A 144179-nucleotide genomic window follows, 5' to 3' on the forward strand; every position below is an offset into this window, starting at 1 on the left:
CATATGAAGGATGTTTTCTTCAAGACTGCCAAGGAGAAATGTGTGCGCTGGGTACACCGGGGCGGTCGGCCTACACAACAGTTCAACCCGGAAAAAGTTACCAAATTCAAGTACATATGTAGCAAGCATTTTGTCGGAGGAAAGGGCACAACCGAAGAACATCCTGACCCAATTCCAGCGACATCAAGTCAAGGTAAGAGTATTTTGGTGGCCGACATGTTAATAAAGAAGCGCCTGCTACCATGACAGCATATAGGCTATCATGGTAGCAGGCGCTAACATGATAGCCTGCTACCAGGATAGCTTACTCAAAAACATTTCAAATGAGACAAACATTAAACATATACCCATTCCTGGACGGTGATTGCAAACAACAACAACAAAAAAAAAAACGGCCGACACTGCCATGATCGCCGCGCAGGAAAAAAAAACAAAGCTTACCGTTCATCAACTCGGCCCGTTTTCCAGTCTTTTTAAGCCATCGAACCTCAAGCCATCGTTTGAGCTGAAGGTTGGTGTGTTCTTCCACAGTTCGGCCAGTAATCCGTGCGCCTGGGACATCGTCTTGGGAAAGTTTAACGGCTGTAAAGTCGGTCATATCGCTGGTTCTGTTGCGCGTGTAATAGCTGGTTGCTACGGGCGTTCTCTACCTGTATGCCCTACCTAAGCGGCAAAAGGGGCGTTGCTCTTGAGACGGTGACGTCACGTGTGCGGTACCCCATTAGAAGGAATTATGCAGAGTCATGTCTAAATCCAGCCCTACTGACGATCACACCAAGAGTCTGAAAGGTGACGCTGTTTGTATTGATTTTTATCTGACAGGCTGAGTGACAGGCTTTATATGAGCGACAAGCTGCCCAGCTTCTCTCTCTCAGTATCAGTAGCTGGATAAGGCTCAACTCTTGCAGGTGGCAGCGTTGTTTTTGGCATAGAGCTGCAACCTGTGTTCAGACATGCTACAGAAATCTGGTTCTCACTTTGGTTCCCCAGTCTGGCAGCAGGTTTATTTGCCCAACTCCAGTTTTAGGCTCTGCTCAGATTGCTTCCTAGGTGACACTCACATGTGGCTGCTGATCTTTCCCCTTCTTTTTATGGGTTTTGCAGCCCACCCACCCCCAACCCACAGAACAATCTATGTGTTTCCTGTTGTTTACCTTTCCGATGATTATGACTCCGTTTTGTGCAGAAAACCAGCAACACCCCAGATAACAGGATGCCAACGACAACCAGACCACCAAGCAGCAGAAGCTCTGCAGACATTTCTAACAAAATGTTTGACACAAACACAGTGGTTAGTTTCTTTGTGCATAGAACCAACGTCTCCTCAGATGCAAACGAAAGAATGTTTGAAGACTTTGTTCTTTCAAAATCTAAAAGTGCACAGAGCAAGAGAATAAGATCTTAAACAAATATTAACCTTTGTCATCTTTCTGTTGAACACTCAACGAACATATCAGGAAGAAACAGATTGACATTCCGTACCAAAGGTTAATGAACTAAAAACTGAGTGGCTGGATGTACCTTTAGATGTTGGCATCTCCTCCACACTCAGAACTGACAGATTTGTGGTTTCAGAGGAAGGCGAAGGTGTGAGACTTCCTGAACTGTTGCTAAAACTCAGTGTGGCTGTTGGTGTGAAGGTTGAATGAACTGAAGCTGAACTGGAGGTTGATGAGCCAGACGCTGAAAAAATGCAGAGACCAGATGGAAGATTGAGAGGTGATAAGTGACACATTTTGACCGACTGGGACAAACACACACAAATAACGAAAACTAAGATGGATTCCTCAGAAACAGTTGAACAAACATTAAAGTTGCAGTATATGACCATTGTTACATGCTCACATTTGTTACCGTCTCCTGATTGGTTGTTTTTATTTTTTGCCACCTTTGACGGTTCACTGAAGTGTTTTTAGCTGGGCTGGTGGCACACCTGTTTTTATGCCTTTTTTGATGAGTGATGCATGGTATGTAGGAAGCTGCTGCAGCAGCAGAGTTTTGGTGAAGAAAAAAAATTGAAAGTACGGCGCGGGAAGGCTCTGGAAGGATTTTGATGCTTTGATTTGTGTTTGGATAAACCGGCTAGACGCTAAAGAATTTTAGCACGAGGGAGTTACACACCTGCTAAGACCAACCACGGACGACATCACGAGTGGTGTGTTTTTAGGAAAAGAGAAAAAACACATATATTTAAAGACAAAAGAAATAAACTATTAAATGGAGCTTCTGATGAACGAGGGATTGCCAGGGCTCGCCCTTCTCAATGGATGTCAGCTCGTTGAGGAACTCTGATCGGACATCTACGGAAAGCCTCCACCACACTGTGTGTTCCGTCTGGTTCCCGTTTTGTTTTCTTTTCTCTGTTCCTTTGTTCTACATCAATACGCATTTATTGTTGCGGCCCTAACCTCGTGTAACTAGTTAAAAAAGGAAATTAGAAGAACGAGCAAGTGCGAGAGGTAGCGGTACGTAACACCTTGTAATATGCATATAAAAAAGTCAAACAATAAAAGAAGGTGATATACACCAAGCTTTCACCTTGATAGTGTCTTGATGGTCCTTTTTTAGCCAAAAGATGATTTCCTCTGGGGCGCGATGAACAAATATAAACAGACGTGGTGACATCTAGCGACAGTATAGGCCCGTTTACACTACACTTTTTTAACCGAGCCGAGACCAGTCCGAGCTCGGTAACCGAGATAACTCTTGTGTGTAAATGGTCAGCAGACTGAACCAGACCGCGCTAACGATAACCGGACCGCGCTAACTGCAGACCAGTTCATCAGTAGGTCTCGGACTGGTTTTTTTTATCCCGGTTCCCTGAGAACGAGGAGCGCATGAGCAGACCGCGTCATGCCCTTACAGTCAGCTGACTGTCCGCGGGTTTCCCAGCGTGTCTGGCTGCACGTCCCGATTCACACTCCATTCAGACAAATTTCAGACATTCATTATAATACTAGCTTCCTTACCGTGCCACACGATTTCCATAGATGATTCTGCTTATGAACCTCAGCGTCTGTTGTTGTTTCCCGCGTCTGTAAATCCTTATTAGACGTTAATTTGTCTTATCCACGTCCCAAAAGCCGAATCTGTCTAACAATAACATCCTGAATGTGACGGGTGCCGCCATTTTGATTTGCTCGGTCCCGCCTTCAATCCCAGAGAGCGGTAGTAACGCAGATCGCCACTAGGAGGCGAGGAGCAACCAAGGAACCATAACCGAGATAACTCCTGTGTGTGTAAACGGCTGCATTTATCTCAGTTAACTGGACCAAGCTAGGACCGGTCTCGGCATGGCTCGGTTTTTAGGTGTAGTGTAAACGGGCCTTATGGCAGAACTATCATAATGACGGTTTGCTTAATTTATAAATTTTACCGAACCTGATCCTCTGCAATGCCTCGCAGTAAAGCGGCAGTTCGGTGTGATGAAGACCAACTGTTATTAATTAAATAAACTGATCAACTAAGACCCCCATATCAGAACATTTAGTTCTGATATGGGGGTAATAATAATATTTTCCTTCTGCTTCTTCTCCCCTGGGGCTCCCGAGGAAAGGGGGGCTAGCGAGCCACCCCTGCAAGCTACATGGAATCCAGTGTTTACATCTCCTTCCTGGGACTCTAAAGGAGAGGCCCCCCTGCAGGAGCCATACATGGGGACTGAAAGTAAAGTAAAAAATTAGCCTCTCTGAAACTCAGTTCCTCCCTGGCATCCGGAGAAACTGCCAGCCGATTCAAAGATAAGACTCTGCTGAAAAACAGATGCCGAAGTGAACGAATACGTCTAAGTCAGCTTTGTTTTGCTTCCTCAGCAGACTCCAGACGGAGCTGGTTCCAGACAACGCAGAGCTGAAAAGCTGGGACAGAAGCCACTTCCCCAAGCTAAGGGCAAAATCTGCTGAAATCGCCTGCTGCATGCCGGGGACTCGACTGCAACCGGGTCAAAGACCACTCCAGAGGCTCGGACAAGGCCTCCCCTCCGATCACGTTTCGGTTAGCTAATAGCCGCACAGCTGCATGTCTGCTGCTGAAATGACGTTTTCCCTTTTGAGTGCTCTTTTCCATGAATGGCCAAAATGGATCAAGCTCACACGAGGCACCGACAGGTTGGACAGAGAAACCAAAGCGAAAGGTTTACTTGGTTATTGGGAAATGCTTGTGTAAAGCATCCACATGGCGTTCTTAAACACAGAGAGCTAACGGTTGTAGCTCATGATAGCATTGTGATACCATGTCATTGCCAATGTCATTTGTGTGTGTTTTTATGGTTATAACAAACGTTATCTCCAAAAGGGTTTCATACATTGATGGGATATTAATGTTTATGTTATCCAGCTCTCTCATTATGACTAAAAATAAAGCAGCAGTCTTAAAAGTTACTGCCGAAAGTCCGCTAACCAAAATCCTATTTAGCTTCTGATAACTTCTGATTTCCAGTTATTCTACAAAAGTCCGTTTCAAGCATTAGGCTTGTTCATTTCGCTCCGCCATCGTTCAATAGGGCTAGCCTAATTATCACATTAATATGGAATATTAATGTCGATTTAAAGGCGTTTTGGTTAACTTTAGGGAGTAACCAATTTTTGCGACCGATCGCTGCAGCGACCCCTAGCTCCCGCAGGTAGAATTGCATTAATAATGAGTGTTCATAAAGTTTCCAGATTTTACTAAGCAAATCCTTCTTTTAAAATGTTATTTCCTCAAATAATGTTTTGTTTAACTCAGGAATTGCATTGTGAATGGGTTGAACACATGCCAAATGTTGTTCTAAATTAATCAAGCTAATTTAACTCATTTCCATGTTCTTAAGTCAGATCTGCGGTGAACCAGGATTCACGGAATTATTCTGATGATGACCAACCACTTTTGTTTTCTCTTTTGTGTTCTTTTGCATGTAAATAGTTCCTTAGCTTAGCTTCTTTTTATCTTCATTTTGCTCAGTAGTTTAGTTAAGTTCCACTAGCCTAGTAGAGAGAGTTTGTTGACTGAAATATTGTGTTAATTCAGATAAACAGCATTACATAGTGATGCTCTCTGGATGTTCATTTTATTTCTGTTATTAAATTCTTGAACTTGAAGAGAAGTTGTCACTCATTTATTCTATGTGTGTGTTATATGTGAGTTTGCTGTTAAAAGATCGCTAATGCTCGTATCATCCCTTTCAACCATTGTCCTGATATCACCTTAAAAGCAGATATTCAGCAGACAATCCTTAACAGACAGAGAGTTGTTAATTAAAAATTAAATAACTTTAAACAGTGTATAATTGCACACCACGTGGCTATGCACCTTTAATACACGCTTTTTACTGAAAAGTAGGGAGAAGAAAGCATCGCTGAAAGAAAGCAGCAGAAGGTCTGGTCTACAATAGGTTCTCTTGTCAGATGGGACCTGTGGTTTATTGATACTGTTATCATTTGCATTCTGGTTGACACTAAAGGGCTGCCGTACTTAACTAGTGAGTCTACAGTGCATGTCAATAGCAATATTAGCTACGTTTATGCCCACATATTAATTCTGGTCACCTCGCTCTCAGAGTTCTTATATTAAAGTTGTTAAATGTGTGACCTTCCTTGTTATGTAAGGACACCATGTAATAAATCAGCCTGACAAGCCAAACAACAAAACCTTTGATCGGACTGTGGCAATTGTAAAGTACCACTTTAAGCCAAAACCATTGGTCCTTGCCTGCATTTCAGGTACCATAAATGTGTCCAGAAAAGCAGACAGACTGCTACAGAATATGCTGCACCAACTGACATTGAAGTGTGATTTTGGATACGGGCAAGATGAAGCTCTACTGTACGGGATGGATTTGTCAGTGGAGTCAGTTCCAAGGTGTGCCAATGCAAAGACTATGGACTATGCCTGAGACTATGGACATGGGAACAGAGATGGGAAAAGACCTGTAAGCAGTATAACTGGTACCAGCTGGACTAGCGTATGCCATGCCAAGCACCGCTGATTTAAGGTGGAATTTGGTGAATTAATACTGATATTGTTTGCATTCTGGTTGACCCTGAAGGGCGTACTTGAAGGTTATAGCAACAACTTTGTCATCAAGACAATAGTTTTTTAAATATATAAATATTTAAATATTTGGTTATAATACCAACGTCAGCACAAAAGAATTGTCCAACATTAGGAATAGTAGGTTGAAGTCACTTGAGATGGAGCTCCCGCGTTGCCAGATCGTAAATCAGATAATAAATAAGAAATGGCTTCTTCTCTGTGTTTACATTTCTCAGGTTCAAGTAGATAAAATAAGAACCAAAACAAGGGTCAACATTGGTCAATCTTTTGAGTGTTGGTGCTGACTTAAGGAAGTAAAGGGGCTTAGAAGTCACGCAGAGGTTGCCGCTTTTCTTCAAGATGGGAAAATGTTTGCTAATGCTAACCGGGCATGCTAACGGACCTGGCAACCGGCTGGCAAATAATAGCGGCCGAGTGCCAGTGCTCCACCCACTGGATGGAAGGAGTTAAACTTGTAGCTATCTATCTCCTTTTGATTGGTGGATTTGCTGTACATGTTAATATCAGTTTTAGCTGTGTGGATCCCCTCATGTTAATTCTGGTCAGAATCAGTCATTGTTGTTGGCCATAACGCTGAATCATTGAAATTAACGCTGTGATCCGTCTCTGAGCGACTATGCTCAGACTATCCGATCAGGCAGTAAGCCCCTCCACCTGCACTGTCTCTGGTATCGATAGGGATGGCTCTCTCTGCCTCCTCCTCAAACACACCCTGTCCCCTCCCCCCCCCAAAGCCATATGTTGCTACATTGTCCTCCTTTCTCTCTTTCTACCAAGCTCCCCGCCTCAGCTGGCTCACCCTGGACCTGTTCCTGACTCGTCCTCAGGTTTTAAAAAATATTTACTCATAAAATCCCTCAAGCCTTTGGTGTCACCTTCTCTTTTTCTTTTTTTTTTCTGTGCACCTCTGATTTTTAGTTTGCAGCAGAACAAACTTTCAAAGTTGCAGCCAATGGTCAAACCATTTTATGTTGGGGCGGGGGGATTTTTAATGGCCCCTTATTTAAAGAAAACATATTTCATATACCTTATGCAGAGATATATATTTATATTTAATTACTCTAATATTAAATATGTTTCACACAAATATTTTCAGAAAAAATACTTCTGCCTGTATTTTAATGGTCAGAGTGTCAGTTCAGATGGAAGCTGAACAATAATCAGCTTCCATCTGCTGCTACTGAAAAACGTTCATTCAATCATTTACAGATAAAAAGCAGATTATATTGAAACTCACCTCCAACGATAAGTCTGAAATCCTGGTAGGTCACTGAAGACAAGAAGTCGCCCAAACCACATCTGTACAGTCCTGAGTCAGACTCATGTAGGTTTGAGATGTTCACAGAAAAAATGTAAGCACCTGGTAAAATATCTTTAACATATTTGATGCTGTATCGTTCTATTTGAGCTGTATGCCGCCGGGTTTGAATCAGAATGTTTCCTCCTGCACAGTCTTCCCTGCAGAAGACCTTCCATGTTCCAGAGAAAGTAATGCCACATGTCACTGAGATGTCTTCTCCAGCTGCTCCATGCAGCTGTTTCACTGCTTGGACAGAAGGGCTGTTTGTGACCTGCAGAGCTGCAGAGGAGACAACGAGGTGGGTTAGAGTCTGCTGAGGAAACCACAAGCTGACCACAAGATCAGTTTCACCATTACACACATGAACTCTGTCCAACTTAAAACAAAGTTTCAATTAAAACATTGAAACTCTTTAACCGCTCATTCAGTAGATGCAGGTGGAACCAGAACTGATGCTCCCAGTTTGTTCTTCCTGAGCAGAAATAGAAGCTGCCTGAATTTAAATCTGTGTCGTTTCTGAGTTATTTACAAGCAGCCATTAAAAGAAAACTAAGAAACTCTTTAATTACATGAAATTCATGAATATATGTTAGAATATGATGACTCAGCACTGAGACAGTTTTGTTTTCATGGCCAGAGCACAAAGTGTTCATACCCCTGACAGATTTAATGGGATCTTTTCATTTCAATGACATGTTTCTTCTGACAGGAGCCAGTATTACCGGTTAGAAGCGGCCCAGTCAGAGTCAAAATAATAATCTGATGGAGGCTCTGTGGAGTGAGCTAAAGGTTAGGATTATGGCAAGGAGACCTTTCAACCTGAAAGACCTGGAGCTCATCAGCGAGGGTGGATCATGAAATCGCCGGAGGAAACATGCAGAAATCTGCTCACCAATTAGAAGAAAGGTTAGACGGCTTTTCTTGATATGTTATATTGATTTTTGCCATAGATTATAAGCCTGGATTGAAATTTACACCATTTCCTCCAGACTACCAGAAATAAAACCGTACGCCATATTTGAAAGGTAATTAAGATGCCAACAGAAATGTTTAATAACAGTAAAAACCTTTTCTCTGAAAATCTTTCAGAAACAATTAATGGACAAAACAGGCAAATAACTGCAATAAAATCCCCTAACCTGTTTGAAGTTCATACCTTAATAATAGAGAAACTGCAACTTCTGATCACAGAGCAAAAACAGTTTTGAACATAACATTGTCAAAGGTTCCTGTTTGTTGAAATCTCTTAGTTGTACATTGATGCATTGTCAGTCATTTTCCAACTCGTCTTAAAATCTGAAGAAAAGTCTTTAAACTGATGAAAAGCGTTTGCGTGTCAGAGACCAACTCCCCCATCTTTCTGTGGCGCAACCAGAAACAAGGATCTGTTTAAAGACAGATCATTAAAAGTTTTTAATTGAAGCTTCTCTTTGATCATTATTTCTTATCAAGTAAGAAAGGAAAATAAAACATACTCACAGAGGAAGAAGAAGTAGAACAGAGCAACAGTCATGGTAAGACTGATTTCCTGCTGATTCTTTTCTCATGCCTTGCTTTTTAAATCAAAGGTTAGACGTGACGTAAAACATCCCTCCTCCCCTTTCATTCATGGCATCTGTTAACCATTCACTGTCTGGATCTATATAAAATTAGCTTTAGTAAGAAAATTAATTTGTGTTTTTTACTGTCAATCTGAATCTAAATTAAGCAGAGATTGTTTAAACAAAGAGAGCAGATTTGTACCATGAGGAGCTGATTTAGCCTGAATCAGCTGTGATGGAGGCAGGACCCATCTACAACCTGCTGGCCCATGGACCCTTAGAAGAAAAAATACAAAGAAATCTTGATTGGTTATTGCAGCTGTGCATTCTAACAAATATTGTCTTTTGTATTTAACCCATCCCTTAGGGAGCAGTGTGCAGATTTTATAGCTGCCCACGGAGCAAACTGGCATTAAGGGTCTTGCACAGGGACCCAAAGTGGAAGTCTGCAGGGATCAAACCGGGTACCTGGCGTCTTCTCTGAACGCAAAAGCATGCTGCAGAATTGGAGTCCTGGAGTTTTGAGACCCCTGATCATAATATATATAGCTGTATGTTCAGGGTGGTTGTCCTGCAAGAAGGTGAACCTCCACCCCAGGCTCAGGTGTTCTGAAGCCTCTAACATGGTTTCCTCCAGGACTGTCCTGGATTAATTTCCATCGATCTCTGAGGAGCTTCCCTGCCTCTGCTGAAGAAATTAAATGTAGCACGTAAACAGATATAAATGTAGGTATTTAGCATGGATTGACCTGACCACTAGATGGCGACAGACAGCTACCAATACAGTCTGATATGTTTGCAACACGCATCGATAATAGTAATCACACCCCATCTCCTCTTTTCTCTGTTAGATATTACATGAAGCTACAGGTCGTTAGAGCTGTTGAAAGCAGCTATTGGGAAAATGCCAGATGATTCACACAAAGGGACTGATAAAGGGAACTGGTAGTTATCTCGGGGCAGCATACACTTAGTGTTGGACACCATGTTATTGCACAATCTATCAGATAAAAACTAAGTGGACCGAGGGGTGACACATTTTCTATTGATAACATGTGAGGGCCAGATCCCTCTGATCTATAGGAAGCTAATCATTTCCTTATTCCTTTTTGAGTGTTGATACTGATCTATAACCATTTCACTGGCTTATTAAGATTTAAAGTATTAAAGAATAGTTTTCTATTTGAGAGTCATTGCTGCCAAAATAACTCATTAAGGGTGATCACCTCAGGGGAAAAGAGCTGGGGGTGCACAAAGGCATCTAGAAACATGTGTGTGTGTATATATATATATATATATATATATATATATATATATATATATATATATATATATATATATAATATATATATATATATATATATATATATATATATAATATATATATATATATATATTAGTGCTGTCAGTTAAACGCGTTATTAACGGCGTTAACGCAAACCCATTTTAACGCCGACAATTTTTTGTCGGCGTTAATCGCCCTAATGTTTTTCCCCCCGCCGTGCTCTCCGCACTGTGTTTCTTTTACCCTCGGCGCTTTCCATAGTTTCAAGAGTGCTAGAAAACTGTAGCAAAAGAGACCCGCGCTGCGCTCACTGTTGCCAACAGTGAGCACGAAGTTTCTTTTACCCTCGGACACATGCGACTTTGGGCTTCTTTTTTCTAAAAGCGCTTCTAAATTTCATGAGTCACGGGTTGCGGGTTTTTTTGGGCACGTTTCTGAAAGTGAATTTGCTTATTTGGGCTCTAAAATAAGTGACAAAATAGGGGTTATTATGAGACCTGCCTGCACTACATTTGAGGGTATCCAACTGAAATATCCCTCCGCCATAGGAGCCGACGGTAGTAAAGGCAGACAGAGCAACTCTGCACGTATTTTCTGCAGTTTACGGTGCAATAACCGGTGATAACTGCTGAAAGTAGATTACATGGTGCAGATCACCATTTTAAGCAGAGATTGGTTCTGAAGATGAGCTTTTACACGTTGATAACATTGCAGAAACCCAACCCATAAACCGTACTTTAATGCCTATTAATTTGTTGTCTCTGTATTTGACAAACCAAGGATAAATCACGTTGCCAAACGAAGTACCTAGAGTTACTAAACAGTTGCTAAACAGTCTCATTCAGGGTATTAAGCTCCTGCCCAGTTGCAAGCAAAGTGTAAGACTGGAATGACCTGGAAATTTAAAACCTTTTTCCAGGCTTAAACTCTATGAATATGGATATAAACAGCAAGCAAAAATATTCAAAGAAATTATTGTTGTTGGTGTGAAAGCTCAGAATTAGATGTGTGAGAGAGAGAGTGAAGAAATTAACAAAACTTATGACTTTATTGAAATGTAAAATTTTTATTAATTTATATGTTTATGCATAATACCATGTCTAGCTTTGTTTAAGAGGCAAAAAAATATATATATCGGCATGAAAACAGGTATTTATTTACACATTTGTTTACACATGGTGTAAACATCAGGGCGTCATGATTAGTCATTTAGCCATTATAGTCCAGAGTTTAACATTTGGCACCAGGATGTTTTCATTCCAATTCTGAAAAGTGCTTGAAAAATAACATAAAAATATGTTTTTTACAAGCATGTACTTTATTAGTGTCATTTATTGCAAAATTGCATATTAAAATGCCCAAACAGGCTATTACACTTTCAGAAATAAAAGGATAAAATATGCGATTAATTTGTGATTAATCTCAAGTTAACTATCGACATTATAGGATTAATCGCGATTAAAATTTTTAATCGTTTGACAGCACTAATATATATATTTTTTTGTATTTATATTGTATATATATAATGTTTTATAACAGAATTTTATTGGTAAGGGAATTGGTCTTTTTACAATATTACTCTATAAAGATCATGTCCCACTCATTACTGTGACCATAGAGCTCCACAGCGACATCTGGTGGGGCCAAATGCACGGCACAGCAAAACACATCAGCATCAGTATAATCTGGTAAAATTAACCCACTAGGTTGACAGGAAATGGCCTCCATTTTCACAAAAAGTAAATAAGCACCCACTTTTAAACCACGGAAGTTGACTTAACAAAACAGTCAGCAATTTAAAGGAAAGTGAAGAAATTATCTAATTATTTTTGGTAGATACTTTACATTTTCAGTTTCTGAAGTCCTTCTCCTTTTTAATTTTTATTTGACACTCCCACCTAGCTTCTCCATGTCAATGAGGAGAGTATCTCTCAACTCACGCTCATAATCACAGGCAGCGTCTCTCTACGTCCCTCTCAGCGCTGTCTCTGCAGCGTAAGTTCTCCGGCAGACAGTGTAACATGAACTGGGAGATAACCAGATATTTTTATTGTAGCCTCACTGCCCTCAGCCTTTGGCCAATTGCCCAGTGTCCAACATAGTTAATCCGGGCTATCCTCCTTATAGTAATTAGCATCAACAATCCTCTTGACTGCTACATTAGAGAAGAGTGAAGATTGATAATGTTCTGCACATTATCAATCTGATTCTGATCCATTTGAATCCGTTTGTGCAAAGTTGGGAATTTCAGCAGAACTCTCTGAGCTGATTGTCCTCCGGCACTGCGTTTGTCTTGGTTCAGCTGTGGACTCAAATACTCTTGTTTTATTCACACCGGTATGTTCCACCATCTATCTATCTATCTATCTATCTATCTATCTATCTATCTATCTATCTATCTATCTATCTATCTATCTATCTATCTATCTATCTATCTATCTATCTATCTATCTATCTATCTATCTATCTATCTATCTATCTATCTATCTATCTATCTATCTATCTATCTATCTATCTATCCATCCATCCATCCATCCATCCATCCATCCATCCATCCATCCATCTATCCGTCTATCTGTCTGTCTGTCTGTTGTATTTTGGTATTGTAATTTGTTTACTATAATATTCTGGTTTAGATGCCCTTAAAATTTGGTTAATCTAGTTTTTGATTTTTACATCTATTTTCTGCTGTTCTAAATTCTATTGATTCTCTATATAACGTGATCTTTTTTTTTTTTGCAGGTTTCTGCAATTCTTTTGTAATCTTAGGTGAACCAGCATATTTACCTTTCTTGGTGTAATTTTTATTGTACAATATTTATCACATGCAGATTTGAAAACGTTTAGGAACGTTTTGTCAGCTATATCAGTGTTTTTCTTCTAGAGCAGGGATTCCCAAACTGAGCTGCCACTAGGGGGTGCGCGAGCTGAAATCTGTAATGGCGGTTTGACAGTGTGTTTCCCCCACACCATAAAGACATGTAAATAAACATTTCCTTTGTGGAAACTAAAATCAAAATAGCAAATTTAATAAATAAATAAAATGTATTGACATGAAAATCTGTTTATTTAAAAAAGTTTTGTTCTACACTTCATTTTAAGATGAATTTATCTTCTTCTACGCATTGTGCTTCAATGCGTAGAAGAGGCAGCTTGTGCCCTCTACTTCATTAATTCTCACAAATATGCTCAGTTGACTGAAACCAGGGAATCAAAGGCAACAGAGGAGTGAATTGCAAACCAATGACAAATGTCAATGTCATTGATAAGTGTCTCTCCAACTCCTTCCTCACTTCACGGCGTGTCCGTCAGTAGAGTGACAATTGAATTCGGGCCGAAAGTTTTTACAAGCTTAAACTCTTTCGATCGCGCAGCCCCTCCAAACAGCGCTGCTCATGTTGCGGTGACTCTGAACCTCTACCAGCACTGACACGCATGACTCGCCCCCCCCCCCCCCCCCCCCCCCCCCCCCCCCCATTAACCCCCCCCCCCCCCCCCCGCTGCAGCCTACATGATTTATTGACTATGGTCATACACAGAGCTGCAATACGTTTCATTGAGATTCAGACAGTTCATTTTGCAGATGCGGTTTTAGCGCATATTCAGACAGGGACAAAGGGGCAGTGGGGCTGAGGGGAGCTGAGGTGTGCTGTCGTTCTCTCTCTCTCTCTCTCTCTCTCTCTCTCTCTCTCTCTTTTCCTCTCTCGCTCTCTCTCTCACTCTTCCTCTCTCGTCATCAGACACAAATCAAAGTTCTTCGTGTTTGTATTTTGCAACGTAAATTGTGAGTCAGACTCAGATTAAGAAGTTGGTGCACAAAAAAAGGGAGAACATACACAGGTAGATCATCAGTTTAATCATTTGCTTCAGAGACGTTTCAGGTTGTGGAGGTGTGGCCGATCTGAGCGTCTCTTTCTTTCTCTCGCTCCAGGCTGAGCCACTGATGCACCTGCAAAATCCTCAGGATTATGTTGTGGATGTTGCAACTTTATTACAGCTTTATTCAAATTATGTTCTAATTTTATTGAATTGACATAATTGCAACAGAATTTGTTCTTTTTTTGGGTGGGGTGGGGGGGGGGGGCAAGCTGGTCGGGACACCGAAGGGGGTGCGTGGCTAAAAAAGTTTGGGAACTCCTGTCCTAGAGCATTAAGTCCCAATCTTGACTGAGCAGTTCCTCTCTAAATGCAATGATTGACTCCTCTTTTCTCATTCTTTTCTATGTTTGTGTGTTGTCCTCAGCAGCTTTCCTGCAACAAAACAACAGTCAAACAACAAACACCAGTAGATGGTCATGTGTAAATAATCCACTTATCGGGTTGTTGTATATCAGGTTAGTTAATATATCATGTATTAACATGTCACTGTAAATTGTGATCCTACTGGATCTACTGATTTTTAGATAAAGGCTCAAATCGTAAACTGTTTTTATGAACTCTTCTGTAGCACCCACTTCTCCCAGTTAAAGGAGTCAAGTTAGATATTTACTACAAAATCAACCTAAATCATTCTCATTTATCACCTGGGATGGACGTAACATTCCCTATAAACAATCGGTCCTCTCCATCAACAATGTCTTAGTCACATCTTTTCCCTGTCAAACCTAGAGGTACAGTGTGGAACAATTTCAGTTCAGAGTGTAGTTTGTGTTTACTTCCTGGTTCCTTAGCCAATCATATGAGAGTCCCCAGGGTTCCCAAAACAGAGCGCAACGTTTGGTATTTTATCTTGACAAAAGAGCAGCAGCCTGCAGACAAGGAAGCCTGGAAGAGAGGCGGAACAAAAATAGAACAAAATACATCATGATAGACCCGTCCTGTGGAAGTAAAAATTCACAACAGCAACACACCGTTTAAAAACAGCATATTTGATTGCTGTAATTGGCAGATTGTTGTACTGATTGGAGCCACAAGGTGTCAGTATTTTTTATAACTCCTTTAAGTAGATTGATATTACATTATTTTGTGATTATTTATTTAAACTACTCCCTAAAAATATCCATACCAGAACCTGATGTTCTGTAGATACAGCTAACCAGAGTTTTTCCTTCTTCTCCATACAAACCTGAATTGTTGTACATTCAGCTATGCCCTCTATCACCTTTGAAATTTTATCTATTACTTTGTATTTCATGTTTTTGTCCAGAGCCACATCTCCTCCATTCTTGTCCAATCTATTCATATAATTAAATGAATCTCCCTCCAGCACAAAGTCCATCCTTTCTCATTAGTGATCCATGTCTCAGATGTTGTAATGGTAATGGTAAATTGCCTTGATAGTGTCTCTTGGTAAAGTTAGCATACAAGCTATTACTGTTGAATTGTGTAAAAGATGATTTGTTCTCTGTTTCTGACAGTTTTTTTTACAGTTTTCACAGTATTGCTCTTTAGTGTAGTAACTACAATTATCAATGATGTCAGTGTAAAATGATTCTTTGGATAAATGTCCTCCTACGTGTCCTTTCCTCTGGTCTCCATGTAGTTAATGGCCCTCAGCTCCAGATTTTTCCAGTCCATAGTCTTAGCTGTTGATGTGATGAGTGCAACTGTCAGTGAGTCAGTACGTACTGATGGTGCCTTCCTGCTTGTGAGTTAATGTAATTATTTTGTTTACCTTCTGTCCCGGTATAGTGCTGAAATTAATTTTTCCCGCTCCTTGGTAACCCTGAACCCTCGCCTCATCTGATGATCCATTCAGTTTAATAGAAATCTTGCAGCTTGATATAAATATGTATTTTATTTTATTGAATCCTATTAAATCTATATTCCACTTTTCATACCATGATCCGCCAGTAGGTGTCAGTGTAAACCAACTTGTTAAACCTCTGCAGCTGTTCCTTTGATTGTTGGCGTGACTGCTGCTGTCACTGCCGTCCTGTTTTTAGCAGCTCTGCTGGTTTTCTGCAGGAGAAGATCTCTGAGCGGAAGCAGAAACTTTGGGTCAAAACCAACGTTTATTTTCCTCCTTCTACAGGAATTAAGAGTATGAGTAGCAGTCAGGTGCTGCTGATCAAATGCACTTAATCCCTAATCCATCCATCCATCCATCCATCCATTTTCTAACACATCTATCCCTTGTGGGGTTGCGAGGGGTGCTGGTGTCGATCTCCAGCTGTCAATGGGCGAGAGGCGGGGTTCACCCTGGACAGGTCACCAGTCTATCGCAGATCCCTAATCCAAGTTTCATATCATAGAAAATAATAGAAAACCTTATTGTTATTATGGGTGACTGAATGAAAAATAGTTTTATAGCCCATAGCAACCAACAAACCAAGTGCAATCTGATGTAAGCATCATGACATTAGTTAATGCAGAGATATCCAGATTTTCTCACATATAATTTGGTCCTATAAAACTGTGAAGTTTATTAGTGTCATTGTCTGGACCAAACACAGATCAAACTGGAAAGGGTTATTATTATTTTATTCCAAATTAACTGAATCCAATCCTCCCAGAAACTGGTTTAATTCATATAAAATTATGACAGACTGCCACATGTCATCAGTGACTGTTTGTGATAAACCCTGGCTGACTATGGTGCGGGTTATGGTCCTGATCCAGTGCCAGCTTTTTTTTTTTTTTTGGTTTGTTTTTTATGTGTCTTGTCTGGCAGTGTAACATTAAGAATTGCTGCTTCATGTCAAAGAGCCCAACAAGTGGAGCATTTCTGCTTTCGCTATAATGCTCCACTTGATATATAATGTATATAGTTTATATAATGTATATAGTATAATGTATAATGTATAATGTATAATGCATATAGATATATAGTGTAATATGCAATTACCTTCCACTGCACTTTAATTTAAATAGCTTGTGTCCAAACTTTATTTATTCATTTTATAGAAATAGCTACCTGTATGTCATGCTCACAATTCTGCCTATAGTAATAGCCACCTGTACATATATTCATAGTACATGTAAATTCTGTTATAATAACAATCATCTGTATATTATGCTATTGTACATATCTGTAAAACTCTATTCATAGTAATATCCACCTGTATATTACATTCGGTACATATAGTTACAGAAGGGGGGTGTTAGAATAACTGAGGGAGGCGTTGTAGAGATTGATGACCACAGGCAGGAATGATTTCCTGTGGCGCTCAGGGGTGCATCTGGGTAAGAGGAGCCTTCTATGAATTCAGGGACATGCAGAGTTTATCTTTCACGAAGAGAGTTCAGTCAAGTTCTGTGTCTGTTACCATTGTAAGATTCCCCTTAGGACTAACCGCCAATCAGAAGGCCAAACTTTAAAAGGACATCTCATTCAGGATCTCATCACTGATCGCAACATGGATATTTTTATGTCTCACGGAAACTTGGCAAACTCCAAATGACTTCAATATGCTTACTGAAGTTACTCCACATGGTTATGTTTATATCTCGCAGCTGCGGGATTCCAGTCGTGCGGGTCTTGCAATTATTCACCTCAAGAAATGGAGATTTATTCCCGTCTCTCTTCCTTCCATCAGCTCCATGGAATGCACTACCTGCTTGCTGCCCGGTTCATCACCTATTATCATTGGAACAGTCTACCAGCCCCCTAAGACACACAAGGACTTTCTTTCTGACTGTTCCTCACTCTGTTATCTTGCTGGACGACTTCAATATTATTCTGCCCCCCCCCCCCCCAGCTCTGGAATCTGCTGCCTCCTGACATCTTTAATGTTGAGTCCCTTGCCCATTTTGAAAGTCGCCTCAAAACCTACATTTTAAGGCTACATACTCTTTATAAATGCTTTATTTCATATTTGTTTGAGATTAATGATGCTTCGTCTCCCTTTTACCAGCAACGTAAACAACAACTTACATCTTCTTAAAATAGAAATTGTTAGGTACAACCTCCATGGTTTTTGTCTTTTACTCACAACAGCTTTTTATTTCCCACAAAGTAGGACAAACATCCATCAACTTTTACTCAGATGCAGACTTGGGTTCATGCGTTCCCTGACCTTGGTCAAATAGAACATTTGCTTTAGAAGAAAATGACTCGTTCGGTTCTTGTTGATGAACTTGGAGGAAAAGATTTTTCTCTAGAGCAAAACAGGAAAATGTTGAGCAGACAAAGTTGGATAACCATATGCCTTTCTTTTATGAGGACAGTTGTACAAGACTCAATCTGTTTTAGATTTTTATTGATTCACATATCCATTTTCTACAAAAAAAGACTATTCAGTGTCTTTTATTAAAATATTGCATGTTGAGATAAAAATACTACTTTTCTCAATAAAATGAATTTTATGATTTTACTAAAGATAATACATGTGACCCATGAGCACTTTCAACTTGTTGCTTTTTGTCAGTCATGGCATAAAATTTTGACACCCATGTGGTGACGTAGTAAATGCGGATGCAGCTGACAGAGACAGGAAGGATGATGTGTCAGGTCTAAAGGAGGAAGTTGTTTGATTAGTTGCAGCAGAAAGCCGTCAGAGCTCCATCATGACCGTCCATCATGCTTTGTTCTTTTTCATCGTCCTCTGTAAGTAGATTTTCTTTTTGCTTCTGTTTCTCCTCGTCCTTGAAACATGATGATCAGAATAGATTTAATGTAAAACTTCATATGTTTAAAATAAGTCTTTAAACAGGAAGATCCGTAAGGCTTCATTACTGAAGTTACACAATCTGGAAAAAATTATAATGATTTGTGTTTTAATTTCACCTTTAATTTATTAGATAACTGTAGTAACCAGAAGATAACTTTTCTAGTTTTCTGGGGTAAAACTGCTGGTAAAACAGGCATTAATTGTTCTAACACCAGATGACATGAATGAAGCATCCAGGTATTAGAGTAAAAAGGCTCGGGTCACATTGTTACCCTGTAATTAGAAAGCTGCTATTACTGTTGAATGTTATCTCCAAAAGTATTTTTAATTTAAAAATATCAAAATGATCCATTGATGTTTAGTCCCAAATCAGGTCATATTTGGACTCACAATCAAAATAGAGCAGATATCTGTAGGAAATCTACCTTTAATACATTTTCTATACATCAGCTAGGCTGCTGTTTGTATCCAACCTAATAGACACCAAACAAAAAGACCATTTTAACTCCTGTGGTAGAATATTAGCCCTGATCAAATTTTAAAAAGCCCAGAGGGACCTCCTGCTGCGGTAGCTTTGATGTGTAGGAGTCACAAAGGCACATTTCCTTACAATATGAGTAGATACATCTGCCCTTAGTAGATTGCAGAAAAGTACTGAAAATCATGTTTGTTTCAGGAGATGGGAAATACAGTTATAAACAGATTTTTTTTTTTATAGCAACAGCCGAACCACATGGATTAAATTAAGAAAACATTACAACTGTGATTCAAACATTACTAATGTGATTCAAATAAAGCCTTTTGGAGTCAACTGAAACCAAGCTGAAGTTACAGCAAACAGGAGGCAACTGGACTTTCAATAAGTTTTTTTCTGAAAATGTTGTGACACCTAACCAGGAGTCTTTGTCAATTGTGGTGACTCACACTTGAGCAACTGGTTGTTGGTGCACTGCTGGAGGCCCATCCCCCTTGGCACCAGATGCAAAACTGCAGTGAACCAACTACAGACCAACTATCCCTGGGGAAGGATCAGTGAAGTAGATAATTACAGTCGACAAATAATCATCTGCATAAAGATGAATAAACAACTCTAGTATAGAGTTTGCTACATTATTAATATAATTAGAAAATATGGTGGGATCCAGAAGGGATCCCTGTGGGACACCTGAATAACATAGAGGTGATCTTGTTTTTAGAGATATTTAGAGAACCAGGAAAGAGACGTACCAAAAATGCTAAAACTGCCAAGACTGTTAATGAGGAAAAAATTACGTACATTTCATGAAAGACTTTACAGCGGATGTTATATTATGAAAGTTTTTCTCTCACTTTGACTCTCCAACTGTGTGATGGAAACAGAAATGTTATCATTGTGTGGTTTCTCACAGGAAGGACTGGTAAAAACCTGTTGCTTTTCTCTGCAGCTCTGCAGGTCAGAAACTACGGTTCTGCCAAAGTTCTGAGAAATATATACGGAGCAGCTGGAGAAGACTTAAGAGCTCATTGTGGCCTTTATTCCTCTGGAGCCTGGAAGATCTTCTGCAGAGAAAACTGTGAAGCAGGAAACATTCTGATTAGAACGAGACAAACCAAAGCTCAGGGTGGACGATACAGCACTGAATGTCTTGCAGGAGTAACTTCTGGATGGTTTCAGTTCTATGTGAGAATCTCAGGACTGACCCAGTCTGACTCAGGACGGTACAGATGTGGTCTGGGTGACTCTTTATCCTCAGTTTCTTACCAGGACTTCAGACTCGTTGTTGTAGACGGTGAGTTTCTGTTTTAATAACAAAATGTTTTAATCTCTCTGAAGGTCTGAGGATCAGTTTAAATTTAAACACTGAGGTTCTGTGATGGCTGTTCTAACAGATACAGACTGGTTAAACTGGGCAGATCCCAGGAGAACTGTAGAGAAACTGGGATTAATGTGATCAGACTGCATCCTGCTGAGGACACAAAGTAACTGATGATTATTTTAACAGCTCTGCTGGATGGAAACAAAGATCATCACGTCTATAAAGAAGCTGGCAGCTCGCTCACAGTCGCCTGTTCCTTTGGTTCCTCTGGAAAAACCAAATCCTTCTGCAGAGGAGGACCTGGAGAAAAAGAGGTTCTTGTTCAGACAGGTGGAGTCAAAGATGAAAAAGGCAGATATAGTTTAGAATATGATGAACAGCCTTCAGGAGGAGTTCTGTTGGTGACCATCACCCAGCTGACCCAGTCTGACTCAGGACGGTACCGATGTAAACTGGACAGAACTGGTTCAACAAGTTTAGACCTTCATGTCACCTTCAGAGATGGTGAGATTTCACTGATATTACATCTTCTGAATGTCATTTTTTTATATATATTTAAGTATTTCAACAGTAATATTTAAAGAATTTATCAAACATTTCCTCCTCAGCAGCTTTAATCAAATCTAAATCCAAACTTCTCTCTTCTGTGTCCCAGCAGTCGACCCATCAGTCTCCACTCCACCAACCACCGTCAGCATCAGGTCCACTTCAGGAAGCTTCACACCTTCAGCTTCTTCTGAAACCACCAATGTGACTCAGGACAACACTGTAACATCTAAAGGTGCATCCAACCACAGTGAGTGATGCATAAAACCTTTGTAGGATCTAACTGGCCTCCATCAGCAGTCAGAGCGGTGATCAGTTTGCTGCTGATGAATCCAGGATGATTTATTTTTGGGGTTGTGTCCTCGATGATGTCATTAGAAATGCACCTTTAAACACGTTTTATATCTAAAATATATATCATGGGCAGAATGACTATTTGATCAAGTGATAGGTTAGCAGAGTTAGTGAAGCAAAAGCAGATTTCATAAAAGAAAATAAATTTTAAATGGTCTTCAGGCTGCATTTTATCAATGTAGTTTGAAAATCAGCCAGAAATGTCTTGCCTGAATCTCAAGTGTTAAATTTCAATCTTTATACACATATGCATACATTTATTGATTAATAGAAACCTCATTACATTATGTATATGTGAAAGGTTTTACAAACAGGAATACTTCATAATAATCATTATTTTTTTTCCTGTTTTCAATCCATGTTGATGCAATTTGTATAAACATACGTTAAAACGTTCAAATCCCAGTTTAGCACCATGTCCCATTGGTTCTTCTTCCAACATTGTCTGCAGGTGTCCTGATGTTTGTGGGTCTGACTCTTCTCATCATCACCATCCTGCTATCAGTGGTTATGTTGGTTTTCTGCACAAAACGACGTGATAAACGTCATAAAGGTAAGGTGGCAGAAAATACAAGCTTAAATATTTGTGTTTGATACATAATTCTGTCCCTCGAGGGATCCTGTGGGGGGTACTCCGGGATTATGGAGTACCGGGCCCTTTAATAAGGGCTGTCAGGTCTCTGTATGACCGGTGTCAGAGTCTGGTCCACATTGCCGGCAGTAAGTCAGACTCGTTTCCGGTGAGAGTTGGACTCTGCCAAGGTTGCCCTTTGTCACCGATTCTGTTCATAACTTTTATGGACAGAATTTCTAGGCACAGCCAAGGTGTTGAGGGGATCCGTTTTGGTGGCCGGGATGAAAATCAGTGCCTCCAAATCCGAGACCATGGTCTTGAACCGGAAAAGGGTAGAGTGCCCTCTCCGGGTTGGGGAGAATATGCTGCCCCTAGTGGAGGAGTTCAAGTATCTTGGGGTTCACGAATGAGGGGAAGATGGAGCGTTAGATCGACAGGCGGATTGGTGCGGCGTCTGCTGTGAAGCGGGCGCTGTACCGATCCGTTGTGGTGAAGAGAGAGGTGAGCCAAAAGGCGAAGCTCTCGATTTACCGGTCGATCTACGTTCCTACCCTCATCTATGGTCACGAGCTTTGGGTCGTGACCGAAAGAACGAGATCCCGGATCCAAGCGGCTGAAATGAGTTTTCTCCATAGTGTGTCTGGGCTCTCCCTTAGAGATAGGGGGAGGAGCTCAGTCATCCGGGGAGAACTCAGAGTAGAGCCGCTGCTCCTCCACGTCCAGAGGAGCCAGTTGAGGTGGCTCGGGCTTCTGGTCAGGATGCCTCCTGGACGCCTCCCTGGTGAGGTGTTCCGGGCACGTCCCACCGGGAGGAGGCCCAGGGGAAGACCCAGGACACGCTGGAGGGACTATGTCTCTCTGCTGGCCTGGGAACGCCTTGGGATTCCTCCTGAGGAGCTGGCCCAAGTGGCCGGAGAGAGGGACGTCTGGGCCTCCCTACTGAAGCTGCTACCCCCGCGACCCGACCGAAGACAACGGACGGATGGAGGGACGGACATAATTCTATAAACTTTTGAGTTTGATATCTTTACAATGTGGGACGTAATAAAAATAAGGAAAACCAATTGAACTAAAATGGTAAGTCCAAACCTTTGACTGGTATTGTAGCTGCTACAAAGGTGATGTAAAAAGTGTCACAGGACTGTGAAACAGTGAAGGGAAGACAAGTTTCCCCAGAACAGTTTTATTTATTTAATTTTTCCACATCCAGTTTATCAGCCCTTTTCCACTAGACCTCTAAAGGTCTTTCAATAGCATATCATTTCCACTTGTGGGAATTAATTTTCCCCAAGCGTTACTTTCACAAGAAAAGGACCATACTCCATAGGTAGGAATTTTTAAAAAGCACAGGGCTTTGCTCTATGGGCTCGGTTGTGTGCTGCAAGGCTAAACAGTTTGCCATAAGAGGGGAATAAAGAGCAATAAAATGAGGGGTTTACAAACCGATCGATTTTATTTGATCACAGAAAGTAATTTTGCAATGTTTTTAGGCGAGAAAGTCCACTTCCTGTCGAATGGTCGACAGGAAGCACTCACTGCATTGCATTGTAAAAACCTTTTGCTTCATATAAACATGAACATATCAGTAATCTTAAACATTATTACATCAGTTTAACACAAAATCACTCAGTCTCCTTTTGATCCTTTGGGTCCTGATTAACTCTGCCATTTCCAGTCTGTGAACGCCCTCTTGTGGTGTTTGAATGTCAGTCTGCCTGCTTCCTAAACTCACTTTCTTCCCCTTGAAATGTTTCTTCTTGATCAAGCGGTTCCTGTTTGGTCTTCTGTGTTTCATATTTCTTCATGTGTGTATTTCTGCTGTTGGAGATTTCACAATAACTTGGTTTCCAGCTTTGTCTCTCTGATGAAGACTGAACCCAGATCAGTACCGTGTTGATTTGCACCAATCCAACCATTTCATACTCTTTTATAAAAACTATATTAATATGCACCTTTACTAAATAAATATTTCCCTTTTCATATATTCATATTTAAAATGTTTCATGGAGAGCAAAGATAAACCAACAAATGTATTAGATTTATTTAAAACAGCAAAGAATATATTATACATATTGTATATGTTATAGATATATGTGAAAACATCATTGTAACCTGGATATAAAACTACTCAGTAACATCCATCTGTCCATTTTCTATACCCGCTTATCCCTGCAAGGGGGGGGGGTCTAGTGCCTCTATCCAGCGCTCATTGGGTCAGAGGGGATGTCTGGACAGGTCACCAGTCCATCACAGGCGACTCAGCAACAAGTGATCCTGAAACTTATGACTTAGGATAACTGAAACCTGTTAAAATTTAAAAAATGACTTCAATATAAAAGTGCCAAAAGGGTCACAGTTTCCAAACACTCTGTCAACCAAAGCTATAATTAAATAGCTTTATAATTTTTTTTATTTATTTTTTGTTTGAAACTTTCTTTGATCATCCACATTTTTAAATATGCATTCCCTGATGATAAAAACTAAAACTTTGTTTTTTTTTCGGTCAGTTTCATAACTTCCAAGCAGGTTTCTGAACGTTAATTAAACCTTTATTTAAATTGTTGCCTGAATTTAAACCTGCTGGTTTTGTGTTTCAGATCCTGCTGTACAAGCAGAGCATTCTTCTGTCACTGAGGTGAGGATGAGGACATTTTAGATGTACATGTATGTGTCAGATGTTAGCAAAAAGTACTATACATGTTTTATCTTTCCCTAAAGGGCACCAGAATTTATGAGGACATCCAGGACAATGATGACCAGTGGAGATCTGTTGAGGTGGTGATCTACTCATCTTACAGCGAAGCTACAAACACCAAACCAGCAGCAGCTTCTCAGCACACAGTAAGTGTGGCTGGTGTCCATCATAGGTTATTCATTTGATTTGCTTCATTTTATTTTATTTTTAACTCTGTGTTTTCTATTCAATACTAGTTTATTCAAACCGTTTCAACAAAAATACCTCAGCTTTAAAAATGTCAGGAAATGATTCCATCTTTTTTACATCTCATACTCCTAACACCTCCATCACATAATAAATTTGTTAAAAAGATTTCTATTGCCTTGCTGCAAATGTCTTTCTGCATGTGCATGCGTTGATTACTCCCACAGTCCAGGGACTGTGGGAGTAAGGTTCTCTGATTAATCTAACTTTCCCTTAGTTACTTATGTGTAGGTGCATGGTTGTCTTGCCCTGCATGGATAATTTCTCCATTGTGAGATCAATAAAGTTCAATTATTATAAGCGAGTACAGAAACGTCGAACCAATACACATTTTTTTAATATAGGGAACCCAGTCACCTTTGAATTCTGAATGAATGGTATAAAGGATTTTAAGGCAGTTTTTTTGGATGTTGTATTTTGTTTTCTATGACTTGTGTAAATTTTATTTTTGTTTTATGGTCCTGTCATGTTGGTCCAAGCTCTTCCTGAAGCCAAGGGCCACTTAATGAAAAGTTGCGGATTTCACTATCTATACCAGCGGTGCCAGGATCCAGTCCTGCAAAGTTTACATGCATCCCTTCTCCAGCCCGTCTGAAGCAAATGAACGTCTAGCTACAGACCTCCAGAGAGCTGAAGGCCTGAATGCTGGGCAGATAATTTAATTCAGGTGTGTTGGAGCAGGGATGCATCTAAAGGCTGCAGGACTGTGCATCTGGATCACTGAAAATGGCCACATCTGGTCTGGAGTTATGTTAGTCCCTTATGATCACTACTTGGAGCCATTTAATAGAAGATCAGGAACAGAAACATTAATGCCAAAGGACTGAATATTAACGTCTGAATAGTATAACAGAGAGGTAATAAAAAATAAAAACACCTTCACTGAAAACTGATTAAAATTATGATGCTGAAGCAAAGATAGTCTCCTTGTCCCATTTAAAAAAACTCCAACCCTAAAACCACAACAATACCAATAACAGCATTTTTATTTCTATTCTAACATTTTAAGAACTATTCAGTAATAAATCCCCACCACAAAAATCCAACAAACAAATAAACAAACAAAATAATACAAGAACAATTACCTTCTGTTTTTGTTTTCTCAAAACTGCCATTAAAATTATAACTCCTGTTTAATAATGTTATTTTTCAACACAACAAAAATACATTTGCAGTCGGGAACACAGAGGTTACTCTTAGACATCCTAAAACATGGAGGTTAAACTCACCATAAAGTGTCTCTTCAGCCTTGGTTTTCTCTCACTTAGACCATAATGTGCTGGAGCTGCCCTCCACTCACCGTTGCTCGCCACATTAAAGGGTAACTCACCCACACATAGACTTTTTTATTTTGCTAATAAACTGTATACATGGATGTCTTATAGTGCTGTCTACATATCCTGGTGATTATTTTGACAATTTACTGCACATTTGTTGAAATCCTGCTTTTGTGTCTAAAGCCTTCTGTGTGGCGCCCCCTTCATGCCTAATGAGTGTACTGCCCTTGAAGTGTGAATCAGAATTACTATTGGCTCAAAAGATGTTGTGACATCACCCAGAAAAACTAACATAAGTAGCTCTGCCGCTGTGGGGTATGTCTTGTACATGCCTCCGTAGCAAGTTGGAATTGGAATAGTGACCTTTGCAACATTTGTATTAATTGTTTAGGTTAACAATGTTTTATCTTAGCATTCTGGTAGTGTCTTTACATTTTAGCTTATTCTAGTAGCCCAGACAACGCTCAGTTTTCTTAGATTTTTTTAAACTGGCTGTGAAAACACTGGCCTTTGTTTCCTACAGTTTTACAGAAAACTTTTTGTTTTCTTTCTCAGGCTAAAAATGACTCGACTAAAGCCACATGTGCAGCAGTGAAGTATTCCAGCAGAAAAGCAGCATCTGATCCTAAAGCTTCCTGTGGTACCATGGCTGTTCTCTACGCTGAGCCTTCTGAGGGTCAAACCAGTCACGATGAGCCGCTGTACTCCAACACAACTTAGCTTCAGCTCTGCTGCAGCCATGTTTATCCCCAAAGGTCAGCAGGAAGCTAGAAGCTGAGGTGATGATCTAAAACCCATCAGAGGTTTTATGGAAACAGACGCCGCAGCTCTGCTCCTACAATCATCACCGCCAGCATGCTTCAGATGGAGCTGATTAACCTCGGGTTCATTTGGTCTAGCTTTCTTTTCTTCTCTTAAGATTCAGACCAAGATCAGCTAAGTGTTTAGCATTTTAATGTTTCTCCGTCTTCTCGTGCAATGTGAAGCTAAGAAGCAAAGAAGACATCGAGAAGGCCAAGCAAAGATACAAGCAGCGCATCGAGGATCACTTCTGCAGCAACAATCCATGCAACACGTGGAGAGGCATCAGAAACGTCACTAACTAAAAGTGCAGCGACCAGCGGTTCAGCAATGACCGGCTCTCCCTGACACCTTAAACAGCTTCTTTGCTTTGACCCTCCAAGCAGCAGAAGGTCTGAACATCTCCCCCAGCCAGAGGAGAACCATCAGCCTCTCATCCTGCAGCTCCACCAAATGACCTCTTCCCTGAAAAAGGTCAACACCAACAAGGCCACAGGTCCAGACATGGTGTCATTCCAGACGCTTAAATGATGAGCTGACCAGCTAGCAGGAGTCTTTCTGGACGTCTTCAACCTCTCTCTGCAGCTCTCCATGGTTCCTGCCTGTCTGAAATCCTCCGTTATCGTTCCTGTCCCCAAAAAACAATCATCACTCACCTCATCGACTATCCTCACCCTGACCCCCGTCATCATGAAGTGCTTTGAGAGGATCCTCCTAAAGTCCATCATGGACGCCGTCCCTGCTGGCCTGGACAGCCTGCAGTTCACCTACAGGGAGAATGTCTCCACAGAGGACGCTGTCTGGTTAGCACTCAGCTCTGACTCACCTGCAGCAGCCCAACACCTATGTTCACCTGTATCACCTGTAACATTACAACACATTACAGAGATGATAGTGTGCAGTAGGTCATCTCTGAATATCTAAATGCACATTTCTCTAAACAAAGCCTCAAATCATCATCGCTCATTAAGCACCTTATTACCTCGTTTTCTAATATCTGTGACTCTCCTGAACACAAAATAAACAACATCACTGTAACCCTTGTTCATTGCCTGTTTGTCTGTCAGTTTTTGCCTTCATTATGTTTAATGTGAACCCAAGTGGCCAAAGAGAAATTTTGTCGCGGTGGCAAATAAAATACTCTTATTCTCTGATTCTTGTTCATGTTAATGCAGCAGCAGCAGGTAAGAATTGTGTTGCTCGTGGAAATGCATGTTTATGTCTTCTGCCTAGAGACCAGCATCTTAACGCTGAGCCTGATAACAGAGAAACGTTAACAGAGATGTTTCTGAGTTGGATCATCTTTTTGTGGCGCTGCTGTTTGGTTCCTGCAGTGTAGAGGTCTAAACATTCATTCCTGCACTAAGCTGCAGATACCATCCTGCTGAGCTCATGTTTGGGTGGTTGATACAGGGGCAGACCAGTTTCTGTTTGATATGTTTTTAGGTTTAAAATATACTGGAAAGTTGTTCTTCTGTTTTAAATTTGCAGTCAGAAAGAGGAAGTGATGTGTTCAGAGGAGCTGTCCCTCTAAATGTGGAAGATTCAGCTCAGACGTTGACGTCAATAATCATCTTTTTTCTGCCATTGTAACTTTGGACATTCCAGTGACAGTTAACCCGTCCTTTAGAGAGCAGTAGGTCACCACTATGTGACCCCCAGGGAGCATTCTGGGGTCTGCGGGTCCTGCTCAAGGGCACAGAGTGGCAGTCTGTGGGATTCAAACCAGGGAACATGCGACCTCTCCTGGATGGATGTGCCCTGCTCTAACCAGTAGGCCACCAGTCCCACAATTAAAGGATCAATTCAGTTTAATATCAACATAATACTGACTTATTACACTTTTAGACTGCTGAAAGAGACAAATAAATACGACTATTTCACAACTAATTGTTTAGGATAAAGTTTCATGTCAGTCTTGATATTGACAGATTAATGTTTATTGATTGTAATCCAGCAGCAAATGAGCCTCACGGTGACACTGAAGAAGGTTTGAAATCAAGTTTGCAGTAAAATGCAAAGATGTTCACCAACATGCTAAGAATAAATCTGATATTTGACTCTGATGGATCAAATCCACATTTCTGTTGTGATAATGGATAATGTACAGAATTGCAGTGTCATCGCCATAATGGTTTCTCCCAGCTGCAGACCACTGGTGTTATTTATAATGTTTTGTGAAGTTGGAATCCAATAAATATATTAAGGCAAGGTAAAGTAATTTATTTATATAGCACTTTTCAGTTACATTCAAAGTGCTGTACATGAACAGAAAAACCTTAAAGACATACATAGAAAAAACAAAGGAATAAGCTAAGAAAACCCTTGACTAGAATTCTTTCATACATCAACAAACGAGAAAGAACAAGAATGATCACTAAAAACTCTAAGAAAGCTACAGTTTGAGGTTTCCGATCTGACCTTTCTGACTCTACAGCTAAAACAGAAAGCAGCAGAGTTAGGGAAGAAAGCACAGTAGAGTCAGTAGGTGTGCCTGTGTGTTTCAGTGTAATCATGTATGTGTATGGCTGTGAACTGTGGCAGATAGCACTAGCAGCCATTAGTATTTGATAGTGATGGAATGTTATCAGGCAGTTCAGTCCAGTAAAACATGATTTGTAAACCATGAAAAACATTTTGTGTGTATCTTCAGAAACTTGCAAATGTGTGCTCAAATCCACATACGATTACTAAAAAAGTATTATCTTCTCTTGTATTAATCTGGTATATTAATCCACATAATTCATCACAGTTGACTACAAAAATGGCCGAACAGGGTAGACTGGAATGCTCTGCGACCTAGAGGGGGCGGGGGATGAAGTGTCTCCTTTAGATTTAAAGAGAGCACCAAATGAGTTGTTCTAAGATGCACCACAGAACAGGAGTTAAAAGGGGAGCTGTGGGGCGACATAAGAAATTCAGACCAAAGCTTTGCAGTTCACTTTATATAGACCAGAACTGAACGATTTCAATGTGAAAACGACCATATTGAAAAGGTTGCGTCCCCTTTAAAGCCAAATAAGTTTTTACTGTGCAGATTCAAATAACCGTTTTAGTCATTTTCCAGCAGTCAACCCATCAGCCTCCACAACAACAACTCCACAGAGTTTAATCTCCTCTTCAACAGGTTTCTGGGATTATTTTCAGTCCTCGACTGAGTCTGTGACACTTCATGGTGACTCAACAGCATCTCAAGTCCCGTCCAATCACTGTGGTAATAAATAATCTTCATATCCTCAGTGTTTACATTCAGCACTGATTTAGCATTTTGATTTATTTTTCTTGTTTTTTCAGTTGTAAATTATTTTCTACATGTGTTGTTATGGTTCGGAACAAAATGCCAACTTTAAAATGATTTACTGCCTTTATAAACATTAGATAAAGCTGCGATGTCATGTTTCTGTAACATGGTTTCAATGAAATGAAATGAAATTAGATTTCTACAGGGATAGTGTAATAAATCTTGGACTGCATTCAAAAACGTATTTTAGATAAGCACTCTTTAGCCAAAGTGGAAGTGCTTCAGTGTTTGCCATGATTAGTGCTGTCCAAATAGTGCAAGGAGTAGAGAAGGAGGTAGGAAAAGGGGCCTGTATGCTTTCTTTCATAGCTCCTATAGCATAGGAACCTCGCAATGTCCCTTACCGGCGCTAAGGAGCTATGATTAATCTCACGATCATTTGTGTGAAATGACATAAAAGCACCGCCCACCTCACGGAAATTAATGAAAATGTGTGAAGAGAAGAGAGCGTACAATTGTAAGTACCTCCATTTACTCTTTCACATATTACAAGACTTGTTGGTCATCCATGTGGATCAGAGGCTTTTGGACATCTCCATCTTTGTTGTCTACAGTAAATAAGATCCGATAGATCATGGAACAGTGGAACGGCAAAGTTATATATATATATATATATATATATATATATATATATATATATATATATATATATATATATATATATATATATATACATACATATGGTTGAAGGACCCTAAAGAATGGCACAAGCTGAAACATGTTGGTCTGTTCATAGAAGCTGCTCCTTAACCTTCAAGTTTTCATCTACCAGTTCGTTGACCCTCTTCATGCACCTTGGAAGTTGGTGAAGTTGTGCCAGAAACCTTTGGATATATACATATGTTGCCCTTGAAAAAAATATTTTGATTATTTGTTTATATTGTACTGATAGTTTATTTAGCATATGTTTATACACTATATGTTGTTAAAAACAAAACCTTTTCATATAATTAAATCTAATAAGTAAAACAAATTCCTCACCATTATGTCAACTTCCTTTAGGAAGACAATAAGAAGCAACTGGACCGGCTACTGTTAGAACTAGTTAGTCTGTAGAAGTTTACCTTCATATGCTTTGGTTTGTGTGATGGAGAGCTTCAGCTACATTTGTCTAACTTACTTTTTTTGTATTTTTCCACCCAGAAAACTGAAGGCCCGGTTTGACTCACATCATCAATGAGAATTTCAGTTGCATAACGATAGCGTTCTGACTGTTGACCCCATGAAAGGTCATATAGCAGGATCAAGGTGCTTTAATTACATGTTTTTTTATGATGCAGCATAATTCATCATGTTTACATGGGGCACCTAATTGCAGTATCTACATTCTGAACATATCCCTGTTTTTATACCATGGTCCACCAGTAGGGGTCAGTGTAAACCAACTTGCTAAACCTTTGCAGCTGTTTTTCTGATTGTTGGTGTGACGCGGCTGTCACTGCTATCATGTTATCAGCAGCTCTGCTGGTTTGCTGCAGGAGAAGATCTCTGAGAGGTGAGACACCAACATTCACACATAAAGGAACCACTGCTGTGGTTCCTTTATGTGTGAATGTTGGAAGAACTCTTTATTATTTCTGCTTCAACAAGAATTAAGAGCATAAGTAGCAGTCGGGTACTGCTGATTAAATGCATGATTAAATGGATGATACAATAAAAAATTGTTCTGTTTTTGATCACAACAAACAGTCCAGGTGGAACCTGATGTAATGGTCATGACATTAGTTAATTCAGATTTTTTTTTACAGATAATCAGGTCCTGTAAAACTATAAGATTTGTTATTGTGCAAATCTCTGCCAATATTAATGATAAAAATGAAACATCAAACAGCAGAGAGATGGAGCTACTTAGAACCAGGGTTTATTTTGAATTCAATAGTCGCGTCTCGGGTTTGATGGTTTGTCTAAACTTGTTCAGGAGTCTCTTCTGCTTCCAGAGTTTTTTTTCCTCCTGAGCAAAATTGATCGTCTGTTTGGACCTCCCAGTGTTCTGTGTTAAAATAAATTGGTTATAAATTCTCCATCGGTTTCACTTCCTCGGCTTCAGATTATCTTCTTTAGAGCTTCAGACTTTAACTTGCTTTGGATAAACCTGTTTGATTTTAGTTTCATGAACTTCCTGAACAAACTGGGCTGCTTTGTGTCATTTATCTGTTCTCTGATTTATTGACAACATAATCTCTGCCAACTTTTATTACACATTAAAGTCTGATTGTTGTATTCTATCCTGGTCTGTGCAGGTTCTTGTTTTGGCATGTTTTTTAGTTGAAACTGGTGATGATCAAAATACATATGAAGATCTGATTTTTATTTTTAAAATAATAAATATAAAGTTTTATGCAAGTATTTTTCTTTTCTCTGATCTAAAAAATAAAAATGACAATGTGGTTAATTTGGTTTGTTTATAAAAGAAAATTCAGATGTAAAGAGAAGCCAAAAAATTGGCAACCTTTCACAATTTTAATGAGTTCAGGGATCATTGCATACAGTGACTGTAGGAGGTGCTGTTTCTGCTGTATCTCATCTACTTCAGAGGTGAAGTCCCAAATATTTTCAATGCAAAACAAATACAAAATATCTAAAAATGTTTGGACATTGCTAAGTGTTTATAATTTTTTTTATCTCATACTATATGTAGGCAAAGACATTATAGGTTGAAACAAACTTGTTGCTAAAAAGTGAAATCTTCCTATTAAAATGAAAGAAGGAATATTTGTACCAAGCTCCAGGATTCTCACCACATCTTCATTTGTTATGATGAGACTAGCATTTTATATGATCTTCATGACACAGTAGATATAGTTAAAATAAATGAAGAACGATGCATATAAAATATTTTAATTCTTAGATTTATTCTTCATATTATGCAGCAGCAGCATATGAGTGAAATGAAATATTGTTTTTATGATGGAACCTAAAGGGAACAAGTACATGGAAAATAACAAATGTCAAACAATGGATCCTTAAGGAACTCCACATGTAAGTGGAAGCTGAGGGGAAAGCAGATTCTGGAGGGACAGACTATTGTTGTATAACAAGACCCTCCGCAGAGTTAGAGCAGCATATTTTTCATCATTAATTGAAGAGAATAAAAATAATCCTAGATTTCTCTTTAGTACAGTTGCCAAACTTACCCAGAGCCACAGCTCTGTTGATCCATCCATTCCCTTAGCTCTCAGTAGTAATGATTTTATGGGATTCTTCATAAATAAAATTGATGCCATTAAAAATAAAATAATTGGCATCCTCCCAAACATGATTACCTCGTCCTCAGTAAGTGAGGCAGCATTGGAGGAATCTTTAGAATCTGCGCAGTGTTTGAACTGTTTAGAAGCAGTAGAGCTTTCTGAGCTATCTAAAATTTTAGCTTCATCTAAACCTTCTACCTGTATGTTAGACCCAATCCCAACCAAGTTGTTTAAGGACATATTCCCTTTGATCAGTGGCACTATTTTAGACATGATTAATCTATCCTTAGTAAATGGATATGTACCACAGGTTTTGAAAGTAGCTGTTATTAAACCTTTACTTAAGAAACCTTCTCTTGATCAAGATGAGTTAGTAAATTACAGACCTATATCTAATCTTCTTTTCTTATCTAAAATTCTTGAGAAAGTAGTTGCTAATCAACTTTGTGAACATTTACAAAGTAATGACCTACTTGAGGAGTTTCAGTCAGGCTTCAGAGCTCATCATAGCACTGATACAGCTCTGGTGAAGGTCACTAATGATATTCTCATGGCCTCAGATAATGGACTTGTGTCTATACTTGTCCTGTTAGATCTCAGTGCTGCGTTTGATACAGTTGATCACAATATTCTCCTACAAAGACTTGAACATACTGTAGGGATTAAGGGGAAAGCATTAGGCTGGTTTAAATCTTATCTGTCAGACAGATTCCAATTTGTTCATGTTAATAATAAATCTTCCTCAAACTCTAGGGTCACCTGTGGAGTACCACAGGGTTCAGTCCTTGGACCAATTCTCTTTACTATATATATGCTTCCGATAGGCAAAATTATCAGACAGCATGGGATTAATTTCCACTGTTATGCTGATGATACTCAGCTATATTTATCCATAAATCCTGATGAATCCAATCAATTACTTCGACTGCAGTCATGTCTTGATGACATCAAAAGCTGGATGACTTTAAATTTCCTGCATCTAAATTCTGACAAGACCGAAGTTTTATTCTTTGGGCCAGAGTCCTCAAAAAATAAACTTCTTAACCAATCACTTAATCTGGGTGGCATTAACCTGGCCTCTGGTAATAAAGTAAAAAATCTTGGTGTTATTTTTGACCAAGACATGTCATTTAAATCCCATATTAAACAGGTTTCCAGAGTTTCCTTTTTTCACCTCCGGAATATCGCCAGAATTAGAAACATTCTGTCCAGGAGTGATGCTGAAAAACTGGTCCATGCATTTGTTACTTCAAGGCTGGACTATTGTAATTCTTTACTAACAGGAATTCCACAAAATGCAGTTCAAAGCCTTCAGCTGATCCAAAATGCTGCAGCAAGAGTTCTGATGAAAATCAACAAGAGGGATCATATTTCTCCAATTTTAGCTTCCCTTCATTGGCTTCCTGTTAAATCAAGAATAGAATTTAAAATTCTTCTTCTAACATATAAAGCCCTTCATAATCAAACTCCATCATATATCAGAGCTCTGATTACCCCGTATGTTCCTAACAGAGCACTTCGCTCTCAGACCGCAGGTCTGCTGGTGGTTCCTAGAGTCTCTAAAAGTAGAATGGGAGGCAGATCCTTTAGCTATCAGGCTCCTCTCCTGTGGAACCAACTCCCAGTTTTGGTCCGTGAGGCAGACACCCTGTCTACTTTTAAGACTAGGCTTAAAACTTTTCTTTTTGACAAAAATTATAACTAGTGACTCATGTTACTCTCAGCTACCTTTATAGTTTTACTGCTATAGGCTTAGGTTACTGGAGTATATCAGGATCTAATTTTCTCACTACATTGAGTTCTACTGTTCTTCAATTATGCATTATGTGTTGTCATTTCTGCTTTAACTTTCTGTTCTCTCTCTTTTCTCTTCATAGTAGGTACACCTGGTCTGGCGTTCTGTTAACTGTGACATCATCCAGAGAAGACGGCTCACCCGCTACTACCATCTAATGTAGAACAGATTACTAGATCAATGTGTGCTTCTGTGCTTTTTTGTTTCTCTTGTTGTGTCTCTGTTCTGTCTTCTGTAACCCCAGTCGGTCGAGGCAGATGACCGTTCATACTGAGCCCGGTTCTGCCGGAGGTTTTTTTTCCCGTTAATGGGTGGTTTTTCTTCCCACTGTCGCTTCATGCTTGCTCAGTATGAGGGATTGCAGCAAAGCCATGTACAATGCAGATGACTCTCCCTGTGGCTCTACGGTTCCCCAGGAGTGAATGCTGCTTGTCGGGACTTTGATGCAATCTACTGGTTTCCTTATATAGGACATTTTTGACCAATCTGTATAATCTGACCCAATCTGTATAATATGATTGAACTTGACTTTGTAAAGTGCCTTGAGATGACATGTTTCATGATTTGGCGCTATATAAATAAAATTGAATTGAATTGAATTGAATTGATACTTACAGGAAAACTCTGACAAATAAGACCTGAACAGTCCAGTGCAGAGCCTTTGATACCACATAGATCTGGAAAACAAGATGCTTTGGCCAATGGTATCTAATGGTTTTAGATTTTAATTATTTACAGATTCATTTTCAACAAACCAATAGACTATTTTGTGCCTTTCACTAAAATGTTGCATGTTGAGAGTTTCGTTAAGCAGATGAAAATAGAAATGTTCCCAAAATTAATTTTGAGATTATGTAAAAAATAATACTTGTTACAAATAATTTCAACTTGATGTTTTTGTCTGTCGTGGCATAAAGTTTGGACACCCCTGCTGTGTAGTAGTAAATGTGGCTGCAGGTGACAGACAGACAGGAAGGATGGTGGTCTGTTTCAGGTCTGAAGGAGGAAGTTGGTTCGATTAGTTGCAACAGGAAGTCATCAGAGCTCCACCATGACCGTCCATCACGCTTTATTCTTGTTCTTCCTCCTCTGTAAGTAGATTATCTTTTCACATATTTTTCTCCTTGTCCTTAAAACATGATGATGAGAACAACTTTAATGTAAATCATCACATGTTTGAATATGAGTGTTTAAACAGGAAGAGCTGTCAGTCTTCATTACTGAATTTATACAATCTGGAAAAAAAATCATGTTAGCAGTTTTAATCCATCCATCTATCCATTGTCTAACACGTCTATCCCTTATGGGGTCACGGGGGATGCTGGTGCCTATCTCCAGCTGCCAATGGGAGAGAGGCAGTTTTAATTTCACCTTTAATTCAACTATAGTGACCAGAAGTTAACTCATTTAGTGTTCTGGAGTAATACTCCAGGTATTGCAGTATGAAGGCACAGGTCACAATCATTTTCATTGTTACTGTGTAATTAGAACGCAGCTTTACAGCTGAATATCATCTTGAAAAGCATTTTTCATTTAAAAAAATCTAAATTATCAATTGACTTTTAGTCCCAAATCAGGTCATATTTGGCCTGACAGAGAAAATTAAGCAAATGTCTGAAGGAAAGCTACTTTTAATATTTTTTTCACACACTAACAAGGCATCTGTTTGTAATATGAGCCAATAACTACCAATGTGTTTTGTTTCTTCAAACTTTAACCATGCAACTTAATAGACACCAAAACCAAAAGACGAGTTTAACCCCATTGAAAGAATATGAGGCCCGTTTTAAATAAAAAAGCTCCTGCTGGTAGCTGTGATGTGTTGGAGTCACAAAACTAAATTTCCCTACGATATGAGTAGATATATCTGCTATAATAGATTACAGAAAAATACTAAAACAATCTTGTTTGTATCAGGAGATGTAAAGTTTAGTTATCAATAAGGAAACTTTATTATAGCTACAGCCAAAATATACAAAAATAAATAAATAATAAACAACTCCAGTATAGAGTTTGCTACATTATTAATGTAGATGGACAATATGGTGGGATCAAGAAGGGCTCCCTGGGGAACACCTGAATAACATAGAGGTGATCTTGTTTTGTGAAATAGTTAGAGAACCAGGAAAGAGACGTACCAGAAATGCTAATACTGCCAAGACTGTTAATGAGACAAATATCATGTAAATTTCATTAAAACATTTAAAGGATGTTATGCCCAATGCTAAAAAATCTACAGAAATACCTCATATGTCTCAAACACTAACAGAAACCGTAACGCAACACAAAGTGCTGCTGAAACACTAATGCTCTTAAACTTGATTCACATGATTATTAAGTATCAACGACAAAGATTGTTGAATAAAACAACATTTAACATTAGAACACACTATAATATTGAAATGTCTCAAAAACCGTTTAATATAAAATTGATTATAGAAAAGGAATGGAATAAACGTATCTTTGAACATATTTAGTCCACCATTTGTTATTCTGCACCATCAGGCTGGAGGAAACATTTCAGTCTCAGGATGTGATCTCACTAATCCAGAAGTTAGAAAAGATATTCAGCCATTTTAGCCAAAGGTTGGAGTTCAGGAGCATCACTAAGCTTCAAAAAGTTCTCATTAAATAAAAAAGAATCTATTAAATATTCAGAGTTGTGAAGTAAAGCTTAGAGCCATGTTGATGAGTTTATTATTAACATGAAAGTTTTTCTGTCAGTGTGAGTCTACAACTTGTCAGGATTCTCTGTGTGCTGCTCTACTCTAACTCTATTCCTCAGGTGTGTCTGGTTGGCTGAGGAGGCGTGGCCCACACCTGTAGCTCGTTGCAGGCGGCTTCCTCTGGCTTCTTAAGCAGAGCGCTGACAGATGGAAGACGCCAGAGCCTTAACCAGTCGTGGTACGACGTGGCCTCTGTCCCTACTCTCGGAAACCAGCTTGTGAGTTTTTTGCTCTTCGTTTTTTGACTAATTTTTGGATCTCTGTTTTGCCTCAGACTTTTGTGCTTGGATGCACTCACCCGTCTTGACGTCTCGTTCCGAAGAAACAGACCAGCAGAACCGCCTGCTCAGATTTTGCTCTGGCGCTCCCCTCATACTTCCTGGATGTTACCCAGCGAGGCCTGAGTTCCCCTCTCCCGGTTTCTGCTGGTTCTGCATTCACTCTGGTCAATCCATCTGTCAACCGTTGCCGACGAGGTTCGCTCAGGATCCCTCGCCAGTTACATCAGCCGTCCTCAGCCACCAGCCGCCTAACTCCAGCTGAGTAGAATCATAGAGTACTCCCGACGCTACTTCTTCCCGGTTAGGTCCGCCCAGCTAAATGGTAAGCAGCGCACTTCTAGCAATTCCCCTGGTTCAACTTTCAGAGTTTCTTACTTCCTCTTTCTTACAGACTCGCCAGCCTTGACGTTCTGACCCAGCCGACTCACCCGTAGTCCGTCCATAGATCTGCCTGTTTCCTAAAATAAACATCTTAAAACTGTGCATTGCCTCCCGATCGTATCTGCATGTGGGCTCGTCACCTGAAAACCATGACAGAAGAAGGCTCTGGCCACCAAAGTCCAGCGGATACGTTCGGGCGGCAGTTAGCCGCACAGCAAGAGCAGATGCAGTCGCTAGGTTTAGCCGTCAATTCAACACAGGAACAGCTTCATAGATTAGCCGCTCAGTTTAGCCAGCTCATGGACACAGTTACTTCCGCGATGACGTCGCCTGTCACTCAAAACATTAGCACCCCGCCTCCCGTCGCTCCGAGCACTGATAATCAGCTTTGGGCTCCGCCACTTGAGGGCGCGTCACCTAGTCCGGAGAAATTCTCTGGTGACCATGGGAGTTGCGGAGGTTTCCTTTTTCAGTGTAAACTGGTGTTTAACCGATCCCCCCAGACATTCGCCTCAGATGAGGTTAAGATATCTTATGTATTACGACTACTAACAGGTAAGGCACTTAGATGGGCTGAGGCTCGATTCCCTGATTGTCAGTCATTCGGGGTTACTTTTCAGGAATTCGTTACCGAGTTTAAAACTATTTTTTCACCCGAGTTAGATTCGGCTCACCAGTCTCGTCATCTCCTCTCGTTAAGACAGCACGGTCGACGCGTATCAGACTTCTCAGTGGAGTTTCGTACGGTTGCCGCAGCGGCGGATTGGCAACCAAGACCGTTAAAGGCAGTATTTTTTCAGGCTCTTGATGAATCCCTTAAGGATGAATTAGCCCGGGTGGAGGAACCCGGGGATTTTGAGGATTTTGTGGCGCTAGCTATCCGGTTGGATACCCGGCTACGTAGTCGGAGCCGAGTTAGACCGAACCAAGTCTTGCGATCATCCACCTCTTCCACGCTCACCCATAGGGAACCGCGGTCCGCTCCACCACCTCCCGAACCCATGCAGTTGGGCCAGGTTGGTTTAACTAATAAGGAGCGTCAACAGCGCTTCGCGGGCAACTTATGTCTATACTGTGGAGGGGAAGGTCATTTCCTTAGAGATTGTCCGGTTCGGCCAAAAGACCCAGTCCACCGTTCGTAACGGGGAGAACGGTGGACGTTAGTAGTTCTAGCCCCCGAGTAGTCACTAAGGCGCCATCTCTTTCTCGCTTACATTTACCAGTGACGTTAATGTTTGATCAAGAGACTTTCGATGTCTCGGCTCTAGTTGATTCCGGTTCGGACTTCAACCTAATTGACCAAACCATAGTGGATCAGCTTCGTGTGCCGGTCGAACCTTTACCCGAGCCTCTCCGGGTGTCGTCCTTGGATGGGCAGAGTTTAACTTTAATCACCCATCGCACTCGACCACTAGTAGTGATAGTTTCGGGTAACCACCGGGAACAACTTTCGTTTTTCGTGTTCCCTGTAAAGCGTTCACCCGTTGTTTTGGGTTTAGCCTGGTTAAGTGTCCACAGCCCGCAGTTTAACTGGGCCGAGTCCCGATTAGAATCTTGGTCTCCAGCTTGTCATTCTCGTTGCTTACAGTCCGCTCGCCCTGTATCTGTTACCCCTTCCCCTGAGACAGAATCTGGGGACGTTATTGACCTCTCGCTAGTTCCGGAAGAATACCACGATCTTCAGAGGGTATTCAGTAAGACTCAGGCTTGTTCACTTCCCCCACATCGCCCTTACGATTGCGCTATTGACCTATTGCCTGGGGCTCCACTACCGGTGAGTCGGCTCTACAACATCTCCAGGTCAGAACGTCAAGCGCTCGAGAAGTATATAGGGGAATCTCTAGCTACGGGGTTAATCCGTCCTTTATCCTCCCCATTGGGCGCCGGCTTTTTTTTCGTTGGTAAGAAGGATGGAACCCTTCGACCCTGTATCGATTATCGAGGGCTTAACCAAATAACCGTTAAGAATAAGTACCCGCTCCCTCTATTATCCTCAGCCCTCGAACCAGTCCAGAATGCTAAGATCTTTACTAAACTTGATCTGCGCAACGCTTATCATTTGGTTCGGGTGAGACAGGGGGATGAGTGGAAAACGGCCTTTAAGACCCCGCTAGGTCACTTTGAATACTTAGTCATGCCTTTTGGTTTGTGCAATGCTCCGGCAGTTTTTCAAGCATTAGTGAACGATGTCCTTCGGGATTTTCTGAATGTTTTTGTTTTCGTCTATCTAGACGATATCCTGATTTACTCTCGTGACCTAGAACAACATAAACAACACGTCCGTCTTGTTCTCCAGCGATTATTAGAAAATCGCTTATTTGTTAAGGCCGAGAAGTGTGATTTTCACCAGTCTTCTGTTTCCTTTCTTGGTCTGGTTTTAGAGGGCGGACAGGTGAAGTCTGATCCGGAAAAGATAAGGGCAGTGGTAGAATGGCCTGTTCCTGAGTCGCGCAAACAGCTCCAACGCTTTCTTGGTTTCGCTAACTTCTATCGGCGCTTTATCAGGAACTATAGTCAGGTAGCATCTCCTTTACATGCTCTCACTTCCCCCAAGGTTCCTTATGTCTGGAGTCCAGAGGCCGAGGAGGCTTTTAGTAAACTTAAGTCCCGTTTTTCCCAGGCTCCCATACTAGTTCACCCCGACCCAGCCAAACAGTTTATCTTAGAGATCGATGCCTCTAATACCGGGGTGGGAGCGGTTTTGTCCCAACAGTCGGAGGTTGACTGTAAGTTGCACCCTTGTGCGTTCTTCTCCCGTCGTTTATCCCCGGCAGAGCAGAACTATGATGTAGGTGATCGTGAGCTACTAGCTATTAAACTAGCGTTGGAGGAGTGGCGGCACTGGTTAGAGGGATCCGAGCAGCCCATCATAATATGGACAGATCACAAGAACCTCTCCTATCTGCAGTCAGCCCGTCGACTCAACTCAAGACAGGCCCGTTGGTCATTGTTTTTCTCTCGATTCAACCTCACCATCACCTACAGACCCGGCTCCAGAAATGTCAAGCCTGATGCACTGTCCCGTCTGTTTACCTCTTTTGAACAAGAGAGGGAGCCGGAACCGATTCTTCCTCCCACTTGTACTGTTGGAGCACTGCATTGAGATCTGGAGGACAGAATCAGACAGGCCCAACTTTTAGACCCGGACCCAGGTACAGGGCCACCTGGGCTTAAGTACGTTCCCCAGTCTGTTCGTCCTGAGGTTCTACGTTGGAGTCATGACACGAAGTTTTCCGCCCATCCGGGCATTTATAGAACCCAGTCCCAGGTCTCCCGGCGTTTCTGGTGGCCTTCATGGACTAAGGATGTTAGAGAATATGTTCTCGCCTGTCCCGTTTGCGCCCAGAATAAGTCTTCTACGCAGCCACCTTCCGGTTTGTTAAATCCTCTTCCCATCCCCAGACGTCCATGGTCCCACATTGCGATTGATTTCGTTACCGGTCTCCCCTTGTCCCAAGGTATGTCAACTATCTTGACGGTAGTTGATCGGTTTTCTAAGTCCTGTCATCTTATTCCCATCCGCAAATTACCCAACGCCCTCCAGACAGCCCAGCTTCTTATCAAACATGTGTTCAAACTTCACGGCATCCCTGTTGACATCCTCTCTGACCGGGGTCCTCAGTTTATCTCCCAGGTCTGGCGGCACTTTTGCTCTGCTCTGGGTGCCCGTTATACACTCACCTCTGGATATCATCCTCAGACTAATGGCCAAACGGAACGCATGAACCAGCAATTAGAAACTACTCTCCGCTGCCTTACGTCATCTTCACCCTCTGACTGGAACAAGTTTTTGCCCTGGGTGGAGTATGCCCTCAACTCACACATCACCTCAGCTACTGGACGTTCACCTTTTGAGGTTGCTTTAGGATATCAGCCTCCACTTCTACCCACAGATGAACTCAGGATTCCCTTCACCTCCGTAAACGACTACATTGCTCGCTGCCAGGACATCTGGAGAACAACTATCACTGCCCTCACTCGCACCGCAGAGCGGAGCAAGAGGTTTGCCGACCAGCACCGCCGACCAGCTCCTCAGTATCGCCCCGGTCAGAAGGTTTGGTTATCCTCCAGAGACGTTTTGTCCAACCCATCCGCTAAGAAGCTTGCTCCCCGGTTCACTGGCCCCTATGAGATAGAGACGGTGATTAACCCGAGCACCGTCCGTTTACGTCTGCCCCCTCACTCCCGAGTACACCCTACTTTTCATGTGTCCCAGATCAAGCCCGTTTTGGACAGCAACTTGTGCCCTCCTTCCGGACCCCCTCCACCCTCCCAGGACAGTCAGAACCCTCGGGTTCTCAGGGTTGTGGATGCCCGTCGGCGAGGTAGGGGTCACCAATACCTCGTCGACTGGGAGGGTTGTAGCTCTGAGGAGCGTTCGTGGGTTTCCGCAGCTACTATATTGAATAAGGACTTGATTTCAGATTTTTGGGCTACTCAGCCCAGCACCTCTTCGTCTGGGCCGCCAGGAGGCGGCCGTTGAGGGGGGGGGGTAGTGTCAGGATTCTCTGTGTGCTGCTCTACTCTAACTCTATTCCTCAGGTGTGTCTGGTTGGCTGAGGAGGCGTGGCCCACACCTGTAGCTCGTTGCAGGCGGCTTCCTCTGGCTTCTTAAGCAGAGCGCTGACAGATGGAAGACGCCAGAGCCTTAACCAGTCGTGGTACGACGTGGCCTCTGTCCCTACTCTCGGAAACCAGCTTGTGAGTTTTTTGCTCTTCGTTTTTTGACTAATTTTTGGATCTCTGTTTTGCCTCAGACTTTTGTGCTTGGATGCACTCACCCGTCTTGACGTCTCGTTCCGAAGAAACAGACCAGCAGAACCGCCTGCTCAGATTTTGCTCTGGCGCTCCCCTCATACTTCCTGGATGTTACCCAGCGAGGCCTGAGTTCCCCTCTCCCGGTTTCTGCTGGTTCTGCATTCACTCTGGTCAATCCATCTGTCAACCGTTGCCGACGAGGTTCGCTCAGGATCCCTCGCCAGTTACATCAGCCGTCCTCAGCCACCAGCCGCCTAACTCCAGCTGAGTAGAATCATAGAGTACTCCCGACGCTACTTCTTCCCGGTTAGGTCCGCCCAGCTAAATGGTAAGCAGCGCACTTCTAGCAATTCCCCTGGTTCAACTTTCAGAGTTTCTTACTTCCTCTTTCTTACAGACTCGCCAGCCTTGACGTTCTGACCCAGCCGACTCACCCGTAGTCCGTCCATAGATCTGCCTGTTTCCTAAAATAAACATCTTAAAACTGTGCATTGCCTCCCGATCGTATCTGCATGTGGGCTCGTCACCTGAAAACCATGACACAACTGTGTGATGGAAACAGACATGTGGTCATTGTGTGGTTTCTCACAGGAAGGACTCGTTAAAACCTGTTGCTTTTCTCTGCAGCTCTGCAGGTCAGAAACTACGGTTCTGCTAAAGTACTGAGAAACATATACGGAGCAGCTGGAGAAGACTTTAGAGCTTATTGTGGCGTTTCTTTATCTGGATCCTGGAAGATCTTCTGCAGAGAAAACTGTGAAGGAGGAAACATTCTGATTGAAACGAGACAATCCAAAGCTCAGAGTGGACGATACAGCACTGAATGTGTTACAGGAGCACCTTCTGGATGGTTTTATTTCTATGTGAGCATCTCAGGACTGACCCAGTCTGATTCAGGACGGTACAGATGTGGTCTGGGTGACTCTTTGTCCTCAGTTTCTTACCAGGACTTCAGACTCGTTGTTGTAGACGGTGAGTTTCTGCTTAACAAGGAAATGTTTTAATCTCTCTGAAGGTCTGAGGATCAGTTTAAATTTAAACACTGAGGTTCTGTGATGGCTGTTCTAACAGATCCAGACTGGTTAAACTGGGCAGATCCCAGGAGAACTGTAGAGAAACTGGGATTAATGTGATCAGACTGCATCCTGCTGAGGACAGAAAGTAACTGATGATTATTTTAACAGCTCTGCTGGATGGAAACAAAGATCACGTCTATAAAGAAGCTGGCAGCTCGCTCACAGTCGCCTGTTTCTTTGGTTCCTCTGGAAGAACCAAATCCTTCTGCAGAGGAGGACATGGAGAAGAAGAGGTTCTTGTTCAGACAGATGGAGTCAGAGGTGAAAAAGGCAGATACAGTTTAGAATATGATGAACAGCCTTCAGGAGGAGTTCTGTTGGTGACCATCAGCCAGCTGACCCAGTCTGACTCAGGACGGTACCGATGTAAACTGGACAGAACTGGTTCACCTAGTTTATACAGAGACTTTCATGTCACCTTCAGAGCTGGTGAGATTTCACTGATATTACATCTTCTGAATGTCCTTTATTCTGAATAAGTATTTCAACAGTGATATTTAATGAATTTATCAAACATTTCCTCCTCAGCAGCTTTAATCAAATCTAAATCCAAACTTCTCTCTTCTGTGTCCCAGCAGTCGACCCATCAGTCTCCACTTCACCAACCACTGTCAGCATCAGGTCCACTTCAGGAAGCTTCACACCTTCAGCTTCTTCTAAAACCAACAATGTGACTCAGGACAACACTCCAACATCTAAAGGTGCATCCAGCTGTTATATTCAATTAAATTTTATTTGTGTAGCACCAATAATAATAATTTAACTTTATTGATCTCACAATGGATAAATTCACTTCTGCATCTTAACCCATCACCCTTGGGGAGCAGTGGGCTGCCACTGTGCGGTGCCTGTGGAGCAATTGGGGGTTAAGGGTCTTGCTCAGGGACCCAGAGTGCAGGCTGTTGGGATTGAACCGGGTACTTGCAACCTTCTCAGAGCGCAAGCGCACTGCTCTAACCACTAGGCTACCACTCCCCCACCACAATTCATTAAACGTGTCATCTCGAGGCACTTTACAAAGTCATATTCAATCATATTATACAGATTGGTCAAAAATGTCCTATATAAGGGAACCAGTTGATTGCTTCAAAGTCCCGACAAGCAGCATTCACTCCTGGGGAACCGTAGAGCTACAGGGAGAGTCGTCTGCATTGTCCATGGCTTTGCAGCAATCCCTCATACTGAGCAAGCATGAAGCGACAGTGGGAAGAAAAACTCCCCATTAACGGTAAGGAAAACCTCCAGCAGAACCAGAACCGGGCTCAGTATGAACGGTCATCTGCCTCGACCCACTGGGGGTTAGAGAAGACAGAGCAGACAGACAGACAGACAAAAAAGCACAGAAGCTCACATTGATCCGGTAATCTGTTCTACATTAGATGGTAATAGCGGGTGATCGGTCTTCCCTGGATGATGTCACAGTTAACAGAACGTCAGACCAGGTGTACCTACTATGAAGATAAAAGAGAGAGCAAAAAGTTAAATGACAACAGTCATTTCAATGCAATGCAAAACTGGAGAATAGTAGAACTCAGTAGAGTGAGAAAAATAGGCCCTGATGTCCTCCAGCAGCCTAAGCCTATAGCAGCATAACTATAGAGATAGCTCAGGGTAACATGAGCCACTCTGACTATCCTAATATTCGTGTTTAATAATAACCAGGCATCTTGTATTGCTCAGACACTTTTATTAAAGTCTCTTTTCATGGCTCTGATCAAACAGGTTTCCCACAGGTGTGTCACAAAGAAGCTCTTTATGTTGTCCTAGTCTTTACATTTGTGAATTTACATAAACTCATGATCGCCACCTAGTGGACCTAAACATAATTCTTCAATCATCACATCCTCCTTTCTTTAAATTAAGAAGAATCCTGTTAAAGAATAACATACATTGTATGAGACCCATAGAGCACAATACCACACAGCTATAATAGAGCTTCACTTTCACGTATCCTAATTAACACTCATTTAAAACATGAATTACAAGATATAGACATTTAAATTGTTTCTCCTTTCCTTTTTTGTTTCTTTTTTGTTTAGTTTTTTTACAAGTTCAGTCTATCAGGTTTTTTCACCATTCTGGTAGATCTTCTTAGCACAGGTGGATTGTCCCTAATACTGTCAATGTCACAATGTTCTTCAGTTGTAAAAAATAATCTGAGAGTCCTTAGAATCTTCACTGGACTCATCAACAGGCTCTAATGGAGTTTTCAACAAACTACGACGATTTCGTCTCAGAACTTGTCCATCTTCATTTTTCACTTCAAATGAACGTGGAGCTACTTCCTGCAGAATAGTTGCTTTAGTATTCCATCCCTCATCATCCTGAATCCTTACTGAGTCCTTGTATGACAGTGGGGGTAGAATCTTAGCTGATCTGTCATAATATGTCTTTTGTTTTACTTTCTGCTGTCGTAACTTGTACTCCAACTTTGACGATTTCTTTGCACCTTGTTCTTTACTTTCATAACTTGGCAGAGTTGTAAAATCTTCCGATTCATCAAAAGTTCAGCAGGTGAAAATCCACATTGCAATGGTGATGATCTGTAGCTTAATAAAGCTAAATACGGGTCAGAGTTACTATCCGCAGCTTTCTTCAGAAGTTGATTAAGAATATGAACTCCTTTCTCCGCTTTTCCATTCGATTGTGCATAATGAGGACTCAGCTGAGAGAGGGCGCTCTGCCTGTTGTGCATGCTGAACGTTGCATGCTTACATGCTTAAAATCATGCTGTTCTACAAACTTTTGCCATTCTCTGCTACTAAAACATGGTCCATTGTCACTCACTATAGTATGTGGAATGTCATGCCTTGCAAAGATTGATTTAGACTGAGTTATGACACAATTTGATGACATATTAGCTAACAGAGCCATCTCCAGATCAGGTCAGCTTTAACTTTGAAAAACTGGGAACATGAGCCTATTGGCCATCCTTCATCCATTTTCTGGATGACCAACTCTAACTCTGTATCCTTAGCTGTTGCCTCAACTATTTGCTGTAGCTTTCCATCTGACACAGGCAACACAGTGGACACCAAATTCACATGGCACTATATATCTTCTTCAGTTGAACTCACATTTTTGTCTGTAGGGGCTCTGGACAGAGCATCAGCAAGAATCAGATGCTTCCCTGGAGTGTAGATCAGCGTAAATTCATACCTCAGCATCTTCATCATAAGCCTCTGAATCCTCTGTGACATCTCGTTCAGATGTTTTTTTATGATGGAAAGCAAGGGTCGGTGATGTGTTTCAACTAAAAAAGATGGCAGATCATACACATAGTTATGAAACTGTTCTAGTCCATAAGCCAGCCCCAAACATTCTTTTTCTATTTGAGCATATCTGCATTCAGCTTTTGTCATGGCTCTGGACACATAAGCCACTGGCTTCCAATGTTCATTCTCAGTCTGAAGAAAATGCTCCAAGCCCGTCTTTTGAGGCATCTGTAGACAGTTTTATTTTCTCAGTTGGATCGTAGAAGGTGAGCAGTCAGATATTTTTTTAGTTCCTTCCACTCTTGTTCATGAACTTCTGTCCACTGGAACTTACTATCGTTGTACAGGAGTCTGCAAATGTTTGTCATTTTTGCACTCAAATTGGGGATGAATTTTCCTATAAAATTAATCATCCCCATGATGTGCAGGACACCCGTTTTGTCGACAGGCGGTGGCATCTTAAAGATGGCTTGTATTTTATCTTTCTCTGGTTGAACACCTTGGGAAGATAGTTTGTCTCTGAGAAACATAATTTCTTTGACACCAAACTCACATTTATTTTTATTGAGCTTCAATCCATTTTTCTGTATGCGCTCCATGGTGCGTCTCAATCTGTCATTGTGTTCTTGAGCTGTTGATCCCCAGATAATGATGTCATCAATGTAGACTCTCACTCTTTCCAAGCCTTCTATGATCCGCTCCATTGCTTTATGGAATATCTCTGGTGCCGATTTATCCCCAAGAGGCAGTCTTAGAAAACAGTATCTTCCAAAAGGTGTGTTAAAGGTACAATACTTGGTACTGCTTTCATCCAGCTTTACCTGCCAGAACCCTTGTGATGCATCTAACTTGGTGAAATAACTTGCTCCAGCCACCTTACTGATTATTTCCTCTTGAGTGGGTATTTGATAATGTTCTCTCCTGATGTTCTCATTTAAATCTTTTAGATCCATGCATACTCTTAATTCTCCATTCTTCTTCTTTGTAACCACTATGGAATTAACCCAATCTGTGGACTCTTTCAGGGATTAGGTGCAGGGTACAGCACCTAATCCCTGAAAGACATCCTCATAATCCTGAAGCATTGCATCCACCGGGTTATTAGATTGATTTAATTCAGTATTTATGTGATAAACTCTTTTAACCAGTCCAAGTTGTTCACAGGATTTATCACCTAAAAGTGACTCACGATCGTCCTTTATAACTGAGAAGAACACACAATGTTTTGTTCCTTTAACTTTCACATTCAGCCGACATGTTCCAATGCACTCGATTGATTGTCCATTATAGTCTCTTAGACCCGACTTTACTTCTTTTATATGAGGTTTTATTTGCATTTCTTTTATATCTGACATGCTTATGAGATTCGCTTTAGCACCTGTGTCCAATCTGAACTTAACCATGGTTCCATTTATCAACAAAGGCATTGTCCATTTATCATGTCTGTCAACACGCTGCACTTTTTCTGACTCATTTTCACAGCTCACAACACCAATAAAGAATGTGTCACTTAGGTCAGTTTCATCTACTAAGTTTACACGGTTCCTCTTCTTGTCTTCTTTCCTCTTTCCTCTTCATAAAGCTGCTTACCGTAAGCAGGACAGAAAATGTCCTCACTTGCTGCAGAGACCATTCGCTTTGCCCGGCACATCTTTACCGCTGTTTCCAGGGTCAGTTCCACTTCTCTCAGCAGTCTCTCTCTGAGCTTCCCATCACGTACTCCAAAGACGATCTGATCTCTGATCATCGAGTCCTTCAGAAGAACCAAAATTTCATGACTGATCTTTCACTTTCAGATCATCAAAGGGTTCATGCTGAGTCTGCATTCGGGAACGAAACACGTATTTCTCATAACATTCATTCTTCTTAGGTGAACAGTGAGCATCAAATTTACTTAGCACAACATCCAACTTTTCTTTGTCTTCTGGTTCATCAAACACAAATATGCTGTAGACTTCCAAAGCCTGCGCTCCCGCTATGGTCAGCAACATCGCTACCTTTCTTGGCTCCGGCTTTGTCTCCAACCCCATTACGGCGACATATAGTTGTAATCGTTGTTTGAAAGCACGCCAATGCTCATCCAAGTTTCCCGTCAGCTTCAAGCTCTCAGGTGGTTTCAGTTCCATGGTCGGCCTTTCAGTTCACTCCTGACACCATGTTATGTTCGTGTTTGATAATGACCAGGCGTCTTGTATTGCTCAGACACTTTTATTAAAGTCTCTTTTCATGGCTCTGATCACACAGGATTCTCACAGGTGTGTCACAAAGGCTCTCTCTTTTTGTTATCCTATTCTTTACATTTATGCATTCACATAAACTCATGATTCATTCAATCATCACACCAACCACAGTGAGTGATGCATAAAACCTTTGTAGGATCAAAATGGCCTCCATCAGCAGTCAGAGCGGTGATCAGTTTGCTGCTGATGAATCCAGGATGATTTACTTTTGGGGTTGTGTCCTCGATGATGTCATTAGAAATGCACCCTTAAACACGTTTTTATATCTAAAATATATAACATGGGCAGAATGACTATTTGGTCAAGTGATAGGTTTGCAGAGTTAGTGAAGCAAAAGCAGATTTCATAAAGGAAAAAAAATCTTAAATGGTCTTCAGGCTGCATTTTATCAATGTAGTTTGAAAAGCAGCCAGAAATGTCTTGCCTGAATCTCAAGTGTTAAAATTCAATCTTTACACGCATATGCATACATTTATTGATTGATAGAAACCTCATTATATTCTGTATATGTGAAAGGTTTTACAAACAGGAATACCTCGTAATAATTATTATTCTGTTCTCCTGTTTTCAATCCATGTTGATGCAATTTGTATAAACATACGTTAAAACGTTCAAATCCCAGTTTAGCTCCATGTCCCATCGGTTCTTCTTCCAACATTGTCTGCAGGTGTCCTGATGTTTGTGGGTCTGACTCTGCTCATCATCACCATCCTGCTATCAGTGGTTCTGTTGGTTTTCTGTACAAAACGACGTGATAAACATCATAAAGGTAAGGTGGCAGAAAATACAAGCTTAAATATTTGTTTGATACATAATTTTATAAACTTTTGAGTCAAAGGTTTGATGTCTTTACAATGCAGAATGTCATAAAAATAATAAAAATATGCTGCTATTGTATCTGCTAAAAAGGTAATGTAAAAAGTGTCACAGGACTGTGAAACAGTGAAGAGAAGAAAAGTTTCCCCAGAACAAATTTTTATTTCTTCTTTGCACATCCAGTTTATTGGCCCTTTTCCATTAGACCTCTGAAGCCCCAGTTCTTTGGTTTTAAGATGGTTTCAGGCCAGAAAGTACACTTCCAAATATTCCAATATATTGGAGTGTTGAAATTTCTCAAAAGAGTAAAGCCATCAGTGAACAGAGGCGGAGGTTCTCAGCTCGGTTCTCCATCACGTTCCAGAGAGATTACATCAGCATCTCATCATGGTTCAGGAAACAAAGTCCTCCTCTCACACCAAGCAGCAGTTTCTAACCACCAGGACTGTGACAGTCATTGGTTCTGACCCAAACCGGGCCTAGGAGGATGAGCCTCTATGTCCTTAAAAATGCTCCAACTGCAGGTTGCTCAGCGCGAGCCACCAGAACTGACAAAGACTCCTGGATAGGTGTGGGAACGTTTTCAGAAATAACTGAGAGAAAGTCCGGCTACTTCTGAATGAAGCCTGTTTGCTGTTGATGACCCAGATTACAGAATTTGCACCGGCTTCTTGAAGACTGTTGATCTAAGTTTGACAGAAAGGCCTTTAATAGACCATTGCCTGTGCTGAGGAGATTAGAGAAGTGGCTGATGACTCACCAACTGTTAAAGTAAAGAATGTGATGTTATTTCATATTTTATCATGAACTGATTTCTTTTTCATATATGTTGTATGTACATCTTAATGCATAAATAGACGTGAATCAAATCAAGATTTTTATTTTACAACCTGGATCTTGACCATTCCACTTCCTGTCTGTCGCTTTTCTAGCTTCCTCCTCTCTGTGCTTCTTACATCATCACGTATCCAGACATGGCATCCACCTTTTCACTAAAACAAATTTACTTTTTGTTTGCAATATGTTAGTAACCCTATGCTGCAACTATCTTAGAAAAAGACTCATTGCATTGCATTATAAAAACCTTTTGCTACATATAAACATGAACATATCAGTAATCTTAAACATATTACTACATCAGTTTAACACAAAATCACTCAGTCTCTTTTTGATCCTTTGGGTCCTAGTGCCTCTATCCAGCACTCATTGGGTCAGAGGCGATGTCTGGACAGGTCACCAGTCCATCACAGGCGACTCAGCAACAAGTGATCCTGAAACTTATGATTTAGGATAACTGAAACCTGTTAAACTGGAAAATTACTTCAATATAAAAGTGCCAAAAGGATCACGGTTTCCACTCTGGAATTAGACAGCTTTACACATGTTTTTATTTATTTTTTGTTTGAAACTTTCTTTGATCATCCACATTTTTTAATATGCATTCCCCCGATAATAAAAACTAAAGCTTTGTTTTTTTCGGTGTGTTTCATAATTTCCAAGCAGGTTTCTGAACGTTAATTAAACCTTTATTTAAATTGTTGCCTGAATTTAAACCTGCTGGTTTTGTGTTTCAGATCCTGCTGTACAAGCAGAGCATTCTTCTGTCACTGAGGTGAGGATGAGGACATTTTAGATGTACATGTATGTGTCAGATGTTGGCAAAAAGTTCTAAACATGTTTTATCTTTCCCTAAAGGGCACCAGAATTTATGAGGAGATCCAGGACAATGATGACCAGTGGAGATCTGTTGAGGTGGCGATCTACTCATCTTACAGCGAAGCTACAAACACCAAACCAACAGCAGCTTCTCAGCACACAGTAAGTGTGGCTGGTGTCCATCATAGGTTATTCATTTGATTTGCTTCATTTTATTTTATTTTTAACTCTGTATTTTCTATTCAATACTAGTTTATTTAAACCGTTTCAACAAAAATACCTATGCTTTAAAAATTTCAGGAAATGATTCCTTCTTTTTTATATCTGACACTCCTAACACCTCCATCATAATAAATTTGTGAAGAAGATTTCTATTGCCTTGCTGCAAATGTCTTTCTGCATGTGCATGCATTGATTACTCTCACAGTCCAGAAACATGTTAGGTTCTCTGGTTAATCTAACTTTCCCTTAGTTATGTATGTGTGGGTGGATAGTTGATAAGGATAAGCGAGTACAGAAACATCGAACCAATACACATTTTTTAATATAGGGAACCCAGTCACCTCTGAATTGTGAATGAATGGTGTAAAGGATTTTAAGGCAGTATTTTTGGATGTTGTATTTTGTTTTTTGTGAGTCGGGTAAATTTTATTTTTGTTTTATGGTCCTGTCATGTTGGTCCAAGCTCTTCCTGAAGCCAAGGGCCGCTCAGTCTCAATGAAAAGTTGCAGCATTCACTATGTAGAAAAGCGACGGCAGGATCCAGTCCTGCAAAGTTTACATGCATCCCTTCTCCAGCCCGTCTGAAGCAAATGAACGTCTAGCTACAGAACTCCAGAGAGCTGAAGGCCTGAATGCTGGGCAGATAATTTAATTCAGGCGTGTTGGAGCAGGGATGCATCTAAAGGATAACTGAAAATGGCCACATCTGGTCTGGAGTTATGTTAGTCCCTTATGATCACTACTTGGAGCCATTTAATAGAAGATCAGGAACAGAAACATTAATGCCAAAGGACTGAATATCAACGTCTGAATAGTATAACAGTGAGGTAATAAAACAACACCTTCACTGAAAACTGATTAAAATTATGATGCTGAAGCGAAGATAGTCTCCTTGTCCCATATAAAAAAAACTCCAACCATAAAACCACAACAATTCCAATAACAGCATTTTTATTTCTATTCTAACATTTTAAGAACTATTCAGCTATTTACAGACTCAATTCCATAAAGAAAGCCCCTATTATTATCTTCAGCCGTCACTTTATACGTGTTGTATAAATTAATACTGTATATACTTCAATGATGGTATCGAGGCACTACTTTATTATATCTGTAATACTTTATCCGCTGTCCTTTTTACATCTCTCTTTGCAGGTGAAGAAGCAGACTGCTGTTGTTTTATCATTTTATCCCTTTTATCTCCTCTTTCTTTAACCTTTTCTCCTTTTTCCCCCCTTTCTTTCTCTCTTCTACTTTCTTATTGTAGTGTCCATATAACATGAAGTATTCCCTGCATAAACTATAATAAAGCTATTTACATACATAAATCAAGTGGTACGGCTCCACTTGTGAAACTAAAATCTGTTGTGCTGTTTTTGGCTTCAAGACAACAATTCTTAATGCTACATTGCCAGACAGGGCACATAACTATTCAATAAAATATCCCCATCACAAAAATACAGACAAAATACAAAAACAAAAACAAAAAACAAAAAAAGCATACCTTTTATGTGTTATTTCTCAAAACCACCAGTAAAACTGTAACTCCTGTTTAATAATGTTATTTTTCAACACAACAAAAATACATTTGCAGTTGGGAACACAGAGGTTACTCTTAGACATCCTAAAACATGGAGGTTAAACTCACCATAAAGTGTCTCTTCAGGTCAGTTGAGGCTAAATTTAGCCTTGGTTTTCTCTCACTTAGACCATAATGTGCTGGAGCTGCCCTCCAGTCACTGTTGCTCGCCACATTAAAGGGTAACTCACCCCCACACAGACTTTTTTATTTTGTTAATAAACTGTATACATGGATGTCTTACAGAGCGTTTTAGATATCCTGGTCATTATTTTTTACAATTCACTGCACATTTGTTGAAATCCTGCTTTTGTCTCTAAAGCCTGCTGTGTGGCGCCCCCTTCATGCCTAATGAGTGTACTGCACTTGAAGTGTCAATCAGAATTACTATTGACTCAAAAGATGTTGTGACATCACCCAGAAAAACTAACATCAGTAGCTCTGCCGCTGTGGGGTATGTCTTGTACATTCCTCTGCAGCAAGTTGGAGTTGGAATAGTGAACTTTGCAACATTTGTATCGATTTTTTTTAGGTTAACAATGTATTATCTTAGCATTCTGGTAGTGTATTTACCTTTTAGCTTGTTCTAGTAGCCCAGACCACGCTCAGTTTTCTTAGATTTTTTTAAACTGGCTGTGAAAACACTGGCCTTTGTTTCCTTCAGTTTAAACTTTTTGTTTTCTTTCTCAGGCTAAAAATGACTCGACTAAACCACATGTGCAGCAGTGAAGCATTCCAGCAGAAAAGCGGCATCTGATCCTAAAGCTTCCTGTGGTACCATGGCTGTTCTCTACACTGAGCCTTCTGAGCATGAAACCAGCCACAATGAGCCGCTGTACTCCAACACAACGTAGCTTCAGCTCTGCTGCAGCCATGTTTATCCCCACAGGTCAGCAGGAAGCTAGAAGCTGAGGTGATGATCTGAAACCCAACGGAGGTTTTATGGAAACAGACGCTGCAGCTCTGCTCCTACAATCATCACCGCCAGCATGCTTCAGATGGAGCTGATTAACCTCGGGTTCATTTGGTCTAGCTTTCTTTTGTTCTCTTAAGATTCAGACCAAGATCAGCTAAGTGTTTAGCATTTTAATGTTTCTCCGTCTTCTCCTGCAATGTGAAGCTTTGAAGCATTTTGTGATGCCTCAAAGAAGACATTGAGAAGGCCAAGCAAAGATACAAGCAGCGCATCGAGGACCACTTCAGCAGCAACAATCCATGCAACACATGGAGATGCATCAGAAACGTCACTAACTAAAAGTGCAGTGACCAGCAGCTCAGCAATGACCGGCTCTCCCTGACACCTTAAACAGATTTGACCCTCCAAGCAGCAGCAGGTCTGAACATCTCCCCCAGCCAGAGGAGAACCATCAGCCTCTCGCTCTGCAGCTCCACCAAATGACCTCTTCCCTGAAAAAGGTCAACACCAACAAGGCCACAGGTCCAGACATGGTGTCATTCCAGACGCTTAAATGATGAGCTGACCAGCTAGCAGGAGTCTTTCTGGACGTCTCCAACCTCTCTCTGCAGCTCTCCACGATTCCTGCCTGTCTGAAATCCTCCGTTATCGTTCCTGTCCCCAAGAAACAATCATCATTCACCTCAACGACTATCCTCACCCTGACCCCCGTCATCATGAAGTGCTTCCAGAGGATCCTCCTAAAGTCCATCATGGACGCCGTCTCTGCTGGCCTGGACAGCCTGCAGTTCACCTACAGGGAGAATGTCTCCACAGAGGACGCTGTCTGGTTAGCACTCAGCTCTGACTCTCCTGCAGCAGCCCAACACCTATGTTCACCTGTAACATTACAACACATTACAGAGATGATAGTGTTCAGTAGGTCATCTCTGAATATCTAAATGCACATTTCTCTAAACAAAGCCTCAAATCATCATCGCTCATTAAGCACCTTACAACCTCGTTTTCTGATATCTGTGACTCTCCTGAACACAAAAAAACAACAACACTGTAACCCTTGTTCTTTGCCTGTTTGTCTGTCAGTTTTTGCCTTCATTATGTTTAATGTGAACCCAAGTGGCCAAAGAGAAATTTTGCCGCGGTGGCAAATAAAATACTCTTATTCTCTGATTCTTGTTCATGTTAATGCAGCAGCAGCAGGTAAGAATTGTGTTGCTCGTGGAAATGCATGTTTATGTCTCCTGCCTAGAGACCAGCATCTTAACGCTGAGCCTGATAACAGAGAAACGTTAACAGAGATGTTTCTGAGTTGGATCATCTTTTTGTGGCGCTGCTGTTTGGTTCATGCAGTGTAGAGGTCTAAAAACTCTAAGAAAGCTACAGTTTGAGGTTTCTGGTCTGACCTTTCTGATTCTACAGCTAAAACAGAAAGCAGCAGAGTTAGGGAAGAAAGCACAGTAGAGTCAGTAGGTGTGCCTGTGTGTTTCAGTGTAATCATGTATGTGTATGGCTGTGAACTGTGGCAGATAGCACTAGCAGCCATTAGTATTGATAGTGATGGAATGTTATTAGGCAGTTCAGTCCAGTATAACATGATTTGTAAACCATGAAAAACATTTTGTGTGTATCTTCAGAAACTTGCAAATGTGTGCTCAAATCCACATACGATTACTAAAAAAAGTATTATCTTCTCTTGTATTAATCTGGTATATTAATCCACATAATTCATCACAGTTGACTACAAAAATGGCCGAACAGGGTAGACTGGAATGCTCTGTGACCTAGAGGGGGCGCGGGATGAAGTGTCTCCTTTAGATTTAAAGAGAGCACCAAATGAGTTGTTCTAAGATGCACCACAGAACAGGAGTTAAAAGGGGAGCTGTGGGGCGACATAACAAGGAATTCAGACCAAAGCTTTGCAGTTCACTTTATATAGACCAGAACTGAACGATTTCAATGTGAAAACAACCATATTGAAAAGGTTGCGTCCCCTTTAAAGCCAAATAAATTTTTACTGTGCAGATTCAAATAATCGTTTTAGTCATTTTCCAGCAGTCAACCCATCAGCCTCCACAACAACAACTCCACAGAGTTTAATCTCCTCTTCAACAGGTTTCTGGGATTATTTTCAGTCCTCGACTGAGTCTGTGACACTTCATGGTGACTCAACAGCATCTCAAGTCCCGTCCAATCACTGTGGTAATAAATAATCTTCATATCCTCAGTTTTTACATTCAGCACTGATTTAGCATTTTGATTTATTTTTCTTGTTTTTTCAGTTGAAAATTATGTTCTACTGGTGTGTTGTTATGGTTCGGGACAAAATGCCAACTTTAAAATGATTTACTGCCTTTATAAACATCAGATAAAGATGCAATGTCATGTTTCTGTAACATGGTTTCAATAAAATGAAATGAAATTAGATTTCTACAGGGATAGTGTAATAAATCTTGGACTGCATTCAAAAACGTATTTTAGATAAGCACTCTTTAGCCAAAGTGGAAGTGCTTCAGTGTTTGCCATGATTAGTGCTGTCCAAATAGTGCAAGGAGTAGAGAAGGAGGTAGGAAAAGGGACCTGTATGCTTTCTTTCATAGGTCCTATAGCATAGGAACCTCGCTATACCTCCATTTACTTTAATTTAAGACTTGTTGGTCATCCATGTGGATCAGAGGCCTTTGGACATCTCCATCTTTGTTGTTGTCTACAGTAAATAAGATCCGATAGATCATGGAACAGTGGAACGGCAAAGTTATATATATATATATATATATATATATATATATATATATATATATATATTAGGGCTGGGCAACGATTAAAATATTTAATCGCCCTGATTAATCGTGATTAATCGCATTGTATTTACAAACTCCAAGAATGAATTCAAAAGTAGTGTAAAGAGCACTTTTATTTTAATGTTCTGCTGCCATATGAACAAAAGTGTTGTAACATTTGTAGCACTTATTTTATACTGGATATTTTCAACCCAGCTATTGAATTTAGTGCACTAGTTGATCTTTTCTTCATAAGAGAACAGCAAGCACTGCAGCCAAAATATGGCCTTTTTTGACCTGCTGTATATTAGCCAGTCCCTAAGCTTGATGTATCATGAAACTGTTGACCTTTTGGGTTTTGTGGTTTTTATTTTATTATTACAATTAAATAATATAATAATAATAATAATAATAATAATAATGTTATGTTCAGTGTTTTTTCGCTAATCCACCTCTTATATATTTCAATCCTTATGTAATTTTGTCTGTGTTGTGTGCACCTGCCTGTTGCTTTAATCCTATAAATTTCCCCGTTGTGGGATAAAAAAAGGATTAGCCAATGTTATCTTATCTTAAATAACACTTTTTAATATATGTACTGGGTTCTTTCAAGGTCTTAATTACATGTTATGTGTGGGCTCCAGTAACATCCATCCATCCATCCATCCATCCATCCACTGATCTACCTGGATGTTCCCAGGAGGACTGAAACGCCTCAGTCAGAGACGTCTGTCTGTGGGTCTGTCGGGGCAGTGAGAGAAGTTTCGTCTCCTCTCTCCGTTTCTGGGGCTCGACGTTTTCATGTTTTTTTCACGTGCTTAGATAAATTTGTTGTGTTTCCACTTAAATGAACCGGCTTTTTACAAAACATACAGCTTGATTTCATTTACGGTATTAAAATAAAGCCAAACGGTGCTACTTCCCTGTTCATGTTTTTTCGCTGCTGCGGTCTCTCTCAGCTGTTTGTTTGTTAAGCTTGTGTGAGAGCTGAGTGGGCGGGCCAGGCTGAGCCTGCGTGCTGATTGGCTGGCGCCGCTGAGCCATGTACGAGAGGGGAGGGGGAGCGGGAGAGTGCTGCCTGCAGTCAGCGCGCCTGCTGACTGACACTGACTGAAATCATTTGAGCAACATGCGTTAATGCGCGATAAAATAAATATCGCCGTTAATAGTCTAATGAATTAACGCGAAATTAATGCGTTAACTTGCCCAGCCCTAATATATATATATATATATATATATATATATATATATATATATATATATATATATATATATATATATATATATATATATAGTTAAAGGACCCTAAAGAATGGCACAAGCTGCAACATGTTGGTCTGTTCATAGAAGCTGCTCCTTAACCTTCAAGTTTTCATCTACCAGTTCGTTGACCCTCTTCATGCACCTTGGAAGTTGATGAAGTTGTGCCAGAAACCTTTGGATATATACATATGTTGCCCTTGTTATGCCATAAGCTGGTTGAATATGCTTATTATTATTATTAATTATAATTTGGTATTATAATTTAAATAATAAATCATTCAACTCAAATTTCCGCTATAACAAATATAGTTCAAATGGTGGTGATGTTAGCTATAAGCTTATAAGTATTTATACCACTAATGCATTAGTTAATTTGCTGTTATGAACTCATTTATGCTGGAATAAATGATCAGGTCGGACTGTTAACCGACGAGGTTTATCCAGCAGGCTGTGAAAAGCCCAATGTAACTGCAATTAGAGTTTAAATCCTTATTCCTTATCACCATCCAATGATATTGTCTCTGTATTAATATCAGATGTTAACTCCAAAGGAGGTTAGCTCTGAATTCTGAATACCCAGGCAACTGTGAATTGGACTGAACACAAAACAATGTCTATTCCGCAGTCGTTGGTTTTATTGAACCAAAAGCAATTCCCTGTTACAGTAATTCTCTGATTCAACAACTTTGGAATTCTTACTCATTACTAAACTAAAACATGCAAAATATATATGTGGAAATAAAAGAACAAAACAAAAAAGTAAATAAACAATGGATTAAAATGAGCGGTTAGCAGATCTTAACTTAACTCAAAGTTGTTTAACACCGCCCTCGAAACACCGGCATTTCACGTATCAGCATTGATAGACAGAACAGCTTCGGGAATCTCACTGGACGCTTTGATGTCTTACCAAAAGCTAGTTCAGCTAAGCTCCCTACAGTCCAGATACACGTCACCCTCCCAAGATGGCTGCTACGATGACGTATGAGGGGAGGTCCTAATGACGTAACCACGCTTACGCTGATGGGATAATGCCTCGCTTCGAGAGGGTGCAGCTAACTGGGAGCTTAAAGCAAAGCCCGCGACTTGAGCTCGGACAAAGAGATTAAATTGATAAGAAGAAGCGAAAAGCGAGAGGGGGGGGGGAAGCAGGAAAAAAGATGAAAAGAAATGAAGCAGTAACCCACGGCGGGGTTCTTGATGGATCACAAATCAACACAGCAAAATCAATTGTAAAATGCATGCACATACAAAGAAAATGTTCAGCAAAATAATTCCAACTTCGTTGTGGAATAAAAGCATTAACCAACACCTACAAAGTTCTACCGCCTGCCCAGGCACTTCTAAACACCCTGTTGGTGAAACAGAAATAAAAGGGGAGACCCCGTTACTTTGAGGTGCCTCGGGGCTGGTCCGGAGCGCTCCGAGTAGTGCGGCTTTCTGGACGCGTCTTGACGAGCGCAGTTTTCCGCAGGCTGCAGCGGGACGGGGGAGAAGCTCCTTCGTTTCTCCCTCCAGGTTCACAGTCGCTTTGTTGGCCAGACAAAGCGGGGTCCTCTTCGATCACTGGGAGATACGGCGTCTCTCAGTCTTTTGATCAGAGGGAATTTAAAAGTACTTATTTTAGTCGACCTCCTGTTATACAAAGCAGGGAATAACCGTTGCGTCGAAAAATCTCGGTCCAGCGAGCAATCGAACACGTGGCGTGGGAATCACCCCAACGGAATCAGCTGTGTGTGTGTGTCTTCTCGGGTTGGCTAAAACCCAGGGAAGAAGGAAGATTGTCGTGTGTGATCGGCTTTTATAGCCATCACCATAGCAACCTTATCTTGATCGGCGGCCATTTTGCCGTGTTGCGTGATGGGAGTTGGTGGCCATTTTGACCATAGACATAATATAAGAGTAGACCCCGCATTGACTGTCGCTGCGCAGGAATTACGGGCGCCACCTTGGGGCGGTCGACTTGATACCTAATCCTGCTGATTCAAGCTGACACACTAATGATGCCTCAGCACTGTGCGGCTCATTTTTGTTGAAATCGAGGGACTATTTATGTCAGGGCTCGAGGGATAACTTTCACAAGCAAGATGAAAAGACATTGTTTATATTTTTGATCAGAATGTAAGTTTTCTATAGGAGATACAAAGTTGTTGTTAGACATTAGTGAATAAACAGTATATATATATATATATATATATATATATATATATATATATATATATATATATATATATATATATATATATAGTGAACCCTCGCTATATTGCGGTTCACCTTTCACGGTCTCGCTGCTTCACGGATATGCATTGATGAGCCGTTCATTACAGTTCTCATCAGGTGGCGTGTCGGTTTATACGAATCTTTTTGCCCAGAAGAAAAAATAGTGACAACTACTGATAAAAATGTGTTCTTCTCCCGAAAAAAACACACCTGCACCGCGGGCTTTAGAAGAAAAAAACGCTACAGAGCGGAGTCACGGATGCAGCGCCTCAGTCAAAAGAGCAGTGAAATACACACGAGTCACTATTTGTCCTTCTGTACTTTGTATTTTTTTATATTAATTTTTCATTTTCTCCCGTTCTAATCCAATGACTCGGGTCGCGGTGGGCCGCGCTGATCTCCGCAATTTGAAGCCTTCAGTTCGTATTGATTAAAATTATTATTTTACAGCTTATTTGTAAATAATAATAAAAAAACGTTTATATAGTACTTTCATTTGTTAAATGCTTGGGCCGGTAAAAAGGTTTTGTTCTATGGTTTCAATATACTATAGTGTATTTCATTGTATATAATAATTGTAAAAAAATAAATAAAGGTTACTACTTTACAGATTTCGCCCATCACGGGTTCTTTTTGGGAAGTATATGTACATATGTACATGTAAAAATGTGTTTGTTTATATAGCAATAAAAAAAATATGAAAAATGTGAGTGTGGCTGTGTTTTGAAACATACATACATCATGTCAGAATATTCTATTACTTTTAACCCCACTAAGATTATATAAATGCATTGGACCATTTGTTATAATAGCTATAGTTTTAAAGTTTTAAGCAAAACAAATGTGAAAATTAGTTCAACATTAAACGAGTTATAGTTGATTAAGATTCTGCACCTGGTTAACACATTAGACTTAGCGGAGTTGTCGACCGCCCCAAGATGGCGCCCCTAAATCTCGTCAGCGCCTATAGGCGAGAGCGGTCGATGCGGGGTCTACTCTTTATATATGTCTATGATTTTGACCACATGAGTTGGTGGCCATTTTGACCACATTGCATCATGGGTAACGCAGTCTGTTACGTCCCGAATTGATGCCGTTTTCTGTCACGTCTGAACTGGCACAACACCCTTGAAAATAATTATTTTGATTATTTGTTTATATTGTACTGATAGTGTATTTAGCATATGTTTATACACTATATGTTGTTAAAAACAAAACCTTTTCATATAATTAAATCTAATAAGTAAAACAAAATCCTCACCATTATGTCAACTTCGTTTAGGAAGACAATAAGAAGCAACTGGACCAGCTACTGTTAGAACTAGTTAGTCTGTAGAAGTTTATCTTCATATGCTTTGATTTGTGTGATGGAGAGCTTCAGCTATGTTTGTCTAACTTACTTTTTTTGTATTTTTCCACCCAGAAAACTGAAGGCCCGGTTTGACTCACATCATCAATGTGAGTTTCTGTTGCATAATGACATATGAGTTAAAGGCAGTCTGAAGCTCCTTTCCTCTTCACGATAGAGTTCTGACTGTTGAAGGTCATATAGCAGGATCAAGGTGCTTTAATTACATGTTTTTTTATGATGCAGCATAATTCATCATGTTTACATGGGGCACCTAATTGCAGTATCTACATTCTGAATATATCCCTGTTTTTATACCATGGTCCACCAGTAGGGGTCAGTGTAAACCGACTTGCTAAACCTTTGCAGCTGTTTTTCTGATTGTTGGTGTGGCCGCGGCTGTCACTGCTGTCATGTTATCAGCAGCTCTGCTGGTTTGCTGCAGGAGAAGATCTCTGAGAGGTGAGACACCAACATTCACACATAAAGGAACCACAGCAGATACTTTGGGTCAGAAGAACTCTTTATTATTTCTGCTTCAGCAGGAAATAAGAGTATAAGTAGCAGTCTGGTACTGCTGATTAAATGCCCTGCATCCATAACTATAATCAGGTTTTATATAATAGAAAATTATACTGAAATGATATTTTTTTCATTATGGATGATACAATAAAAAAAATTGTTCTGTTGTTGATCACAACAAACAGTTCAGGTGGAACCTGATGTAATGGTTATGACATTAGTTAATGTACAGATTAACGATAAAAATGAAACATCAAACAGCAGAGAGATGGAGCTACTTAGAACCAGGGATTATTTTGGATTCAATAGTCACTGCTCGGGTTTGATAGTTTGTCTGAACTTGTTCAAGAGTCTCTTCTGCTTCCAGACCTTATTTCCTCCTGAACAAAATTGATCATCTGTTTGGACTTCCCAGTGTTCTGTGTTAAAATAAATTGGTTATAAATTCTCCATCGGTTTCACTTCCTCGGCTTCAGATTATCTTCTTTAGAGCTTCAGACTTTAACTTGCTTTGGATAAACTGTTTGATTTTAGTTTCATGAACTTCCTGAACAAACTGCTTTGTCATATTTATCTGTTCTCTGATTTATAATACATAATCTCTGCCAACTTTTATTACACATTAAAGTCTGATTGTTGTATTCTATCCTGGTCTGTGCAGGTTCTGGTTTTGGCATGTTTTTAGTTGAAACTGGTGATGATCAAAATACATATGAAGATCTGATTTTTATTTTTAAAAGAAAAAGAAAAATACTTGCATAAAACTTTATATCTTTTTCTTTTCTCTGATCTAAAAAATAAAATGAGAATGTGGTTAATTTGGTTTGATGTTTATAAAAGAAAATTCAGATGTAAAGAGAAGCCAAAAAATTGGCAACTTTTCACAATTTTAATGAGTTCAGGGATCATTGCATACAGTGACTGTAGGAGGCGCTGTTTCTGCTGTATCTCATCTACTTCAGAGGTGAAGTCCCAAATATTTTCAATGCAAAACAAATACAACATATCTAAAAATGTTTGGACATTGCTAAGTGTTTATAATTTTTTTTTATCTCATACTATATGTAGGCAAAGACATTATAGGTTGAAACAAACATGTTGCTAAAAGTGAAATCTTCCTATTAAAATGAAAGAAGGAATATTTGTACCAAGCTCCAGGATTCTCACCACATCTTCATTTGTTATGATGAGACTAGCATTTTATATGATCTTCATGACACAGTAGATATAGTTAAAATAAATTAAGAATTATGCTGATAAAATATTTTAATTCTTAGATTTATTCTTCATATTATGCAGCAGCAGCATATGAGTGAAATGAAATATTGTTTTTATAATGGAGCCTAAAGGGAACATGTACATGGAAAATAACAAATGTGAAACAATGGATCCTTAAGGAACTCCACATGTAAGTGGAAGCTGAGGGGAAAGCAGATTCTCCGATACTTACAGGAAAACTCTGACAAATAAGACCTGAACAGTCCAGTGCAGAGCCTTTGATACCACATAGATCTGGAAAACAAGATGCTTTGGCCAATGGTATCTAATGGTTTTAGATCTTTAATTATTTACAGATTTATTTTCAACAAACCAATAGACTATTTTGTGCCTTTCACTAAAATGTTGTATGTTGAGAGTTTCGTTAAGCAGATGAAAATAGAAATGTTCTCAAAATTAATTTTGAGATTATGTAAAAAATAATACTTGTTACAAATAATTTCAACTTGATGTTTTTGTCTGTCATGGCATAAAGTTTGGACACCCCTGCTGTGTGGTAGTAAATGTGTCTGCAGCTGACAGACAGACAGGAAGGATGGTGATCTGTGTCAGGTCTGAACGAGGAAGTTGGTTCGATTAGTTGCAACAGGAAGCCATCAGAGCTCCACCATGACCGTTCATCACGCTTTATTCTTGTTCTTTCTCCTCTGTAAGTAGATTTTCTTTTCACATATTTTTGTCCTTGTCCTTAAAACATAATGATAAGAATAACTTTAGTGTAAATCATTACATGTTTGAATATGAGTGTTTAAACAGGAAGAGCTGTCAGTCTTCATTACTGAATTTATACATTCTGGGAAAAAAAATCATGTTAGCAGTTTTAATCCATCCATCTATCCATTGTCTAACACGTCTATCCCTTATGGGGTCACGGGGGATGCTGGTGCCTATCTCCAGCTGCCGATGGGAGAGAGGCAGTTTTAATTTCACCTTTAATTCAACTATAGTGACCAGAAGCTAACTCATTTCGTGTTCTGGAGTAATACACCAGGTATTACAGTATGAGGCACAGGTCACAATCATTTTCATTGTTACTGTGTAATTAGAACGCTGCTTTACTGCTGAATATCATCTTGAAAAGCATTTTTCATTTTAAAAAATCTAAATTATCAATTGACATTTAGTCCCAAATCAGGTCATATTTGGCCTGACAGAGAAAATTAAGCAGATGTCTGAAGGAAAGCTACTTTTAATATTTTTTCACACACTAGCAAGGCATCTGTTTGTAATATGAATCAAAAACTACCAATGTGTTTTGTTTCTTCAAACTTTAACCATGCAACCTAATAGACACCAAAACCAAAAGACGAGTTTAACCCCATTGATAGAATATGAGCCCCATTTTAAATAAAAAAGCTCCTGCTGGTAGCTGTGATGTGTTGGAGTCACAAAACTAAATTCCCCTATGATATGAGTAGATATATCTGCTATAATAGATTACAGAAACATACTAAAACAATCTTGTTTGTATCAGGAGATGTAAAATTTAGTTATCAATAAGAAAACTTTATTATAGCTACAGCCAAATTATGCAAATATATATAAAAAAATAATAATAACTCTTGTATAGAGTTTGCTACATTGTTAATATAAATGGACAATATGGTGGGATCAAGAAGGGATCCCTGTGGAACACCTGAATAACATAGAGGTGATCTTGTTTTTTAGATAGTTAGAGAACCAGGAAAGAGACGTACCAGAAATGCTAATGCTGCCAAGACTGTCAATGAGAAAAATATCATGTCAATTTCATTAAAACATTTAAAGGATGTTATGCCCAATGCTCAAAAATCTACAGAAACATCTCATCTGTCTCAAACACTAACAAAAACCTCAACGCAACACAAAGTGCTCCTGAAACACTAATGCTCTTAATCTTGATTCACATGATTATTAAGTATCAACGACAAAGATTGGTGAATAAAACAACATTTAACATTAGAACACACTATAATATTGAAATGTCTCAAAAACTGTTTAATATAAAATTGATTATAGAAAAGGAATGGACTAAATGTATCTTTGAACATATTTAGTCCACCATTTGTTATTCTGCACCATCAGGCTGGAGGAAACACTTCAGAGTCTCAGGATGTGAGCTCACTAATCCAGAAGTTAGAAAAGATATTCAGCCACTTTAGCCAAAGGTTGAAGTTCAGGAGCATCACTAAACTTCAGAAAGTTCTCACTAAATAAAAAATAATCTACTGAATATTCAGAGTTGGGAACTAAAGCTTAGAGCCATGTTGATGATACTGAGTTTCATTATTAACATGAAAGTTTTTCTGTCACTCTGACTCTAAAACTGTGATAGAAACAGAAATGTGGTCATTGTGTGGTTTCTCACAGGAAGGACTCATAAAAACCTTTTTGTTTCTCTGCAGCTCTGCAGGTCATAAACTGTGGTTCTGCTAAAGTACTGAGAAACATATACAGAGCAGCTGGAGAAGACTTTAGAGTTCAATGTGGAATTTTTTTTTCTGGATCCTGGAAGATCTTCTGCAGAGAAAACTGTGAAGGAGGAAACATTCTGATTGAAACGAGACAATCCAAAGATCAGAGTGGACGATACAGCACTGAATGTGGTACAAAAACACCTTCTGGATGGTTTCAGTTCTATGTCAGCATCTCAGGACTGACCCAGTCTGATTCAGGACGGTACAGATGTGGTCTGGGCGACTTTTTGTTATCAGTTTCTTACCAGGACTTCAGACTCGTTGTTGTAGACGGTGAGTTTCGATTTTCATAATAAAATGTTTTAATCTCTCTGAAGGTCTGAGGATCAGTTTAAACTGAAACACTGAGGTTCTGTGATGGCTGTTCTAACAGATACAGACTGGTTAAACTGGGCAGATCCCAGGAGAACTGTAGAGAAACTGGGATTAATGTGATCAGACTGCATCCTGCTGAGGACAGAAAGTAACTGATGATTATTTTAACAGCTCTGCTGGATGGAAACAAAGATCATCACGTCTATAAAGAAGCTGGCAGCTCAATCACAGTCGCCTGTTCCTTTGGTTCCTCTGGAAGAACCAAATCCTTCTGCAGAGGAGGACCTGGAGAAGAAGAGGTTCTTGTTCAGACAGGTGGAGACAGAGGTGAAAAAGGCAGATACAGTTTAGAATATGATGAACAGCCTTCAGGAGGAGTTATGTTGGTGACCATCAGCCAGCTGACCCAGTCTGACTCAGGACGGTACCGATGTAAACTGGACAGAACTGGTTCACCTAGTTTATACAGAGACTTTCATGTCACCTTCAGAGATGGTGAGATTTCACTGATATTACATCTTCTGAATGTCCTTTATTCTGAATAAGTATTTCAACAGTGATATTTAATGAATTTATCAAACATTTCCTCCTCAGCAGCTTCAATCACATCTAAATCCAAACTTCTCTCTTCTGTGTCCCAGCAGTCGACCCATCAGTCTCCACTCCACCAACCACCGTCAGCATCAGGTCCACTTCAGGAAGCTTCACACCTTCAGCTTCTTCTGAAACCACCAATGTGACTCAGGACAACACTGTAACACCTAAAGGTGCATCCAGCTGTTATATTCAATAAAATTTTATTTGTTTAGCACCAATAATAATAATTTAACTTTATTGATCTCACAATGGATAAATTCACTTCTGCATCTTAACCCATCACCCTTCGGGAGCAGTGGGCTGCCACTGTATTGGGGGTTAAGGGTCTTGCTCAGGGACCCAGAGTGCAGGCTGTGGGGATTGAACCGGGTACTTGCAACCTTCTCAGAGCACAAGCGCACTGCTCTAACCACTAGGCCACCACTCCCCCACCACAATTTGAGGCACTTTACAAAATCAAGTTCAATCATATTATACAGATTGGGTCAGATTATACAGATTGGTCAAAAATGTCCTATATAAGGAAACCAGTTGATTGCATCAAAGTCCCGACAAGCAGCATTCACTCCTGGGGAACCGTAGAGCCACAGGGAGAGTCTTCTGCATTGTACATGGCTTTGCTGCAATCCCTCATACTGAGCAAGCATGAAGCGACAGTGGGAAGAAAAACTCCCCATTAACGGGAAGGAAAAACCTCCAGCAGAACCAGGCTCAGTGTGAACGGTCATCTGCCTCGACCGACTGGGGCTTAGAGAAGACAGAGCAGAGACACAACAAGAGAGACAAAAAAGCACAGAAGCACACATTGATCCAGTAATCTGTTCTACATTAGATGGTAATAGCTATAATAGAGCTTCACTTTCACCTATCCTAATTAACACTAATTTAAAACATGAATTACAAGATATAGACATTTAAACTGTTTCTCCTTTCCTTTTTTGTTTCTTTTTTGTTTAGTTTTTTTACAAGTTCAGTCTATCAGGTTTTTTCACCATTCTGGTAGATCTTCTTAGCACAGGTGGATTGTCCCTAATACTGTCAATGTCACAATGTTCTTCAGTTGTAAAAAATAATCTGAGAGTCCTTAGAATCTTCACTGGACTCATCAACAGGCTCTAATGGAGTTTTCAACAAACTACGACGATTTCGTCTCAGAACTTGTCCATCTTCATTTTTCACTTCAAATGAACGTGGAGCTACTTCCTGCAGAATAGTTGCTTTAGTATTCCATCCCTCATCATCCTGAATCCTACTGGGTCGTTGTATGACAGTGGGGGTAGAATCTTAACTGATCTGACATAATATGACTTTTGTTTTACTTTCTGCTTTCGTAACTTGTACTCCAACTTTGACGATTTCTTTGCACCTTGTTCTTTACTTTCATAACTTGGCAGAGTTGTAAAATCTTCCGATTCATCAAAAGTTCAGCAGGTGAAAATCCACATTGCAATGGTGATGATCTGTAGCTTAATAAAGCTAAATACGGGTCAGAGTTACTATCCGCAGCTTTCTTCAGAAGTTGATTAAGAATATGAACTCCTTTCTCCGCTTTTCCATTGGATTGTGCATAATGAGGACTCAGCTGAGAGGGGGCGCTCTGCCTGTTCTGCATGCTGCACGTTGCATGCTTACATGCTTAAAATCATGCTGTTCTACAAACTTTTGCCATTCTCTGCTACTAAAACATGGTCCATTGTCACTCACCACAGTATGTGGAATGTCATGCCTTGCAAAGATTGATTTAGAATGAGTTATGACACAATTTGATGACATATTAGCTAACAGAGCCATCTCCAGATAGTTTGAATAGTAATCAATGATCACTAAATAATCTTTACCTTTAAAATGAAACAAATCTATTCCCACTTTCAGCCATTGTGATGTTTTAATGTCAGTTATTGTCATAGGTTATTTGCTCTGTTTGTTTCTAAATGTCTGACATGTTTCACATTTGCTTATTAGCACCTCAATATCCTTATTTAGTCCAGGCCAGAAAACTGATTCTTTAGCTCTTCTTTTACCTTTTTCAATGCCTAGGTGACCCTCATGAATCCACTGTAGAATGTCTTGTCTTAACTCTTGTGGAATCACAATTCTGTTGTTTTTTAGTAACAGCCCATTCACCACGCTTAGGTCAGCTTTAACTTTGAAAAACTGTGAACATGAGCCTATTGGCCATCCTTCATCCATATTCTGTATGACCAACTCTAACTCTGTATCCTTAGCTGTTGCCTCAACTATTTGCTGTAGCTTTCCATCTGACACAGGCAACACAGTGGACACCAAATTCACATGGCACTGAATATCCTCTTCAGTTGAACTCACACTTTTGTCTGTAGGGGCTCTGGACAGTAACCTGACTCCGCCAGATAGATTTGCTTCGCATATCCATCTGGAAACCTTCCGTTGAAGTAATTTTGGGAAGGGGCGAAAATACTGGTTAGCTGATTGGCCTATGTTGGTGATAGACGGGCCAAATGAACCAATCAGATTCGCTCTGTTACGTGCGACGACGAAAACACAACCACAAGCCAAGCTACTCTTGCTGCTGCAGGTAAAGGCTCGTTAGCTCAGCAAAGAAATACTCTGTAATTCCGATAAAACTTGCTTGATAGCCACGCTAACGCTAGTTTCATCGGCTGAAGCCGCCATGTTCTTTAGACTGAACTGTCGCGCTTCCTGTTGCGTCACACCTCAACCCGCCTCAAAGCCAACGCTGATTGGACGTTCGTTTGGTGAACGGCTCCAAATTTTCTTTAATGGAGAGTAGCCAGACTGATCTGCGAGTGAAACCTTGAAAGCTCGCGAGATCAGGATGGTCTCACGAGGCTATCTGGACAGAGCATCAGCAAGAATCAGATGCTTCCCTGGAGTGTAGATCAGCGTAAATTCATACCTCAACATCTTTCTTCATCATAAGCCTCTGAATCCTCGGTGACATCTCGTTCAGAAGTTTTTTTTTATGATGGAAACCAAGGGTCGGTGATCTGTTTCAACTAAAAAAGATGGCAGATCATACACATAGTTATGAAACTGTTCTAGTCCATAAGCCAGCCCCAAACATTCTTTTTCTATTTGAGCATATCTGCATTAAGCTTTTGTCAAGGCTCTGGATATAAAAGCCACTGGCTTCCAATGTTCATTCTCAGTCTGAAGAAAATGCTCCAAGCCCGTCTTTTGAGGCATCTGTAGACAGTTTTGGATCGTAGAAGGTGAGCACTGGTTCCGTAGTCAGATATTTTTTTAGTTCCTTCCACTCTTGTTCATGAACTTCTGTCCACTGGAACTTACTATCGTTGTACAGGAGTCTGCGAATGTTTGTCATTTTTGCACTCAATTTGGGAATGAATTTTCCTATAAAATTAATCATCCCCATGATGCGCAGGACACCCGTTTTGTCGACAGGCGGTGGCATCTTAAAGATGGCTTGTATTTTATCTTTATCTGGTTGAACACCTTGGGCAGATAGTTTGTCTCCGAGAAACATAATTTCTTTGACGCCAAACTCACATTTATTTTTATTGAGCTTGAATCCATTTTTCCGTATGCGCTCCATGATGCGTCTCAATCTGTCATTGTGTTCTTGAGCTGTTGATCCCCAGATAATGATGTCATCAATGTAGACTCTCACTCCTTCCAAGCCTTCTATGATCCGCTCCATTGCTTTATGGAATATTTCTGGTGCCGATTTTATCCTAAAAGGAAGTCTTAGAAAACAGTATCTTCCAAAAGGTGTGTTAAAGGTACAATACTTGGTACTGCTTTCATCCAGCTTTACCTGCCAGAACCCTTGTGATGCATCCAACTTGGTGAAATAACTTTCTCCAGCCATCTCACTTATTATTTCCTCTTGAGTGGGTATTTGATAATGTTCTCTCCTGATGTTCTCATTTAAATCTTTTGGATCCATGCATACTCTTAATTCTCCATTCTTCTTCTTTGTAATCACTATGGAATTAACCCAATCTGTGGGCTCTTCCACTTTCTGAATGACTCCCAACCTGGTCATTCTGTCCAATTCATTTTTCAACCCCTCTCGCAGTGGTGCTGGTATGCGATGTGCAGCATGCACCACAGGCAGAGCGCCCTCTCTAGGCTGAATCTTGTATGTGCAGGGTACAGCACCTAATCCTTTAAAGACATCCTCATAATCCTGAAGCATTGCATCCACAGGGTTATTAGATTGATTTAATTCAGTATTTATGTGATAAACTCTTTTCACCAGTCCAAGTTCTTCACAGGATTTATCACCTAAAAGTGACTCACGATCGTCCTTTATAACTGAGAAGAACACACAATGTTTTGTTCCTTTAACTTTCACATTCAGCCGACATGTTCCAATGCACTCGATTGATTGTCCATTATAGTCTCTTAGACCCGACTTTACTTCTTTTATATGAGGTTTTATTTGCATTTCTTTTATATCTGACATGCTTATGAGATTCGCTTTAGCACCTGTGTCCAATCTGAACTTAACCATGGTTCCATTTATCAACAAAGGCATTGTCCATTTATCATGTCTGTCAACACGCTGCACTTTTTCTGACTCATTTTCACAGCTCACAACACCAATAAAGAATGTGTCACTTAGGTCAGTTTCATCTACTAAGTTTACACGGTTCCTCTTCTTGTCTTCTTTCCTCTTTCCTCTTCATAAAGCTGCTTACCGTAAGCAGGACAGAAAATGTCCTCACTTGCTGCAGAGACCATTCGCTTTGCCCGGCACATCTTTACCGCTGTTTCCAGGGTCAGTTCCACTTCTCTCAGCAGTCTCTCTCTGAGCTTCCCATCACGTACTCCAAAGACGATCTGATCTCTGATCATCGAGTCCTTCAGCAGACCAAAATTTCATGACTGAGCTTTCACTTTCAGATCATCAAAGGGTTCATGCTGAGTCTGCATTCGGGAACGAAACACGTATTTCTCATAACATTCATTCTTCTTAGGTGAACAGTGAGCATCAAATTTACTTAGCACAACATCCAATTTGTCTTTGTCTTCTGGTTCATCAAACACAAATATGCTGTAGACTTCCAAAGCCTGCGCTCCCGCTATGGTCAGCAACACCGCTACCTTTCTTGGCTCCGGCTTTGTCTCCAACCCCATTTGCGGCGACATATAGTTGAAATCGTTGTTTGAAAGCACGCCAATGCTCATCCAAGTTACCCGTCAGCTTAAAGCTCTTAAAGCTGGTCATCCAAGTTTCCCGTCAGGTTTAAGCTCTCCGGTGGTTTCAGCTCCATGGTCGGCCTTTCAGTTCACTCCTGACACCATGTTATGTTCGTGTTTGATAATGACCAGGCGTCTTGTATTGCTCAGACACTTTTATTAAAGTCTCTTTTCATGGCTCTGATCACACAGGATTCTCACAGGTGTGTCACAAAGACTCTCTCTTTCTGTTATCCTATCCTTTAAATTTATGCATTCACATAAACTCATGATTCGTTCAATCATCACACCAACCACAGTGAGTGATGCGTAAAACCTTTGTAGGATCAAACTGGCCTCCATCAGCAGTCAGAGCGGTGATCAGTTTGCTGCTGATGAATCCAGGATGATTTATTTTTGGGGTTGTGTCCTCGATGATGTCATTAGTAATGCACCTTTAAACACATTTTATATCTAAAAAATGAATGACTATTTGGTCAAGTGATAGGTTTGCAGAGGAAGTGAAGCAAAAGCAGATTTCATAAAGGAAAAAAAATCTTAAATGGTCTTCAGGCTGCATTTTATCAATGTAGTTTGAAAAGCAGCCAGAAATGTCTTGCCTGAATCTCAAGTGTTAAAATTCAATCTTTACACGCATATGCATACATTTATTGATTGATAGAAACCTCATTATATTCTGTATATGTGAAAGCTTTTACAAACAGGAATACTTCATAATAATCATTATTATTTTTTCCTGTTTTCCAATCCATGTTGATGCAATTTGTATAAACATACGTTAAAACGTTCAAATCCCAGTTTAGCACCATGTCCCATCGGTTCTTCTTCCAACATTGTCTGCAGGTGTCCTGATGTTTGTGGGTCTGACTCTGCTCATCATCACCATCCTGCTATCAGTGGTTCTGTTGGTTTTCTGTACAAAACGACGTGATAAACATCATAAAGGTAAGGTGGCAGAAAATACAAGCTTAAATATTTGTTTGATACATAATTTTATAAACTTTTGAGTCAAAGGTTTGATGTCTTTACAATGCAGAATGTCATAAAAATAATGAAAATATGCAGCTATTGTATCTGCTAAAAAGGTAATGTAAAAAGTGTCACAGGACTGTGAAACAGTGAAGAGAAGACAAGTTTCCCCAGAACAGTTTTTTATTTCTTCTTTGCACATCCAGTTTATTGGCCCTTTTCCATTAGACCTCTGAAGCCCCAGTTCTTTGGTTTTAAGATGGTTTCAGGCCAGAAAGTACACTTCCAAATATTCCAATATATTGGAGTGTTGAAATTTCTCAAAAGAGCAAAGCCATCAGTGAACAGAGGCGGAGGTTCTCAGCTCGGTCCTCCAACACGTTCCATAGAGATTACATCAGCATCTCATCATGGTTCAGGAGGCCAAGTCCTCCTCTCACACCAAGCAGCAGCTTCTAACCACCAGGACAGAGACGGTCATTGGTTCTGACCCAAACCGGGCCTAGGAGGATGAGCCTCTATGTCCTTAAAAATGCTCCAACTGCAGGTCGCTCAGAGCGAGCCACTAGAACTGACAGAGATCCTGGATAGATGTGAAAACGTTTTCAGAAATAACTGAGAGAAAGTCCGGCTGCCTCTGAATGAAGCCTGTTTGCTGTTGATGAACCTGATTACAGAATTTGCACCGGCTTCTTGAAGACTGTTGATCTAAGTTTGACAGAAAGGCCTTTAATAGACCATTGCCTGTGCTGAGGAGATTAGAGAAGTGGCTGATGACTCACCAACTGTTAAAGTAAAGAATGTGATGTTATTTCATATTTTATCATGAACTGATTTCTTTTTCATATATGTTGTATGTACATCTTAATGCATAAATATACGTGAATCAAATCAAGATTTTTATTTTATAACCTGGATCTTGACCATTCCACTTCCTGCCTGTCGCTTTTCTAGCCTCCTCCTCTCTGTGCTTCTTACATCATCACGTATCCAGACATGGCATCCACCTTTTCACTAAAACAAATTTACTTTTTGTTTGCAATATGTTAGCAGGTTACTCTCTGTAACCCTATGCTGCAACTATCTTAGAAAAAGACTCATTGCATTGCATTATAAAAACCTTTTGCTTCATATAAACATGAACATATCAGTAATCTTAAACATTACTACATCAGTTTAACACAAAATCACTCAGTCTCCTTTTGATCCTTTGGGTCCTGATCAACTCTGCCATTTCCAGTCTGTGAACGCCCTCTTGTGGTGTTTGAATGTCACTCTGCCTGCTTGCTAAACTCACTTTCTTCCCCTTGAAATGTTACTTCTTGATCAAGTGGTTCCTGTTTGGTCTTCTGTGTTTCATATTTCTTCATGTGTGTATTTCTGCTGTTGGAGATTTCATAATAACTTGGTTTCCAGCTTTGTCTCTCTGATGAAGACTGAACCCAGATCAGTACCGTGTTGATTTGCACCAATCCAACCATTTGATACTCTTTTATAAAAACTGTATTAATATACATATTTACAAAATAATTATTTCCCTTTTCATATATTCCTCTTCAAAATGTCTTCATGGAGAGCAAAGTTAAACTAACAAATGTATTAGATTTATTTAAAACAGCAAAGAATATATTATACATATTGTATATGTTATAGATATATGTGAAAACATCATTGTAACCTGGATATAAAACTACTCAGTAACATCCATCTGTCCATTTTCTATACCCGCTTATCCCTGCAGGGTGGGGGGGGGGGGTCTAGTGCCTCTATCCAGCACTCATTGGGTCAGAGGCGATGTCTGGACAGGTCACCAGTCCATCACAGGCGACTCAGCAACAAGTGATCCTGAAACTTATGATTTAGGATAACTGAAACCTGTTAAACTGGAAAATTACTTCAATATAAAAGTGCCAAAAGGGTCACGGTTTCCAAACACGCTGTCAACCAAAGCTATAATTAAATAGCTTTACACATTTTTTTATTTATTTTTTGTTTGAAACTTTCTTTGATCATCCACATTTTTAAATATCCATTCCCCCGATGATAAAAACTAAAACTTTGTTTTTTTTTCAGTCAGTTTCATGATTTCCAAGCAGGTTTCTGAACGTTTTTTAAACCTTTATTTAAATTGTTGCCTGAATTTAAACCTGCTGGTTTTGTGTTTCAGATCCTGCTGTACCAGCAGAGCATTCTCCTGTCACTGAGGTGAGGATGACGACATTTTAGATGTACATGTATGAGTCAGATGTTGGTAAAAAGTACTAAACATGTTTTATCTTTCCCTAAAGGGCACCAGAATTTATGAGGAGATCCAGGACAATGATGACCAGTGGAGATCTGTTGAGGTGGCGATCTACTCATCTTACAGCGAAGCTACAAACACCAAACCAGCAGCAGCTTCTCAGCACACAGTAAGTGTGGCTGGTGTCCATCATAGGTTATTCATTTGATTTGCTTCATTTTATTCGTATTATTTTTAACTCTGTATTTTCTATTCAATACTAGTTTATTTAAACCGTTTCAACAAAAATACCTCAGCTTTAAAAATGTCAGGAAATGATTCCATCTTTTTTACATCTCATACTCCTAACACCTCCATCACATAATAAATTTGTGAAGATTTCTATTGCCTTGCTGCAAATGTCTTTCTGCATGTGCATGCATTGATTACTCCCACAGTCCAGAAATATGTTAGGTTCTCTGATTAATCTAACTTTCCCTTAGTTACTTATGTGTAGGTGCATGGTTGTCTTGCCCTGCATGGATAATTTCTCCATTGTGAGATCAATAAAGTTCAATTATTATAAGCGAGTACAGAAACGTCGAACCAATACACATTTTTTTAATATAGGGAACCCAGTCACCTTTGAATTGTGAATGAATGGTATAAAGGATTTTAAGGCAGTTTTTTTGGATGTTGTATTTTGTTTTCTATGACTTGTGTAAATTTTATTTTTGTTTTATGGTCCTGTCATGTTGGTCCAAGCTCTTCCTGAAGCCAAGGGCCGCTCAGTCTCAATGAAAAGTTGCAGCATTCACTATGTAGAAAAGCGACGGCAGGATCCAGTCCTGCAAAGTTTACATGCATCCCTTCTCCAGCCCGTCTGTAGCAAATGAACGGCTCGCTACAGAACTCCAGAGAGCTGAAGGCCTGAATGCTGGGCAGATAATTTAATTCAGGTGTGTTGGAGCAGGGATGCATCTAAAGGATAACTGAAAATGGCCACATCTGGTCTGGAGTTATGTTAGTCCCTTATGATCACTACTTGGAGTCATTTAATAGAAGATCAGGAACAGAAACATTAATGCCAAAGGACTGAATATTAACGTCTGAATAGTATAACAGAGAGGTAATAAAAAATAAAAACACCTTCACTGAAAACTGATTAAAATTATGATGCTGAAGCGAAGATAGTCTCCTTGTCCCATTTAAAAAAACTCCAACCCTAAAACCACAACAATACCAATAACAGCATTTTTATTTCTATTCTAACATTTTAAGAACTATTCAGTAATAAATCCCCACCACAAAAATCAAACAAACAAATAAACAAACAAAATAATAAAAGAACAATTACCTTCTGTTTTTCTTTTCTCAAAACTGCCATTAAAATTATAACTCCTGTTTAATAATGTTATTTTTCAACACAACAAAAATACATTTGCAGTTGGGAACACAGAGGTTACTCTTAGACATCCTAAAACATGGAGGTTAAACTCACCATAAAGTGTCTCTTCAGCCTTGGTTTTTTCTCACTTAGACCATAATGTGCTGGAGCTGCCCTCCAGTCACCGCTGCTCGCCACATTAAAGGGTAACTCACCCCCACATAGACTTTTTTATTTTGTTAATAAACTGTATACATGGATGTCTTATAGATCGTCTTAGATATACTGGTCATTATTTTTTACAATTCACTGCACATTTGTTGAAATCCTGCTTTTGTCTCTAAAGCCTGCTGTGTGGCGCCCCCTTCATGCCTAATGAGTGTACTGCACTTGAAGTGTGAATCAGAATTACTATTGGCTCAAAAGATATTGTGACATCACCCAGAAAAACTAACATCAGTAGCTCTGCTGATGTGGGATAATGTATATAGCAGCTCTGTCTTGTAGATTCCTCTGCTGCAAGTTGGAGTTGGAATAGTGACCTTTGCAACATTTGTATAGATTTTTTTAGGTTAACAATGTATTATCTTAGCATTCTGGTAGTGTATTTACCTTTTAGCTTGTTCTAGTAGCCCAGACCATGCTCGGTTTTCTTAGATTTTTTTAAACTGGCTGTAAAAACACTGGCCTTTGTTTCCTACAGTTTATACTTTTTTTTTTTATTTCTCAGGCTAAAAATGACTCGACTAAACCACATGTGCAGCAGTGAAGTATTCCAGCAGAAAAGCGGCATCTGATCCCAAAGCTTCCTGTGGTACCATGGCTGTTCTCTACACTGAGCCTTCTGAGTGGGAAACCAGTCTCGATGAGCCACTGTACTCCAACACAACTTAGCTTCAGCTCTGCTGCAGCCATGTTTATCCCCACAGGTCAGCAGGAAGCTAGAAGCTGAGGTGATGATCTGAAACCCAACGGAGGTTTTATGGAAACAGACGCTGCAGCTCTGCTCCTACAATCATCACCGCCAGCATGCTTCAGATGGAGCTGATTAACGTCGGGTTCATTTGGTCTAGCTTTCTTTTGTTCTCTTAAGATTCAGACCAAGATCAGCTAAGTGTTTAGCATTTTAATGTTTCTACGTCTTCTCGTGCAATGTGAAGCTTTGAAGCATTTTGTGATGCCTCAAAGAAGACATCGAGAAGGCCAAGCAAAGATACAAGCAGCGCATCGAGGATCACTTCTGCAGCAACAATCCATGCAACACGTGGAGAGGCATCAGAAACGTCACTAACTAAAAGTGCAGCGACCAGCGGTTCAGCAATGACCGGCTCTCCCTGACACCTTAAACAGATTTGACCCTCCAAGCAGCAGCAGGTCTGAAGATCTCCCCCAGCCAGAGGAGAACCATCAGCCTCTCATCCTGCAGCTCCACCAAATGACCTCTTCCCTGAAAAAGGTCAACACCAACAAGGCCACAGGTCCAGACATGGTGTCATTCCAGATGCTTAAATGATGAGCTGACCAGCTAGCAGAAGTCTTTCTGGACGTCTTCAACCTCTCTCTGCAGCTCTCCACGGTTCCTGCCTGTCTGAAATCCTCCGTTATCATTCCTGTCCCCAAAAAACAATCATCACTCACCTCATCGACTATCCTCACCCTGACCCCCGTCATCATGAAGTGCTTCCAGAGGATCCTCCTAAAGTCCATCATGGACACCGTCCCTGCTGGCCTGGACAGCCTGCAGTTCACCTACAGGGAGAATGTCTCCACAGAGGACGACTAGTCTCAGATGTTAACCTCTGCTTATGTGTCTCGTCATTTGTGCTTTTTGTGCCGAGGTTTTTGGTATCTCAAACTGTATCCTTTTAATGGGAAAAAGTGCGATATATGTGTTTTCCCCTCTTCCTTTCTAATTGACTCCTATCTTTCCACAGAGTCAAGGGCAGCGCCTTGAGGGCACCGTGTAAGGTGGCCATTCCTTGTGTTCTTTAGCCCAAGCAAGTCTCTTAGATTAGATTCAACTTTGTCATTACACAGGTACAAGGCAACAAAATGCAGTTTAGGTCTAACCAGAAGTGCAATAGCAGCAAGTGCAGGATAAACAATGGTTCCATATGTACAGGACATGGGTTATTACTGAATAAATACAGAGATGGATACTATTATAAACAGAATTTTACTGATCGATTTGTCCAATGAGTATAATATATAGATAACTAGTATTGTGAACTAAATTTACAGCTGGATATGTACCAAATATAGTATACAGGTGGATATTACTATGAATAGAGTTTTACAGATATGTACAATAGCATAATACACAGATGATTGTTATTATAACAGTTTACATGTACTATGAATACATGTACAGATGGCTATTACTATAGGCAGCATTGTGAGCATGATATACAGGTAGTTATTACTATAAAATGAATAAATAAAGTTTGGACAGAAGCTATTTGAATTAAAGTGCAGTGGAAGGTAAATGCATATTACAGTTAAAGTACGGTATTGCAAATGTATATGTAAACAATTGGTACTGTGAATAAACAGTCAGCAGTGCAAATCAATATTCAGTCATAGTAGTGCAGGATGCATGTAAACAGTTGTTACAATGATAACAGTCAGGAGTGCAGGTGAACATTACAGTCTAGTAAATAACAGAATAACAAAATGGAGGTAGGTGTGAGGAGGGAGAGGAGAGTCTATCAGTGAGTGTTAGAGTTCAATAAAGAGACAGCTCTGGGGAATGAGCTGTTCTTTAGTCTGCTGGTTCTGGTCCGGAGGCACCTGAAACGCCTGCCGGAGGCCAGGAGATAAAACAGTCTGTGGGCTGGGTGGGAAGAGTCCTTAAGGATGCTGTGAGCTCGGTGTAGGCAGCTTTTCTTCTGGATGTGCTCAATGGTGGGTAGTGGAGTCCCAGTGATGCTCTGGGCGGCTTTCACCACCCGCTGCAGTGCCTTGCGCTCTGCAACAGTACAGCTCCCATACCACACTGTCGCAGAGTTGGTTAGGATGCTTTCTATTGCACAGCGATAGAAGTTCACCAGGATAGTTCAGGATAGCTGATTTTTCCTCAGTGTCCTCAGGAAGAAGAGGCGCTGGTGAGCCTTCTTGACCAGGCAGGAGGTGTTGGTTGACCAGGACATGTCCGCTGAGATGTGGGTCCCCAGAAACTTGAATCTGGAGACACACTCAACAGCCATTCCATTGATGTGGATGGTGTCGTGCGTGCCTCTTGAATCTTTCTGAAGTCCACGATGAGCTCCTTCGTTTTGGTGGTGTTGAGGAGCTGGTTATTTTCAGTGCACCATGTGGCCAGGTGCTTGATCTCCTCCCTGTAGGCTGTCTCATCATTGTTGCTGATGAGACCAATCACCGTAGTGTCGTCCGCAAACTTGATGATGGAGTTGGATGCGTACACAGGCTTGCAGTCGTGGGTGAAGAGGGAGTAGAGAAACAGGCTTAGCACACAGCCCTGTGGTACACCAGTGTTGAGTGTGATGGACGTGGAGCAGTTGGAGCCTGATCGGACATTCTGCGGTCTGTTGGTCAGAAAGTCCAAAATCCAGTTGCACATGGAGGTGTTGATACCCAGGTCTCAAAGTTTGGCTAATAACTTAGCTGGGATGACAGTGTTGAATGCTGAGCTAAAGTCAACAAACAGCATGCGTGCATAAGTGTTCTTATAGTCCAGATGTGTGAGCACAGAGTGCAGTGCCATGGAAACTGCATCCTCTGTGCTCCTATTGCTGCGGTATGCAAACTCTTCTGCTTGTTGCCTGTCCTTAGCAGTGGTTTCCTAGCAGCTATTTTACCATGAAGGTCTGATTCATACAGTCTCCTCTTAACAGTTGTTCTAGAGATGTGTCTGCTGCTAGAACTCTGTGGCATTGACCTGCTCTCTAATCTGAGCTGCTGTTAACCTGCCATTTATGAGGCTGGTGACTAGGATAAACTTATCCTTCGCAGCAGAGGTGACTTTTGGTCTTCCTTTCCTGGGGCGCTCCTCATGTGTGCCAGTTTATTTGTAGCACTTGATGGTTTTTGCGACTGCACTTGGGGACACTTTCAAAGTTTTCCCAATTTTTCGGACTGACTGACCTTCATTTCTTGAAGTAATGTTGGCCCATTGTTTTTCTTTACTTAGCTGCTTTTTTCTTGCCATAATACAAATTCTAACAGTCTATTCAGTAGGACTATCAGCTGTGTATTCACCTGACTTCTGTGCAACACAACTGTGGTTCCAACCCCATTTATAAGGCAAGAAATACCACTTATTAAACCTGACAGGGGACACCTGTGAAGTGAAAACCATTTCAGGTGACTACCTCTTGAAGCTCAACAAGAGAATGCCACGAGTGTGCGAAGCAGTAATTAATGCAAAAGGTGGCTACTTAGAAGAACCTAGAACATAAGACATATTTGCAGTTGTTTTATACTTTTTTGTTAAGTATATAATTCCACATGTATTAATTCATAGTTTTGATGCCTTCAGTGTGAATCTACAATTTTCATAGTCATGAAAATAAAGAACACTCTTTGAATGAGAACTTATGGTCTGTACTATATATATATATATATATATATATATATATATATATATATATATATATATATATATATATATATATATATATGTATGTCATGATTGTTTACCAGTGTACTCAGGACGCACACACGGGACTGAAGGTTTTAGAGAGTTTTATTACAAGTGGTTGCTGGATGGTGGATGATGAAGTCCGGAGGGTCAGGGTTGCAGAGGATCAGAGATGTAAGTGATGATAGGAGCTGACTGCTTGGAGCTAGAGTCCATAAAGACCAAAGTGGCCAGGAAGCACAGTGGTCCGAGTAGCAGTTTTCAGGAGACACTATGGCTCAGAGCAGCACATCTTCTGGGCGGCTAGTCAGGTTAGCAGATCACAGAGAGACACCTGGACACAGAGCAGAAACTTCTCCAGGGAAACACAGGGGTAACAGTCCTTAGAGTGACTGGCTAGACTAACCTTAACACGAGAGGAACAAATCTTCAAAGGCAAACGAGGACTGGCATGGAGAGGTGGTGACTGAAGTCGGACCGGCACAAGAGTGAGACAGAGGGAGGCTTAAATAGGGAGACTAGGAGGTGAAATGCATCTGACTGATTACCAACAAGTGTGACTAATGGCTGTGGGAGGGAGAGCTGGGTGAACTACAAAACAAGAAAGAAGCCAGACAACAACTTAAACCATGACAATATATATATATATATATATATATATATATATATATATATATATATATATATGAAGGACCCTAAAGAAGGCCGCAAGCCGCGAAACACGTTGGTCTGTTCATAGAAGCTGCTACCAGTTTGTTGACCCTCTTCATGCACCTTGGAAGTTGATGAAGTTGTGCCAGAAACTTTTGGATATATACATATGTTAACCTTGAAAAAAAATATTTTGATTATTTGTTTATATTGTACAGATGGTTCCCTGGTTTCATACCATGATCCACCATTAGGGGTCAGTGTAAACCAACTTGCTAAACCTTTGCAGCTGTTTTTCTGATTGTTGGTGTGACCGTGGCTGTCACTGCTGTCATGTTATCAGCAGCTCTGCTGGTTTGCTGCAGGAGACGATCTCTGAGAGGTGAGACACCAACATTCACACATAAAGGAACCACAGCAGATACTTTGGGTCAGAAGAACTCTTTATTATTTCTGCTTCAGCAGGAAATAAGAGTATAAGTAGCAGTCTGGTACTGCTGATTAAATGCACTGCATCCATAACTAAAATCAGGTTTTATATAATAGAAAATTATACTGAAATTAAACTTCTTTCATTATGGATGATACAATGAAAACTTTTTCTGTAGTTCAGAACAACTAACAGTCCAGGTGGAACCTGATGTAATGGTGATGACGTTAGTTAATGCACAGATATTCAGATTTTTTTTTTTACAGATAATCTGGTCCTGTAAATTTTTTTGTTATTGTGCCAATCTCTGCCAATATTAATGATAAATATGAAACATCAAACAGCAGAGAGATGGAGCTACTTAGAACCAGGGTTTATTTTGAATTCAATAGTCGCTGCTCGGGTTTGATGGTTCGTCTGAACTTGTTCAGGAGTCTCTTCTGCTTCCATACCTTATTTCCTCCTGAACAAAATTCATCGTCTGTTTGGACCTCCCAGTCTTCTTTGTTAAAATAAATTAGTTATAAATTCTCCATCGGTTTCACTTCCTCGGCTTCAGCTTATCTTCTTTAGAGCTTTTATTCTTGCTGAACAAACTGGGCTGCTTTGTCTCATTTCCCTCTTTTCTGATTAATTCACAACATAATCTCTGCCAACTTTTATGACACATTGAAGTCTTATTGTTATATTCTACCCTGGTCTGTGCAGGTTGTGGTTTTGGCATGTTTTTTTATTTGAAACTGGTGAACAAAACACATATGAAGATATGATTTTTGTTTTTAAAATAATAAATACGTTTTATGCAAGCATTTTTCTTTTCTCTGATCTAAAAAATAAAAATGAAAATGTGGTTTATTAATTTACCTGTGATTTTTATAAAAAAAAAAATCAGATGTAAAGAGAAGCCAAAAAAGTTCAGGGATAATTGCATACAGTGACTGTAGGAGGCGCTGTTTCTGCTGTATCTCAACTACTTCAGAGGTGAAGTCACAAATATTGTCAGTGCAAAACACATACAAAATATCTAAAAATGTTTGGACAATATTTATTAAAAAAAAATCTTCTCTAATACCATATGTGTGCAAATACATCATAGGGTGAAACAAACACATTGCTAAAAGTTAAATCTTCCTATAAAAGTGAAAGAAGGAATATTTATACCAAGCTCCGACAAATAAGACCCAAACCAGTCCAGTGCAGAGCCTTTGATACCACATAGATCTGGAAAACAAGATGCTGTGGCCAACGGTATCATATGAAGCTGTCAGATCTCAAATGAGGAAAATAACGGAGTCTCCAGCTTCTGTATGCAATAAAAGATCATTAAATATCTTTAAAAGTGCAGTTTCAATTCTATGAAGTAGGACAACAACCAGCAATCTTTACTCAGATGCAGACTTGGGTTCATCCTTCCCCTGAACTTGGTGAAATAGATCAAATGCTTTAGAAGAAAGTGACTCTGGTACCGTTTTTGTTGATGCACATAGAGTAGAAAACAATTCTGCAGCAAACAGAGAACTGTGGACCCAAACAATTGGGGCAAAAGTGGCACGGGAGCTAAGGAGTTTTTGGTCTAACCAGCATGTTGCCATTTCAAGCTCATGCTTTCACAGTTTCAGTTGTGTCCTTGGGTCAGACACTGGACCTGCTTTGCCTGGTTGTGGTCAGAAGGCCCAGTGGTGCTGATTGTATGGCAGCTCTGCTTCTGTCAGTCCCTCAGGGCAGCTGTGGCTACGATGCAGCTCACCACCTTAAACGTGTGAAAGACTGATCACTTCGGAGTCCTCAGTACTGTACGAGTACAGGCCATTTTATCATTTGCCTTTCTTTTACAAGGGCAGACGTTTTTTGTTTTAGATCTTTAATTTACGGATTAATTTTCTACAAACCAATAGACTATTTTGTGCCTTTCACTAAAATATTGTATGTTGTGACCAATGAATAATTTCAACTTGATGTTTTTGTCTGTCATGGCATAAAGTTTGGACAGACCTGCTGTATGGTAGTAAATGTGGCTGCAGCTGACAGATAAAGACAGGAAGGATGATGATCTGTGTCAGGTCTGAACAAGGAAGTTGGTTCGATTATTTGCAACAGGAAGCCATCAGAGCTCCACCATGACCGTTCATCACGCTTTGTTCTTTTTCCTCCTCCTCTGTAAGTAGATTTTCTTTTCACATATTTTTGTTCTTGTCCTTAAAACATGATGATAAGAATAACTTTAGTGTAAATCATTACATGTTTGAATATGAGTCTTTAAACAGGAAGAGCTGTCAGTCTTCATTACTGAATTTATACAATCTAGAAATAAAATGACAGTGTTAGCAGTTTTAATCCATCCATCTATCCATTGTCTAACACGTCTATCCCTTATGGGGTCACGAGGGATGCTGGTGCCTATCTCCAGCTGCCAATGGGAGAGAGGCAGTTTTAATTTCACCTTTAATTCAGCAGATAACTGTAGTGACCAGAATCTAATCCCAGAATAATACTCCAGGTATTACAGTATGAAGGCACAGGTCACAATCATTTGCATTGTTACCCTGTAATTAGAACGCGGCTTTACTGCTGAATATCATCTTAAAAAGCATTTTTCATTAAAAAAAAGAAAAATCCAAATTATCAATTGGTTTTGAATCTCGTTAAGAGCAGTTTGCAGAGAAATTGCCCTGAATAAATGACTTTTTACTGTGAGTTCAGATCAATAATTTATTGCTTCCTTAAATGGATCCTTCGTAGAAAAGCTCAGTCACCTTAAAGATAAAATCAATTATTTCTGTAAAATGCTTTAAAAACTTCTGTTTGATCTTCAAAAATTTTAAAGCAAAAACATACGTATAGAGTCTCCTGGATCATTGAGCTGGCTGAACGTCTCTCTGAGCGTCAGTGGATTAATTCTCACATCCAAACGTTTTTAATTAATGTTTGAATCCTTTATCCTGCTCTGTTTGTTCAATGATTTCACTTCAGTTTATAATATTTGTTCCAACAACTGACTAAAGGTTTAACTGCAGACGTTGTTGTGTGAATGAGCTGAATTCTGTGAGACTCTGTGCATCAGAGATAAATATAAAGGTGCTGTGGTCTCTCAACATTTTCTAACAGGATGTTCTGGTGTTATCTGTGTTCTGCAGCTCTGCAGGTCAGAGGCAGCAGAGTCGTCCAAGCATTGACACATTATGGAGAATCTGGAGGAAACTTCTCGTTTCCATGCCCCTTTCTCTCTTCTGGAACCTTGAAGATCTTCTGCAGGGAGAACTGTGAAGGAGAAAACCTCCTCATTAGAACAAGTGAAACGATGGCTCAGAATGGACGGTACAGAACCGAATATGTCCAAGAAGCTTCTAGAACCTACTCAGTTCTGTCTGTGAGCATCTCAGGGCTGAACCGGTCTGACTCAGGTCTGTACAGATGTGGTTTGGGTGACTCTTCATCATCAGCTTCATACCAGGACTTCAGACTCGTTGTTGTAGACGGTGAGTCTCTGTTGAAGATGCTGAAATGTTTTAACGTCTCTGAAGGTCTGAGGAACCGTAGATGTTTCTCCTCTGGTCTCTGCTGGATGAACTGTTCCATCTCCAGACTGGTTAAACTGGGCAGATCCCAGGAGAACTGTAGAGAAACTGGGATTAATGTGATCAGACTGCATCCTGCTGAGGACAGAAAGTAACTGATGATTATTTTAACAGCTCTGCTGGATGGAAACAAAGATCATCACGTCTATAAAGAAGCTGGCAGCTCGCTCACAGTCGCCTGTTTCTTTAAGTACACCGGAAGAAAACGATTGTTCTTAAGAGGAGGACCTGGAGAAGAAGAGGTTCTTGTTCAGACAGGTGGAGACAGAGGTGAAACAGGCAGATACAGTTTAGAATATGATAAACAGCCTTCAGGAGGAGTTCTGTTGGTGACCATCACCCAGCTGACCCAGTCTGACTCAGGACGGTACCGATGTAAACTGGACAGAACGTTTTTACCAGATTTATACAGAGACTTTAATTTCACCTTCAGAGCTGGTGAGATTTCACTAATATTACATCTTCTGAATGTCCTTTATTCTGAATATTTAGGTATTTCAACAGTGATATTTAATGAATTTATCAAACATTTCTTCCTCAGCAGCTTTAATCACATCTAAATCCAAACTTCTCTCTTCTGTGTCCCAGCAGTCGACCCATCAGTCTCCACTCCACCAACCACCGTCAGCATCAGGTCCAGTTCAGGAAGCTTCACACCTTCAGCTACTTCTGAAACCACGAATATGACTCAGGACAACACTGAAACATCTAAAGGTGCATCATACCACAGTGAGTGATGCATAAAACCTTTGTAGGATCAAAATGGCCTCCATCAGCAGTCAGAGCGGTGATCAGTTTGCTGCTGATGAATCCAGGATGATTTATTTGTGGCAGTTCCTGCCTCTGCATTTCAGGCACGTCATAGAAGCTGGTTGCTTTGACACATCTGCCAAAAATGTCGATCAGACAACTGCAGCTGATCCAGAACACTGCTGCCCACGTCCTCACTAAGACCAAGAAAGTAGAGAACATCACCCCAATTCTAAAGTCCTTACACTGGCTCCCTGTATCTCAGAGGATAGACTTTAAAATATGTCTGTTAGTTCATAAATCACTGAATGGCTTAGCACCAAGCTATCTGTTGGGTTTCCTTAGATGGGAAACTTTTTAACCAATCAGTCTGGAAAATTTGAAAGAATTTGACTTTGTAAAGAGCCTTGAGATGAAGTGCTGTGAATTGGCGCTCTATGAATAAAACTGAATTGAGATTAATCTGAAAAGAGCCTGCCAGAATCTGAAACCAACTGAAGCCGTTGGAAACCCATCTGGGAAGACAACCTAGTCATAAACAAAGGATGAAAGCATGAATTCACTACAGAACAAGAGTCGAACTCAAGGCCTACGGGCCGAATCCAGCCCACCAAGGCAATTTATCCGGCCAAAAAAACACATATAATGTCAGAGGTATATACCATCTAATCCCTAGTGGTTGGAGCATTCTGCTTGTGTCCCAGAGGTTCTGGGTTCAACTCCCACCCACTGCCACTCAGGGTCTCTGAGCAAGACTCATAACCCCAGATTGGTCTGTGGGCACTGCAAAGTGGCAGCCCACTACTCCCTAAGAGGATGGGTTAAATGCAGAGAACAAATTTCATATGTTGCAATGACAACAAAGATGATGATTATTAAAGGGGCTAAAACTGAGCCTCCTGTAGTGAATGTAAATTTTTTAACTGTGTAGTAACACCATACTCCCACTAAATGTTAGTGTTCCAACAACACAATAAAACAAGAGGAGAAGTGATGCAGAATGATGAATTTAAAGTGTAACTCACCCCAATATCAACTTTTTTGCAGATATACAGTATAAACCACAGGGGCGTAGGAAGGTTTTAAAATGTGGGGGGGCAAGTAAGATAGATAAGGTATTAAAGCTTTTACCCGATGTATTGTTACATCCAACAGCAATGCACGTGAGCATTGTTGCTTCAACAATAGCTCTCGCGAATTTCAATGGTGAAGTTCTCTGGAAATCCGAAATAATTGTTGTTGATCGCAGCTGTGTCCAACAGCTCCTACAGCTGCTAATGCGCGGCTAACTGCCGCCGGCTCTCCGCTTATCCACGTCACAGGATGTGATGTCAGGTGCCCATTACTGCCCATATTTGGGCAGTAATGACCGCCCCCATACACAGTGATCCAGACGAAAATGTATGTTTTTTTTTATATTGATTAACGCTAAATTCATTAAATAACCACAAACGTATTTGTTTTAGGTATAGCTATTGATCTCCTGATTTTTCCTTGTTGACCGGACTTCCCCTTTAAAGTTTCTAATATTGATTTCAGAGTAAAATGGTTTTGACATAACAAATGTGCAATTATTGATAATACAAATAATATAACTTACTACGCTGGGAATCGGTGGGTTCTTGTAAAAATTCAGGTTATCCTAGGTCTTGGTTTAAATCTTGTCTTCTTTGTCTTAATGGTTTTAAAGGAAGTGACTATAGCACATGAGTCAAGAGGTCATTAAGTGGACAGACTCATAAAAGTTGGATACCGAGAATATGCCCACACGTTACTTATTAACTAGGTCCCAGTAAACAGTACATAGTCATACAAGATGTAAACAATTTACACATACTAAGAGTACTTAACCCATATTAAAAAAATATATAATAATAATGAATTTGAACATTAAAAAGATAATGAAATAACCAGTAGACTTCAAGTAATTAAAAAATTAATTAAGAGAAAACAAATTAATTAATAAGAATTGAATTCAATGACAGTAAAACTATCAATTAATTAGGTAGCCAAATATTTCTTGTTGATATTCTTATTGTTGTATTTATCAAAATAATAGAAAAGTTAAAATGAAATTTTATCTCAAAAGGTATGTTTTGCCCCCCCCCCCGTCCAAAAAGTGAGGGGGCACTTGCCCCCCCCCCCCCCATTCCTACGCCACTGAACCAAGACTAAGAGTGCTACCTTTATGTTATTGTGAATTTGTTTCATGTGAACTGGAATGAAATTATGAAATCAAAAGTATCATCTGTAACCGGCCCTTTCAATGACTTCACAATGCCAAAGTGTCCCAATATAGAAATGAGTTTGACACCCCTGCACTACCTGATTGTCTATATGTAACGTTTCTGGCACTGGAGCTGCTGATTGAAATCAGCACACCTGTGTCTGTCTCCGCCCTGGCTGCTTATAAGCTCTGCTCCTTGCAGCCTCCAGTGCCAGAACGTCTTGAGCCACACGGTGAGCGCTTCCAGCCTTCTTTTTGAATTCCTGTTTGCCTGTCAGTTTCTCGACCTGTTTTGCCTCTGTTTTTGAAAACCTGTCTGCCCCTTTTGGATTTGTCTGCCTGCCTGGGTCCTGCCTGTCAGCCTCAGAGAACTGGACTGCCTCACCGTGTTTCTGACCCCAGTCTGTCCGTGAGTAAAACTAGTTCGCCTGCCCCCTGTTCTGTCTGTGCTTTCTGGATTGACCTGGACCTGGACCTGGACGCTCTATTGGATTCCCCCTTGGAGACCGCTGCCTGAGCTAAACGGATTTCCCCCTGACAAAGACCTGGACCGGACCTGGACAAAGAGCCCTGGTTAACCCCCTCTCGGACGCCTTCGTAACAAGGAGTCAGAGTTCTGCCCTCAGCACGTCCAGGTTAGTGACCTCACTTCTCTCTAACAAGCCTGTTAATATCTGCTGGTCACTAACCTGCGACTCTGCCTTCAGGAGCGGCCAGTCGCAGAGTGCGAGCCGAACCAGGGTCCGAGCCGCCAGCGTCAAAATAAAGACTGATATCATTTTTGTACTCACTTGTTTTCGGGTATTTCTTGGGTCCTCCTAAATTCATCACAGTACGTTCTGGCCAAACATGGACCCTGTACCCGAAACCCAGTGGCGCGCGGGGTAGAGAAATCCATTTCTGAATTAGAAGCCGGCGTCTCGGAGATTTTAGACCATCTTCGTACTCAGGGAAGCACGCAGCCTTCACTTCCGCGAGCCGCTTCCTCTGGCCCTCCGTCACTTCCGGTGACGTCGTCCTCGTCAGAGCCCCGACTCTCCCCGCCGGCAATGTTTTCTGGTGATCCAGAACATTGCAGGGCTTTTCTCACACAGTGCGAGACACATTTCGAATTGCAACCTTCCTCATTCTTTTCAGACCGGTCCAATATGGCATATGTGAGGTCCTGCTTTGCCTCCACTTACTCCGTCAGTGGTCCGGACGTCTTCCTGGAGGTCGACCCGGAGGTGATCCGGGAGCTCCGTCCGGACCTATTTCTGGAATCGGTCCCGTCTCCTCAAGAGAAATCGGCATCCCCGCTGGGTCCGCCGTCCCGTCGCCGGAGGAGGAGACGGCGGCTTATTGACCAGGCCTCCAGCTGTTCTGAGGAGCGGTCAGCCGGGCCAGTTCAGCCCCAGCCTCTGCCGACCGTCCCTCTGGCTTCTTCAGCCGCTTCCTGTCCAGCGGACCGGAGTCCTCCACTTCCCAATCCTGATCTGCCCACAGCTCCCTCTAGTGACGCTGTAGAAGCCGACCATAAAGCCCTGGAGAATAAAATAAGGACGTTTGCCCCCATTATTAAACGCCTCAGAGAGGCTCTCCTCTGTCAATATTCAAAGGGACTGGAGGAGAAATTAAGAGAGGTAGAGGGACATTATAGGTCAGCCCTCCAGGCTTTCTACAGCCGACCTAAACCAGTCCCTGAGGATCCGGCCGACGCCTCGGCTCCCGTGAAGCCCAACGAGGGGGTCCAGGAGGACCTGTCTCTTCTGACCTGCGACGTGGGAACCCAGGGGGGTCCGTCACTGACGTACGACGTAGGAATCCAGAGGGGTCCGTCACTGACGTGCGACGTAGGAATCCAGAGGGGTCCGTCACTGACGTGCGACGTGGGAACCCAGAGGGGTCCGTCGCTGACGTGCGACGTCGGGACCCAGAGGGGTCCGTCGCAGACATCCGACGTGGGAACCCAGAGGGGACCGTCACAGATGTGTGATGTGGCAACACAGTGGGAACCGTCGCTGAACTGTGATGCGGGGTCTCAGGTGGATTCTTCATTCTTCGGACACCCCAGGCCTCCGAAGAGGATGCAACAACTGTGGCCCCCTGGAGACTTTGAGCCTCTCGATGTTGTGTTTAAGCCCAGACCCCTTTTTGCCCTCATGGACAGCCAACTCTGGGAGAGACTGTATTGGATGTCTCTTTCTGAGACCCTCCAGGAGTTGATCCTGAGACTCCTGGTGGCAAAGGGTCTGACTTTGGCTCCTGAAGCCTGTAGCCCAGGGCCTCCTGAAGCCTGTAGCCCGGGGCCTCCTGAAGCCTGTAGCCCGGGGCCTCCTGAAGCCTGTAGCCCGGGGCCTCCTGAAGCCTGTAGCCCGGGGCCTCCTGAAGCCTGTAGCCCGGGGCCTCCTGAAGCCTGTAGCCCTGTGGCCTCTGTAGTCTGTAGCTCTGTGGCCTCTGTAGTCTGTAGCCCTGTGGCCTCTGTAGTCTGTAGCTCTGTAGTCTGTAGCCCTGTGGCCTCTGTAGTCTGTAGCCCTGTGGCGTCTGTAGTCTGTAGCCCTGTGGCCTCTGTAGTCTGTAGCCCTGTGGCCTCTGTAGTCTGTAGTCCTGTGGCCTCTGTAGTCTGTAGTCCTGTGGCCTCTGTAGCCTGTAGTCCTGTGGCCTCTGTAGCCTGTAGTCCTGTGGCCTTTGTAGCCTGTAGTCCTGTGGCCTCTGTAGCCTGTAATCCTGTGGCCTCAGCAGCCTGTAGCCAGGCTCCCACCTTAGTAGCCTGTAGCCAGGCTCCCACCTTAACAGCCTGTTGCCAGGCTCCCACCTTAGCAGCCTGTAACCCGGCTCCCACCTTAGCTGCCAGCAGCCAGCCTCCCCCTTCAGTTGTCTGTAGCCAGGCTTCCCCTTCAGTCGCCTGTAGTCAGGCTTCCCCTTCAGTCGCCTGTAGTAAGGCTCCCTTGTCAGTCGCCTGTAGCCGGGCTCCCCCTTCAGTCGCCTGTAGCCAGGCTCCTTCTTTTGTCGCCTGTAGCCAGGCTCCTTCTTTAGTCGCCTGTAGCCAGGCTCCTTCTTCTGTCACCTGTACCCAGGTTCCTTCGTTGGTTGCCTGTAACCAGGCCCTTTCCTCCGTCGCCTGTAGTCAGGCTCCTTCGTTAGTCGCCTGTAGCCAGGCTCCTTCGTCGGTCACCTGTAACCAGGCTCTTTCCTCCGTCGCCTGTAGTCAGGCTCCTTCGTTAGTCGCCTGTAACCCGGCTCCTTTTTCAGTCGCCTATAGCCAGGCGTCCCCTTCTGTCGCCTGTAGCCAGGCTTCCCCTTCGGTCGCCTGTAGTGAGGCTCCTTCGTTAGTTGCCTGTAACCAGGCTCCTTCGTCCGTCGCCTGTAGTGAGGCTCCCTTGTTAGTCGCCTGTAGTCAGGCTCCTTCGTTAGTTGCCTGTAACCAGGCTCCTTCGTCCGTCGCCTGTAGCCAGGCTCCTTCGTCCGTCGCCTGTAGCCAGGCTCCTTTTTCAGTCGCCTGTAGCCAGGCTCCTTTTTCGGTCGCCTGTAGCCAGGCTCCTTTTTCAGTCGCCTGTAGCCAGGCTCCTTTTTCAGTCGCCTGTAGCCAGGCTCCCTTTTCAGTCGCCTGTAGCCAGGCTCCTTTTTCGGTCGCCTGTAGCCAGGCTCCTTCTTCGGTCGCCTGTAGCCAGGCTCCCGCACCGGGAACCAGTGACCAGGCACCGCCGCCTGTAGCCGTTAACCAGGCGTCGCCGCCTGTAGCCACTAACCAGGCGCCGCCGCCTGAAGCCACTAACCAGGCGCCGCCGCCTGTAGCCGTTAACCAGGCGACGCCGCCTGTAGCCGTTAACCAGGCATCGCCGCCTGTAGCCGTCAACCAGGCGACGCCGCCTGTAGCCGTCAACCAGGCGCCGCCGCCTGAAGCCACTAACCAGGCGCCGCCGCCTGAAGCCACTAACCAGGCGCCGCCGCCTGAAGCCACTAACCAGGCGCCGCCGCCTGAAGCCACTAACCAGGCGCCGCCGCCTGAGGCCACTAACCAGGCGCCGCCGCCTGTGGCCACTAACCAGGCGCCGCCGCTTGTGGCCACTAACCAGGCGCCGCCGCCTGTAGCCACTAACCAGTCGCCCTCCTCAACCTGTAGTCTGGCGCCTTCCGTACCCTGTAGTCTGGCGCCTTCCGTACCCTGTAGTCTGGCGCCTTCCGTACCCTGTAGTCTGGCGCCTTCTGTACCCTGTAGTCTGGCGCCTTCCGTACCCTGTAGTCCGGCGCCGGGTTCAGTTTTTCCTCTCTCCAGACCTCGCCGCCGGCCTCCTAGATTCCTGCTCCGCCGCCGGCCTCCGAGGTTCCTGCTCCGTAGACGGCCTCCTGGACGCCCGCCGGAGAGCCTGTCACGCCGGGGCCGTCCGCCGGAGAGCCTGTCACGCCGGGGCCGTTCCGCGGAGAGCCTGTCACGCCGGGGCCGTCCGCCGGAGAGCCTGTCACGCCGGGGCCGTCCGCCGGAGAGCCTGTCACGCCGGGGCCGTCCGCCGGAGAGCCTGTCACGCCGGGGCCGTCCGCCGGAGAGCCTGTCACGCCGGGACGGTCTGCCGGGACGACCTCCGGAGACCGTTTCTCGAGTGGGCCGTCTTCCAGGATGCCCACCTGACTCTCTGTTCTAGAGATTGGTTTAAAAGCTTTTTAGTTAGTTGGTTTTTGCCCTTCCGAGGGTTGTTTTCTGTTATGGACTCTGGTTTTCCTTTTTTTTTTTTTTTTTCTCCTGACCCTCCTGCCTGTAGCCCCCTCCACCCGCCCGGTCAGACTTTTATTTAGTTTTCTTTTGTACTCTTAGAGACGTTTAAGGGCGTCTGGAATCCGCCCTTGAGGGGGGGGCTCTGTAACGTTTCTGGCACTGGAGCTGCTGATTGAAATCAGCACACCTGTGTCTGTCTCCGCCCTGGCTGCTTATAAGCTCTGCTCCTTGCAGCCTCCAGTGCCAGAACGTCTTGAGCCACACGGTGAGCGCTTCCAGCCTTCTTTTTGAATTCCTGTTTGCCTGTCAGTTTCTCGACCTGTTTTGCCTCTGTTTTTGAAAACCTGTCTGCCCCTTTTGGATTTGTCTGCCTGCCTGGGTCCTGCCTGTCAGCCTCAGAGAACTGGACTGCCTCACCGTGTTTCTGACCCCAGTCTGTCCGTGAGTAAAACTAGTTCGCCTGCCCCCTGTTCTGTCTGTGCTTTCTGGATTGACCTGGACCTGGACCTGGACGCTCTATTGGATTCCCCCTTGGAGACCGCTGCCTGAGCTAAACGGATTTCCCCCTGACAAAGACCTGGACCGGACCTGGACAAAGAGCCCTGGTTAACCCCCTCTCGGACGCCTTCGTAACAAGGAGTCAGAGTTCTGCCCTCAGCACGTCCAGGTTAGTGACCTCACTTCTCTCTAACAAGCCTGTTAATATCTGCTGGTCACTAACCTGCGACTCTGCCTTCAGGAGCGGCCAGTCGCAGAGTGCGAGCCGAACCAGGGTCCGAGCCGCCAGCGTCAAAATAAAGACTGATATCATTTTTGTACTCACTTGTTTTCGGGTATTTCTTGGGTCCTCCTAAATTCATCACACTATATAAACAGTGTAGATAGAAAGAAAGGATCCATCCCTGTGGAACACCTTTACTGGGTTTAAGAGAAAAGCTGCTTTTATTTCAAACATTGTCGTCATTGAGAAAGGTGTGGCCATTGTATTCTAAGACTTCACATTTCGAGACCACCTACAAAATGCTTGGGGGGTATTTAAAAACTGTCCCTTTATGGATGGAAATAAACCTCATTATATTCTGTGCATGTGAAAGGCTTACCAACATTGTCTGCAGGTGTTCTGATGTTTGTGGGTCTGACTCTGCTCATCATCATCACCATCTTCCTGCTATTAGTGGCTCTGCTGGTTTTCTGCACAAAACAACGAGATAAACATCACAAAGGTACAGTGGCAGAACCCCCCACACACACACACACACACACATGCACACACACACAGGGGTGCTAACTGGGATTTTGGGCCCCTTGAAAAGGAATCTCAATGGGCCCCCCAACGGCCGTCTACAAGGCCGGCAGAACATTTTGATATTGTTTTACATAAAACTCAGCATTTTAATTATATTTTTGGTTATCATTTCCATATTCATGAAAAGAAAATCCTGACGGTTACGTGGTAGGGGAAGCACTGTAAATACAATTAAATTAATTTGGATTTAATTATTTGCTGCAAGACTGCTACTCTATATTCCAAAAGTCATCTGTTTCCTTAAATACTTGGACATATAATTCTCTTAAGATTAATTACCTTAAAATAAAACTAAAATACAAATCAACCTCTTCTATTAAAATGAAATGCGACCTGTGAAGGAATAAATTAAATTTCATCAAATTACATCATAAACAGCAAAATGGCAGACTGCCTTTTTTATGTTTATTGTAACATTATTGTCTGCTGAACAGCAAAAAATGCAAATAATGTTAAACTAAGTAAAGTTGGCTCACATATAAATGAAAAACAGCAGAACTTCATCTTCCAACCTTATCTACATCCACCTGCTCAGTCTTTCTCCTTCTCACTAGCAAAGTCACTGATCAGGTCCTTGGAGTCCGTTTTAAAAAAAAGTTAACTCCCTTCCCTGCCCCTTGGCAATTTCTCATTATGTTAAAATGATGTTATTGAATGTAATATTTGTAGTTATAGCATTACTCTTTATTAGTCTATATTTTACCCGTATGCAGGTTTTTTCTATGTTCAACCAGCAATGTCAACAATGGCATTAGGTGAAAGGTAGCAATGGTCCCCCTTTATGGTTATATCTAACATAATTTATTTGCATCCTGCTCTAATTCACACTGCAGTCCATCGAAATGGTTTTAGAAGAAATGTAGTTCAAAAATTTTAAAGGAAACACCTTCAAAAATAATCTAACAAAATCAAACTCCTCCTCTGAAATATATATTTACTTTATATATTTACAAACAAAAATTCAATAAAATGGGTTTTTACTATTTATCAATGTATCTGCTGTATGTGATCTGTCTATGAAAAACTAAATTACAGTGTCTGTCAACCACACAAAACATTTCCAGCTAACAAAAAATAAGCACCATTCTCTAAACAATAGAAACCAAATTTACTTTTTTGAGTATTTCTGGACCCAACAAACTCCTGGCAGATCTTATTTATGTCCAGCTTGTCCAATGGACACTCATACTCTTGAATTTAACTGACTACTCAAAAAGGATGCCCAACTGGTGGACCAGTGGCGAGGCAACGCAGGCAGCTTGTGTTGTCAGATTGACACAGTGTGCACCCCAATGTACATAACGTACTTTCTCCCCAGTACTGCCTGTGCACCTGTGTACGTCCCAGCTAGGTTTGTGGCACCATCATAGCTCTGCCCACGTGAACCAGACATTGGCAGATTAAGCCTCAAGAAAATCCGTTGCTTTGTAATGGCCTGACCTGTTGTCTCAGAAACTCTGTATAGCCCAACAAATTCCTCATATGGGACAAGTCATGGTCCACAAAGCACAAAAAGACACTCTCTTGTTCAGCACCAGTAACATCCTGAGTACCATCCATAATAAGTGAAAACTGCACAATGAGAAGAGTCTGGATTTCATCTGTGATGCTTTGAATTATATTACTGACCATGATGTTTTGAGTTTCATTTTGCAATTAGGGGCTTGTCCCTACTCTCCCTCGTGGTGGAGGGGTTTCAGTGTCCCAATGACCCTAGGAGCTATGCTGTCAGGGGCTTTATGCCCCTAGTAGGGTCATCCAAGGCAGACAGGTCTAAGGTGAGGGACCAGACAAAAAGCAGCCCAAAGACCCTTTGAAATAAATGGATGCAATGTTTCCTCGCCCAGACATGGGTCACCGGGGCCCCACTCTTAAGTCAGGCCTGGAGGTGGGGCACGTTGGTGAGCGCCTGGTTTTTGGGCTTTTACCCATGGAGCCTGGCCAGGCATGGCCCGAAGAGGAAACATGGGTCCCCCTTCCAATGGGGTCAGCACCTGTAGAAGGTGCCAAAGGGGTCGGTTGTGTGATAGGTGGCAGTTGAGGGCGGGGACCTTGGCGTTCTGACCCCTGGCTGAAGAAGCTGGTTCTTGGATGTGGAATGTCACCTTTCCGGTCGGGAAGGAGCCTGAGCTAGTGTGTGAGGTTAAGAGGTTACTGCTAGAGATAATCAGACTTACCTTGACACATGGCTCTGGCTCTGGAACCATTCTCTTTGAGAGGGTTTGGACATTCTTCCACTCTGGAGTTGCCCCGGGTGAGAGGCGGCGAGCTGGAGTGGGCATACTTGTTGCCCCACATCTTGGTGCCTGCACATTGGGGTTCACCCCGGTGAACGAGAGGGTGGCCTCCCTCCGCATATGTGTAGGGGGATGGGTTCTAACTGTTGTTCGTGCTTATGCGCCAAACACCAGTTCAGATTACCCACCCTTTTTGGAGTCCTTGGAGGGGGTACTGGAGAGTGACCTCCTGGGGACTCCCTTGTTCTGCTGGGGGACTTCAAAGCTCACATGGGCAATAACAGTGAGACCTGGAGGGGTGTAGTTGGGAGGAATGGCCCATCTGATCTGAATTTGTATGTTCTGTTGTTGGACTTCTGTGCTCGTCATGGATTGTCCACAACGAACACCATGTTCAAACATAAGGGTGTCCATATGTGCTCTTGGCACCAAGACACCCTAGGCAGCAGTTCAATGATCGACTTTGTTGTTGTTTCATCTGACCTGCGGCCGCATGTCTTGAACACTTGGGTGATGAGGTGGTGGAGCTCTTTACCGACCACTACCTGGTGGTTGGCTGGCTCCGATGGTGTGGGGGGATGGGGGGGAGCCGGTCAGACCTGGCAGGCCAAAACGTATTGTGAGGGTTTGCTTGGCAGAGTCCCATGTGAGACAGAGCTCCCACCTCCAGGAGAGCTTTGAACATGTCACGATAGCCTGTCCTATCAGGCTTTATTGCTGTGTGGGACTCCGAAAGCAGCTGATTTGTACCAGAAGTCAAAGCGGCAGGCGGCCCAGCTGGTCACCGGGGATGAAAACTCGGGCGTGGGAAGAGTTCAGAGAGGCCATGGAGAAAGACGTCCGTACGGCTTCGAAGCGATTCTTGTCCACTATTTGGCGTCTCAGGAGGGGGAAGCAGTCAATCAATCAATCAATCAATCAAATTTTATTTGTCAATTACAATTTGCATTGCAATCGAAAAGTCAGTTCCAGTACAACCGTCCATCACATACACTTAACAAACATTTGGGGGGAACGATTGACTGAGGCCTTGCGTTGCCAAGGAACGCAGCCAGCCAGCCGCTGCTAAAAAGCGCAGCTGTCAAGGCCACATTCCTCCAAACTGCCCAGACCCCGCCTAAACGGAGTTTACAGGCGCTGCCTTGAAACTCTCGAAGAAAGAGCAACAACATGGGGGAAAGAGGGGAGAGAGAAAAAAAAGAGACAGATGTTTGCCTATTTATGCTCTCACCTATAAAGAGACAAACAACCGACACAAAAAAACCCTCATAGCACAAAAGCACAAATAATCACAAGACAACATGTATGCAGAAGGTAAACATTTGAGACCTGTCGCATGTGCATAATTCATCAGTTTTATGAGTATCAGTTATGCGTGTGTGTATGGGCGAAAGTGTTTTTCTCCGTGAACACTCTCAAGAGGCCATTGTCCTCTCTGGTGCTGAGGTCGCCGAAATTGTTAAAAAGCTTCTTCGTGGCAAGGCCCCGGTGGTAGATGAGATTCACCCTGAGTACCTTAAGGCTCTGGATGTTGTGGGGTTGTGTTGGTTAACGCGACTCAGGGGCATCAGGGGCAGTTCCCCTGGATTGGCAGACTGGGGTGGTGGTCCCCCTATTTAAAAAGGGGGACTGGTGGGTGTCTTCCAACTATAGAGGAATCACCCTCTTAAGCCTCCCTGGTAAGGTCTATTCAGGGGTTCTGGAAAGGAGGGGGTCCGTCGGATAGTCAAATCTCAGGTTCAGGAAGAGCAGTGTTTTCGTCCTGGCTGTAGAACACTGGATCAGCTCTACACCCTCAGCAGGATCCTGGATCAGGCATGGAAGTTTGCCCAACCAGTCTACATGTGTTTTGTGGATCTGGAGAAGGCATTCAACTGTGTCCCTCGGGTGGTCCTGTGGGGGGTACTCCGGGAGTATGGAGTACCGGGCCCTTTAATAAGGGCTGTCAGGTCTCTGTACGACCGGTGTCAGAGTCTGGTCCGCATTGCCGGCAGTAAGTCGGACTCGTTTCCGGTGAGAGTTGGACTCCGCCAAGGTTGCCCTTGGTCACCGATTCTGTTCATAAATTTTATGGACAGAATTTCTAGGCATAGCCAAGGTGTCGAGGGGATCCATTTGGGTGGCCTTAGTATTGCGTCTCTGCTATTCGCGGATGAAGTGGTCCTATTGGTTTCATCAGGGCGTGATCTACAGCTCTCACTGGAGTGGTTCGCAGCCGAGTGTGAAGCGGATCAGTGCCTCCAAATCCGAGACCATGTTCTTGAACCGGAAAAGGGTAGAGTGCCTCCTACGGGTTGGGGAGGATGTGCTGTCCCTAGTGGAGGGGTTCAAGTATCTTGGGGTCTTGTTCACGAACTAGGGGTAGATGGAGCGGGAGATGGACAGGCGGATTGGTGCGGCGTCTGCTGTAAAGCGGGCGCTCTACTGATCCGTTGTGGTGAAAAGAGAGCTGAGCCAAAAGGCGAAGCTCTCGATTTACCGGTCGATCTACGTTCCTACGTTCCTACCCTCATCTGTGGTCCAAACCACAGCAAACAAATAGAACTACAGAGAGGATCATTAGCACTGACCTTCCCACACATTCTGAACACAATCTGTTTAGACTTTTACCTTCTGTTGGGGCTACAGTGGTGCTACTTGCTAAAACCAGCCAATACAGACAGTTTCTCCCCCTGGGCTCTCTCTAAACACTGAACTGTCGGAGGACCCAGATTATGGTAAATGGTAAATGGCTTGTACTTGTACAGTGCTTTTAACCAGTCTGACGACCTCCAAAGCGCTTCACACTACAGTTTAGTCATTTACCCATTCACACCCTGACGGTGGTGAACTCTGGTGTTGCTTGATTTAAACCTGCTGGTTTTGTGTTTCAGAAGCTCCTGTACATGCAGAGCATTCTGCTGTCACTGAGGTGAGGATGAGGACATTTTGGATGTACTTGTTTGTTTCAGATATTGACAAAAGTACTAAAAAAGCCTTTATTGTTTCCTAAAGGGAATCAGAATTTATGAGAATGTCCAGGTAGACGATGAACAGTGGAGATGGGTTGATGTGGATATCTACTCATCTTACGGCGACACGATGAACACCAAACCAACAGCAGCTTCTCCGCACATAGTAAGTGTGGGGGGCAGGGGGGAAACATCCGGTAATTATTCCTTCATTGTTTGTCTCAGTTACTCAGGCAACACATTAAATTCACCCATAGTGGTGCAGTTGAAAGCACTGCAGCAAGAGGGTCCTGGGTTCAATTCCCAGGCATCCTAAAACATGGAGGTTAAATTCCCCATAAAGTGTCTCTTCAGGTCAGCTGAGGCTAAGTTTAGCCTTGGTTTTCTCTCACTTAGACCATAATGTGCTGTTGCTGTGTTGGCTGCCCTCCAATTATCTTGCTCGCCACATTAAAGGGTAACCCGCACCCAAATTTACTTTGTTTTCCTAATAAACTGTACACATGGATGTCTTATAGTGTTGTCCACATGCCCCGGGTATTACTTTGACAATTTACTGCACATTTGTTGTAATCCTGCTTTTGTTTCTAAAGCCTGCTGTGTGGCGCCCCCTTCATGCCTAATGAGTGTACTGCACTTTAAGTGTGAATTAGTATTACTATTGGCTCAAAAGATATTGTGACATCACCCAGAAAAGCTAACATCAGTAGCTCTGCTGATGTGGGATATAGCAATGGGATAATGTGTATAGCAGCTCTGTCTTCTATATTCCTCTGCAGCAAATTGGAGTAAGAATAGTGACCTTTGCAACATTTGTATCCATTATTTTAGATTAACAAAGTATTATCTTAGCATTCTGGTAGTGTATTTACATTTTAGCTTGTTCTAGTAGCCCAGACCACGCTCAGTTTTCTTAGATATTTTTTAAACTGGCTGTGAAAACACTGGCCTTTGTTTCCTACAGGTTAAACTTTTTATTTTCTTTCTCAGGCTAAAAATGACTCGACTAAAGCCACATGTGCAGCAGTGAAGCATTCCAGCAGAAAAGCGGCATCTGATCTTAAAGCTTCCTGTGGTACCATGGCTGTTCTCTACGCTGAGCCTTCTGAGCGTGAAACCAGTGACGATGAGCCGCTGTACTTCAACACAACTTAGCTTCAGCTCTGCTGCAGCCATGTTTATCCCCACAGGTCAGCAGGAAGCTAGAAGCTGAGGTAATGATCTGAAACCCAACGGAGGTTTTATGGAAACAGACGCTGCAGCTCTGCTCCTACAATCATCACCGCCAGCATGCTTCAGATGGAGCTGATTAACCTCGGGTTCATTTGGTCTAGCTTTCTTTTGTTCTCTTAAGATTCAGAAGAAGATCAGCTAAGTGTTTAGCATTTTAATGTTTCTCAGTCTTCTCCTGCAATGTGAAGCAATGAAGGATTTGTAGTTGTGTTATCATCACAACAATCAGCTGATTAAACACCCTTTCATCCCTTGTTCATGTTAATGCAGCTGCAGCAGGTCAGAACTCATGGAAATGCATGTTTATGTCTCCTGCCTAGAGACCAGCATCTTAACAATAAGCCTGATAACAGAGAAGCATTAACAGAGATGTTTCTGAGTTGGATCATCTTTTTGTGGCGCTGCTGTTTGGTTCCTGCAGTGTAGAGGTCAAAACATTCATCCCTGCACTAAGCTGCAGACACCATCCTGCTGAGCTCATGTTTGGGTGGTTGATACAGGGGCAGACCAGTTTCTGTCTGAGATGTTTTTAGGTTTAAAATACACTGGAAAGTTGTTCTTCTGTTTTAAACTTTCTGATTGGACCGGTACCTGTTGCTGCTTGATTTTACCATCTGTTCACTGATATTTACAGCGTCTCTTACTGTATAATATGTCTTACATGGATTTTATTGTATTCCATGTTCTGTGTTTGGTGGTATGCTTTGACCCCATAGGACTGCAGATGGAAAGTAGCCTTGGGCTAAATCTGGCATATTAAGCATATTTACAGCCCCAGTAGCTTGTTCGTTAATATGCATTGTCCTGTTTAAATAAATAAATCACATCAAATTCACTGTAACTTCTGCTTTATTGTTCATGATTGTTAACTTAGAACAACATTTGGTATGTGTTCATCCATTCACAATGCAACTCTGAATAATATTTGACAAAAAAACATGTTAAAGAATAATTTGTTAAATTAAAATCAATATCCATGAGAACACTTGATTTTAAAGGAGAAGTCCGGTCAAAATCAGAATTCAAACTGCTGAAAGTACTTTAAATATAAAACTACTACATACTGTGCAAAAAAATATACGTTTTTTTAATTATGAATAATTTTCATTTAATCATGTTTATGTGGAGGAATCCATCTTGGTCAAGAATAGTACTGTCACCTCCCATTTTTTGACGTCACTCGGCGGACCCGCAGTTGAGCAAGTTTCAACGCTTTGTTTGTCACGGCGCACTATTTTCCAACATGGCGACGACTGGTGCTCTGTACGAAGCAGAGAGTGATGAAGTACTTAGTGACAGTGATGAGAGTTCTGTGGAGCTATCATCATCTGATAGCGATATGGATTTTTTTAGAAGAGTTTCTTGACAGAAACCGGACTTTTGACGGAATCCAGCGTACTTATTTCCAGTGCAAACTCAGTCGGGTCCTACAATATATATGTATACACGCGTGTGTGTGTGTGTGTGTGCGCGCGCTCCGCCGCAGGACGGCTTTGCCGGCGCTGCAGCGGAGCGCGCGCACACACACAGCGGAGGAGAGATCGCTGAAGTGACTTAAGTTATACATTTGCCCTCTAGTAAATAGGGCAGGTGGTCATTATTGTATAAATATTAAAATATAAGAGCGTTCCAGCACATGCTGGGGCGGAGGGATACCACATCACATGTGGTATCCCTCCGCCCCTCTGCTCGGTGACCATCCCCGCAAATTCTAAATAAAAATTCTAAAATCAAAAATAACTTACCGAAAATCCTCGCTCTCATGTCATGTTCAAAACATTCTTTTTAAAAATGGTTGCTGCATATGACGTGTTTTCTCTCTGGCCAGAAGTTAGATGGCAAATCCGCTCTGTTCAAGTTGGCAATCCAGCACCGAGCCCGGTGGCTCATGAATCAGAAAGTTGAAATAAGCAATGTTTTTTCTACTTTTACCAGTTGTGTTGGAACATCCGATGGCCATGCACGTGAGCATTGTTGCTTCAGCAAAAGCTGTTGGGAATGTCAGCGGTGAAGTCCTCTGGAAATCCGAAAAAATTATTGATGATCGCAGCTGTGTAGAACGGCTCCTATTGACTTTGCATGGAAAGCGGAGAGAAATGCTGTCGCCGCTTCCGCTTTTCCACGCCCCAGGATGTGATGTCAAACGCCCCTTACTGCCCAAATATGGGCAGTAATGTCAGCCCCCATACACAGTGATTCAGACGACAATTTATGTTTTTATTTTCTTATTGATTAAATATAAGTTCATTAAATAACCACAAACGTATTAGTTTTATATATAGCTAATGATACCCTGATTTTTCCTTGTTGACCGGACTTCCCCTTTAATGTAAATATTTCTCCCAAACTAATTAAAAAACAAGTTGGTAAATTAAGGTGGTAGAGGGTGCTGTAAGGGGAAGATGACTGAAGTTATGTTGGTAGTGTATCCGAGCATATGGCAGTCAGCTTGACAGCTTTCTCTTTAGTTACACAAAATACCATTAATCCACCTTAATGTTTAAGGTATTAAGCTTAATGTCTATTAAAACTGTACAAACGCTCGTAGCACTATCAGATGATTGTGGTGTGGAATGAAAACAATGATTATGTTTAAGCAAACCATACCTATGTTTAAGTTGTTAGTAGCAAGCAGACCTCTCAACTTTTATGTAAAGTGGCACAGAAACACAGCACATGTAGTTCAGTCATTGGTCGTCTCTCCAGTGCTGACCACCGTCTCTGGAGGGGTCCACGGAAACAGGTCATCCACGGAAAGAGGTCAATTTGAATTGGGAGTAAGGTTTAGGATCTCAGTTAATGTCCAGCTGTGGCGTTCCTTAGCTGGAAGCTCCTATTGTCTTATCTTAGTTATATAATTTGGGCATTTTATATGCAGTGTATGTAAACCTGTAAACCTTTCATGGTGAGGTCACTACCAGAACCAAGGCAGGAACACCTGGCCCTCTTCCCAGTAACCAAACAAAGACCTTTAGCCTGCTTCTAGGCATGTTCCTCACAGCCACAACCACATTCATCAGGATCCATTACTTACTGGGCTGTTTCCGTGCTACTTTATCATTTTAGACAATATTCAACCTGCAGTTTAAAGTCAGTTTACAGGCAGAAAGGAGGCAGTCGAAATGGAAACTTTCATTAAAGAGGCAGCAGGAAACCATCATGATCGTACATCTGACGTTTTTCTTCTGCTTCCTCCTCTGTGAGTAGTTTTGTATTGCATGTTAAATAAAACAATGAGTAATTTTTTTCCATCTTTGCATTTGCTAAAATATATTAAACCCCGCGAGTTTGCTTCATTCATTCTGGTCTGTGTTTACATCGCGCCAAACGCAAATGTGCAGGTCTCACAGCGCACGCTCGCAGACCAGATTCTGAATGTGGAGCAGAGAAATTCGGACTCTTTAGTTATTGTCCTTGGTGACTTTAACAAAGGAAACCTCACTCATGAACTTCCTAAATATAAACAGTTTATTAAATGCCCGACCAGAGAGGAGAGCATTCTGGATCACTGCTACACCACAGTCAGAGATGCTTATCACGCCGTCCCCCATGATGCACTGGGCCAATCTGACCACGTCATGGTTCACCTGATTCCTGCTTACAGGCAGAAACTAAAACTCTGCAAACCTGTAGTGAAGACATCAAAGAAGTGGACTAGTGAGGCTGTGGAGGATCTTCAGGCGTGTTTGGACTCTACTAACTGGGACGTCTTCAGCGCTGCAACCAACAGTCTGGATGAGTTCACAGAGGCTGTGACATCATGTATCAGCTTCTGTGAGGACTGCTGTGTTCCATCACTAACCAGGGTTAGTTACAACAATGATAAACCCTGGTTCACAGCCAAACTCAGAAGGCTAAGGTTGGACAAGGAGGAGGCCTTAAGGAGTGGGGACAAATGTAAATTCAGAGATGCAAAATACAAGTTTAGTAGGGCGGTGAAATAAGCTAAACGACTGTACTCTGAGAAGCTGAAAAAACAGTTTTCAGCCAACGACTCTGCTTCTGTCTGGAAAGGGCTTAGGCAGATAAACTACAAGCCTAAAGCCCCCCCACTCCATGAACGACCGACACTTAGCAAACGACCTGAACAACTTCTACTGTCATTTCGACAGACAAAGGGACAGTCCTGCATCCACGCCCCATGACTCCACCCAACAGATCACCTCCACCTCCTCCCCAGTGACAACTCTTTCCATTCACGAGAGAGATGTTAACAAACAAGACAGAACCCGAGGAAAGCTGCTGGACCAGACTCTGTGTCTCCATCCACCTTGAAGCACTGTGCTGATCAGCTGTCTCCAGTGTTCACAGACATCTTTAACACCTCACTGGTGACATGTCACATACCAGCCTGCTTCAAATCCTCCACTATCATCCCTGTTCCCAAGAAGCTAAGGACCACAGGACTTAATGACTTTAGACCCGTCGCTCTGACCTCTGTGTTTATGAAGTCCTTTGAGCGCCTCGTGTTTTCACACCTAAAAGAAATCACAGACCCCCTCCTGGACCCCCTATAGTTTGCCTACAGAGCCAACAGGTCTGCAGACGACGCTGTCAACCTGGCCCTTCACCATATCCTCCAGCACCTGGACTCTGCAGGAACCTACGCCAGGATCCTGTTTGTGGATTTCAGCTCTGCCTTCAATACAATCATCCCAGCTCTGCTTCAGGAGAAGCTCTCCCAGCTGAATGTACCCGACTCCACCTGCAGGTGGATCACAGACTTCCTGTCTGACAGGAAGCAGCAGGTGAAGCTGGGAAAACATGTCTCTGACTCCCAGCTCATCAGCACTGGTTCCCCCCAGGGCTGTGTTCTTTCTCCTCTGCTCTTCTCCCTGTACACCAACAGCTGCTCCTCCAGTCACCAGTCTGTCAAGCTCCTGAAGTTCCTGACGACACCACTCTCATGGGACTCATCTCTGATGGGGACGAGTCCGCCTACAGGTGGGAGGCTGACCATCTGGTGACCTGGTGCAGGGAGAACAACCTGGAGCTCAACGCTGTAAAAACAGTGGAGATGGTTGTGGACTTCAGGAAGAACTCAGCCCCAGCTACCCCCATCACCCTCTGTGACTCCACCATGGACACTGTGGAGTCTTTCTGCTTCCTGGGAACTATCATCTCCCAGGACCTAAAGTGGGAGCTGAACATCAACTCCCTCACCAAGAAAGCCCAGCAGAGGATGGACTTCCTGAAGAAGGCAGCTGAAGAAGTTCAACCTGCCAAGGACAATGATGGTGCACTTCTACTCCTCCATCATTGAGTCCATCCTCACCTCCTCCATCACCATCTGGTACGCTGGTGCCACCGCTAAGGACCAGAGCAGACTGCAGCGTATCATCAGGTCTGCAGAGAAGCTGATTGGCTGCAATCTTCCATCTCTCCAGGACCTGTACGCCTCCAGGACTCTGAGGCGTGCAGGAAGATTGTGGCTGATCCCTTCACCCCAGTCACAGACTATTTCAGACACTTCCCTCTGGCAGGAGGCTGCGGTCCATCAGGACCAGAACCTCACGCCACAACAACAGTTTTTTCCCATCTGCTACCGGCCTTATGAACAAGGCCAAGAGCCGCCTGTGACACTGGACACTGTCTCTCTCTCCCGTTCAGGACTTACAAGCTTCTGCGTTACATTAACACACAGTCTACTGAATGTATATTATTTCTGTATATATATTGATTTTATTAAATTTTACTTTATTTCATTGTATTCTTATTTCTGTCTGCACCATCATCACCAAGTCAAATTCCTTGTATGTGCAAACCTACTTGGCGATTAAACTTGATTCTGATTCTGATTCTAAATATGAGAAATGATCCATTAATGGATTTTTTTATTGTTGATGTGATTGTTCTACTTGTATGTATGCCTGTGTTTGTTTTCGTTTCACTGCTTTTATCACTGATTTCCAAAATCTCTATTGTGTTATGAAACTGTGTCACTGGACCATCGCTATATAGCAGAGAAAGTTGTGCCAGAGGAGTTCATTTAATTCTGTGTAAAAAACTGCAACTCTGTTTGCTCTCCTCCTTTTGAACGGTGGAGACGAGTTGCTGCTTGATTACACCAAGTTTACTTTTAGTCCTGCTGCTAATTTGAATCTAAAGTGAAACCACCAAATATCCAACAGCTGATGCCTCCCTGTGACAGCGCCACCTTGAGCCCAGTTGGAACAGCTGTTGGGTCAGGATCTTACAGATTAGCTGAGATGAGAGATGGACGTTATAGTTTGTAGGTCAAGAGACCCAGTTTGGTTTATTAATAGGTGACAGAGCACAGCACTGATGGACCCAAAGTTTTTCTGTATTTAATTCTTGTTTGTTTTGTTTTCTTCTACCAAACCTTTCATTGACATAGAAAGTACCCCTGGACCAGTCTTCTCTAACCCCCAGTGGGTCGAGGCAGATGGCACACACTGAGCCTGGTTCTGGTCGGAGGTGTCTCCCTGTTAAAGGAAAATCTTCCTCTCCACTGTCACTACATGCATGGTAGGTATGAGGGATTGTGTAAAGTCAACGACTAAATACTAGCAACTGTCCACTGTAGCTCTGTGCTCCTTCACGAGAAGTGAATGCTGCAAGTTAATGATTGGATGTAACCTGCTGGGCTTCCTTAGAGGGGGAACTGTTAACCAACCTGTCAGGAGGATTTAAAGGAATTGACTTTGGAAAGTGCCTTGAGATGACAAGTGTTGTGAATTGGTGCTACACACAAAAACATTAAATTTAAAAGGACAAAAATATGCATTGTAGATGATCAGAGCTAAAACCTCTAAAGATTAACTTTCCCATCTCTGCTCTAAAGGCTCACCAGTTCTTTTCATAGTTGCAGATAAACAGCTGCTGTAACATGTTTCATTGTCTGAATGCATGACTGATATATAAATGTTGTGCTTATTCCTCTCCTGCAGTAAAGTCAAGCATGCAGCTTATTGTAGAAACACAAACTAGGGGCCTGGTGGTGAAAGAGCTCAGAGTTTTGTCCGACTTGGGTTGTAATGGTTATGGATGCAGGGGGTGAGCAGAGACACAGATGGGTACCCAGACCTTCACTATTCTGACTGACAAACGGCAGATCAGGTCCAACAGGCAAATAAACTGTGGTAAATATGATGCAGGGACCAGTGATGGACTCCCATGGTCTGAGGAGGTGTTTTCCAGGTCAGTTCTGCTATTATGGGCTGAACCAGGTGGTGAGGTGAGAAAAGCTCCGAGTGAAGCTCCAGGTGATTCTGTTTGTTCTTGTCAGAGAATGATTCACAGAAACCCACAAGGAGCAGAGCAATTTGGAGAGCCAGACTATCCCAATCAAGTTAGACAAACCCCGAGAAGTCCTGCTGGTGCGTTTATTTATTCCCCAGCCCCACAGAGGAGAGACTGGGACAGAGCCCCCAGGAACCAGGGGCAACATCCTGAGAACCACAGCAGGTCATCCAATCAGGTGTGGAACCCAGAATCCAGAGCCTCAAAAACTCAAGTCGATACCAGAAAAGACCGACAAAGTCATCTGGGGAGGGGGTCAACATGCTGCCCATTTTATATCCTTCTTCATCATTGGCTGTTTTCTGTTAGTTACTAAATATTCATCCTTGTCTGTACTTTGCATAATGTCTCATTATAACAGAACAACCTGCTGTTTGCTGCAGGTTTGATGACCAGATGAGCCTCAGCGGGAACAACCACGCAGGTATTGTTTCATTTTCCTCAGTGGGAAACTGTTGCTGTTTTCAGCTCTTTAGGATTATCTCCACACAAAAACAAAGTTCTCTACAGTCAGTGAAACTTCCCACTGAGTTAGAAAAACATCAGCATCTATTAATGATATGCAAAAAAGAAAAAAAAAAAATCAGCTGCTTACTTTTTGCAATATACTAAAATATTCAAATACTTTAACAGTAAGTCTGATTTATTTATAGAGATACATTCATACCCCAAGACAATCCAAAAAAAAAGAAAAAAGACTTTTACAGGAAGTCAATGTTTTCAGTCCTGATTTTAAGGAACCAACAGTGTCTGCACATCCCAAGTTTTCAGACAGTTTTTTCCACGCTGCCTCACTTTGTTTAGTTCTGGTTCTGGAAAACAGGTGTCTGAAGACATGAGAGGTCCACATGGTTCATACAAACTGGCCTAAGACCATTAAGAGCTTTATGGACCAAAATCAGGCTTTTTAAATCTATTTATTGACAAACAGGGGCCCAGCGCAGTGATTTAAATGGGTTGATTCATTTTCTTTATTTTCATGATGTGGCAGAAATAAGTAAAAGTAAAAAAGAAGATGTATTAAAAATATATGGAAATAAAAAGGCTTGAAACTTAAAATTCCAGGGGTAAAAGAGACATTAATGCATTCCTAGGAAAAGAAAAACATGTAAAAATGAAGAAGACAGCAAAACAAAAATGCTTAAATAATTATTTGGAAATAGAGAGAAATCCGAAAGTCCTATTAATATAAAATTAGTACTAATTTTTTTAAAAAAATATTTGTTACATTATATGTGTCTTGGTTTATTTATTGGGCCATCAATATTTTTCAGCTTTTATTTTTATTTCTGTCAATCTGAGGTTTCAAATGTACAGCAGATAAAATTAAGATACAAAATTCCTTCACTTTCCCACAATCAGGAAATTTGGGCATGATGGTGGCAAATACACAAACATAGTTACACACAACTTTTAGTAATGAAGATACAAGTTAATCCAATCTCAAGTTAAATCATATTTAACAGGGAGATGTTTTTGTATTCGGTTATGTTTAGTCATCAGTAGCGCCCCTTACATGTGTTACATACTCGTCCGTATTTTTTTTTCCGCTCTATATTTTTATGTATTTGTTTTTTATTTCTTTGTTTATTTCATTCAAAAACAGCTTTAAATGCATACACACAACACTAGCAAATTGATGCGTCATGAAGAAACAGTTCAGCCCAGGATTTGAACCAGGGACCTTCTTACTGCTTACAGTACAACCAACAGTGCTGCTATCCATGTAACTTGATGTTTTTATCTGGTTTTATTGTTGTTGTTTTTAGTTTTTATTTGTACAATGACCTCACATTTTATGAAAGGTTCTTATAAACAAAACAGATTATTATTAATAATATTATTATAACACCAGAACCAAACACTGCAAGAACAGTGACAGAGATTAAAATTTTTACTATTTTCAGATAAAACAAGAAGCTTGATAAATTAACTTGTAACATACTTGAAAATGGAAACAAAATGGAAGATTAATTACAGCAAAGATCCACAGTCCCAAATCCTCAAAAACATTTTTCAGGGACTCATATTTTATTCATTCATTTTAATCTTCAGGTTCTTTAAATTTTTATCAGGTTCCAGCAACAGAGACTAAATCAGTCCAAATCCAGGGTCTCATGTAGATTTCCCAGTTCTTCAGCCTCAGATCTACTTTTTGTTCTTGTTGACAGGTTTGAAGTTCCGGTAAATCAAATCCCCAGAGGGATAATTTTCATATGCATCACTCTAAACAGAAATAAACAAAATAGTCAAGCCGTCAGTGTCATTTATTTTACTCCATTATGTTTCAAACACAGTGATTAAAAGTTTGTAGAAAGAAGATTTCATTAATCGTTTTGTTTTACATCAGCAATCTTTCAGCTTAAACCAAGACCAATTAATTACCTGCTGGTCACTTTTGTCTGAGCCTCCTGTCTTTGTACCTGGAAGTATTTAAATTACAAGTAAAGGTTAGACATTTCTGAAATAATGGATAATAACCTACACTGCAAAAATGGATCTAAAAATAAGTAAAATGTTCTTAAAATTAGTGTATTTGTCCTAGATTAGAGTAGGCAAATAAGACTATCTGCCAATGGAATGAGTATTTTTACCCCTAAAATATGATAACTAGATATACTGCACTTGAAATAAGATGATGGAGATGAATTGTTCCTATTTTAAGTGCAAAAATCTTATTCTATTGGCAAATCATGTTATTTACCTGTTCAAATCAAGTAAAAAAATACGTTCATTTTAAGAACATTTTACTTATTTTTAGTTCCGTTTTTGCAGTGTATTTATACCGAACAATCAGTCCAGCCACTCAGTTACCTAATGAAGTGATTTGTGATTAATTAGCCCATTCATATTATATAAAGGTTTTTTTTTTTGCAAGATCTCGCAAAAGGTTTTCTTACGTCATGTGTATATAAATATATATATATATATATATATATATATATATATATATATATATATATATATATATATATATATATATATATATATATATATATATATATACATGACGTAGGAAAACCTATATATATATATATTGAATAATATAGTCATTGGTGAATGCCAATGTCAAAGGTCTGATGCCTTCATGGAGTAGATGCAAGTTTGGAGAGACTAAGTCACAAAAACTTGGACGTGTAGACCTGTATCTCTCTGTCTTAGAAAAATAACATTATAATATAAACGATATCTTTTAATCTTACTTGTGAAAAGTTAGCCCTCGAGCCCTGATGTCAATAGTCCGTCGATTTAAACAAAAATACGCCGCCCAGTGCTGAGGTATCATTAGTGTGTTTAGCTTGAATCAGCAGGTTAGAGGACTCGTCCCCCCGTCTCTATGGTCCTATGTATTTTCCGGGGACATGGCGCAATATGCTCCCTAAATTCAGGGAACTCACGTGGAGCCATTAGAGCGTTCATTTGAATGGGCCGCCAGGGCTCATGAAAGTCCTTAGGGAGCACATGCAATACTAAACATTGGCCACTGGATGGCAGCCTTACCTTACGTTTTTGAGAATGTCAGTAGGGTCCACTTGGTGACAGGAGGCTATCAAATGGGTTCTATTGGGTTAGGGTTAGTACTGGTAGTGCAGTATATGGAATTATTGTGTGTGTGTGTGTGTGTGTGTGTGTGTGTGTGTGTGTGTGTGTGTGTGTGTGTGTGTGTGTGTGTGTGTGTGTCCATTATGGTGTAAAGTGTGACATGTGGTAATTAAACGTGTGTTAGACCAAGTGTTTTGGTACATGCAGTCCAATGTATCAGTGTGTGCGTTATGGATGTTGGTTCTCCAGGACCCAGAGTGTGTTCCAGGACCCTGGAGGTTCCTCCAGGACCCAGAGTGTGTTCCAGGGAGGGGGGTGTTAGCTCCAGGGAGGTTGTTGCGGGCCAGTGGTGCTTCCTTCCTGGGTAAATGACCTCCGTGGTGCCCCCCCCCCCCCCCCCCTGGTTCCTCCAGGACCCTGGAGGTTCTTCCAGGACCCAGAGTCTGTTCCAGGGAGGAGGTGTTAGCTCCAGGGAGGTTGTTGCGGGCTAGTGGTGCTTCCTTCCTGGACACATGACCTCCATGGTCATGTGACTTTAACTGCCCACCTGTATAAAGGTGCTCTTATAGATATCGGTTTAGGCCCTATATATAGGGCTCCGATGCTCCTTACATATGTTAAGTGCTGCCACCTGTAATAAAGTGACCCCCTAACCTCAATGCCGCCAAGTGTCCCATTCAGTGTACTGCGGATTGTACATAATGTTAAATGCTGCCCATTGGCCCATGTATAATCCTGCCTTTTGGCCTATATTAAAATGTTGCCTACTGGCCTATGTAAAATCCTGCCTATTGTACATATGGTAATATGTACAATATGGTCCCATACATAGTCCCGCCAAGTGTACACAATGCCACCTGGTGGCGGTTTAACAGTACTACAACCCCTAACTAAAGTTTTGAGCCATTGGGGACCATTTATTTGTGATTTTCGTGAATTTTTACTTTTTTGGGGGGCTGTAGCGGGGGTCCTGGTTGGCTTTAAAAATATGGGACTTTTGGCAAATGGGAGACGAGGGATGGGGCTTTCATAGCACTACACCCAAATGTCCCTGTGCCATTTGGTTAGCCCACAATTGATTTTTGAAAATGGCCCTCGAGTGCTGCCCTTTGTACAAAAACTCACCTGTCGACTGCAGGTCGACAGGTGCAGGTCGACTGCCCCAAGATGGCGGCCGTAATTCCTGCACCGCGACAATCAGTGCGGGGTCTACTCTTATATTATGTCTATAGTTTTATCCTTTTTACTTTGCACCTCCGCTGTTGTGTGTCTGTTTTACGTCCAGTTCAACGACATAGGAAAACTTTTTCTTTTAATCTTTTAAAATGTCTCTCACTAATGTCAAGTCCATGTCTGCAGCCAAGTACGGATTTAATGTCTTTATATGTCAGGCCAGTACTAAAATAGAAATCAATAAACTTCTCCCATGGATGACGTGTTTGCGCCTCCATTGTTTTGTGTCTGTTTACAACTTCTTTTTCTATTTAATGGCGGTTGGCAAACAACTATGTGGTGACTAACCAGTAATGAGTGTGGATCAGGTCATTTGTTTTACTTCCGGTTCGCTGACGTAGGAAAACCTTTTGCGAGATCTCGCAATAGTTTTTTTTTCCTCCATGTCCCTTTAGGGGCTCCGTAGTAAGCAAAGGGCTACCACATCAAAGCATGTTAGGGATTATGAGATTATAGAGATTGGACTGAGAAAGGCAGTCACCATGGAAAATTACAGATAGACAACAGACTCTGGGGACACACAGCCTGATATACTTGGACTGGACAGTATGACTGATTAGGAGAAGATGTGTCAGCCATAACATCTCTGCATTATAGTATGATATTCTCCACCAATGTGATGAACAGAACACTAATATCATACTGGGCACGGCCCTGAATGGGTGTACACAATTGGTCCTCTTAATGTCTGTGGGAGTAATGAACGGGGCCTTGGACGTCCGGAAATCTGCCCGTCGTGGAAGTTACAGGTCTACCACCCCCTAGTGGCTGAAAGTCACACAATGCTGCTTTAATAAATTTATAAATTTGAGGAGAAGTTCTCATTTATTTTATAAATGTGTGCAGAGTTTGCTCTTAGAGAATGCTAAAGTTTTCTTTCACCTATTGTCTTAATCTCAAAGCCAAATTGGGCTGATCCTCACAGTACAATACCCGACATACAGGGTGGTTTGATTAAATATTGAACAATAAACCATTTGGAGTAATTGTGTGTGTGTGTGTGTGTGTGTGTGTGTTGTCTTGCCTTTTTTGGGTTTGCATATTTTTTTCCTACAGAAAACCAGCAGCACCACAGAGAACAGAATGAAGGCAAACGTCAGGATGAGAACCACCAGCAGAACTTCTTCAGATGTTTTAGAAGAAAAACCTGTTATTTCACAAAAATAATTCTGTGATGTTATGATTTACTTACTTTTATGCTATAGAGAATTTTATATGTCATTGATTGTGACATGATGTACCTTCGGATGCTGTGGTGTTCATCAGAGTCGGATCTGTAATTTTTGAGAAAACTGAAGCTGGACTGGAGCTGAAACTCTTGAAAACTGCTAGAAGTTGGACAGTTTGTTTTGGAGATGATTAAGGAACCACAAAAAGAACCAAAGAATACAAAAACACAGCAAAAGATTTCTGACCCAAGAAAGTTGCAGGTATTTTTTTCTCATGTGTGATTTTACTTCTAAACTACAGAGAAAGGAAGAGAAAAAACTTACATTGATTAAAGAAACTCACCATTGGTGACATTGATTCTGAAGTCTCTGTATAAATCTGGTAAAAACTTTCTGTCCATCTTACATCGGTACCGTCCTGAGTCAGACTGGGTCAGCTGGGTGATGGTCACCAACAGAACTCCTCCTGAAGGCTGTTTATCATATTCTAAAGTGTATCTGCCTTTTTCACCTCTGTCTCCACCTGTCTGAACTAGAACCTCTTCTTCTCCAGGTCCTCCTCTGCAGAAGGATTTGGTTCCTCCAGAGGAACCAAAGGAACAGGCGACTGTGAGCGAGCTGCCAGCTTCTTTATAGACGTGATCTTTGTTTCCATCCAGCAGAGCTGTTAAAATAATCATCAGTTACTTTCTGTCCTCAGCAGGATGCAGTCTGATCACATTAATCCCAGTTTCTCTACAGTTCTCCTGGGATCTGCCCAGTTTAACCAGTCTGGAGATGGAACAGTTCATCCAGCAGAGACCAGGAGAAACATCTACGGTTCCTCAGACCTTCAGAGACGTTAAAACATTTCAGCATCTTCAACAGAGACTTACCGTCTACAACAACGAGTCTGAAGTCCTGGTATGAAGCTGATGATGAAGAGTCGCCTAAACCACATCTGTACAGACCTGAGTCAGACCGGTTCAGCCCTGAGATGCTCACAGACAGAACAGAGTAGGTTCTAGAAGCTTCTCGGACATATTCGGTTCTGTATCGTCCATTCTGAGCCGTCTTTTCATTTGTTCTAATGAGGAGATTTTCTCCTTCACAGTTCTCCCTGCAGAAGATCTTCAAGGTTCCAAAAGAGAGAAAGGGGCATGGAGACGAGAAGTTTCCTCCAGATTCTCCATAATGTGTCAATGCTTGGACGGCTCTGCTGCCTCTGACCTGCAGAGCTGCAGAACACAGATAACACCAGAACATCCTGTTAGAAAATGTTGAGAGACCGCAGCACCTTTATATCTATCTCTGATGCACAGAGTCTCACAGAATTCAGCTCATTCACACAACAACGTCTGCAGGCAAACCTTTAGTCAGTTGTTGGAACAAATATTATAAACTGAAGTGAAATCATTGAACAAACAGAGCAGGATAAAGAATTCAAACATTAATTCTGCTCCATGTTGTAATTTAAAACGTTTGGATGTGAGAATTAATCCACTGAGCGCTCAGAGAGACGTTCAGCCAGCTCAATGATCCAGGAGACTCTATACGTATGTTTTTGCTTCAAGATGATAGAAATTGGACATTTTTGAAGATCAAACAGAAGTTTTTAAAGCATTTTACTGAAATAATCAATTTTATCTTTAAGGTGACTGAGCTTTTCTATGAAGGATCCATTTAAGGAAGCAATAAATTATTGATCTGAACTCACAGTAAAAAGTAATTTATTTAGGGCAATTTCTCTGCAAATTGCTCTTAACGAGATTCACATCACAAAATGATTGAGTGGAAGTCAACAACTCTGTCATTTGAATTCAGAATAAAGCATGGAAATAATAAGTTTATGCTTGAGGCAGATCCTTAAAGTTATATTTGAAACACTGAAATTGACATAAATGAGAAGAAAAGTTGCTTACAGAGGAGGAAGAAGATGAAGAAACTTTGCAGGACGGTCATTTTTACGCTGTGATGGCTTCAAACTTTTCTCATTTCCTCTTTTAAGCCCTACGTATGCTCCTCCTCTTCACACTGACACTGTTGCTAAAATCCCCAGAAGGGATCACAACTGTGAAATGTTCAACAATTGAGACCCAAAGTCAAGTCAAAGCCCTAACAGCAGTAACAACTGATCGTGGCAAGACCCTTTGAACCTCAATAAACAAGGAGAAAATTAAAATAGATTAGGATTCATGCAACTGCACAGTTTTCTACATTGTCAAGTCTTTTATTTTGAACATAAACCTTATCTGATGATAAGGACTATCTGCTCGTTTGAGCCATGCAGAAAGGCTCGTTGCAGATCAGAAAACATTTCCTGGTTGCGTCTGTGTGTTATGAGTTAATCTGTGAGAATTTTGAGCCGTTATTTCACCAAAATTTCAATATGGTGACATAATGACGACAAAGATTTGTGATTCTTGTTTAAAATTTGTTCTTTAGAAATTTCCTTCAGAATTGTCTGACCATCTCTGTTATCTGGAGCTTTGCTGGTTTTCTGCAGAAAAAGCTGTCTATTGTCATCGGACAGATCGTTCTGTGGTTTGGGGTTGGGGGTTGGGGGTGGGGGGGTTACACAAACCAATAAAATGAAGCAGAAAGATCAGCAGCAAGAAATGAGTGTCACATAAGAACCAGTTTGAGCAGATCTTTTTAATGGAGTTAGGTAAATGTACCTGCAGCCAGGCAGGGAAACACAGAAAGAACGAGATCACTATAGCTGCTATCTGAGCAGATGACCAAAATAACCCTGCTTCCTGCAAGAGTTTAGCCTCAGTCAGCTGCTGATTCTGAGCAGAGAGCAGCAGGGCAGCCTTTCACTCTGAGATAAAATCACTAAAAGCAGCTTCAGCTTTCAGACTCTTGGCCTGATCGTCTCACAGTGCTCAGTGCATGAAGACATGATTCTGCATGAATACTTCACAGAGGTGTTGTGCAAATAAAAGCATTTATGTTATTTAAAGAGGACATGCAATGCTTTTCAGTTCTTCCCTTTCACATATAAAGTAGAACTTCAATGCTTTGGTCTGAACTCCTCATTATTTTACCTCCACATTCCCCATTTTCAGCCCTGTTCTGAGGTGAGCCTGAGAACAACTGGTTTCAGTGCCGTCTCTTTAAATCTAAAGAAGGCATTTCACACCTCGCCCCCCTCCAGGTGGCAGAGCATTCTGTTACACGCCAATAGGCCATATTTGTGGGCTGCTGGGGGAAAGTGTAATGGACAACCGAACACTTACCCACTTGTAGCTTCTGCATCCTTCAGCTTGAACTACAAAAATCACTCCGTGAAAAAAAATGGTGGATTCTAAAGGCTGGTAAGCTGGAAGTCCATGATGTGGTTTAACAGCTCTGCACCAAATACTGTGATGTAAGTGTTCAAAAAACTTAATAGAGCAGCAAAAAATTAATGGCTAGAAAAATATGAGCCAAAAGGAATATAAAGATATATACGCAGCTCCTTGAAAGACTACATTCAAATTTTCTGCACTCCTAGGGTGAATTCACACAACGACAGTCTGCTTCTTTGGTCCAGACCAAACTTTATTTTTATTTTGTTTAGTGTGATCTGCTTTCACATTGTACTTTTTGCAACAGAATTCTAGCTTGTAAACAAAGCCCTTCGTGTGACAATCGTTCCTGGATCATTTCTTTGGTTAGTTTTCCATCAGGATGGGTTTAGTTTCTTTTGTGGACTGTCAGTACTTCCTGGTTGTTTTCTCACTCAGGTTAGGCCATTGCTTGATTCTGGTCTCAGCTTGTAGCTTGAGTGGACAGGTTTCTCCACCCTGGTGAAAATGCATCGGTTCCTGGACCTGGGAGAATAAGATGTGTGTGGTGACTACAAGTGTGTATACAGCATCCATTCTGTGTTATTAGATTGAGAGTATGGTTACGAGTGTCTGCATGTGTGGGAATCTGGGTGGGAACGTGTGATTGTGACGGAGTGCCTTTGACTGTGTGTTTGTTTCTGTCAGGTTGGGTTTTGGGCTGCCCCCTCTCCTGGAACATGTCAGGTCTCCACATGTGGAGCTCATGCCCCAGTCAGGCTCACTGCTGGTGACTGGTGCCTTGATGATGCGTTGATGATTGTCTGTGTCCGGGCTGGGTACCCAGCTGTGAGCCAGCTCACTCCTGGAGGCTGCTTAATACTGACAGACTTAGATATATAGACACAACTGTTTATAACATAATTTTATTGGTAAGGGAATCTGTCTTTTTTACAGTATTAATCTATAAGGAACGATCCTGTCCTGCTGATTTTTGCAAACATAGAGCTCCACAGCGACATCTGGTGGAGCCTGGCCTCACTGGCCCTAAATGCAGAGACGCCACAGATGCGATGACAGGTGTTGTGAATTGGTGCATCACAAAAAAATAAATTAAATTGAATTCTTTAAAATTTAAAAAGGAAAAGAATATATATTGTAGATGTTAACTTTCCCATCTCTGTTCTAAAGGCTCTCCAGTTCTTTTCATAGTTGCAGATAAACAGCTGCTGTAACATGTTTCAATGCATGATTGATATATAAATGTTCTGCTTATTCCTCTCCTGCAGTAAAGTCAAGCATGCAGCTTATTGTAGAAACACAAACTATACACAAACTAGGGGCCTGGTGGTGAAAGAGCTCAGAGTCCAGTACCAATCCTACAATCATGGGTCCAACATGTTCTTCACAGACTTCTGCAGATGTTCTTCGGTTCTCCTGCCTGACTCTGAGGATCAGCGCCATCCTGTTGTCTTCTGCTCTGCCGGTGCTCTCCATTAGAAGAACAGCTAAACCTGGAGAAGGTAGATAACAGAAACACACACAAAGCAAAGTATAAAATCAGGTGAGAAAGATCAGCAACAGGAGTTTAAACACCAAAACAGTGAAAACTAAGAGAAGAGAGACTTTCCAAAAGGCTCTGATTCCCTTTTTGCCTGATGTGTCCTGATGACTAAATGTTTTCTCTGTGGTTTTTTGAGCTTTAGGTTTTTCATGAGTTAAACGAGGTTCTGTTTAGAGTTTTTGTTCCTGTTGACCTTATTAATGTGGTTTCTCTTGTTCTTGTCAGTTCAGTTTGGCATTTCCTGTCACAATTGGGTTTTGGTCATGCTCTATTTTGTTGTTGATTTCTTGTCCCAGTGTTGTGGCTGTTCTCTTGCTTTGAGTCAGTTGGCCAGGTACATTCCTGCACCTTAATTAGATGCATCATTTATTCTAACGCCTGGTTCCTTCTCAGCAATTTCCCCTCACCTGTGTTAAAACTCCTGATTATCATCAGATCCTCCTGTTTCTATGCTGCTTTGTTCGCCAGTGTCTTTTCATGCCAGGTTATTGCACAGTCACGTGTGAACAAAAAACGACTTGCAAATAACTGCTGTTTGTTAGATGTGTTGCTGGTCAGAGGATGGATTTACCTGGTGAGAAACTGATTATTTAAATCAGTTACATCCTAATGAAATTAAAGATTTACATCCATAAGGAAAACACTTGACACTCTTTACAAAAGAGCATTAAAAGTATTAGATAAAATCCTAGCATGTATCATAATTATAGAATATTAGAAAAATACCACCTACTAAATTGGGAGAATCTAATTTAATATGCAGATTTTGTCAAAATCCATTATAGATTAGCTCTACCTCCGCTAAACGAGAAATAATAGGACAACCAGAGCTGGCTCTGAGAAAATGGTTGCTAGAAGGACAAATTTGTAATCATTATTCATAAAATAAGTTAGGGCAGTGTGCAGTTCATACGATCACATGTGGTAGGTGCAATAACAATCATTCCAAAAAAGTAAAAAACAAAGCAACTGGACTTGTTTTCCGTAGTTGAAGATGTTTCGTTTCCTCTCCAGGAAGCGAAACATCTTCAACTACGGAAAACAAGTCCAGTTGCTTTGTTTTTTACTTTTTTTGGAATGACCATGACCTGGATGACTGAGAATCTTCAACTCCGAAATAACGAGCATTACAATCACTTTAACTGTTTTATTTTTAAAATATTCCATGTATGAATTAATCCTGGTGTTTGAGGTTGTTGGTTTAACAGCTGACTGTGGTGGCTATATATGTGCATATGTGTGTATGTATACATGTGTGTATACATACATATACAAGTTGTTTATTATGTATTTTTAAAAGCATTAATATGACCCTGCATTAATGTATTGAATATTTGTATTTATTATGTCCTTACAGTTTACATCAACCTGCCAAGGGACTAGAGATGAGAATTAGCCACAGGCTTTATTCTCATATATTTACCCTGTTCATCACCATGTATTGCCCCTTTTAAAATTAAACGCATAATTAATAATAATTGTGGTTTCTGTCGAGGTGACAGGTTCTGTTCTTTGACCCAAACACTGGAACACACTTAAACCCGCTGAGTAAAGTTCAGCTCAGGGTTGGTAAACAGCTGGAGGACGTTAGAAGACGTTGATGGTCCCAGCAGCAGACCAGGAAGTGATGTGAGGAAGAGGAGAACAAGTTCAGCACAGCTCTGGGTGATGAGATGTGAATGGTCGGGTTCTGGTTTTGTCCCACTTGGGTTGTAATGGTTATGGATGCAGAGGGTGAGCTGAGACACAGATGGGTACCAGACCTTCAGTCATCCTTGTCTGTACTTTGCATAATGTCTCATTATAACAGAACAACCTGCTGTTTGCTGCAGGTTTGAGGACCAGATGAGCCTCAGAGGGAACAACCACGCAGGTATTGTTTCATTTTCCTCAGTGGGAAACTGTTGCTGTTTTCAGCTCTTTAGGATTATCTCCACACAAAAACAAAGTTCTACACAGTCAGTGAAACTTCCCACTCAGTTAGAAAGGCATCAGCCCACATCTCTCAATGATATGCAAAAAGATTTGCTGCTTTTTGGGAACACTAAAAATATTCATCTACTTTAACAGCAAGTTTATTTATGCAAATATGTTCATACCCCAAGACAATCCAAAGTGCTCTACAGGAAGTCAACGTTTTCAGTCCTGATTTAAAGGAAACACCAGCTGTGTAAAATGTAATCCTAGTCCAATTGCAGCTGTTCATTTTTTGGCCTCAGAGATACTTTAGAGAATATTAGAGAACAATCAGCATCACTGAAACCAAGGAGCCCAGCAGACAGGTCAGGGAGGAAGTTCTGGACCAGTATAAACTGGTTCTACAAGAACATCCCAAGCTTTGAACATCTCTGAGAGTTCTGATCAATCCATCATCTGAAGATGGAGAGATGACGAACCATCTAGAAGAGTGTAGGAAGAGCTCAGAGAAGCAGCTCTAGGAGCTGCAGAGATCCACGGAGTCCATTAACAGGACCCTCCACAAACTGGGTACGTATGGAAGATTGCACGATTGTTGAACTGCTGAAATAAATCCTGTCTGCTGTTTAACAAGCACCAATGGACCAAGCATTGAGGTGAGTTTGGGACACTGTGGAAGTACTGCAGAGACTACAGACTATCTTTTTCACTTCCTCTTTCTTTATGGTTTAATTTTTATTGAGTTTCCCTTTTCATATCCATATTATCTAAAGTTTTGTTGACAGAACATGACAGTATGTTGCACTTTGGGATTTCTAAGGCAATATTTTCTCTACTTCTGTGTGAGACGCATCTTCCTTGAATGAGGATAGAACAAAAGGTGTAGGAAATCAATCCCGTTACAACGACTTATGTCACTGGATGCGTTGGCCACTGAATTGATTTTCCTCCCTGTTAAAGGGGAGTTTTCCTCTCCACTGTCGCTTCATGCATGCTCAGTATGAGGGATTGCTGCAAAGCCATCAACAATGCAGACGACTGTCCACTGTGGCTCTACGCTCTTTCAGGAGGAGTGAATGCTGCTTGGAGAGACTTGATGCAACCTGCTGGGTTTCCTTAGAGAGGAAACTTTCTCACCAACCTGGAGGATCTGATGGAGTCTGACTTTGGAAAGAGCCTTGAGATGATGTGTGTTGTGAATTAGAGCTATATGAATAAAACTGTAATTAATTAAATTTACTTCTTGTCCTGCATGATTTGGACTTCTGGAAAGAATGATGTGCGGGTCCTGACTTAAAGAACAACTTTATTTGTGCCATCTTTGCAAAAAAGACATGAGATTTCACCATAACATGAACTTTGTAAAGTGTCTTGAGATGACACGTGTTATGAACTGGTGCAATATAAATAAAATTGAACTGAAAATGTTTGTCCTTTTAGTTCCTAAGGACTTTTTGCCACTGAACATTGTACAATATAGTGACCCCTGTTGGGAAACTTGAGTTGTCAATATATAAGCTTGGCATTAAACAACAAGTACAAGAAAAGAGGAAGGGTGTAATGTTCAAAGGAGGAAGATGGAAAATTCAGAATGTTTAAAAAGAGATGGCAGGAAACCATCAGAGGCTCAAGATGAACTTCCATACCTGTTTGTTATGCCTGGTGTTCTGTGAGTACAATTTATTTTTAATTTCTCCACCCTAAAAGGATGTGACAGACCTTTCTTATAACAGATATCTTGTGTTTATATAAAATTCAGTCTTATTCTGAAGATGTTTGTTGAGTTGAGACAGAGGAGACTACACTGAAACTGATATGAAGAAAGTAAGACTGAAAGACTTCAGTGTTGGTTTATTGAGTTTCTTTAGATTTAAGAGAATGACAACATAAAGCAAAGTTTACTGCACTAATTTGTTGCTTCCTCATTTCACATTTCAAGTACAGGAATCTTTTCCAGGATCCAAAGTAGTTATGGAGGCTTAATTACCTCCCTGTGTTTTCACTCATTTGTCGGATTTAAAAAAAAAAAAGCTTTCACTGTAGCATGCATTAAATTAATTTTAAAAAAGAAGGAAAAAAACAACATTTTGCGAACTTAAAGGAATGTTGGCATGTGTAAGTTTTACACATTAAGTTTTCACAACTTTATGAACTTAATAACTTTGAGTAGACTTAACTTAATAGTGCCAGTGAGCACCTTTTGGGGAATCAGCGTTTAGAGTTCATCTGCTTGCAGAGAGCATCCCGTCTGGATCCTAAGTTACATTTTTTCTTATTATGTTTCCATGTTGTTAATCATGCAATTCTACATTTGCAATTTAACAAGACTTATTACTCAATAAACTGGGACGTTTTTTCTTGTATTCAACAACCAGCAGATCACAAGTTCCACTTCTAGGAAGTCATGTGTTCTATTATATTGACTACATCCCATTAATCGTAACGGCAGCTTCGCTCATGGTTTTGTCTGACGACGCCCATGGCCAGAAAGTCAGCTAATGAGGTTAAACTGATCTGCTGCAGCCTCCACTTCATCCAATACGTAATTTTCTATCTGTGGACTCAACTCAAATATTATAAGTTATCAAGCATTTTTATGTAACAGTTTACAGCACTTATTTACAATGGGTATAAACAACAAGTTGATAAGAATTGAGTTCTGCTTGCTTGAAATTCTTAAGTAAACTGAATGTTGTGTTTTACAGTGTTCCAGCGTAGAAATGTATCCCATAATAGCCCCTGGTTGGGAAGTAAAACTTTTTTAATTCATCAGGAACTTTAACTGGGTTTTTGTTGCGACAGAGTGCAGAGCGTTGTGATTTAATGTTTTATGCATTATGAATATGAGGCTAAATTAAAGTTACCAGAACAAATCTTAAAACGTGCTAAAATTAATCCTTAACTGTCCATCAAAGCAATTCACAACCTCACCCTTCCTTTCAGGTGTAATGAGGTGAGTTATATCTGTGACCTAATACCAACGCTATGCAGATGATACCCGGCTTTACTTGTAATTTCTACTGAACAAGCTGACATTGAAAATCATGGTGACTTCATCATTTGATCGTGCTGATTTACATTGTTAAACATAAGAACGATTGGGCCGTACCCAACATAACACACCACCCAGCTCCTAGTTCAGTCTATGGTCATCTACTTCCTTGAGCATTGCCTGCTCTTACTGCCTGTGATGTGAAAGGTCTGCAGATAGTCCAGAACCAAGTGGTGCGTCTGATCTTCAAGTGGCCTAAAAGAGCACATGCCATCGCTCTGTTCACTGAGTTTCACGTGTTACCCTTAACCCCCCAAATCAAATTCAAGTCTCTGTTAGCCAACATATTGTTTCATGGAATGGCTCCAATCTCACAAAAGATTATATTGCGACTCAGTCACGCCAGTCCTCAATGGATTGTAGGCCAGCAGTGCCACAGCACTTTAATGTCTTGTTACTGAAAAGTGCTATATAAAGAAACTTACCTTACCTAAACAATGCTCAAGTATATCCAGACTCTTGTGATTTGTCGTTCCACGATGGTGAACAAACTCACCAACTACCACAACCAGAGCATCCTTTTCTATCTTTGAGTGACTCTTGAAGAAGTTCTTTAGAAGGGATTTCCCAACCTGCACCAACCCTGTACTTTCCTGACCCCTCTACTCTTTCAGCAGTTCTCTCCATGTCAGCACTCTATGACTACTAGAGTTGCCAATTGTCTAGTATAAGCATATGTATTTTGAGCAAAGCTGAATTGTTCCTTATTTTGACTGTTGCCTGAAATGTATTTTCAAACTTACTTAGTCCCAAATAAGGAAGTCTTATTGAAGTAGAAAACTTGTTGCAGCTTTGCATATCCAGTGGATTAAGTGTAAGTGAAATAAATCTGTTGGTTTGTTGTCTTGTTGGAACATTTGGTTTAAGTATCTCTGAGCACAATACACGTAATGTATGTACATTTTGAACAGCAACATATTGAGATAATTTCATTGATTTTTGAGACATTATTCAGATTAAATTATTAATAATCAAGCAAAAGAAAAACTTAGTGTGCAAACAGCAAGTGATGTTTGACTGAACTTGATTCTGTGCATGAGAGTAAAGCTCTGATAATAACGTAGTAAATAATTGTTTTCTGCAGCTCTGCAGGTCAGAGACAGCAGAGCCGTCGATGCATTGAAACAGTACGGAGTATCAGGAGAAAACGTCACCCATCCCTGCTTGTTTATCTTGCATGGAATGGGAAATAAACCAGGGAAGATCTTCTGCAGGGAAACATGTGAAGGAGAAAACCTTCTTGTTGAAACAAGTGATGACACAGCTCAGAACGGACGATACAGAACCAAATATGTTAGAGAAACTTCCAAAACTTACTCTGTTCTGTCTGTGAGCATCTCGGGACTGAACTGGTTCGACTCAGGTCTGTACAGATGTGGTTTGGGTGACTCTTCATCTTCAGCTTCATACCAGGACTTCAGATTGGTTGTTGTAGACGGTGAGTCTCTGATACAGAAACATTCCTTCTCTCTGAAGAACTAAAGGGAAATTTCAGTTTTAAGAGAGAGCTGCTGTAAAAAACAATGACTGCATTACAAATCAAGTTATTGATGAACTGAAACCTCCTGCATGCACTTTATACATCATGGTTCACTGAATTTGTGTGGTTCTGCTTAAAGTGTAACTCAAAACCCAAAGTCTACTGTTCTGTGGAAAACTGGACAGACGGTGGTACTTTTATACATTTTCATGATGAAGAAATCTTTATTTTTCATTGCAATTGTACATTCCAATAAAGTTTGTCTTCTGCATTTAACTCCCTTAGGGAGCGGTGGGCAGCTATCACAGCGCCCGGGGACCAATCTGGGGCTAAGGGTCTGGCTCAGGGACCCACAGTGGCAGTGTGCAGGCATCGAACACTTGCAACGTTCTCAGACTGAAAGCGCGCCTGCTCTAAGCACTAGGCCACCATCCCCCTTAAAGCGATAGCAGAGGATGGTTACAATCCATTGACCTCTGGGTTATGGGCCCAGAGGGTGATGGATTGACCTCTGGGCCAAGTGCTTCAGTAGAGGGCGACTGGACTTCTTTCCTTGTTTCTAAAAGATCTCTGACCTCTCATTCACAAGGTGGTTAAATGGTTAAATGTAATAGCCTCATAAGTTGTCGTCAGAACAATCATGCTGTTAAGGTCACTAATGGGGCCAGAAGGACACACAGATACTGACCCTACCCTCTCTTCAAGCCAATGTTCGGGTTTTTTACTTGATGATCCAAACGACTCAAACGATGCCATGTGAGTTGTTCTTTAGCATTTCAATAAATGTAAATGTAACCATAACAACTCGAGGAGATCAATCAGGGCTGCCGGGTTACAGCTACTGCCCCATTAGTGGCATTAATGGCCCTACTTCTGTGATTGGTCTGACCATGGCCACTGATGGGCGGAGCAAACCGGATCAGTTGTTCCAAGGCCCAAAACTGTCTCCTCTTCATTAAGGCCCTTAGACGGTAAAGTATAAAAAGTGTGTGGTGCCCTACAGGAAAAGGGAGGAAAATACACAGCTCCAATATGTCCCTCACCTCCAGTTCAGGCCGCTGCTCCGTCCCTTTGATATTAAGAAGCAGGACTGCCTCCGTCACCTGAGGAACACGCCTCACACCACATGTACAGCATGGCGGCTGGTTCTCTCCACTCTGTGTCCTCTGCTCTAACAGTTCTAGCAAACTCAGTAGTTTCTGTCAGAGACCCGTTGTGTATTCCTGCCAGTGGATGCGGTTCTTAGAACAGTTCCAATACATGACATTTGGAGACTGGTAAACGTGAATGGTTGCACTGTTCCGTAACTTCCACCAGATTGATATTATTACCAGGTTCATCCAGACCAATTTATATATCAATATACATATAATTTAAATTATCACTATGGATTTACTAACTTATTATCGTTGGGTGGTTGTGTCACCATTACGCTTCCGTGACAATATTATCTAGAACCTGTTCTAAGCAGGAAAACCAAAGGATCAAATAAATGTAGCCGATTGGAGGGGGGGAGAAGGGTCTTCAAACGGTAAATATTTGTTTTTTTCTAATGTTTACAAAATGCCATAGGTGAGGGCCCATCTAAGTTTATCAGCCCAGACAAGGCTGTCAGCTGGCTTGGTTCTGACTACAACGCATTACCTGTTACCTCCGACCATGTTCAGAACTGAAGAAGCCTTTTGAATCAGCCAAAATGTCACCAAGAAACAACAGAAGAAGTCCGGTTGCCTTTCTACTTTAGTACTTGGGACTGTCATGAATAGCTGCCATTTTACACCAGTGAACTGGGATTAATGTGATCAGACTGCATCCTGCTGAGGACAGAAAGTAACTGATGATTATTTTAACAGCTCTGCTGGATGGAAACAAAGATCATCACTTCTATAAAGAAGCTGGTAGCTCGCTCACAGTCGCCTGTTTCTTTAAGTACACCGGAAAAAAACGATTGTTCTCAAGAGGAGGACCTGGAGATGAAGAAGTTCTTGTTCGGACAGATGGAGAACGCGGTGAAAGAGGCAGATACAGTTTAGAATATGATAGACGACCCTCAGGAGGAGTTCTGCTGGTGACCATCACCCAGCTGACCCAGTCTGACTCAGGACGGTACCGATGTACGATGGACAGAACATTTTTACCAGATTTACACAGAGACTTCAGCATCAGTGTCACCAATGGTGAGTTTTACGAAAATCATGTAAATATTACTAAGAATATATTTTATGGTTTATTTTATCTGGTTTTGTTCTTTCTAAACATCAGCAGGCTATTTAATTTGCTTCATTGTTTTTATTTGTATTCTTTTTCATAAAACACTTATTTCATAAAACACTGAAGCCTTAACTGTACCACCTACTTCCAACAATGTTGGGAGGTTGTGTAAAATGTCAAAAAAAGAGCACAAGGATTTGCAAATCCTTTTTGACCTATTCAGTACATTACAAGATATTTAATGTTAAAATTTATCAAATTTGTTGTGTTTTAGCAAACAAGCTAAAACTGGAGGGCAGCTGGAATGTCACGCAGATTTTTTTTAAACGTTTCAACACCTATGCCATGACCAGATCACAAAAATTTTGCAAAGTCATCTTTATTTTATTTTATTTTTTTAAATTCAATCATTTTGAAGTTGACATGTTCCAGCAATGTGGTGGTGGACGTTTTGTGCCGAAAGACACAAAAAGTGAGACGGACAGGTGGATTAAACTTAACCTGACAGTTAAACTTAATCCTCTAAAAGTCACACATTTGTCTAAACAAGCCCAGCTTTTAAAGATATTTGAACCTAAACATTTGATACAATTTAGCCTTTGCACTGAGATGCTTCTCAGCTCAGAGAAGTTCATCTTCTTCAATCTCAAATTCCCTTTGGACTGTGTGATGAAACTTTAAAAACTCACATCTTATCAGCCAATAAAAACCGTTAGGTATTGTTTAATTAAATGCTTCCTTTAGTGTACCTTGATAAATTCCATATACAGTTCATGAGAGGAACCAAAAACCTATTTTTCTGGCAGCATGCAAAGCTAAGCTTGTCCCACACAGACTTGGTCAATTTAGACTATCTAGAGAAATGTTTCATGATTTCTGCTTTTTTAGTGACTTGTTAAAAATAGTTTGTTATAATATATTGTTGTGGGGTTTCTACATATTTCCCAATAATTTAAATAAAAAGCAATTCACTGCAGGTTGAACGCTTGTTAGTCTGGAGGCTTGGCAGAGACATAGGCAGGGTTGGACCTCCTTAGAGGGGCTTATTGGACCTTTTTCATAACCGCCTACAGTTTTAAGTTTCACTGTGCTTTTTATTTCATTTGGTCGGATCTGTCTGTGTTTGTTTACTTGAACTGGTTCTTAATCCATCTTTTCTCTGATTTCTTCCAGCAGCTGATCCATCAACCTCCACACCAACAACCACAGACGGTTTAAGCTCCAGTTCAGGAAGTGTCACCAATCTAAGTAGGAAGACTCTGACATCTTCTGACAATCCATCCAGACACAGTAAGTGATGTATAAAGTCTTATGTGTGATTTTAGTATCTATACATGTATTACTTATTCAGAAATCTGCTTTTAAAGGTCAGTGTGGATGCTTTATTTTAATATTGAGCATATTTAGACACTAGTGGGTACACTCCTAAGTGAAAATATCTACAATGTGCCCAAAGTGTCAATATTCTGTGTGGCCTCCATTATTTTCCAGCACTGCCTTAGGTCTCTTGGGCATGGAGTTCACTAGAGCTTCACAGGTTGCCACTGGTGTCCTCTCCCACTCCTCCATGATGACATGATGGAGCTGATGGATGTTAGAAGCACTTTACTGCTTCACCTTCCCTTTGAGGAGGCCCCACAGATGCTCAATAGGGTTTAGGTTGGGAGACATGCTTGGCCCGGTCCAGCACCCCTGCCCTCAGTCTCTTTAGCAAGGCAGTGTTCATCTTGGAGGTGTGTTTGGGGTCATTATCATGTTGGATTACTTCCTTTTAGTTTCTGAAGGAAGACATGTTGGTATTCATGATTGCCCACAACCAGCAACACTCACGCAGACCATGACACCCTCACTACCATGCTTTACTGCAGGCAAGACACACTTGTCTTGGTGCTGCTCACTTGGTTGCTGTTGAAAATGTTTGACACCATCAGGAACAAATTATTTTATCTTGGTCTCATCAGACTAGAGGAAAATTGTTACTGAACTTAATCTGCTTGCCTTCAGCAAACTGTGTGTGGACTTTCATTATTCTGCTGTTTGAAACCAACCAGTTGTTCTTCAAAACTTCTGCAGATGTTCTGCTGATGGTGCTGACTTTGACCATCTCCATCAACCTGTTATATGTGGCTCTGCTGGTTTTCTGCAGAAAGACGCGTGGTAAAGCTCAAACAGGCAAGACAACACACAAATGCATTCATCGATCAAATGTTGACTAATCTCCCCTCAGAAATGATTAAGCATCATCCTTCAGATCTGATCACAAGTTTTACTCAAACTAGCATTCATGCAGGCGCTCTAACGCTCTACACTGTAGAAGGAGGAAGCAGAACATCACGATCAACCTCAGCCACACTGGTTCCTCTCCTGTCAGGATCATCAGGATCCTGAACATCTGCACATTCCCTCCACCTCAGTCCATGCAGACATGCTGAGGCACTAAGACTGCCTAAATGCACCATTATATCACTTATATTGTTTAAGTCTTGCTTTAAATCCACCACTCTGTCATCATACTGATGGGATTTTTTACATTGTTAACCTTCAACATTTAAGCTTCTTCTGAAACATTTTTCAGCTCCTGATGCACAAATGGAGCAAACATCTGAGACCGAGGTGAGGATGGAGAACCTCTGGATGCTCTCTGAAAATATTTCAAAAACTTAGTAAAAATATATGACCAAGATCCCCTCTTGTCTTCAAGGCTGGCACAATTTATGAGAATCTCAGTGAGGAGGTCTGGAGATGTGCTGATGTGGCGATCCACTCAGGTTTGGGAGAAGACCCAAACGGGAGAGCAACAGGAGCTGACAGGGATGACGACAGCATCTCACTTCTCAGCTCACCGTAAGAAAATCTTCTTTCATGTCAGCGTTGTGAAATCAGACAAGAGAAATAAATAACAGTAATAAGACTCTAAAGGAAGCCACATGCTCCACGAGAAACAAGACATTGCTCCTGCAGTGAATTACATAATTTTGTTCTTTCTGTATGTTCTCGACACAACATCTGGGCAGAACTTTTTAGTCAAGGGGTTTCTGGCTACCATACTGTGATTGGGCGGGATTAGATGGCCGTGTTTAGGTTGGAGAAGCAATGTCTCACACATCTGTGGGACTGCAGCTGCAGTTCACCTCTGGTCTTTTATTTCATGCCACTTCCAGCGTTTTTTCTATAAATTATCCAAGCGGGTCAGTCCCGCACTCGTAGCGCCGCATATCCCCGATGCACCGCATACCCCCGATGTTCACAGTCTTTACAAATAACGTCAGAGCACACCGTGTGCTATTCTGTGTCAGCCACAAGAAATGTGGGAAGCTGAAGGCAACAGCAGGGTCCCACCGCTATGAGTCCAGGTTCTCCTCCTCTCATCTTTCTTATTTTGCCCGCTGAGTCTTTATTGAAGGGTTTGAGCAGTGGATGAAAACCAAGGAGACTGTACCAGACTGTAGCAGGTGTGAGAAGATGGCTGGAGCTGGACGGTGGAGTTGAGGCTTGGCAGACGAAAGGCCAGGGTGAGGACATGGCGCAGACGAAGGTGAAGACTGTGGGCATCGAATGTCTGAAGATGGACCAGCAGTGGGGAACAGACTGAGGGAGTTTATATAGGAGAGCTGGCAGGTGGATTGAGTCCAGGATAACTAGAGCAGCAGGTGAAACAGATCAGGCTTGGAGTGGGACTGACCAGAGTGGAATGATCCGGAACTGTCCATGGTGCTGCAGGAGGAACTAATTCCCTGACAATCCTAAATTACCAGTTTGGGTCTTAATTATTTCCAGGAGAAATAATTACATTAACAAAAGTCAAGTGTGCTAAAGGTTATTAATTTTTATTTAGAAAATCATTATTATTAAAATGTTATTTTATCAAATAATGTTTTGTCTCAGGATTTGCATTGTGAATGTGTTGAACATACCAAATGTTCTGAATCAGTTAAGCTAATTCAACCTCATTCCACATTCTTTAAGATGAACTTTGGTTCTTAACTCAGATTTATAGTTAACCAGGATTCACTTAATCATTCTGTGTACATAGTTCCTTAGTTTCTTTAATCTTAATTTTGCTTAATAGTTTTAGTTAAGTTTAACTAGCCTAGTAGAGAGGATGTGGTGATTGAAATATAGTGTTAATTCAGATAAACAGCATTATATAGTGATGTTCTTTGGATAATCATTTTATTACTGTTAATAAATTATTGAACTTAAAGAGAAGTTGTCACTCACCTATTTTATATGGGTGCAGAGTTTGCTGTTAAAAGAACGTCAGAGCTGGAATCATCCCTTTCAACTATTGTCCTGATATCAGCTGTTTGTGCTGATATTCATTGAACAACATCTAACAGACAGAGTGTTATTTATTAAACATTAAATAACTTGAAACATGTATAATGGTGCAACATCAGTTTATTTTTCACCACTGAAACATTAAGTTCCACTAAGTTTTATATTCAGTCAGCGGTTTTATTAATATTATTTATCCACAGAGATTCATAGCTACATTACCTCAATGGCGCTAAACCGTTGCTCTGAGGGTTACCCAGATACCCCTTGCTATCCTTCCCTGTCTTAAAATAAATGGCATTTTTCAGGTCTTCTAGGAGTCGTTAATGTGTGTCTTTGCTTTTAGGTTTGTTGTTTTGACTTAAATCATGTTTTATTTCCTTAAAAGCTGCTGATTGTTTCAGGTTGAAGGAGCAGAGAAGAAGCTCAGATGGACCAAACATGGAGGTAACTATTCTCACAGTATACTGGCGGGATGATTGTTGTTGTAAAGTGAAATAAAGCACTGAGACGGTTCACTGCTGACAGATCCACCTGCTGACTGGCAGATTCAGAGAGAAACTGTAAAAAACGTTGTGTAACCTATAACTTATTTTTACTTTATTTTTTTTGTTAATTTAATTTTTTGGTTTAGCAACAAACACAATTTTCTTGTAATACTGATAATGGTGTGCAATGTGAAATAAACCTATTTCATTAAATATTTGTATATTTTATCTTGAATATCTTGAAATATGCTTCATCACAAGCTGAGGTGATGTTTGTGACTCTTAATGATTGTATATTATATTAGGAAATAACTGTTTGTTTGTGTTTTTATTATTTACAGAATATCATCATGGTGGCTGCTCACGCACAGAGTCCGGGTTTTTCTCCCAGCAACCAGAACCACATCCCGTCTACAGTCTCACAGCCAACATGAGACCCTGGGTCCAGGCCCAGATTCGGTTTCTGGAGCTCAGGGTTGCAGTTTGTTCACTGAAGCTGATGAAATCTGGACGTAGACAAACTAAACACAGAAGAAAATGTCTCTGTGTTTCTTTAGTTTTGGCTACATGTGATTTTAAATCACAGATATTTATGACATTAATTGATTTTTACTGCTGGTTCATCGTTGTAATCATGAATTAATGACTTGCTTGGATTAAAAGGTTAGGATGAAAAAGCTCTATATTTTTTACTGAAACAGTTTCTCCAGATTTCCTTTTTCCTTCCAGTTTGTTTTCCATTTGTAGATAAAATGCTTTATTCTATGCTCTGTACTTCCTGACAAACTGGAAATTTTTCTCCTGTTATGTGAGTACTTCATCTTTAACGTACTTCAACAATTATTACAAATTAAATTTTGGTATTTAGATTCTTCCCTGTAATTTATTCAGTTTAAAAGTCCACTTAAAACCATTTTTTTATTTCAACTTTACTTAGAACAAACTGTTACATCAACAATCATACAATAGCATATTTAATTAAAATGAAAAAAAAAATACAAAAGAGTTAGGATTTCTAAGAGCCATTTAGAAACCCATAGTCAGTGAGTTAAAGGCAAAGCTTCAGCTTTGATCTCAGAACATCAAAGAGAAACCTGCTGGTTGACCGAAGTGTTCTCAAACTTTAGATTCTGTTTTATTCTCATTCATTAGACCATGGTCCACCAGTAGGTGTCAGTATAAACATAATGTTAAACTTTTGCAGATGTTCCTCTGAAGGTTGGTGTGACTGTGATCAGAGGTTCCTGTTATCAGCAGCTTTTCTGGTTTCCTGCAGCAGAAGATCTCTGAGAGGCGAGAAAGCAGCAAACACTCTGTGACTCCTCTGGACACCCAGCAGAGAAAAGAAGTTGAACAAGCTTAGTGTTTGTGTTTTAAGTTGATTTGTTGGAAATTCATTTTGAACTCTTTTTGAAAAGTATTCTGACAGAAAATAGAGATAATGATTTTCTATTGAAAAAACTGTCTGACAGAGTAAAACAGTTTTTTACACTAATGAGCTCTTAGTCTGACCCGTCCAGTAAGAGCAGTGATGGGATGGTAAACCCGACAGGAAACCAAAGCCCTGATCAACAACCCTCTGGATCATAGAGGCACTCAAACCCCTCCACCACGTTAAGGTGGCAGTTATTTGAATATTGGGAAACAATTATTTTTTTTAATGAATGCAGAAAATAGAGGATACCTTCTCCTGAAAGCAAAATGGTGTTTAAGTTAAACAATCAAATGGTATTGACAAAAGAACTGATTTTTAATTTATTCATACTGATTTCTTACAACAGGAACTTGCAGATACATGGTTTTATTGGTCTGAAGAGAAACTCTGAAGCACAGGGTAGACCCATGATGACCTTGAGGTTGACATTTGCAAATATGGATCATTGTACCAGAACATTTCTGACTCCAGCTTTAGAACATCATGAAGCTGTAGTTAGCTCCTCTGATTCTCAGAGAACCAGAGGAGAAAGAGAGTCTTTGTTCACATTTTAAATTCTTAGTTTTTCTGTTTCTGTTAGATTCTGATCTACTTTTTATAAAACGTTGTATTTGAGTTTGAGACAATGTGTCTCTTGTAAAACGTTGTGAGCGTCAGTGTGGATGTGGCTGCAGCAGCTGACAGACGGAGGAAGACTGATGTTCTGCATCACGCCTCGAGGAGGAAGTTATTCGATTCAAGAGCAAAAAGTGTGAAAAGCTACTGCAGAAAATCATCCCAGCTCCATCATGAACATTCATCACTGTTTGTTCTGCTTCTTCATCGTCTGTGAGTAAATGTTCTTCCTTTTTCTGTTGCTCACATTCTCCCAGTGTGATGATCAGTCAGTTTAATGTGTAAGTTCCACTTTTTAAAGATTTATCGAACAGAAACTGTGTCTTCACTGTGAACATGTCTCTGGATGGCTGCAGACATTGTTTTTCACACCATAAAACTATTATCTGACGTTAAATACATCTGCTTCACATTAGAAATAAATAAGAACAGAAATCCTGACATAGTTCAGTTGAATTATTTGCTACTTGATGTAGAGAACCTGACGAGCAAAAAAAGTTACTTACTCAGCAGAAAAAGTTGGAATTGAAGAGTCTGTTATTCAAGGTATGAAATAAATGAAGGCCATTGGTTCATTAGTATGTATTTCATGTCTTTGATTTTTATTTAGCGTTAATTATATGTGAGCTATCAATAGAGAGGACTCAAATCATCCAATTCATTCATTAACAAGTGCAGGTATTAGATGCACAACAAGAGCAGGCCTCCATAAAGCATTGCATCTAAAGTCACCATCAATCAGATCATTGTGAACATGAGGAGGGGGCAGCAAACACAGACGTCTCTGCCAAACAGTTACTGAAGCCATGGGAAACAATGATTTAGTGCATTTTCATGCACCAAGCTACCAAATTATTATTCTGCTTTAGAAGCTCCTGTTTACTCTGAGTAAAATTTTAGGTGCATCGTGTGTTTCTGATCGGTGTCTGCATATTTAAACCCTAAATGTTCCAACAGAAATGCGCTAACTCCACCTTTCTGGTTGCTAAACGCTGCAGCTGCTATAGCTGTAGCTGCCTGGTGCTGCTAATTTCACCTCTTTGTCATTTCGTAACTTTGCTATTCTGGTCGGGTGGTTGGGGGATGTTTCTTACCAACCACGCATCATTTCATACCTGCCAAGATGCCGCTGCTCTCATCTTCTCGCCATTTTCACTTCTGGTGCCTTTTCAAAACAAGACCTTTTAAAACCACTTTTGAAAGCAGAAGTGCACATCTTTTATATGAAACTACAAAAAATAAAAGCATGCTTGGAAAGCAGAAAAGGGCCCCAAAAATGTATTTTTGGCGGAAACTCTGTTTTTGTGAAAAAATATAAATCAATTAATTGCAGAGCTACTGTCTAGCATGATGATAATTTGGATTTCAGAAACAATTTTTCAGAAACTTAAAAATACATCAGTCCTTCCAACTTACAAACGTTTGGTTCTTGTTTTATTTCCTTCATACAGTCGATTGTTTGCTTGTTTTCATGTCAATGACTGCTTACTCCAGTACACTGTATCAGTTTTGTTAGATTTATCAGCTGCTTCTGATACTGTGGACAACATTATACTGATAAACAGACTGAGGGATGTTGGGTTGTCTGGTGTAGTTTTAAAATGCTTCCAGTCTTACCTCTCAGATCTTGTATAGTTTATATAAATCAGTTTTTTTCCTGTCACTGCTATTTTGTCTTGTGGAGTTCCTCAAGGATCCGTTTTGGGGCCTATTCTTTTTTTACTATGTATTTTTCCTTTATGTCAGATCATGAAGCCTTATAATGTCTATTATCATCTGTATGCTGATGATGTGCAACTGTGTTGTTCTAATTGACCCTTAGAAATGTATAAATGGTCCAACCTTAGGCACTGTTTGCCAAAAGTCAAACAATGGCTTGAGAACGACCATCTGGAACAAAATGGCAACAAAACAGAGACCCACAGTTGTTGCTCCTGATTATAAAATGCTTGTTGATCTTTTATTTATTTTTTTTGAAATTGTTTTGCTTTCTCCTGCTCTATGATCTGGACATCTTTGATAACTGCAGCTGGTGATACCAAGGACCGACCACGCCTTACCAAAACATCACCCTGAAGTACCAGAGGTTATAAAGTTCTGTCAGTTTCACATTAGAGCAGTTCAGTGCTTTTTTCTAAATAATATGCCATTGAAGGAAGTCTGATTCTAAGCTTTCTGCAGGTGAAATGCTTATTGTAAGTACCTTCTACATCATCTGCAGCATTTTTAATGATGCTCAAGATGTTTCAAACTTTGCAGCCCTTCCACTGCTAATGGTTCTGATTCAGGTTTGAATCCAAACTTTTCAGGGAAGCATATAAAACATGAATTCTGACTATTAGGTGCATTCACCTTTTAACAGAACCAACACAGATTATTCACCTTTAAAGATTTTTACAGCTTCACTGGACCAAGTCGAAGCATCTGTGTCATTACTCTCCTCTAACTTTTAACCTCTATTTCCACTTATTTTGCATCTTAAACTTATTATTGTTGTGCTTCTAATTTCTGGGCCTGGGCTCCCTTGCTTTTTAACTCATCTTTTTTTTTCCTGTCGGTGTTTGTAGAAATGTGATCATTGTGTGGTTTCTCACAGGAAGGACTCGTAAAAACCTGTTGCTTTTCTCTGCAGCTCTGCAGGTCAGAAACTGCGGTTCTGCTAAAGTACTGAGAAATATGTACGGGGCAGCTGGAGAAGACTTTAGAGCTCAATGTGGCCTTTATTCCTCTGGAACCTGGAAGATCTTCTGCAGAGAAAACTGTGAAGGAGGAAACATTCTGATTGAAACGAGAGAAACTAGAGATAAGAGTGGACGATACAGCACTGAATGTGTTACAGAAGCACCTTCTGGATGGTTTCAGTTCTATGTGAGAATCTCAGGACTGACCCAGTCTGATTCAGGACGGTACAGATGTGGTGTGGGTGACTCTTTGTCCTCAGCTTCTCACCAGGACTTCAGACTCTTTCTTGCAGACGGTGAGTTTCTGCTAAACAAGGAAATGTTTTAATCTCTCTGAAGGTCTGAGGATCAGTTTAAATTTAAACACTGAGGTTCTGTGATGGCTGTTCTAACAGATCCAGACTGGTTAAACTGGGCAGATCCCAGGAGAACTGTAGAGAAACTGGGATTAATGTGATCAGACTGCATCCTGCTGAGGACAGAAAGTAACTGATGATTATTTTAACAGCTCTGCTGGATGGAAACAAAGATCATCACGTCTATAAAGAAGCTGGCAGCTCGCTCACAGTCGCCTGTTCCTTTGGTTCCTCTGGAAGAACCAAATCCTTCTGCAGAGGAGGACCTGGAGAAGAAGAGGTTCTTGTTCAGACAGGTGGAGACAGAGGTGAAGGAGGCAGATATAGTTTAGAATATGATGAACAGCCTTCAGGAGGAGTTCTGTTGGTGACCATCACCCAGCTGACCCAGTCTGACTCAGGACGGTACCGATGTAAACTGGACAGAACTGGTTCACCTAGTTTATACAGAGACTTCAGTATCAATGTCATCAATGGTAAGTTTCTTCTGTTTTCTGTATTTTTCTTCTTTTGCTTTGTTTTTGTTTTCTCTGGTTCTTTTTGCTCTTCCTTAATCAGCTCCAGATCCAAACTGTTGTATATCTGCTTATTAGAATACGACGAAGGACAAAACAGGAGTTATGGTGGTAACTATCACATAGCTAACGCAGTCAGACCCAGGAAGGTATTGATGTAAACTAGACAGAACTGGTTTATACAGAGACTTTCATATCACCTGTTTTTATTTATAAGAACATCTTTGGTTAATGAAATAGAAAACATCTGAACATCTGCAGCTTGAATCAGCTCTAAATCCAAGCTTCACTGTTCTGCGTCCCACTAGTCGACCCATCAGTCTCCACACCTCCACCCAGAACCAGTATAAGCTCCAGTTCAGGAAGCTACACACCTTCAGTTTCTTCTGAAACCACAGATCTGTCTGTTCTGACTCAGTGGAGCACAACAACATCTGAAGATGCAGCAAACCGAGGTGAGTGGTAAATTCTTCACTTCCACCAAACTGAAACAATCCAAAATCCTACTGGTGAGGAGCTAATCTAAAGAACAAAGAAGGACATTTTTTGCAGACACGGCATCGTATTGCTGAACTGAAATTCCATTATGTTCTGTTACCACAGAAAGACAGGTTAGCAAACCCTCCTATGTGCGCTTCTGAACTCCACTCCACCAGGGCCGACAATGAATTGGCTAACTTCTTTACTGAAATACATAATATTAGAGGGCCAGTCTGGACATGCTGTCTCCAACTAGAGCTTATCCTGACAAAATGTCCAAATTCAACCAAATAAACTGCAAAAGAACAGATAATTTAGCAGCTAAGTTCCTCCTCCTGCTGCCATGATGTTCTACCCACTGCTTTCTTTAAGAATGTTCTGCCTGTCATAGCGTCTGATTTGACTCAGATAATAAACACCTTCCTTCTGTCAGGTGTTTTCCCCCAGTCCCTAAAAACAGCAATTATGAAACTACAGGCCCATCTCAAACCTCCCCTTTATCAATAGATTATTAGAAAAGCTGAGTTTCAACAATTAAACACCTTCTTCATAATGACCAGCCGCTTTAACGTTCTCCAGTCAGGTTTCCTCACTACAGTACAGAGACCGCCCTGATCAAGGAGTTTAATGACATCCATATAAATACAGACTATGGAAGAACCACAGTGGCAATGCTGGGCAAATTTATTTCTATAGCACATTTCAGTACAGAGACAATGCAAAGTGTTTTACATGAATAAAATACAGGAGGAAAAAAAAGAATAAAAGCATGTAGGAATAAAATGTAGAAACAAAATAGAACATGGAAAAATAGAAACTAAAAGCAAACATTAAAAACAGTTGGACTACAAACTTAAACTAATGATGTTTCAGTAAAACAGTTTAACTAGAACAGTCGAAGGTAATCCTAAACAAATGTGTTTTTAATCTTGATTTAAAGGAACTCAGGCTTTCAGCACTTTTACAGTTTTCTAGGAGTTTGTTCCAGATCAGTGGAGCATAGGAACTAAATGCTGCTTCTCCATGTCTGGTTCTGGTTCTGGTTCTGCAGAGCAGGCTGGAGCCAGAAGACCTGAGTGGTCTGGAGGGTTGATGCCCTGATAACAAGTCTGTGATGGATTTAGGTGCTAATTCAGGGATTTATAGACTAACAGAAGGATTTTAAAGTCTATTCTCTGAGATCCAGGGGGCCATGGAAGAACTTCAGAACCGGGTCCATGTTCTCTACGTTCTCAGTCTTAGTGGAAGGACTTCAGAACCGGGTCCATGTTCTCTATGTTCTTAGTCTTAGTGGAAGGACTTCAGAACCGGGTCCATGTTCTCTACGTTCTTAGTCTTAGTGAGGACTTCAGAACCGGGTCCATGTTCTCTACGTTCTTAGTCTTAGTGGAAGGACTTCAGAACCAGGTCCATGTTCTCTATGTTCTTAGTCTTAGTGGAAGGACTTCAGAACCGGGTCCATGTTCTCTACGTTCTTAGTCTTAGTGGAAGGGCTTCAGAACCAGGTCCATGTTCTCTATGTTCTTAGTCTTAGTGGAAGGACTTCAGAACCGGGTCCATGTTCTCTACGTTCTTAGTCTTAGTGAGGACTTCAGAACCGGGTCCATGTTCTCTACGTTCTTAGTCTTAGTGGAAGGACTTCAGAACCGGGTCCATGTTCTCTACGTTCTTAGTCTTAGTGAGGACTTCAGAACCGGATCCATGTTCTCTACGTTCTTAGTCTTAGTGAGGACTTCAGAACCGGGTCCATGTTCTCTACGTTCTTAGTCTTAGTGGAAGGACTTCAGAACCGGGTCCATGTTCTCTACGTTCATAGTCTTAGTGAGGACTTCAGAACAGGGTCCATGTTCTCTACGTTCTTAGTCTTAGTGAGGACTTCAGAACCGGGTCCATGTTCTCTACGTTCTTAGTCTTAGTGAGGACTTCAGAACCGGGTCCATGTTCTCTACGTTCTTAGTCTTAGTGAGGACTTCAGAACCGGGTCCATGTTCTCTACGTTCTTAGTCTTAGTGGAAGGACTTTAGAACCGGGTCCATGTTCTCTACGTTCTTAGTCTTAGTGAGGACTTCAGAACCGGGTCCATGTTCTCTACGTTCTTAATCTTAGTGGAAGGACTTTAGAACCGGGTCCATGTTCTCTACGTTCTTAGTCTTAGTGAGGACTTCAGAACCGGGTCCATGTTCTCTACGTTCTTAGTCTTAGTGAGGACTTCAGAACCGGGTCCATGTTCTCTACGTTCTTAGTCTTAGTGGAAGGACTTTAGAACCGGGTCCATGTTCTTTACGTTCTTAGTCTTAGTGAGGACTTCAGAACTGGGTCCATGTTCTCTACGTTCTTAGTCTTAGTGAGGACTTCAGAACCGGGTCCATGTTCTCTACGTTCTTAGTCTTAGTGGAAGGACTTCAGAACCGGGTCCATGTTCTCTACGTTCTTAGCCTTAGTGAGGACTTCAGAACCGGGTCCATGTTCTCTACGTTCTTAGTCTTAGTGAGGACTTCAGAACCGGGTCCATGTTCTCTACGTTCTTAGTCTTAGTGAGGACTTCAGAACCGGGTCCATGTTCTCCAAGTTCTTAGTCATAGTGGAAGGACTTCAGAACCGGGTCCATGTTCTCTACGTTCTTAGTCTTAGTGAGGACTTCAGAACCGGGTCCATGTTCTCTACGTTCTTAGTCTTAGTGAGGACTTCAGAACCGGGTCCATGTTCTCTACGTTCTTAGTCTTAGTGGAAGGACTTCAGAACCGGGTCCATGTTCTCTACGTTCTTAGTCTTAGTGAGGACTTCAGAACCGGGTCCATGTTCTCTATGATCAGTTCTACTAAAGATAAACATGGATTCGTTTCTTCAGATCCTGCTGAGACATCAGTCCTTTAATCCTGGAAATGTTCTCCAGGTTCTAGAAGGCTGACCAGTGCTGGTTCTATTGGACCTCAGTGCAGCATTGATGCTGTCGATCACTCCATTCTGTTAGAACGCCTGGAGAACTGGGTCGGCCTCTCTGCTGCAGCTCTCCACTGGTTTAAATCCTACTCAAAGGACTTTTTTTTGGTCAGCAGGTAACTTTACATCAGAGACAATAAAAATCACATGTGGGGTTCTCCAAGGTTCCATCCTGGGTTCTTCCTCTTCAATATCTACATGCTCCTCTAGCTCAGATCATAAAAAACATCATCAGCTACCGTAACTATGCATAACATCACTATGCAGACGACACACAGCTCTACATCACCATGTCACCAGGTGACTATGAACCAGTTCAAGAGTAAATGCTTAGAAGAAATCAATGCCTGGATATGCCAGCATTTTCTTTAACTGAATAAAAACTAAACTGAAGTAATAATTTCTGGACCACTAGAGGAGAGATCAAGAGTTAGCTCACAGCTTCAGCTGCTTCAGCTAGAAACCACTGATCCACTGTAGTGATGGACTCAGACCTGAACCTCCAAAACCTCTAAACACAAGGTTGACCTTCTATCACTTGGAGAACATTTCCAGGATTAAATGACGTCTGAGCAGGATCTGGAAAATCAAATCCATGTGTTTAATTTTTGGTTGACTTGATTACAATTAATTCTACTGCAATGTAGTTTCTTATGTTTGTTTTTGTTTTCATTTGTTCTGTTCTGATCATGTTCAGCATGTTGAATTGTCTTGTTATTGAAATGTGCTACAAATAAACCTGCCTGCCTTGTTACCACAGAGAAACACACAGCGGTGTCCGTGTGCCTTAGGATGTTTTAAGATCCATGTAGGATAAAGACACAGACTCAGTATCAGCACCATACCTCCAATATGAAAACCTGCATGCCAAACAAACAGGTTCTCTTTCCACAGGGTCTGCAGAAGTTCTGCGGATTGTGGCTCTGACTCTGGTTATCATCATCATCCTGTTGTCTGTGGCTCTGCTGGTTTGCTGCAGAAAAAGATCTGAAAAGCAACACACAGGTAAGGCAACAGAAAACCCCCGCATCCACAGACAGAGTGAAAAATATGCAGGATGTTCTGCTTTATAATTCTGGTGGTCCCACATGATGGAGGTCCGAAAGTTTGTGGCACAACTTCAATGACTTCTAAGGTGGATAAAGAGGGTTGAAGATCTGGTGAAGACTCAAAAATGTTTGAAGTTCCAGTAAACAACTTTACTAACAGAGCAAAAGGTTTCGGCTTGTGGCTCACATCAGGGTTTTACATGATGTAAATGTTGGTTATGCTTTGGGCAAAATGGGCAAAAGAAAAACACGTGCAAACCTAAAAGTTGTTATATATAGTATATGAGACTTTCCTGGAAAGTCTCATATACTATAATTATTATACATCTTTTGTCTT

The 144179-nt window shown here is 41.3% G+C and overlaps 3 protein-coding genes and 1 long non-coding RNA gene across 8 annotated transcripts; 2 read left to right on the forward strand and 2 right to left on the reverse strand.

Annotated features, from left to right (window-relative positions):
- Positions 1–1157: 1157 nt before the first annotated feature.
- On the reverse strand, positions 1158–8874 carry LOC110367506. The gene is made up of 4 exons (XR_004931927.1): positions 8813–8874; positions 7271–7612; positions 1522–1683; positions 1158–1262 (listed from the first exon to the last, which is right to left on the reverse strand). It is a non-coding gene; the product is annotated as an uncharacterized LOC110367506 (long non-coding RNA).
- Positions 8875–19324: 10450 nt separating this feature from the next.
- LOC110367557 (polymeric immunoglobulin receptor-like) lies at positions 19325–103199 on the forward strand. The gene is made up of 8 exons (XM_036129024.1): positions 19325–19328; positions 20343–20480; positions 20694–21011; positions 21166–21303; positions 95711–95818; positions 101012–101049; positions 101133–101255; positions 102080–103199. The coding sequence occupies exons 1-8, from the start codon at positions 19325–19327 to the stop codon at positions 102242–102244; spliced, it is 1032 nt and encodes a 343-aa protein (XP_035984917.1). The 3' UTR covers positions 102245–103199.
- Positions 103200–110624: 7425 nt separating this feature from the next.
- On the reverse strand, positions 110625–117488 carry LOC118564556 (polymeric immunoglobulin receptor-like). Its single transcript, XM_036143105.1, has 7 exons — positions 117432–117488; positions 116406–116747; positions 115874–116194; positions 115603–115689; positions 115386–115508; positions 111971–112008; positions 110625–111811 (listed from the first exon to the last, which is right to left on the reverse strand). Exons 1-7 carry the CDS (start codon positions 117469–117471, stop codon positions 111734–111736), a joined length of 1029 nt encoding a protein of 342 aa, XP_035998998.1. The 5' UTR covers positions 117472–117488; the 3' UTR covers positions 110625–111733.
- Positions 117489–123877: 6389 nt separating this feature from the next.
- Positions 123878–143901, forward strand: LOC105921902 (polymeric immunoglobulin receptor). Of its 5 annotated transcripts, XM_036143077.1 has the most exons (10): positions 123878–123931; positions 126399–126752; positions 128648–128971; positions 130179–130295; positions 131079–131177; positions 131581–131618; positions 131707–131849; positions 133688–133730; positions 134113–134203; positions 134238–134454. In XM_036143077.1, coding segments are annotated over exons 1-10 (1248 nt in total). In that variant the 5' UTR covers positions 123878–123894; the 3' UTR covers positions 134240–134454. The 5 variants fall into 5 exon arrangements, 4 of the variants coding, with proteins under 4 accessions (XP_035998970.1, XP_035998967.1, XP_035998976.1 ...); XR_004931919.1 differs by having other exon boundaries at positions 133672–133730; positions 134113–134454; XM_036143074.1 differs by having other exon boundaries at positions 134113–134454.
- The last annotated feature ends 278 nt before the right edge of the window (positions 143902–144179 follow it).

The sequence above is a fragment of the Fundulus heteroclitus genome, chromosome 1 (assembly GCF_011125445.2).
Source record: "Fundulus heteroclitus isolate FHET01 chromosome 1, MU-UCD_Fhet_4.1, whole genome shotgun sequence".
Classification (NCBI taxonomy): Eukaryota; Metazoa; Chordata; class Actinopteri; order Cyprinodontiformes; family Fundulidae; genus Fundulus; species Fundulus heteroclitus.

Coding starts and splice junctions, on each gene's coding strand:
- LOC110367557 (XM_036129024.1), top strand. Junction 20,481..20,693: donor CAGACTCGTTGTTGTAGACG/GTGAGTTTCTGT, acceptor TTATTTTAACAG/CTCTGCTGGATGGAAACAAA. Junction 21,012..21,165: donor TCATGTCACCTTCAGAGATG/GTGAGATTTCAC, acceptor GTGTCCCAGCAG/TCGACCCATCAGTCTCCACT.
- LOC118564556 (XM_036143105.1), bottom strand. CDS start 117,471: ATGACCGTCCTGCAAAGTTTCTTCATCTTCTTCCTCCTCT. Junction 115,509..115,602: donor GAACACCACAGCATCCGAAG/GTACATCATGTC, acceptor GTGAAATAACAG/GTTTTTCTTCTAAAACATCT. Junction 111,812..111,970: donor CAGACAAAAGTGACCAGCAG/GTAATTAATTGG, acceptor ATTTCTGTTTAG/AGTGATGCATATGAAAATTA.
- LOC105921902 (XM_036143074.1), top strand. CDS start 123,895: ATGAACTTCCATACCTGTTTGTTATGCCTGGTGTTCT. Junction 123,932..126,398: donor TTTGTTATGCCTGGTGTTCT/GTGAGTACAATT, acceptor TGTTTTCTGCAG/CTCTGCAGGTCAGAGACAGC. Junction 130,296..131,078: donor TGACAATCCATCCAGACACA/GTAAGTGATGTA, acceptor AAACTTCTGCAG/ATGTTCTGCTGATGGTGCTG.